Source organism: Cavia porcellus, unplaced genomic scaffold (genome assembly GCF_034190915.1).
Source record: "Cavia porcellus strain 051 isolate PalLab524CR breed Dunkin Hartley unplaced genomic scaffold, mCavPor4.1 scaffold_10, whole genome shotgun sequence".
In the NCBI taxonomy this organism is placed as follows: domain Eukaryota; kingdom Metazoa; phylum Chordata; class Mammalia; order Rodentia; family Caviidae; genus Cavia; species Cavia porcellus.
Window position 1 is genome coordinate 56785526 of NW_026947493.1, and position 144179 is coordinate 56929704.

Here is a 144179-nt window from a genome sequence, read left to right on the forward strand (position 1 = left end):
TAACATGTATTAAAAAGAAGCCTACCTCAGTTTGATAATTATTTTCAAAGATAATGATGAGAAAAGTCATCTAAATATTTAACATTTTCCCAGATTAAAATGCATTACATTAAGTTGCAACTTAAATATTTTGTGATGTTGATTTCATCTGAGACTTACTGAATATTACATTGTATAAACCAGTACCTACAAATAGCCAAAGAATAGCTGAAGCACATTATTTTGCAATCTACTTCACATAATAATTTCTTTTAAATGATCTCTTTACTAGAAGCTATTTTGCAGTATTTTCTTTCTGGAGCAGAATTCCATCAGTAATAATTTATAATTTATATTTTTTTTAGACAGAAAATTTTCTCCCACTCAGCAGTACGTAAAGCAGAATATAGCAACTGAATATAGCAAAATATAGCAGTTTAAAAACTGATGAAAATGATGCTGGTAAGTCTTGCTGGTGTCTCCCAAAGGCTCATTTGCTAAAGACTTGGTCACCAGCCTGTGGCTCTACTGTGGAAACTTCTGGAGGGGGCCCTAGTGGAGCAAAGTTAGGTCTTTGGAGGCGTGTCTCAGAATGCAATATTGGAACTTTGACCCCTTCTTTTATTTTCTGGTGTCACGAAGGAGGAGGAGCTTTCTTGTCATAATGTTGTATTTCACTACAGCCAATTGGTCATGGACTGAAACTTCTTAAACTGTGGGACAAAATAAATTTTTCCTCTTTTTAAGTTAATTTTCTCATATATTTTGTTACAGCAATAAAGAGGTGAATAACATGTGCCTTGAGCTCACCTGCCCTGGCTATTTACTTTTCTTCTTCTTTTTTTTTTTTCACCCAACTAGCCTCTTTATTTATGCCAGTACTCTGCCAGTTCTATGGCAGAAAGTGTCTGTACTGCATTAGTATATAAATGTGGACATTCACTGTTATGCCTTGAGTCTGGAAGTTCATTCAGAGCCTCATATGCTTATAGGTGAGGCTTTCTGGAGGAGTCTGGATCTAGGATTTGTGATGTTGGGATTAAGGATGTGATGTTGGGATTAAGGGGGTCCCAGCCTAATTGAAAGTGCTGCCCTCCCTGGGGGCAGGTACTCTGGATGGAATATAAGTGACAGAAAGAGGGCTGCTGCTTTTGCTTCTGCTTCTGCTGTTGCCTGTTATTTGCTGCATTCTTCCTGCACTGTCATTCCATGAACCATTCCTTCGCTGTAATGTTTTTCTACTATGCCACCTTTCCTTGGAGCCAGCTGATTATGGACTGAAACCTCTACAAACTGTGAGCTAAATAAACCTTCCCTCCCTTAACCTCGGTGTTGGGTATTTCGTCTCAGTCATGAAAGAAATACTACTAGATTTTTCATGTCATAATGATTGTTTGAGAAAGACAGACATGATTTATTAAAATTTTCTTGTATACATAAAATCCAAATGATTCTTCTTCTGATTAGATATTAAGTCCTTTTGTCTCAAGGAAAGTAGCATATCAAAGAAAGGCAGACTAGTTTAGAATCATACTTCTAATTGCTAAGAAATAATTAAGTGAACTAGGAAGCTTTGAATTAGGAAACCAATGAGTATTCTGAAGAAGATAAAATAAAGCATTTCCCCCCAAGTTTGACCAAATCACTGCATTAAAATCCTGGCTGGAATCAGATGTTTGTGAACAACACAGCACTGTTGGTTTATCAAAAATAGCAGGAAATAAATTTTATGTTGGGTTATCTTTATTGAATATTTCTCTTTTGAAAGATTTAAAATGACTGGAGTTTCAGATCTGAGTGTTTCTCTAAATGTAAATGAGTTGTTCAGATTTAGTCAGCTAGAGTTAGCAGGAGCTAGAAATCTCTTCAACATGTTTGATGGCACTTATATAATAATGTATTTGTCTTCATAGAATGTTTGTCACTGAGCACCTTCCTGAGAAGTAGCCAATAAATACTTGACTGACAGGATACAGAGCTACTAAGCTAAAAAATGTTTTTGTTGACAGTCTCTGCAGAGCAAAAGTAGACTTACTAGTCACTGTTTACATGATTTCCTGTCTTCCCAGTTGTTTGTCATCTTTCATCATAGGCATTGTGTCACTTTCTCTGAACATGTAATCTCAGGTTCACTTTATCATTTTCTAATTTCATATTCTGCTAGTCAACAGATACAGCTATCTTTTCTTTTATTCTGCAAAGCCATAGGTATATTTTAACTTGAACTTTCATGCTCTTAATTCAGAATTGGATTATCTCACTGGGAAGCTGAGTAAAGTCTTAGATCACAGATTAATTTGTTTTTCTAGAAAGGAGAAATTGCAACACTAACGGACTGAAACAATCATTTTGCCTTGTAAAGGCATCACACTAGATATGATTAATCTTTGAAAATATTCAAGCTTGCTTGATATTATAGAAATTATTCATGCCCCTGAGCAGTGCTCATTTCTGTTTGTGAGACTGTGGTACAATAACAATGTTACAGGAATGGCTAGAGAGAAACAAAGCACAGTCTCTTACTTTACAAACTTACATATTTTTTTTTTTGAGAGAGAGTTTTGCATGGTGGTGAAAAACAGATTCTAGAGCTAGACCGCCTGAATTCAAATCCCTCTTCAGTCAGTTACTGCATGTATAGCCTTAGGAAACTTACATAATTTTCCTATTGCTTGGTTTCCACCTCTTATATGAGCATTATGGAAATCACTTTCTCATGTAACTGAGAAAAAATGAGTTAACACTGGTAAAATAGTATTTAGGTACAAAGTATTTAGCATTACGTGTACTTTGATATTATAATCAGCAAGATAATTCTTTGTCATTTCATTTTTCATTTCACCTAACTGCATAAATTTTGGACTTATTGAGCTGAACTTCAAGAATGATATTTCAGTGCAGTGCTTATTTGTTTCAATTGATTTGCTCTTGTGTTGTATACATATGTGTGTTGCCTTTGAAAGAGAAGGAGTTTGAATAAATTGTTTTGAATAAATTCTTCCAAATAAGTTTTGAATAAATTGTTCTTGCTTTGTGAAACCAGTGTTTTGGTATCTGGTTTTAATCAGATCTACAGACTAGTTTTGAATGGTCATGTGTAGAAGATTCACACAACTATTGCTCCAAGAGAGATCTGGGAATATGCCAGACAAGAGGTGCCGGTCAGAAGCTGTTCTGTGTAAACAGCAAACAGAGTTAGTTTGGAATGCAGCAGAATAATAGCTTCCAAAGCTTGATTTTATTGACTAGCCATCAGGATTGTACTTCACTGTAGTTTGCTTGCTTAGTTGAAGTCAATCAATATCTGTGGAACACTGGACACTTAAACAAACAAAAAGAGATACCCATTTTGTAGGCACAAGCCCAAATAAGCAAGGGTAAGAATAAATGCTTTCCCAGGCTCCATTTGTTCACTGTTGGCTCCAGACCAGAAAACCCTCAGTGATCAGAGTATTTTCTCCCTGGGGATGGATTAGCTGGGGCAGCTCCCGTGTGTACAGTCTCATCTTTCCGGTTCTGGAGAATTGGGAAAGAGCACGTTCTGATGGATGGGTAATGCCAAGTGCAGCAGTCTTGTCAATGAGCAGAGCTCACATCTCTTGAAGCATTTCCCTGCTATCTTCCCAAGAACTTCAATCTGTCAGTATAGCATCAGATTTTTATTGGTTTCTGTCTCCCAAACCAGGCACTATGAGACATGCCTCACTGGATTATTTCTGTCTAAAACTCAGGTAGAGATGAGGTCTCAACTAACACATCAAAGAAGATTGTTATTAGTGGTCATTGTGTTGTTATATTTGAATTTTAATCAGCATAGCAGTATATATACATACTTAAAAATTCAGTTTAAAATCATTATAATACACAAGAGTTTCTTACTTCTCTGTACCCCAAATTCTACTGCATGCACTTCTTTAGATATATTTTGTGTAATTTTTTTCATATTCCTAAAGAAGCAACTTCTATTACCAGATTTTGCTTTATTAATTTTAGATATCTATTAGCTTCTGTTACTGTAGTTGAGGATGCTTTTTATATATATGACTCATCTTTCTATTGTCTCTCAATATATTTTTTTATCAGTCTGTTTGGTTTTATCATTAATATTTAGGATATTTTGACTGGTGAAATGTATGTGTATTTTATCATAGTTACATTTCCTAACTGTCACAATATTTTGTTGGTATCTCTTATTTGCTGTTCTTTATTCTATTGTTCACATTGTTCTAATGGAATTATATCTTTTATATTTTACTTTCAGTTTTGAGTAAATTGTTCTTGCTTTGTGAAAACATGTAAAATTTTCTCTTTACTTTTGGGTGTGATCGCTATAATAAATTATTACAAACTTCCTGTCTTACAAAAGAAATTTACTCTCTCACAGTTCTGGATGGCAGTGATCTAAAATCAGTATAGCTGAACTGAAATCAAGGTGATGGCAGAGGTTTGCTCCTTTTGTAAGTGTAGGGAAAATTTCACCACTTAGCTCTTCTAGTTTCTGAATGTGGTACAAACATGTACTCTATTTAGAGAAGCTTCAGAATAGATGATCAATAAAACCCATTCAGAATAAATGGTTTTCATATTTTTATAGCTGCTACAATTCCTTGCTTCAGGGCCATCTCATTCCAATCAGTCTTTATGATTATGTTTCTTTTTCTTCTGTGCATAGTATTTATAATCTCTTTCTTCATAAGGACACTTATGATGGCATTTAGGCCCCATAAGATAATTCAGGAAAATTTCATTTCAAGATCTTTAACTTAATTATATATGCAGAATCTAATCATATAAGGTACCATTCATAGGTTCCAGATATCAGGGCTTGTTATCTTTGTGGGACCCTTGTATGGTCTACTACACTGTGAAACACTAACATTTTTGTTAAATAAGCCATGGCATGTGTCTTTTTAGTATCTTCCTGAAGCTCAGAAGAGAGCCTGTATTTATAGTTTCAAAGCTTTTAAATCTATAAACTTTTTCTCTTTAGTTCCTTGTTAAAATTAGTTGTTTATTGGTATATTTTAGATATACATAGTGACCACATTCATTATAGGGAACGTGTATGTGACATGATATATCTTGATTCTTCTTTTTTCTCTATTACCTTTTCCCCCCTTCAATCCCTCTTCTCTTCATTTACAAAAGCTTTGTTTCTCTTTTTCCTTTCTTCCCATTTTTTCTTTTCCCCTCTTCTCTCCTAGTTCCCCTTCCCGTTTGAACATTGTCTTCCTATTTCACAATATCTATTATGCATTTTTGTCCTTATTTACACTTCTGGTTTCTCACACCAGAGAAACAATACAATATTTACAAATGTGTGCCCAATTTATTTCACTTAAGAGTATGGCCTCATACTCTTAAGTGCATCTGTTTACCTAGAAAGGTCTCGTGTTTATCCTTCTTTATGGCTGAGAAGTACTCCATTGTCTAATGAAGCCACATCTTTTTTATTCATTTGTTGGTTAAAGAGCATTTGGGTTGTTTCCAAGATTTACCTATTACAAGCTGTGCTGTGCTAAACATAGGCACACCTATATCACTGTGGTATGATGCTTTTAATTCTTTTGGGAAGATACCCACAAAGGGACTAGCTGGGACAAATGGATGCTCTAGTTTTAGTTTTTCTGATGAATCCGCACACTGAGTTCCACAGTGGTTGTACCGGGGAAACTATATCTTTCACAATTGCATCAAAAAAGATGAAGTACTTAGGAATCAATCTAACAAAGGAAGTAAGAGATCTTTACATTGACCACCATGGAGCCCTGAAAAAGGAAACTGAAGAGGATATCAGAAAACAGAAATAGATCCCTTAGTCTTAGGAAGAAGCAACAGAGTGGAAATGGCCATAATATCAAAATTATTATATAGATCTAATGTGGTCCCAAACAAAATACCAATATCAAAACTCACAATTAAAGAACACAACCCTTATAATCTTTAATTTTCCTTCCTCCCTCTCTCCCTCCCTTCCTTCCTTCCATTTGTCTTTTCTTCTTTCTTTTCTTCCTTTCTCCTTTCCTTATTTGGTTGTTCTGGGAATTGAATCTAGGGCCTTTATGATGAGTGAGCCCTTTAAAATTAAAAAAATGGTTAATTTCAAGACATGGTCTTGATACTTTGCTTAGACTGGGGTAGAGCTTGTGATCCTCCTGTTTTAGCCTCCCCAAGTGCTGCCACTATATGTATGCACCGTGACATCAACCTAATTTTTCTTGATTGGCTCTATAAGTCATTAGCTATCCTGTGTTATTCATTTTTCCTTTTACCTCCCTCATGATGATCTTTTTTTCTCTTCTGAGATATATTGTATCTGGATATTGTAATACATGAATTGATTTATCAACACCAACCATTCTTTATTTCAATTATTTAAGTTTTCCACAAAATATCCAATATTTAAATTTACTATTTTCAATAATACTATTTTTAACTCCCAGCAATCTGTTCTTAATGAAGCTGAAACACAAGCACTGTAATCATTATTTTTTGTGTAGAAACTCTCTTATCTAAGTTGTTGTGATACTCTACTTGTTTTTTTTTTCTATTTTCTGATTTATTTATTGTGTTAAGTGCATTGTTCATTTATTGTTTTTTTTTTTTTTCAAATTTGGGGCATGAACTTAGCCCATGAGACATCTTTGGGAAATCAAACTTTGATAGAATGAGGGTGAAATCTGTCTTGGTATGCAAGGTCTTGTTTCTTAACATCCAGTAATTTTTGATTATATACTAGACATATCTTTATAAGTCCTTCAAGGCATATTTGATCAGAAGAGACAAAGGTCATTACATATTTATTAAAGGAAAAATCCAAGAGGAGGATATAATAATCATATATATGCATCAAATATTGATACAGTCAACTGTCAAAAAAAACTAATGGATCTGATAAATCAGATAAGCAGTAATGCATTTGCAACAGGGGACTGCAATACTCCACTGTCATAAATAGACAGATCAACTAGGTAATAAGTCAACAAAAAAAATCAGAGCTGAACCAAACCTTTGAACAAATGGACTTTGTTGATATTTATAAAATATTATGCCCAACAACAGAATACACATTCTTAGTAGCACACAGGACTTTCTCTAAAGTAAACCACATGCTAGGTCATAGAACATGCTTAAGTAAATACAAAAGAATTGAAATTATTCTATGCATACTATCAGATCATTGTGCAATTAAAGTACAAATACATAGCAAAAGAAACCACAAAATTGATCTACATAAGCTCATGGAAATTAATTCCCTCCTGAACAACTAATGAGTTACAGATGAAATTAAAGGAGATATTAGAAAGTTTCTACAATTAAACAATAATGTCAATATAACATACTGGAACTTATGGGATATAATGAAATAGTTCTACAAGGGAAATTTATAGTGGTGAATTCCCATATCAGGAAAACAGTGAACTCAAATAAATAATGTAATATTGAACCTCAAAGTTCTAGAAAAGGAAGAACAAATTAAACTCAGAGCTCATATGAGGAAATAAATTATAAAGATCAGAGCATAAATGCAATTGAGATTAGAAAACAATATAAAGAATCAATAAATTTTTTTTTTGGTGCGGCTTTAAGACAAGATGGTATTAAATTGGCACTAGCTGTTATTATGTCTTATTTTCTTCAAAGTAGCTGTTCATTGCATCACCGGCCATAATATCAAACAGCCCAGAATAAAGCCATTCCAATTAATGTGTGAAAATTTTATAAGGCTTCAAGGCCATAGAATGGGGAATCATGGTTATCACGTACTTTTACATATTTGAAAGAATCAATAAATTAAAAGTTGGTTCCTTGAAAGGTTAACTAAAATAAACAAACTCTTACTCATCATTATTTAAAAAAAAAGAAAGAAAATACTCAAATCCATGCAGTTTGGAGTGAAAAGGGCAAAATCACAGTAGATCCTATAGGAATCTAAAGATCATTAATACTTATTCAAGAACTTGCAGTCTAATAAGATGTAAAGCTCAGAAGAAATGGACAGATTCCTAGATACATACGAATTACCAAAACTGAATTAAGATATAGTGTTGTGTATTAGGATACAAAACCAGCACTCAAAAGTCAATAGCACCCCTGTACATGAATAGGGAACTCATGAAAGAGAAACTAGGTAAATAACACCTTTCACAATAGCATCAAGAAAAATGAATACTTATGTGTAGAGAGTGGCTCAGAATGGCTGCTGCTGCCCTGCCCCTCCCACCTGAGGGCATTTTGTGTGTCAGCCTACATTTCCCATGATCCTCCCCTTGCCTACAGTGTGCATGACGTGAGCAACTTCCCGCTTCAGCCTACATCTCCCATAATCCTCTCCTGCTTATGTCATATATCCGTATGTGATGATGACCTATCAGATAACACTCCATGCCCTCTTCCTGCCCCATTGGCTGCTTCCACCCTATATAAGTTGTAGCCATTTTAAGAATAAATGAGACTTGAATGGAATCCCGCCTTGTCTCCATCTCTCTTTTCTCTTGCCCAGCCCTCCATCTCTGTCCCCTCTCCAGGCAAGGCCCATCGACCGATCCACAAGACGGATCAAGTGGCGTCCAACTGAGCTAGCCAGGCAAATTGTAAAAAATTGCCCCTCTTGTGCTGTTTATTTGCCTGTTCCACACCCAAGAGGCTTAATCCCCAATGCCTCATGGCAGATGGATGTCACTCATTTTAATGAATTTGGGAACTTAAAATATATACATGTGGTCATTGATACCTACAGTGGCTTCATCTTTGCCACACTCCAGACTTGAGAGGCTACCAAACATATTATAGCCCATATGCTATCGGCCCTCTCGGTTCTGGGATGCCTCCAACAGCTCAAAACTTACAATGGCCCAGGCTACACTAGTACTTCTTTTGCCAAATTTTATAAATGCCTTAATATTCTCCACACCACGGGTATACCTTACAATCCTCAAGGACAAGGTATTGTTGAATATGCACATCGCTCCCTCAAATCTACCATAGATAAAATAAAAGGGGGAACCTGGTACCCAACCCGAGGGTCTCCTAAAAATATTCTTTCACATGCTTTCTTTATTTTGAATTTTCTATCCCTGGATGCCTTAGGCTGCTCAGCAGCATCCTGCTTTTGGCATACACAAACACAGACACAATTCGCCTCTGTGTTGTGGCAAGATCCAATAACCAATACCTGGAATGGCCCTGATCCTGTTCTCATCTGGGGTCATGGCTCAGTCTGTGTTTACTCCAAACAGGAAAAGGGAGCCCGATGGCTACCTGAATGACTTGTAAAGCAAATAGACAGTCCTTCATCTAAAAATCCAGATGATGCCCAGGAGTGATGCCATCTCCTGAGGCCCAAACCCTTTGGGCTCTCTTACAGACAATGCTGGCTTCCGTGTGGATCACTGTCGGACTCCAAACTGTACCTGACAAAAGGGCACAGTGACCAACATCAGCCCTGGAAGTGGATTCTTGGACGTTGGAAAGACCATAAGGTTGTCACCACCTGGACAGGATCAGGAAACCCAAACTTTAAAGCCTATTCCTGTGACCTTGTTCCTATAGATCTATGCCTCAACTTAATACTCTTATACCTTTGCCCTGCTTCCACCGGGGGTAGAACATACTGCAATTACCCGGGACACTATTACTGTGCCTATTGGGGCTGCAAAACTGCAGTGACAGGCTGGACCCCCTCTATTCGTGACAAAGACCTCCAATTAGGATAGTGGCCATGGGGGTGCAAACCATTTTATTGGTGGTATAGGGGAGTAGTGACCTGTCAATACCTAGAAATCAATGTCACCACACCCAATGAACTCGCCTGGCTACAGGGACAAACCTGGGGTTTTCGATATTATGAACAGAGCACAGACAGGGGAGGCCTTATTTACATAAAAAAAGAGTCATTACCCTTACCTACTATGAAAGTGGGCCCAAATAAAGCCCTTAAACCAAAGTAAGGCCCTCCCGCTAAAGTCCACAACCCTCCAAGGGCTCAAGATCCCCAAACCAATCCCCCACCAATTCGGACTCCCACTTTAAACTGCCCCCCCATACATCCCCATCCAAGGACCCCACTCATCCTTCAGATTCTAATCTCTTTGACTTAATTTCAGGAGCTTATCATGCCTTACATCTAATGCAGCTTAATTTGACCCAGTCTTGCTGGTTGTGCTTGGCTGCCCCTCCTCCATATTACGAAGGAAAGGCACTCAATGCGACCTTCTTTACTTCCTCTGACATGAGTGCCTACAGTTGGACCGTCCACAATAAAATAACCCTCCCCGACATCTCGGGACAGGGTACCTGTCTCGGTAAGAAAGATCACTGGCCCCAACATCAAAGACAACTGTGTGCACGATTTCACACAGATTTCCCACAGATTTCCCTAGTAACCAATACCATACCCCACCCCAAGGAACACTTTGGGCCTGTAATACTGGCCTTTCCTCCTGCATATCAACCAATGTCTTTAATCAATCGGCTGACTTTTGCGTTCTTGTCCAGGTCCTTCCTCGTATAGTTTACCATTCTGACAATCTCTTTTTCCAGGATTTACAGGGTGCTTACAGAGTCAAAAGAGAACCCATGTCCCTAACCTTGGCTGCGCTGCTAGGGCTGGGGGTCGCGGTGGGGGTGGGGACAGGAACTACAGCACTGGTGACCCAAGATGCCTGCTTGTCCCAGTTACAGGTGGCAGTAGACCAAGATCTAAAAGAAATAGAAATGTCTATAACAGCCCTACAAAAGTCCTTAACATCCTTGTTTGAAGTAGTCTTACAAAATAGGAGAGGGCTAGACCTCCTATTTATAAAGGAGGGTGGCTTATGTGCTGCCCTCAAGGAAGAATGTTGTTTTTATGCTGACCACTCAGGAGTCATTAAAAAGTCCATGAATAAACTAAGGGAGCTTCTCAAAGAGAGAGAAAAAGAGCGCCTCAAGAAACCACCTTCTCCTCCATGTGGGGGTATCTCTTCCATTACATTGCCCCCTTCTTGGGACCCCTAGCTGCCTTGCTGTTACTGCTTACTGTAGGACCTTGTATTTTTCAGAGGATCATGACGCTCATTAATAACGTTAATAACAGGATTGACACATTTATGGCAAAGCCCATTCAGGTACATTACCACCAGTTGGAAATGGCAGAACAACAAACTTATCGGGAAAGAACACCCACTGACAGCCCACATGATACTGTGGCCCAAACGCTCTGAGGCACTGGACAGGCAGCCAGAGACGGGCAACTAGGACACATACATTGCGCCATTGGCCACCTAAGACAGGCCCAGGACCAACAGCTGTCCTGCAGGCCCACAATGGGTAAGGCTCGATTGGGTTCATATGAGGAGTCCTTGACCCAAGACAGGCGCTGTCCTCCCAGGGCCTACCATATTCCTAAAAAATATATAATAATAAGGGAGGAGATGTAGGGAGTGGCTCAGAATGGCTGCTGTTGCCCTGCCCCTCCCACCTGAGGGCTTTTTGTGTGTCAGCCTACATTTCCCATGATCCTTCCCTTGCCTACAGTGTGCATGACATGAGCAACTTCCCGCTTCAGCCTACATCTCCCATAATCCTCTCCTGCTTATGTCATATATCCGTATGTGATGATGACCTATCAGATAACACTCCATGCCCTCTTCCTGCCCCATTGGCCTGCCTCCACCCTATATAAGTTGTAGCCATTTTAAGAATAAATGAGACTTGAATGGAATCCCGTCTTGTCTCCGTCTCTCTTTTCTCTTGCCCAGCCCTCCATCTCTGTCCCCTCTCCAGGCGATGACCACAGACCAATCCGCGAGACAGATCACTTAAGATTCTATATAATGAAGGAAGTAAATGGTTTATACATTGAAGTCTATAGTACTGTAAAAAAGACATTGAAGAGAATATCAGAAAATGAGAGATACTTCCTATTCTTGAGTAGGAAGAATGAGTCTGATGAAAATGGTCATACTTCTGTATGGATTCAGTGGAATTACAACCAAAATACCAATAACAAACCTCACAGAACTAGTGAAAACAATCATAAAATTCATAGAAAGCCAAAGAGATAGAGAAGAGTAAAAACAATTCTGTGCAATAAGTACAAGGTAGGAGGCATCAGGATCCTCAATTTAAATTACACTACAACTCTAGTTTGATAAAAACAGTATTGATACTAGCAAAGAAACAGATGTGAGGATCAATGGAGCAGATAGAAAATGCAGAAACAACTCCAGGTATTCTCAGCTACCTTATCTTTGGCAAAGGGGCCAGACACCTTCATGGGAAGAAAGATACCTCTTTAATAAATGATGTTAGAAAAGCTGATTTTCCACATGCTAAAGACTGAATGTAGACCCTTATCTCTCATAATACACTAACCTAAAATTGAAATGGATCAAAGGACTGTATATTAAAACAGAATCAATCTGATGGGAAATAGAATAGGTAAAATTGTTGAGACATGTGTATAGGCAGACATTATGATCAAAACCCTGCTTATACAGGAAATAAAATAAAATTCAACAACTGGAATCACATTTTATTAGAAAACTTCACAGAAAAATTAATAACCAACAAAGCAAAGAGACAGCCCATAGAATGGAAAAAAGTTTTTATTTTCTGCTCCTTACACAAAAGACTAATATCTAGAATACATAAATAATTAAAAGAAAATAACACCCCCTCAAATTTAAAGACCTGGTGAAAATGTGAGCATCTAAAATGAATAGATACCTATCAGATAAAGAAGTACAAACAGCAAATAATTATATGAAAAAAGTTCAGTGTCACTATTCATTTGAGAAATACAAATTAAAACAATGTTGAGATTCTAATTCATTTCAGAAAAATGGCTATCATCAAGAAGTCAACCAATCACAAACGCTGGTGAGGTTGTGAGGAGAAAGCAATCCTTCTCCGTTGTTAGTGGAAGTGTAAACTGGTACAACCACTACGGGTATCAGCATGGAGACTCCTCAAAAATTAAAACAAGGGCCTCCATTTGATCCAACTGTTATCCTAGCTATCTTCTCAAAAGAGTTAGAAGCATAATACCAGAGTGATATGCCATTACAGTTTATAATAGCTGAATCTTTTAAACAGCCTATATGCTCAATAACAGATGAAAGAAAAATGTGGTATATATGGAGCACTAGTCTGCTTTAAAGAAAGATTTACTTGAGTCATTTTAAGTAAATGAATACGATTTGTGACTATAATGTTAAATGAAATAAATCAGATGCAAAAGTTTAAGTATCACATTGTTTTTCTTAAATGATAACATTAAAGGGAAAATAAGGAGCAAAAAGGAGGATTATACTGGGAAGTAGGAAGAACATATTCAAATGGGGAGGGGGAAGCAATGGAATGGCAGGGAAAGAGTGAATAAGAAGAGAAATTGAGGGCAGGGTTTTAGCTTAGTGGCTCAAACGCTTGCCTGGTAAACACAAGGTCATGAGTTCAATCGATCTCCAGTACCAAAATTAAAACAAAAGAAGAGAAAATGAAAAGGAAAAGTAGAAATAAAGCTTTTGTAAATAAGAAGTGCAAAAAGGATGGAGGGAAATGGGAGAAAAAAAGAATTAAGACATATATACAGGCACAAGTCCCCTATGTTGAATATGATCATGATATGTGGCAAATATATGGTAATAAAAATAAAAAACATGTAATCACACAAAAGCTACAATTTGATACTTAAAACATGTACTACTTTTTTTTAAATAAATTTTTCATTTTTTGTTGGATTGTCAGTGATTTACTGGTAAGTTATCTTTTCTTAAGAATGTATGTTTAGGCTTTATAAATATTACTAAGGGTTTCAGTTACATCTTTTCCGTAGCTGGATTAGTCTACTCCCAGGACTTGGCCTTTCTGAAAAGGGTCAGCTGAGGGATGGTAGTATTCAGAGAGGTCTCTCCACCCCAGCTGATCAGAATTTCTATTTTTCCCAGCAGTTTATACATAATATTAATTTATTTCATGAATAGCTAACAGTTGTTCTTTCCCAGGCTTCCTTGAGTCTTACCCTGTATATGGACAGAATCAGAAGTTAGGGAAAATATTTAGATATTGCCTTCTAGACTATGAAGTCTTTTTACAGGGTCCTTTTCTCCAACAGCCAGGGCCACGAACACTAGCCTCGCTGCTAGTCCAGAGTCTCATCTTTGCATCCTCAGTTCAGGAATACTGCTTAACTTCACTAAAGGAATTTCCTAGCCAGAAATTCAGGGCAGTTATGAGACTTTCTTTGTGTGCTCCTGCTTTCACATGGATTGAAACTAAGTCCTGCCTTCAAATGTTGCTCTGTATATTTTATCCTATTTTTCAGTCATTTACCATGAGACAAATAGTCTGGTACCAGTTGCTTTATTGTGTTTGGAATTAGAAATTTTCTCATAGCTAATTTGATCTGCTTCATTAGAATATCATAAAAAAATTTGGAATATATGTTTAAAAAACAAAAACACACATGATCATCCCTTCCCAAATCTGGCTTACTTATAAAAATTGGAAGCAGACTTTGACACCTCCATATTTCTGATCCTCTATATGCAGTGAATCATCAAGATATGAAAAGTTATCATTTGAATTTAAACTTCTCTCCATCTTTACCACTCATTTGTTAGACTTATCTCTCATATTGAAAAAGCTTCTTATCTGTTTAACCTAGTTTGCCTCCTTTTCCATCAGTCTTTCTTTCCCTTAAAGCACTATTGTTTCTGTCTAAGAGAAAAGTGGAATGTGTTTTTCTTTTCTTCCTAGCTGAAATCTTTCAATGGCTTTTCACTGGCTATAGATTATGGACAAAATCCCTTAACATGGCCTTTTATTCTTTGGATATCTGTTTCCTGTCAGTCAGCTGTTTTGAGAATTAATTTACCTGTAAAGTTTTTTTTCAACTTTAAAAATTTTTGATTTTAAAGAGAATAAAATGAAGCAAAATAAAACAATAAAGCCAATCAAAACAAAACAGTATAAGTAATACAGGATTTCAAAACAGGATAATAGGAAATCAACAATGGTTACCATAATGCCTTTGTTGTCTCTATAGCTGCCCATACCATCAGACATAGGAAAATAAAACAAAATAGAACAACAATAACAACAACAACAAACAATGAATGCAATTCAGGACTTCAAAACAGGATAATAGTAAATCCAAAATAGCTACCATAATATATCTCTTTATCTTTGAAATAGCTGTCACGCCATCAGATACAATGAAATCAAGCAAGACAAGAATAAAACCAAATCAAACAATGCAAATGACACAGGGCTTTAAAACCAGGTACTAGGGAATTAACAATGGCTACCACCTTCAGAAGGTGATTTATAGATAGTACACTGCATATTGTCATTCTCTAAATAGATGATCAGACTACTGGCTTTAGGCCTGCAAGTCAATGAAACACTAAACATTAGGATCATTAAGATGTATTTTACCTCAATAGCTATCATTTCAGCCTGTGTTTCTCAGGATCAGCATGTCGCTCACGGAGTTGGGGTGGGGGACGTTGGCCCTTTTTGTCTCCCAGCCTGTGCACTGGGAAGGGCTGGTCTCTGATTGTCCTCCCTGGGGCCCACATATGGCACCAACTCATAGGCAGTGGCTAGAGTCTTGTTCTCCTCCCTGCCATGCACAAATGGTGTTGACAAAAGAAAGGGGATGGTGTCTGGTGTCCTTTCCACAGCTCATGCACGGCACCAACTTACAGGAAGTCCATGCTCCTGTCTTTTAAAAAATTAAAATAAATTTATTCATGTGTGTTTGAAGTATATAATAATTACATTCATTGTGAGTAATTTGTACATGTACATAACACATCTCAATTTTTTTCCTCTTTCCCTCTATCCCTTTTGCCAGCATCAGATTCATTTACTTTTAAGTCCTTATACAGTTAATTATCCTGCATACAAATTAACAACTGTCTTCATTTGATTCCATTGGACTTTGTTCATGCTCTTCTTTTCCTAGGAATGGTCTTTTTTCATCTACTCACTTATTTAACTTCACCTCATCTTCTAGGGCTCAGGCAATTGAGCTCTTCATGAAAAATTCATTGATCTCTTGGACCATGTCAAATTCCTCAATATCTTAAAATAAGTTAATATATATTAGTTAACATGTCATGTTTGTGTGGTTTTTTTTGCTAATGCCTTCATTCTTTACTACAACAAGTACCATAAAAGTTACTCTGTTGGTAATTTAATTCCTGATATTTAGCAAAATGTTAAAATAGAAGTGAAAGAGTAATATTGATTGAGTAAATAAATTTTCTGTTTGAAATTAAGAGTGTGGTATTTATTGGTGCATCATTGATCATAACTATTTTCACTCTGAGAAGTGTTAGCATAATTTCCACTGTAATGTAAAATTCATATCAATGTCAGTATCATCACAATACCTTTTCCCAAATGAATGAAAGCTCCCTTTTTATGTGACCTCTGCTTATAGCTAGTCATAATGAACATGTAAAGTTTTCTTGCTGTTTCCAGAATCAAAATATTAAAGTTCAAAAGGGATATTCAGTACAATTATTAAATATACACACAAGATGAATATCTAAAATTCTATTCAATATTGATACACTATGATTTTGTGATATTTGTGTTTACTTATCTTCATAGGCTTATGTGTCAAGCTCAACCCTAAGGCCTCTAAAAATGTTGACTCATCTACTTATCAAAACAACTTTATGAAGAAATCATTATTATCCTCATTCTGAGGATGAAGAAACATAGCAATCAATGTATGTTTTTAGATAATTTTCTCATATTCTACAGTGGAATCATGATTCGACCTAAGTCTTTGTCTTTTAGCTTTAGAGAACTGAGTATTTCCTTAGCTTCTCTTAGTGTGCCCTCTGGAATCCAGCCAGCTACTTAAAAGCTATAATAACCTGACAGTAAAACTGTGGCTTTTCAATGTGATAGAGTTTTATTATGCTTGGTCTACTCTAGATTTGAAAATATCAACTAGTGTTTATATAATGATAGGCATAAGTACATTGTTGACACTCTATGAAGTATTTCTGTCACTTCAAACTTTCCCTGAAAAAAAAAAACTCATGTTAATTCTGAAATATTTCTAGGGGTTGGGAAATAGCCAGAATTTAAGGATTTCATTGTGACCCATTAGTTTAAATGAACGCAGTCAGAAAATTAAATGTACTCAATTTGGTAAATGGTCTGTCTTAGAACTCAATTTAAAAAATCCTTTTAAGCAGAATTTAGATTTTTGTAGCATTGGCAAGATGTCAACCTTATGAAATATTTGGAAGTCTCATTTCAGCAGTGGCCTCAAAATAGATTTGCTTTAATGAAAGTTAAAAGATAAAAGGCAAAAATTGAAATAGCGCCTGCCTTAATGTTTCATAAAATTGCCAGATTGCCAGATAATGCTTAATTGGAAGCTTAGAAAATCATGATGAGTAACCTAACCAAGAAAAATTTATCTGGTCTAAATTAATGGAGAAAGAAGTTGACCAAAAAAACCCCAATAAACTGGAGATACTGAAAGATGAGTGTGACACTGGAAACAAAATCAGACCAGCAGAGAAAAGTAGGCATCATACTAACGCATAGATTCCAGCTATCTGGCTTCACATGCCACTGAATTATTTTTGAGGAAGAAACTTAGAATTTGCCAAGCAAGAATTATGAAAAGTGAAAAGTAACTCTCTCTGTACTTAGCAGTGGCCATAAAATGTCTTTAATCAATGTGTTCAATACATTTGCTCTACTTAAAAATTAGAGCTTGGCATGCAATGAGTCCAATTTTATCATAACTTGAGGGAAAAGAAAATTGTGATCAGGGAGCAAGAAATTCTGTTCCAGAAATTGAGAGTTGGATTGCTTGTATTGTAGCCACCATTTTAACCTCTGGGTATATTTTATTAGGGCACAAGGGAAATTTCAGGGATCCTGTAGGATTGAATTGTCCAACAAAAATGGTTACTTAAATTCATATGTGAACTAACTAAAATTATATTTTTAATTCCTTATTTGCCTTAGCATATTTTAGTTGTGCAATGGCCATTTGGCTAGTTGTTACAATACTGAAATGATACATTCACAACATCTCCATCATCATATATTTCAGAATATTGGACAGTGCAGACATTGAACTTTTCCATCACACCAGATAGTTCTTTTGCACAGTGCTGCTCTTGAATTTTATATTCGGACTTTTCAGTTCTGTTTGAGATCACTATGATCTTATTCATCTGTCTGGAGCCTATAAGTCTTATTGGCTTTTTACATGAACATAGTGTGGTTAAAATGCTTTTCAATTTTAAAACTTAGTTTCCTAGTATTGAGACTTAATTTACAGAGTTTGATAATTTAAGTGAAATAAGAAAATGGTCTGACATCTGGTAGACTGCCAATAAACACTAATTTGTGTTCTTTATAATGTGACATTTCTTTCAATGGCAAGAGATTTTGATTCTTAGAAAATGAGAAGTTTCTATGAGAAAGGTGTATCCTCTGAATGTAGAGAATATGTCTCTAACCTCAAAGTGACTTTAGCATTCTTCTTTTTCCTTATTTTTAATATTCCTTTGAGCTGGTTTGTCTATGTTACTTCTTTGGGAGTAAACTCAAGTATTAGTCACCACGCCTTTCAAGACCATGCATTCTGTGCTTGTTCATATATCTTCCAAATTTGACAAGGAGGTCACAAGAAACACCTCAGTGGCTCACCCATATGTCAGACATCTCTCCTTCTCTCCTTCTCTGTCTCTGTTGTGTAATTGTAATTTTATCTATTCCTAATGATCAGATTCAACTATGCTTATCCAATCTAGTGACTACTTTTCTTCTCTGCTGGTCCTTTGTTATATGAAACCTGAAGTGGCAAGCTGATAACCGTAGCTTAAAGTTCAGTAGGACTCTTTCTGTTTCTCCTGGTCCATCGAGAGGTATGACTTCTCCACTCACAGAGCCCAGAATTGTGAGGCAGGAAGCAAACATTTTTCAAGGGATCATGGGAGTTATATAAGTCATATCATCTCCTTTCAAGTTTCTTGGCTCTCAGACCCAAGTGTTTATCTCTGAAGACACAATGTTATTGGTATACATATGTATGTGTATGCATATGTATATTTATATATGCATATTGCCTTTTGGAGAGTGGTACCCCTTTGCAGGATATTTTATCTGAGCTACTGCCTTAGCTATAACTTCATCAGGATTTTCTTTTTCTGTGAATATGACAGATTTTTGTATAGAACAATGTGAGAGAAGACTATTGACTCCTAGGTTCCTGTACTTATTGCTGAACTCTTAGGATATAATTTTTTGTGAGAGTCTACATAGATGGAACAAACACTCTTTAAAATTTTGGATAATGGTATAGGGAAAGGTTTCCTGGATTGACATAATAAACATTTTTGCTTAACATTTGCTTGTGACAGGAAAAAATACTCTGTGTCCTTCCAGAGTAAAAGGTGTCAAATTGTCATCAAGTATTTTTTTGTCTCCTTGACCTCTGTATTTTACACTTAATCTTTAGTTGTTATTTAATTGCTTTCATCTATTTATTATTTTTTCAAAGCATTATTTTTCTCCAGAAATAATAATCCAATTGTATTGTAATTACAGTTACACCCTTTTCACAATATATATCAAATGACCAATGATTTCCATATGCTGATCAGTGTCCTTCCACTGGTATGTTATCCCAGTACACCATCAATGGTTAATATTCACATGTTACTCTGCTGTCTTGGGTTGGAAATTGTTTATATCTGGCCTCTTTTCAGGCTTGGGCTCCTCATTTCCAGCCGTCTTGCTGGTGATTGTGTTCCAAAATTTAGTAACTGCTGTAGGTCAAAAACCCTGGGAGGCCAACTCTGGGATGGAGATAAGTGTGAAAAAAGTTTACTAAGACCATTTTTAGAATTAACACTTCTGGACAGAGTTGTCAGATCTAGCTAATGAAACTGTAGGATGGACAATTACTATGGAATTCCTGATGAACAACAAATCATTTTTAATTTAAAATGTACTCTCTGGGACGTAATTACCTCAAATCCAAACTTAACTGGGTGTCCTGCTTTTTGTGTGAAATGTGTCTGTGGAGGGAGGGAGGCACTGAGAGGGCTTACGAAGAAGTGGGGAGCTACACAGAACACGTACTGCTATACAGCAGCATCAAAAGCCTCAGCTAATTTTTGGGGACAATGAAGCCAGGTTAGGTCTTCAGCCTTGTTTCAAGTTTGGACAAGCAGTCAAGATTTTGCATCCCTGTATTTACTGATCATTGCCTGCAGACTGTAACTAGGAGAGAATCGTGCATGTCTTAGGGGAGTGTGGCTTGCTCTCTTCAACTGAGACTAATTTGTTGAGAAGGCCAGCAGCTGAGGGCATCAGCTAGGCACTCTCCCAGAAGTCAAATGAGGATAGTCTGAAGGGAGTGCGTTGGTGACACGTCAGTAGATCTATTTGAATCATTTTCATTATGAGAAATATCCCTGTTTTTATCCCCGCTCCTATGAATGCTCCCAATGTTCTGTGACATCTTGCACTAGAAAGAGGCCATCAGTGACAGCACCTTTCCTAGTGTCTTTGTCACTGCTAAAGGGTCTGAATGTAGGCCATCTCTTAGAATAAGAGATGTCTGTCTGTTTCTAATACTTTTCTATTTCCTCCCAAAGTGCTATGGCATTCTAGGCTCAGATTAGGTTCCTGCTGCTTCTCTGAAAAGCACTTAGGAACCTTGCTCAGAACAAGGCCCCTTTGTGGTCTTAGATCCTTATTCCTGTGTTCTTTCTTCTGATACTAGAGGGGTCAAGACCCTTGATTAAGGATGAACAGTCCTGTATTCTTGATTACATATTGACCTCTTTCTTTCTGGGAACTTAACCTATTTGCTTTTCTTTCCTGTATTTCTAAGCTTCACTTTTTTGGCATATAAGGATTCAATTTTCATACACTAAATTCAGTTTCCATATTCCCTTGACTTCTTTCTGTAGGTAAAACTGAGTCCCTCTTCCTTCTTTCACCCTTTGCCAGTGATGTATTCTTGCTATCTGCACTCATTTGCTGAGTGACAGAGTGCCAGTTTTCTGAGCTTAGAAAGAATATGTCTAAAAAAAACATGTCTAATTCATATTTGTAGACCCATTACATAGTAGATAGATTGGCACAAGATTTGTTGAGGAATGAATAAGTAATGATTTCATTGATTTGATTTTAGAACTGAGCTACATAATTTCATATATCCACCATTATCAACAGTCAACATTCGATTTTCCTTACAACTCATTTAGTATGGCTGACTTCTTTATTTGAAAATCAAAGTATATCGTCTTACAGCTAATGAGTCTAAGTTTAAAGTCTAACTATAATATTTTGCTAATGTGTCTGTTATACACATGCTATATATTTAGTGGGGATATATTTGTTCTTTGATTCTTCATAAAGTTTCTTTAAGCAGTTCTGGGACTCCAGATGAGGAATTATGGAGTCTGTAATGCATTTTAATATATCCAAAGAGCTCTTGGAAAGGTTTTAAGAATGCAGTTTACTTTGGCTTACATCCAGAGATTTTGATTCAGTAAATCTGAATAACAGCTTAAAATTTGCATCTAAAAATAGTCCTCTAGGAGATTTTGTTGTAAATAACAGCTAATGTCTGGATAGATGCAAACATTAATGTTTCACTGCTAAAAGACTTTGATTCTTTAAATTGTGGCTGCTGATGTGTAGCCCTAGATTTCTGTAGAAATGTTTGCTTTAGTTGCAGTCTGACTAGTTAAAAAAATAATTGAGACTTTGGAAAGAAACATTTAGATAAACTTTTAGCCAAGTAAGGTACATGTCTGTAATTCTGGGGCTCGGGAGGTTGAGGCAGGAGATTCACTGTGAGTTTGTGGTCAACCTGGGCCACATAGTGAGTTCAAGGCCAGACTTAATAAATAACAAGAACCTGTGTCAAAAAACAAAAAACAAAAACAAAAACATAAAAAGGAGAAAGAGAGAAAGGCCTACTTCTGAAATGCAGAACTCACATTGGCTATATAATTTTAATGATCTGAATAGACTTGATAGTTGAGCAGCTAATAGAAATTGAGCACAAAGAACATTATCATAAGACACATCCACCCACATAGGCACATACATACACATAAAACCTGTAAAGCAAACGGAAGAATTTTCTTCATTATATTTTAAAACGTGTCCCTAAAAAGAAAACATTGTTTTAAAATTTTGCTTTGGAGCATGTGATTCCAGGAGGAACAAACTGGCAATGAAAGCTCATGGGTAAAAGGCTGGAGGGAAACTACTGTAATCATTGTGCTCAGCAGTCACTGTAGTGAATAGCAAGTTTTTGCATCAGATTGTACCATTCTAAGTTAGTTAAGAGTATTTTAGAGAATGTGTTAATGGACAATCTTGTGATGTTATATTACATGCAGCCGTCATGCTGGGTGAAAGGTCGTATCAGAAAGAAACTTTGAAAAATTGAACCAACTTAGAGAATAAGAATTAAAGAGTTGCTTTTTCATGTAAAGAATGCAAAGCATGAAATATTCTACAGATGAAGAATATTATTTGCCCTAGGAATATTATTTTTGATAGAGTTGTGAATTGATTCATTGTTTCTTATTACACTAAGTTTTTGGCATTGTGATTTACATTGTATATTTCTAAATTCTCTGAGAAAATTAACTATTATTTTCATATCTATGTATATATCTAACTTATACTTACCTTTCCATCTATCCACATATCCATAAATCTAATATTTCAATGTATTCACAAGTCTTAAAAACAAAATTTTTCAAGAAGATTGTCTTTCAATTTTGAATGGTTTTGAAAATATCTCTTGCCATGCACACCATGTTTGGTAGAATCTTGAACCATTTTCAGTCTGGTTGATTTTTGTGGTGGTTAGGGTGGAATGTCATCTTGGTTGACATTGGAATTCACTAAAGGGTCATTGAGGCATGGCCTTGCAGTCTATGTCTTGTTCTCTACCCCTTCCTATCTGGCATTGATTCCTTTCTTCCCCTGCACTGTTTGCTGGTTGCCATGAGCTAAGCAGATTTTCTCTACCACAACTTTCTGCACTGATGTCTCTGCTTTGGAGCCATCTGACAATGGATTGAATCCCCTTCAAATGCAAGTCAAGTTAAATCTCTAAATTGTAGGTGTTGATTTGTGTCTAGCAGTGGGAAAGGCAACTAAAAGAGAAAGTTTTTATAAAGTGAGAGGGTCATTGCTGACTATGTTGTTGGCTATTGTGTCCAACAGTAGTAAAGTTGATCAATACAGTGTTACTCTCCATCCCCCACATCATGCCTTCCTTTAACCACCTACTGAAGGTCTTATTAGATACCCGTTTTAAAGTTCAGCAAATAGGGCAAATGTAATTGCCCTTATAATACTTAGAAACCATAAATATTGAAAAGAGAAAAATAGATGTCAAGTTGAACATAAAAACAGATATTAACCGTTTACAAGTCCAACTATTTAAATGCAAGGTGACCAAAATTGCATATTTTAAATTAACTTTTGTAGTAATATAAGAGGAAATCTAAAAATAATAATTTTATTAAATTTATTCAATGCAAGAATTGACCAGTTGAAATGAAAGATGCCTGAACAGCACTGAGGATAATCTGTACACAAACAAAAGCAATGCTTGGGAGACACTAGGAGTAAACTGTTCAGTGGCTAATAACCCATCGAACTAGTACAATGTATTTCATATCCTCATCATCACCATTGTACATGCGAGTCTCTATGTCAGTCTTATTTAGAGCCTTTGTAGTGTCTATGTTTCTTCTCTTTTTCTTCCATTATACTTTCTTCATGCATAGACATAAATTTAAATTTAGTTTTGTTGGCAAATCCTCATTAAATTTAAATCTCTGCAAGTAAATTCTTAAAATGTGCTTCTTCTTGGCTTTGCCTTTCCTACACACTGGTTAATTTTGTTTTATCCTAATTTCTCTTGTGCTAGTCTTGAGTTTTGTAGGCTGTTTCCAGAAGAAATAAAACTACATTTAAATTCTTCTCTGTACTGGTTCAACAGATTATTAATCCTCCTTTTCCTTATTTTATTTAGCAAATTCCCTTTTTGCATATTTAACATATCTATTTTACCTAGAGAGTAAGAGAGGCTACAAGTAGAGAAACTCTGACAAATTCTTGAAAAGGAAATATTCATTATTATCTTAACTGGTGACTGAAGCATTGTGAATATCTTTGTTATTCGGTGGGAAATTATTCTGATCAACATTTTTATTATTAAGTTCTTATTATTTTGTTGCAGTTATATATTCTTATGTCCTGGAGTTTAGATTTGGAGTGTCTTCTGAAGGCTGATGTGTTGAAGACTTGGTCCTCAAGGTGATCCTACTGGAAATTAGTGGAAAATTACAGGGGCCGGGCTTCGTGAGAGGAAGCTAAGTGCAGGCATGCTCATGAAGACGGTTTAGGAAACTAGCTTCTACTCTCTTATTCTTCACCTCTAACCTGCTTATGAGATGAACAGAGCTCCTGTTTCACATGTTCTTTCCATGATGTGCTGTGTTGCTTCAGGCTTAAAGTGCCAGGTGAAGTGACCATAGACAGAAATCGTGAACCAAAACAGATCTTTCCTCCTTATAAACTGATTATCTCAGATACTTTGTCAAAACAATAGAGATCTGATTAGAGCATTACGCTTTTATGAATTTTGTTGAAATACTTGATTTATTGATGAGCTGGATCTTCACATTTCTTTTAGCCTATGTAAGAGCATTGCCCCTACAGAATATTTAGAAGTAAAATTACTCTTATTGTGTCAATTTTTATTTTCTTAGTAATGAAATTTTATATAGGCAATTTTATATGAATTATATTTATAGTCTACCTTTTAAGAAATTTTATTCTTGATTTATGTTTGTTTTTGTTCATGTCAATAGCAAAATAATCAGGGTATCAATTATGAATCAAAGTTATATGTAAAGTAGTCTCTTTTTTGTTTTGTATTTCAGTTAAAATTATTTAATATCTATTGTAATAGAATGGTCATGCTAAAAGTTCAAATAGTACAGAAAAGCTTATAATGAAAAGCTCCATTCTGCACTCTTACTTGTCAGAGCAATCATTTTTATTGGTTATTATTTGATACTTGGTTGCTTAATCCCATAACTCTAAATAACAAGCTACATTTGAAATACAAGCTATACAATGGAAGACAGGTATTTAACTCAAATTCCTTTCTTTTCTTTCAGAAATTAATACAATTAATTATTCTTATTATTCTATATGAACTTTAAAGCCAAAAGTTCTCTTTTAGCTTTAAATATCTTTTATATATATATATATATATATATATATATATATATATGTATCAAACTCAGACATGAATCTTTGATTTTTCACTAATGTTATGGAATGTTTTTTATGTAGTACCTCTACCATTTTGAGTATTGTTTGTTCTTCTGTAATCTATAGATGGTCTTAATATAATTATCTCAAGATTTGTTCATATGTGTATGTACACAAATGTTCTACATTTTATCTATGTTTAAATAAATATCTCATTTCTTTTATAGGTCAATTCTAAATAATTTTATTATTTTACTGTTTTTAGCTTCAGAATCAAGTGATATGCTAGAATGTTTTCTGAAGTTCCACTGCGGAGACTTCATTGTTGGAAGAAGAAACTCACCAGAGTTAAGGTCAAATGAGTTATCTAACTTTTCCTTATGATCCCAAATTATGCCACTTTGTGATCTTTTTTACATTTTTCATAAAAGATAGCTTGTGTTGTTACTCCTGGCATTGTTTATGATGAATTTCTTCTTACCACACTGGCACTTAGACCAGACAGGTCATGAGCATGAAGGGGTCTGTGAAAGGAAAAGGTCTTAATGAGACTTTTGAGGGCAAGAGCTCAGTGAAAAAGAGTTGTACTACTTTCTAGAGACAAGGCTTGAGGGCACACAGGGAATGGCTGACAGGTTGCTTGTTGGGAGTAGGACTGAAAAATGATCAGAGTTATAGGCGGTAGCCACAGTCACTGGGCTTTATTAAATCCCTGATTGTGTATCTTTTCCAGGTGTAAAGTGTAGTGGGATGGAAGAGCTTTAAAGTGGTCTCTGGTCAGCCTACGATGGCAGTGGTTTGATCCTTCAGACAGTTGTTAAGTAGTTGAAATTGTTGGTATATACTTATTCATAAGATTACTTTATTTGTCTTTTAATATTTTTTAGCTCTGAAGTGGCAAATGTTTTTTCAATGTTGATATTGGTAATTTGCATTTATTTTTCTCTTTTTGAAAAAATTTCTGGATCAATATAACCAAGGATTTATCACTTTTATTGATCTTTATAAAGAAACAACTTTTGAGTTTTAAACTTTACTTTGTGTTATTTTTGTTTTATCTGTCATTTTAGTTATTCTTTTTCTTTTCTCTTTCTAGTTCTTCAGGTGCAAGCTTAGGTCACTAGATATAGCCCTTTTTTATTTTCTAGTGCAAGGGTTTACGCTTGCCTATCTGCACTTTTTATTGTATTCCACATATTTCTTTTCATTTTTCTTCTATTTTTTGGTCCAGGAATTGAACTCATTACCTTGTGCTTGCCTGGCAGGTGCTGTACTGCTGAGCTATATCCCTGGCTCCACATATTTCATGTTGCAATTTTATTATCACTCAAGACACAAATAGGTTTACGCTTTATTTTGAAGTATTTCCTATTGATGTTAACATCGTATCATTCTAGCCTTTTAATGCTCATTGTTAGTATGACATTATATTTTCCATTTATTTATTTTCAATTTACTTATCTCATTTTAAAAGTACATCTGCACTACAGCTAGCACACTATTGGGCTTGCTTTTTAAAGATTCAATTTGACAATTTTATTTTGATTGATACATGTAGATTACTAATATTTAACTAAATTGTTCATATTGTTGGATTCATTGTATTAATTTATTATTTCCTCTTTCTCACCTGTAGTTGATTCCTCTGTTTCTCTTTTTCTGCCATCTTTTCATTTACTGAATGTTTTAAAAACCTTCACTTTTATCTCCTAGTGTTTTAACTCTAATGTTCTGTTCTTTCTTCAAGAAGTTACAATATATTTTTAAATTTTCACACTGCACCTAAAATTGTTTTCTTACTGCTTCACATAAAAAGTAGGATTGAGGTGGCTCTTAAAACAGATAAACATGTTTTTGAGAATCTAAAGAGTATGCCATGCACATGTCCTTAAGTACTAGATTTATTCTTAAGAGTATGGGCTGATAGCAGGTTTATAAACTGTTCAAGGAAGAGAAGGGTTAACATGATGCCATTTGTGTAATAGAATGAACCACACAGCCTTTTTAGAAGAATTGCACTGTTGTGGAAGCATCAACAAAGTTTTCTAAAAGGATTGAGATGAGACAAAATAAATCAAAACGAAGCAAACTGGCCTCTGGAGCTTAATGTTTTGGGCCGAGAGGAGGTTGAGTTATATACTCTCTGCTTCATAGTTTTATCTCCAGTTAACTCCGGATAAAGCAACGGTAAACAGAATTAAGATTTATTCTGGGAAAGTCCCTTATGCTTCATTTAATGAACTCTACAATTTAAGGTACATTTTTAAGCTCTGACATTTTTACGATTTAAAGAAGATCACACAGTTTAAAACATTAATTTATTTGAGAAGACAAGGTTTCAATTTTATTAATAAGCATTTAGACTAGATCTTTGCTAACAACATCTATAAATAAGTAATAATAAACATGCTAGCTGTGATTATAAATATAACAGCATGCATTTTTAAAGTTTCAGAAATGTCTATTAACATTTACTAATTTTGGTTATTTACAATGTACTTTTCCAGAGGATACTGATGAGACACTTAAAGAACAACAAAGTTGTCATATATCTTCTTAGGAAGATTAGAAATGGCCATTAATTCATTAAAACTAAGGAGCTAATAGTTACATACGGAATATTAAATAGAAAGTGCATAGTTTCAGTGAAAACGTTGATGACCTTTTGGGGGTACATCTGAAATATATATTTACTAAAACCATTTTTTCATCTGGTGGTGACAGCCAGGCTGTTTAAGATCATGAAATGTGACTTTGCAGTTGTTCTTGTTAGTTTGACTAATGAAACTATTTGACTGTAGATCAGGGTATGTGCAGATACTCAACCTTTTCTCAAAGCTATATGCCAAGTGAGAAACCTAATATAAGTGTTCTTTTGTAATTCGTATTGTTGAAAGATGTAAATTATACCGATAAAATCATAATGTACAATCCATAGTATAATTTTTAAAGCTACACCTGGGTGCTATATTCTTGTGTGCAGGGTAAACTAAAGAACTTAGGCATCTGGATGTATAGTTGAGCCTAAACTGTATTTTTGCATGAAAAAAACCTCTATATGTAAGTAGTCTGAATTAGGGACAGAAAAATTAAGATTTTCTGTTATATAGACTGTATATTAAAGTGTGTATGGTGTGTTTGAATATGTGACTGTATTATGTATCATATGTACTAAGCCACGAAAGAAATTTTAAGGGGTAAAACTTTCTTGGGATTTGGATTCATCATCTACTGACTCTAATTGTCCACATACCAGTCCACGACTCAGGGTCTTTCATTCTTAGCTCTTCAAACTTTTAGGCTTTGTTGCATTGGCATGCCCTATGCATTAAAGATGTTCACTAGCATGTCTGTCCTCTACACAGTAGATGCCAACAACAATCCCGTCTGCAAAGACAACCCCAAATGTACTCAGGTATGGCCAAATGTCCCCTTTGAGGAGTGACAATATATAGTGGACATTAATTGTGATACGTCAGCTTGATTAGATGAAGAAATGCTTATGGCACTAGTGTAGTAAATTTTGGATGTGCCTGGATGATCATGGAAGTATGGCCTTGGGTACTGCATATGGTGTCTGGTAGAGTTCCCTTGCGCCGCTTCCCAATTTCAGTGAACTAACGAACATCTATGCTTTGCCATGCCTTCCACAGTGATGATTCTGCCTTGGAGCCTTCTGACCATGGACTCAGTCCCCTGAAATCTGAGCTAAATTAAACTTTTCCTCCTTCAAGTTGTGGGTGTCAGTTACTGTGTCCAAGTAATGGTAAAGCTGGCCAGTACAGTATGGGTATCAAAACCACACTAGCTTGAAAATCATTATATAAACCAATTATAAACCAGTATAAGACAGTTATGTAAACAATATAAACCAGTTATATAAACCAAGTGTCACTTTCTGGAACAGCATATAAGGACAGCTAAACACATGCACACACACACAAAACACACACACACACACACACACACACACAAAATCCTCACTGTTTTTACTAATACAGTATCTGATGGAAAAGTTAACTGGAAACTAGAAGATAATGTAAGATGATTATTGCCTTTGTTTTCATCAAGTTCTTTTTCAGTTTACATTAAATCAGCATCAGTGAGTGGTTGGAAAATGGTTACACTCAAAATCAGAAAACCTTTCCTGGATTTATGTTAAGAGAAGTATATCGGATTTTTATTTTCCTTGGGTTGAAGAACCTGTAAGGCAAACCCATTGATCATTTGTAGTAGTTGACTCTCCTTGCAGTATCTGCATGTAATCTTATGCTGAATGAATGGTTTGTCTTTAAGAACGAGAAGTGGTAAAGTTAAAGAAATGATGAATTTATGTATACTACCATTCCACATAGTAATAGTAATGAATGAATGAATATTTTAGGATTTGTAGGTCGAATGGTCTCTTTCATGACTACTCATCCCTGTTTAGCTTGATAGCAGCCACTGACAATATATAAAAAATGTACATGCTATGTACTAGTAAAACTTTATGAATCTAAAATTTATCTGGATTTGAACTGTATGCCATAGTCAGCCAGTGCCACACATGAAACACCAATAATAGCTTTCATCTTTCTTTGTATTCTTCCTTTATCCCACATTTCTGTCTCTCTTCAGTGCTAATCACTATTCACATTTCTATTTCTAGTTTCAATTCAGCTATAAAGAAATAAACATCATTTATTTGCTTTTTAAATATATAGTTTTATGCAAATATATATGATAACAAATATATTATTGAATTTTCCTTAGTTTTGAGCTCTCCAAAATTGTGTTGTAAAAAATAAGGATTACTGTGAGAACATGATAAATTATATAAAGATTTTTAAGAGTTGCTATTGTTTATGATACAAATTAATTACTAGTAATTACTTCCCTATAGCTTGCATTTAATTTTTTCTACCATTTCCTTCAATTTAATTTTAGCTTGTCAGAAAAGATTGAATTTACTTTTAATAAACATTAAAAAGTTGTAATCATAATAAAAAGGGACAAAATTTGTGTTTTTAAAGCACAAACTAAGTTCATATCTAAACAATTAATTATTCAAAACAGTGTATAATTAAGTAGATAGCAAAGTTACATTTTGATTCTTTTCACATTCCCATTTTATCCTGGTCAAGGTTAAGTCTTATTTAACCATTTCATTTCAGCATGATAAATGATGTGAAGCATCAATTTAACGAGTGATATATTATATAATAACTTGAAAGAATTAAACGTAACTCCAGAGCTGAAAGCTGATTGAAATTCAATTCATGTATAAAATACTACTGCATCAAAACATAGAAGAGAAGAAGTCAAAAGATCCAATCTCTCTCTCTCTCTCTCTCTCTGAGACAAGGTCTTGCTATGTAGTCCAGGCTAGCCTTGAACTCCCAGTGATCCTCTTACCTCAGCCTCCTAAATGCTAAAATTACAGGCATGTGCCACCATTCCTAATTTTAATAATTTTCTTTGTCTCTAGAAATTAATTATTTTCTCTTCCTTTGCCTCTCTTCTTCCGCCCCCAAACAGAGGATGCCTCAGTTTTATTTTAATCAAGCTCATTGATTGTAGCTGAGGCCATTGAAGTTGATTTTATTGAAATGGAATATTCAGGAACAATGTAGAATTGAGTATAAAACATAAAACTACCCAATGCATTTACTGTCAAATATAAAACATAATTTCAATTTAGTTATAACTAAAAGACTATACTATCGGTGAGCAAGTGTCAGGCATTACAAAAGCAAAAACAAATGTATAAATCAAATGTAACTGATATGGAAACTATGGCACCACAGTGGAGTGTGAGCACTCCCTGAATGACAACTTTAAGTAACTTCTCTAAATTGGCCTGGTGCCATAGGGTTAATAGCAGCTCCATAACAATGGATGGGTAATTTTACAGCCTTGCCACATTCTGTCTGCAGTGTTTAATGTGATTTCTGTTTTAGGGCTCTGATCTCCTGGCTGTGAATAAGTAATGTGAATGCATAAATAGATTTTAACAAAAGTATAAAATAGCATGTGGCAAATTGGAAGATTCATTGAGGGAGAACTGGGGGGTCATGCAGACTGTGAATGGTACTAAATAGTTTTCATGCAGCTAATTCATTCCTTGACTTGTTTTCCAAAGAATTTCATTTCCCAAGGTTTGTTTTTCTAAAATATTAGTCTTTAAAGAAGAAAGATAATTTGCTTCTTTTCTTCTAATTCTGAAGTATATTCAGGCTAACTCAGAGACAAAGAGATTTTATTATTTCTTTAGGAAAAAACCTGCTTTTTGCTTTTTTCTCCTTTTCAAATATGTCTGTATTATGATTTAAGACCATTTAAAAAAATACTCTGTCCATTAAAAATTCCTACTTCATAAGCTGGTTGAACTTTGTTAGAAGCTCCTTGTTTTAGCTTAAGACTTCTTGTGTCCTAGAAGTAGAAATCCTCTTCAGTCATTTGTACAAATGAGAAATTAGTTTATTATCTTATATAAATCAGCTTTTAAGCATCAATCAGGTCTAATATGCATCACATAATTTTACATACTTTAGGTACTTCTTGTCTTGTTTCTTCCTCATTTTTATATTATGAATGTGCTAATTATGATATTCTCATTTTTGTGGGTTAAAAAAAACAGGTTTGCAATGGTAAACTCTTGTCCAAGATCATACAGCAAATAAGCAAACTGGAGGCTCTATTTCAGATCTTTAACTTCAATGTTTGTTTAAATACTTCAGTATGATTCATGGGTCATGAAGTCAGTTGAATGCATTGCCAGCCACATAGGGGATTGTAGAATGTTAAGAAATATTTTATTTTGTGGTACATGTTAGGTATACATAGTGGTCACATTCATTATAGGGAATTTGTATCTGTACGTGCTACATCTTGATTTTTTTTTCCATTCCCCTATCCTCCCGTCAACCCTCTTCCTCTCTTATTTACAAAAGCTTTTTTCCATTTTTTTTCGTGTTTTCTTATTTTGTTTTTCTCTTTCTCTCTTAATGGGAAAAGGAACTAGGGAGAGAAAAAGAGATATTTTAAAAATGCATTGTAATCTTTATTATGGAAGTTAAACAAAGGTGAAGGTCAGTGCTTCTAAAAATAGAATTCCCCAAAGTATTTATTCTTAAATGTGTGATAATATATGTATGGAGTGGATGTTGGGGTGATCTCTTCTACACCGTCTCACTCATCTCTCATTACATAGCAAACACAGTTTGAGGGATTTCTCATAACTGCAGGGGAAGAAACTGATTAATTTGAGCAATTTATTATAACTCGCCCCAGCATTCCTCTCATAATTGTTTTAGGCTTCCAGGTCTAAGTTAAACAGCCTAATAGGAAGAGTTACATGGCCAGCATGTTAATGAAATTCAATAGAAACAGTAGAAAATGGTGAAGTGAATCGTAGAAATCCATAGCAAGAACCAGGTTCATCAGAACTAATGGCTACTTGAAATTTATGGGTGAAAAATAGGATGTATAAACAAATATATTGACTACAAATGACTTTAATGTTTTGCTCATTGGTAACTCTCTAAATGTGAAACATATAGTAACAATAGCCAATTAATGCTTACAAAACACTGACTCTGTGCCAGGGACCCTTTTAATAACCTTACCTCCTTAATTATTTAATCACAGCCAGTCAAGACTAAAGAACTCAGTCCTATTTTTTAAATGAAGAAATGGGCAGAGTTAACTAATGTGGCCAGGTGCACAGTACATGCAGAGGATCTAGGCTCAACAGCTGATTATTTGAAGCTACAGTGTGAACACAACCACACTGCTCAAGTGATCATCATAAAACTGAAGGATCAGTGCTACGTATTTATTTATTATATGTGACACTCAGTTAACATTTCTCTGTGAAACAAAGTGAAGGAGAAATTCACTCACAGATGGAAGAGTTGAGGTTTTTGTGAGTTTCAATGAGTGAGTGTGTTTGTGTGTATCTTAAAATAACATCGTTAAACATGACCGTTTTTATTTAAAAAATTTTTTGGTGGTACCGGGGATCAAACTCACGACCTTGCACTTGCCAAGCAGGCGCTTATGCCGTTGAGCTAAATCCCCAGGCCCATGACCCTTTTTAGAGTTTCAGAGTAACTTATTATTGTAATTGAAGCAGTATAACTTATTTTAAATAAAGGTTTTATTAATAGGAGTAAGACAAAGTGAAAAATATAGAGGAATAGATATATTCAAATATCAGATGTGGAACATCCATTGTCATCATGGAGAGAATGCTTCTTGTGTTTGCCCTAATGTCCCTATAGATCAGCCATAGTTCTGGTGGCTGGAAAGGTAAGATAGGGTGAAAGGAAAGGAAAGGAAACCAGGGTGAAACTCGAAATTTAGTGTTTCTCTCACTACACCTACATGACATAGGTGACCTGTAAAAATTTGTGGCGCTGTTTGCCACTGAGCTATGCACAGGTCCACCCCTGCATATGGAGAAGCAAGGAGTGGAGGTCCGGGGGACTGGGGAAGGCAGAGCCCTGGCTGTTAGGCTGTGACAGAGGGTGAACCAGCAGATCAGCAATAAGGTGCATTTCAATGTGAAAAGAAAAAGGAAGGAAAAGAGGGAAGGAGAAATGAAGTGAGAAGGAAAGGGAAGAGCAGTTGAGGGTATGGAAGGGAAGAGGTCAGTCCCTCCCTCTTGTTTCCCGGATATGCAAATTTCTATTGTGATCAATCCCGGCCAAAACCACACAGAGAAAACTCAAGGAAATGTAGTTGAAACTGCACTAAACTGATACAATTCACACAGTTCTCATCACCAAACTTTGATTTCTTTTAAACTTTGTCTTCTATGTTGCACAAATTTAACTACAAGCCTAAAATGAACATATTTTAAAATGTGAATCTTTATCAAAGTATAAAGCCAAATTAAAATGACAAATCCCATTTGTTACGGCTAATTATATTTTTGCCTATAAAAGCTTGAAACTTTAAATAGTTAAAAGTCATCAGAGATTATAGCCTATTAAACTTGCAAGAAAAAATAGTTTTCTTAATTGTCCTTTTTTATTTTTTAGGTGGTAGTGATAAATGTTTAATAGAAACAAGTTTTGTTGCATATTGTGTCACAATATAAATGTTTCATTCAGATGTTATAAAATTTTCTTTCAGAAAGTATAAAGTACTTGAGATTTTTGATGATTAAACAATTTAAACATTAAAATTGTGTCTATTAATAACATAGTAATTTTTATGTTGTGACAAATTTCTTGCGAAAAACAGTTTAAGAGAGGAAAGATTTATTTGACTTATGGTTTCAGAGGTTTCAATTCCTGGTTAGTGTCTCCAAAGCAGAAACGTCATGGAGGAAGGTTATGGTAGGTGAGAGGTGGTAGAGAGAGAGAGAGGGAGAGAGAGAGGGAGAGAGGGTGGGAAAGGGAGAAGAAGGAGAGAGAGAGAGAGAGAGAGAGAGAGAGAGAGAGAGAGAGAGAGAGGCCAAGGACAAGACAAGCCTTTCAAATTCATGTCTTACTGACAGCTACATCCAGCTAAACCCTACCTCCTAATGAGCCCATGCAAGAGCTATGAACTTATCAATAGATTCATCACTGATGAAGTCATAGCCTTCTTGATCAGATTTTTGTGGTTGCTTTTAATGACAACTCAAAGTAAAATTAGAGATTTTATTATATCTCAAGTGTCTATCTCAAGCTAATTATTACTTCCAAAACAGAGACCTGAACTATTAAGATAAACATTGAGACACTTGGTTTTCAAAGTACTAAATAACTAGTTGAGTTAAACTGTGCCTGAAGATACAATATTACAAAAATTTTCCATTTACATTGAAAAATAATCATAAGATTTTATTATGAATTTGGATTTACTGTAAATAACTTTCTGAATATGTGGAATGTATTGCCATTATTATTACTTATAATGATTTGGGTATATTCATTGGGATTTTTGACGAAGACCTGACTAAAAACAAAAGGAATAGGGTCAATCAGTAATCACACTAGCATGTATCCCTGTTTTTGTCTGTTGCACCTTTGAATGAACGGAAAATGTATCCATGACAATTAGTAAAATCACCCAAAATTTTTATTATATTAGCATTTTTCTGTATTTAAACATTAGTAAGAGTGTATTAGATATTAAGTTGGTCCTTACATTATCACATAGATTTAGAATAAGTTTTTTAAAAACTTTTTTTGGGAAACTTTCATTTCATTTATGGAATATATATATATATATGTATATATATACATATATGTAAATTATATTTTATGTATAGAGTTCAACAAAAATATCAGTAAAACAACATAGCACCACTATGAAAAAAAAAACTCTATAGTTAGAGGAAAACTGAGGGAAGAGAATAAAAGTCTAATAATGCAGAGTGAGTTTGTTATGTCTAGATTAAGATTCAGGCAGGGATGGATGCAGCAGTGGGTCCATGAAAAATGGGAAATGGCTTTTGGAGTACTTGAAGACTGAGGTTGAAATGCTGCTGGAAGATGTTCATCACAAGAGCCTTCCTTTTTTACAACCAAGACTGCCTTTCCTGGACTTAAACCAGGTCTGCTGGAGGTTGGTCCAGCCTCCTCTGTTAAACAGAATTGGCAGTGAGTGTGTGCCTGGAGGAGGGACTTCCTTCTTGGGTGCTTTGTTTTGTTTTTGTTTTTGTCATCAGGATAAATCTGGTAAAATGGATACAAGTATTATTTTCAGGGTGCTCTATCTCACGTTACAGAAAATTACTGCAATAGTCTTTTTTTTGGTAGCAATATTTTCTTATTTTAAGAATTTATTTTTCTAATACATATGGGAATGGTAAACATAATGTGTGAGTTAATCTATTTTTTAATAGCTTGTCTATTTGGTGGTGTAGGAAATAAAATATCTGAATATTAAGTTTCTAAATAATCCTTTTTGAGTGTTCTTTATCATATTTCTTCTACATTTTATTTATCAATTGAAAGGTACACAAATATTTTAAAAATATAACAGATATAAACACAAAACATAGATTGAATAGAAAATTATGTAAACAGATACACTAGCATTGACTCAATAAAAAGAATTCATTAGATACTTTTCTAATATAAAGATGAAAATACAGTTCTGTAGTATGATTCACTGGGTCCATACTGTGTTTCAGGGGGAGAACAGAACTGTGAAGCAAGTTTATTTATTCCTTCAGTGTATAATTTTACATAAATTAAAGGCAATAAAGTTTCTATTGCAAAAATCTTCTAAATATCTTTAAAAATTGTGCTTTGTAAATTTTCAATGATTTTAAGCTTTGTAGTTTAGTAATAGGAGTGATCATCTTTTAAAGGGTGGCTGTAGTTATGGAATATGAAAAACAGTATAATCCCCAGACAATATTATGATACATATACAAGTAAACAGCTTTAGTCTCACTTGCAATTTTTAGTAGACATTGATGCCAAAATGTTGCACCTGTTTTATGAGAGACATGAATTATATCATAAATGACATAGATGAAGTGCTGAATCATTGTAATAATGAGACTAAAAATCTATTACTCTAAATATAGAATTTGACTTCAAGAATAAATTTTGCAAGTGGTGATTAATCAAATATTCAGACATAGTTTGTTTGTTGGCCTGGATTAGGCACAGGAAGGGATTTCTGTTGTGTTTTCTCATTGACATCAGTGCTCCAGTTAAGACTGTAGTAGATTTCCTCACTGTTTGAGTGACAAAGATGAGCTTGTAGCACCAGAAGTGAAAGTTCTTTTTTGGTGAATATTGCTTCTTGCATCAAACCCTAGCTCAGGAGTCAGTGGCACCATATTAAATGACAATCCACAGGATGGCCAAAATAGCTAGTGGAAAAATGGAAACGTCAAAAATAAATAGTAGGGTAGGTTTATTTTCAGGGAATTCATCCCACACCACCGGCCCTACCACCAAGAATGCCGAAGCAGAATATACTGAACTCCTCTTTCTGTTGTTTTCTTTATGCCCTACAGAGTGATCCTATAATACAAGTTCACTTGTCTTTCATTCTAAGTTTCATGCCCTGCTGCTTCTGTCTGTGTCACTATAACACTTCGGGCCCACCATTAAATAAAACAAGAGTCTCTTGAACGCTGAAGTGTCATGATTGCTGATCAAATGGCCCACAGACCTACCAAAGTGACAAGTGGGTGGAGCACATGGCATGGATACAGCAGGCAAGGGGTGATCACTTCCCAGGGGGACGGAGGGAGATAGCTATTTCCTCATGCGTTCTGAATGGCACGCAATTCAACACTTATATACTACTTACCTCTGGAGTTTCTCAATTAGTATTTTCAGACTGCTGTTGCTGTAGGTAACTGAACCCATAGAAGGTGATACTGTGAATAGGGCTTGAACATTTTAGTTAGAAGATTGAGAGCGCTATGCAATCTTAATGTTCAAATTGATTTTTCTTGCTTTCCTTGAGTATTTTGTTTACCTTTCTGTTCATTTGGCTTGACATGTGCTTGGCATTTTTAATTCTTAGATAACAGCCCAAAAAGAGATAGCAGGCAGTTAAATTTGGTCTTCAAGGAAGACAGGAGTGTAAGAATTTGTGTGTGCTTTTTAATTTGGGAACTAGAGCAACGATAAAAAATGGCAATAGGAAGGCGGATTCCTAACCTCCTCTTAGCACCTGAGATAAAAATTAAAAATTTCTTCTGGAATTTTAGAGCATTTAACAAAGAAACAATATCAGACAGTTAGGTTTTCCTTAGGTCAGAAAGCAGAAAAACATTTTAAAAAAAGAGTTGAGATACAGGAAGTATATGTTGAAAGTTCATATTTTTAAATGGGCTTTGATAAAATCAGACTAATTTCCTCACTCATAGAAAGAGTAGATGTCTATTTCTCCACATTGTCATCCACTGTGGATATTTTTAATTTTTTGAATCTGATAGCTACCATATACTAGCTTCTTATTTCAAATTTTGTTAATTTGCTTAGGGTGATTCTAAATCCTTGTAAACGGCTGTAACATTTAAAAATCTTCATACAAGGTGTATGTGAATCAAATAATTATTTTGTAATACTAATTTAAAATAAAGTTATTGAATTGGCTCCTCATTCTTCATTGAGGTTTTAAAGTTAAGGTGTCTACTGATTGATTTTCATGCTTTTATTTAATTATAAACTCCTTAAAAAGGATCTTACGTCTTAGCAAATTGTATCAGTTACCTCACTGTACCTCCTAGGAGTGTGTTATTCAACTCAAAGACCTAGCATTTATATTAAATTGCAAATAAGCGGAGAAGCTTGGTCAAACCAGTTAAAAAGTCATTGGTGATAAACAGGTATTTAGCAAAAGGTATTGTATATTTTGCTGGGTTCAATTGAATTCCTTTCAAAGATTATGGAATTAATCTCTGTTCTCCTGTTTCCAGAAACATGTCTCACAGAAACACTAAAATAATCTCGATTTTTTCTTTTCAGATACAGTGAAAAATGCTTATTTAATTTTATAGCTTTCTCCACTGAGATGGGATCAATATTTTATTTTATTGAGGGCACATTTTAGGGCAATGATATTCTTTTTTGACGTAGCATCTTATTGAAACTTGAATGAAGGACCCAAGTCCCCATCTCCCACCTTACTCATCCACCACATTTTACAAGTTAGTGATTTGTGAATGAATTCAGGGAGTCAATTAAAGTTTTCATCTTTCTGGAATTAATGAAGCAGACTGAAAAAAATAAATAATAGCGACTACTTCTCTTGGCAGCCTGCAGGAAGGTTTATAATTCTCATCCGTGGCCTGAAAATGGTTTGTGCGTTTAGTGAAACGGAACCTTGCTTCTATCCATTTGAATTTCCTTTAAAATTACTTTATACCTGGCATTTCACTTCATGGCAGCTCCCTAAGATTTTTCTTTTTCTTTCCCCTTTTACTTTTTCCCTTAAAAATTCCTAATATGATACTATGCTTGGCTGTGCCTTGATGTAACATTTCAGTCCCACTTAATTTTTTTAGTAAGTAAAATAAGAAAATATGGTGTAAGAAAAAGAGAAAACTCACATATTCCAAATACCCAGAAAAAAATCATTTTTTCTTGATTCTTCAACCAGAGGTTAGGACATAAATCAGCTGGTTTTGTGGGTTTAGAAACATGCTTATACTTTTGGATGTAACATTCCCTGCATTCTTGCAACCTCCAGGACATGTTTTTAAGTAGTAAAAGAATCTTTAAAGCATTTGATTTCTTGCAGTTTATTTCTCTTCACTGTATGTTTTAAGAATAAAAATTTTAAATTGAGCATGTTGGCATATGCCTATAATCTCAGCACCCTGGAGTCTGAGGCAAGAGGATCACAAATTGGAACCTAGCCTGGATAATTTAACAGTTTAGTGAGACCTTTTCTCAAAATAAAATAAAATAAAGAAAAAAACTTTAAAAAGTAAATGAAAAGACTGGGAATGTAGCTCAGTATGAAGGTCCTGGATTCAACCCCCTCCCCAGTAACACTCTTAAAATAAAATAATACAAATTTTATATAGTTACAAATATATCTACTTATGTGACTACTATCAATTTTAGTTATTCATTAATTCAGAAAACATTTACTAACAAACACTAGGCATCAAAAAAGGATGCAGAAAGGGTATTATCTGCCGAGAGCAACCAGCATGTACTTGAGAAGGAGACAGGACAATGTCTTGCTACAGGTAAGTGTTCTAAGTGTGGGGGGAGGGGGGACTGGAACGCTCAAAAAACCTGTAAGCCCTGTTAGGATGAGTATAGGAGGGACATTCTGAATGGAGCCAGGTGACTTGAGTTTGGAAGTTAGGGAAGAGTTAACCTGTGAATGTGATAGAATTTACAGGGTCTGGGTTTTGGTGGGGAAAAGCAGGAACTAGAGCACCTAGATAGAGGTGGTGCTGGGGCAGTTGGCTTTCATCAGAAGAATCTGGCAAGGTTAGATCACTTGGTTGGAGTGTAAAGATAGATAAGATGATTTGTAAGAGATTGGGGAGGACTAAATCATGAAAGGTCCCCTTTGTTATGATGAAAGTGTCATTAAAGGTCAAAGAAATAAGGAAGTGCCAAGAATGATTTATGTTTTATTAAAATCACTTTATAATGGGGGAATTAATAAAAATATATCATTTGACTTATGATTTGAACATAAAAAGGCTGCAAGTTCAAAATAAAAAAGGAATAAAATTTTTTTTTTGTTTTATTTTTGAGACAGGGTCTCATTATGTAGTCCAGGCTGGCCTTAAACTCAATGTGATCCTCCTGCCTCAGCCTCCTTAGTGCTGGGATACAGACATGCACCACCATGCCCAGCTAAGACTAAAGTTAAGATATAACTTGAACTAGGACAACTATTTGTAATAACTGTGACAAAGATTAATCATTTTAATGTTTAAAGAGTTCATTCAAGTTGAGAATAACAACACTAAAAAGATATCTATGGATAAGTGAGACACTAATAGACAATTAGGAAAATAAAAGAGATGAACAGACATCAGTATGTAAATTAAAATGAGGAGGAAGACTCACATCTGGTTTTAGGATGTGGAGATTAATTAGGAGATTAAAAAATTAGGAGATTTAAAAAAATTAGGAGATTAAAAAATTAGGAGATTTAAAAAAAATTATGATAAGATTGTTGTAGGCTGATAAACATATAGAATAAAAGAAATTTCCACACACTGCTAGCGGGATTATAGATCAATATAATAGTTGTGAATATAGCTGTGTACTGGACTTGCAAATTTTGCACAGTCAATGATGCATGAACCCCTCACCTTGGAAACTGAGCTAAGAAAATATAGTAATCTGCAGAAAAGAACAAGGTAATATTCCTTAGGCTATTTCTGATGCTTAAATGAGATAATTTATTCAAGCAGTGTATTTCTTGGCACATACATGCACAAAATGAAGGTGGACATTCTTCTTACTATGGCACAATATGGGGCATAAATGACACATTGAAGGTCACTTTTAGTAGGTTATTTGGAATTTTGTGCTACTGAAATATCAAATTTAATTTCATTCACTCTATTATTCACTTGTAAAACCACTCTCAGGAAGTAATTGACAACCGTCACAAAAAGATACGCTGTTTGAGACATTTTTGTATACAGAGGATCCTTTTATGATATAAATAATATTGCACTTGGTCATTAATGAAAAATCATAGAAGTCTGAAGAGAAACCTGAGATTAAAAATACACAGTGCAGAGATTACTAAAAAAGGAGAATCATACAGTAGATTCTGGAACAAATACATACTGTTACCTGAAATTATCTTAAAATGGAAGAATTAAGGAGAAACTCGAGGCAATTTTTCTTGTGGTCAGGAGGTTGTAACCTAGCTGGAAGCAAGGAGTAGAGAGCAAAATTATAACTGAATGACGGATAATGGCTTAAATTGCACTTTTGGAAACTGCATGTCGTCTGAGATTTGGGACAAGAGATTTTTTTTTCTTTTGAAACAATTTTCTCAAGCCTAGAATTGCATAACGAATCAGACTCACTCAAATTACCCAGCAAATGGCAATTGACATTTGGCAAAATATACACAGTTGTAAGTTTCAATGGTCAGGGCTAATTTTTCTTTTGAAATGCATTTGTTCTAAAGGACTGTGATGTGCTCAGCATGTTACATCCTATAAAGTGGGAGAGAGAAATTGAACCATTAGATTGGCTCCCTCCTCTGTAGTCCCCAGAAAAGAGCATACCTGCCTTATTTGTTAGGACTTAATCACTGCCATCTCTGAGTTATTGTGAACTAGAAAAGCACGCAGGGTGGACTAGATTAAGGGAGAGGAGAGGAAACTGCTGATCCTCTGAGGCTTCTCCAGTCCCCCTTTCTTCCCTCCCCCGTCTTCCTTTGCTTTCTTCCTCTTTTCTTTTGTCTCTTCTTCCTTTCTTTCACAATTTCACCTTTCCCTGGTTTAGCTGACCCATTCTGAGTTAGTCTTTGTGAGGCTGAGCTTGAGCAGAGACAGCTCCAGCTATCTCTATGGACGTCTGTGTGACATGTTGATGCAAAGTTCTTGTGACATGAACATGTACTTTAGAGTGACACAGACCTGCCTTATTCCAGCTCTGCTGCTTATTAACTGTGTGAGGTTGTAAAAGTTACTGAATTTCACTGTGTCTCAATTATCTCAGTATGAACTGAGTTACATAAGAGCTACTTGACAAGGCAGTGGTGCAGCTTTCGCCATACAGTAAATATTTAATGTTTGTTGCTAAGTATTTTTATATCTCCTTCTAAGCAGAGAAACAAAAAACCTCTTGGATTTTATGAGTGAAATTTTCTTGCAGATAGCAAAATGATTATCAGTCTCTCTTGTCTTTGTGTATGTATGGCTCAGATAATAGTCACAGAAACATTACTTAAGTGTAAACATAATCTTTGCAATTTCAGCTTCTAAATGCCTACCATCCCTTTTATCTCCTACTTATAAAAGCATGCCAGAATGCAAGACATTTAAAGCTGCAATATTCTAGAAATAATCTTCAGTGCAATCCAACTTATTTTTAGAAGGGCAGATTTTTGTAGCTTGTTATGAAAATTAGTTACCTCGCACCACACACTGACCACTGGTGACGCACTGGTCTGCTGAAGGAAACGTCCTGGCTGTGACCTGCCTGAGTGGAGGTCGCCTGCAGATTTCCCTTGGTAGCAGTTTTTCCATAAACAATTACACTGAGTGCCTTTGATGGAGAGGAGAAGTTTGGAGAAGGGTTTTTTTTTTTTTGAGGGATTATTTGGAGGTGTTAACTTTTACAGTTTAAAGAAAATAGCTAAGAAAAGAATTCAAGTAATAAAATTAGAAACTTGGAAAGTAGATTAAGATGCCTGTTGTCCCAGATCTCCATTCCAAATACATTTTTAAAACAGGGACAGGGAGGGATAGTGAGATAAAAAGGGAAGCAGAAAATTTAACCTTAGTATCTGTGTTATAATTTTTAGAAATTTGTAAGACTAGAGATTCTAATACCTTATAAAATCTTTCCTATCAGAGTTTTGTTTAGTGTAAAAGTATTGTTTTTTCTTATAATTTTACGTATCTCATATAGGTGGGTAGCACATAATAATTAACAGCTTATGTTCTGCTGTCATGAATTAAAAATTTATGTCTAGAACAACTTCCTGCATCTTGGTTTGTCTTACTTTTCTCATCTCCTAATTAAGGGAACTAATTAGCTGGTATTCGCTAGTTTTCTTAACAGTGTTTCCATGAACATAAATGTTCAGAGAGGAGTCCTGCAGTTTTACTATCATGTAATTTACAAACAGGAGTCCACAATTCTTCCCGGAAGAAGTTCAGCGTGGGTGTAGGAAGGAGCTGTGGACCTTCTCTGGAGCAAGTCCCTTAAACTGTTTGCTCAAAACAGTACAAAGTGATGCACGTGTGAAAACACTTTTCAAATCATTGAATTACTGAATTGTAATCTGATATCATTAAGAAATAGAGCCATGCAATAATTATGAATTCAAAGAATTATAACTCCCAAGTATGAAATTAACAAGAATAGCAGCAATATTTTTGTTATCTAATTTTAACTTGAAATGAGGCCGATTCCTTAACAGTTTATTACTTTTTAGGTTTATTGTTCCCTTATGTAACTAGGATGTTGCTCCAAGCGTTTAGTATGAAATTAGAAAAAAAACCTGTTCCAGAGAGAATTTGTCCAATTAGACAATTCAGTTACAATGCAAATAAAGTTTTAAAAGTTACTCATTTGTTAATTACACTTAGGAATTTTTTCTCTTTATACAGAATACATTATGTGCTGACTTACTATCTGACTCTTGACCTGAAATAGCTTGCCTGCCTGCGTGCCTCTCTCTGGTCCTCTCTTCCTCTCTCCTTTTCTTCTTTTTGCTCTTCCTTCATTCCTTTCTTCCTCCCCTTCCCTTGCCCTCCTAGTTTACTCTCTTCATTTCTTCCCCTCTAAATATTTCTTAAAACTAGATATCATAGAAAGAATTTTCCTTGTGCATTTACTTTCGCCTTATAATCTCTCTCAGCTGACAGTCGTTTCTAAAGTCACTACTTTGACAATGACATGTCGACATTTGATTTCTACATGTGCTAGTTCTGACAACTCTTGCAAAATCTGTACATTTTCTGTTGTCTGCTGGTTATCTGAGTCTATCGAATGTTATAGTTAGTATTCACTAGTGAGAGTTAACTGACTGTGTCAACTTGAGTAAGAAATGCCCAACTGAATTGGCTTGGCATAGTTGTAGTTGTTCAAGACCCGCCCTAGGGAGCTTTGTCATCAGAGCAGCACAGAAGGGAAATGAAGGAAGCTTTTTTTCTGTGTGTTTGGAGGAGGTCAGGTCTTCGTTTTCACCTCGTGTGTCGTCCCTGGCTTCGAGCACAGTCTTCAGTCTTCCAGCAGGAACCTTCTGCTCCCTGTCATGGACTTCCATGCGGCAGTACAGTGGCATCCAGGCTTTCAGCTAGAGCCTTCGGCTCTCCAGTGCACAGTTAGTACTTCTGCACTCTACACCTGACTCTCTGGGCGGCCATTGTTAGCCAATGTTGTAAATCCTTATACATGTGTATATCTTGCATTGTTTGTTTGCCTAATAAGCAGTGACTGATTCACTAAATTACTCAAAGTAGATATGTTATTTGCATCCAGAGCTAGTTTGCATCCAGTTAATAGTTACTAACCTCCCTGCACCTGGGCTCCAGGCTTTGTGTTGTCTTTGAGAATTTCCTCTCTCGCTCTCCTCATCCAGTAAAACATTTCCTCAAAGTTTCATATTTATTTGTTTTACAACATTTCTTAGATCATTATAAAGTTAGATTTTACCTCTTAACTATATTATTGTGACTTTTTAAAACTTATTTCTCTACCTACACACTTTTTTTTTTTTGGCACCGGTGATCAAACTTAACAATCTTGTGCTTGCCACTGAGCTAAATCCCAGCCCCTCTACCTATACACTTTTATCTAATCCACTTTATATATATTATTTCCAGATAAATCTTAGAAGCTTAAGATAGCTCTCAGAAAACCACTTTACAGAGATATGTTCATTCAAGTGGATGCTCTTTAGTTCTCTCTGGATTTCCATACAAATCTGTACTTAAAGAATTGTACTGCTGGCCTTAGTCTTTAAAAGAAATATATCTATTTTCAAGTATTTTTTTCTTCTCTCCTCCTCCTTTTTACTTTCTCTTTTTCCTTCTGTTAGGTGAATCTGTCTTCCCCTTTTCTTGTATGCACATTCCCTGGGAACAAATCCAATCCCTTGTCCATAGGTCAGAATATCAAGATCTGTAGGTAGTTGTTTTGTGTCACAGTACAAAAGCTCTCCATTAGGTTAGGTTTAGAAGCTGTCAGGAGCATTTATTTTAAATCATATTGTTGCCAACTTCAGAAGATAGTGAATTGTTACACCTGTCTCTGAATCCAAGTTCTGGCTGTTTAAATTCTCCTCCTTCTTTTTGCTTTCTTTTTTGACAAAGTGTAAGAGCTTTAAGACCAGGAACTTCTAAAACATGTATTATGAACTCATATATGTCTGAAATGCTTAAAAGTACACTGTGAGAAATGTCATTTGCATCTTATACGAGTTATGCTTTATCATATTTCATAACTAATTCAAATGTGACATGATTCTGAAAAAATGTTTAAATTTTAGTTATATATACATTAAAATATGTATATCACAAAACAGTTTTGCACCTTATATTGAATGACAAAAAATACAGCAGAGAAATTTGTCATTTGATAAAGAAGACGGAGCGTATCCAAATTTAATTTCATTTTTAGACTTCAGTTTAATGTGATTAGTTAGCAAATATGTCCTTTGTGTAGCTCCCTAGGTCGCCAATATTCTGCATCTCATATTTACTTTTATCAGCAGAAGGAAAATTATAGTAAAAAAATGGAATAAATAAAAGAAGTTTTATGTCCAAGTGGTTTGTTTTTCAATTCCCCTTGAATCAAAAAAGGTTAACTGTGTTTTAGGTGGAGAGTGAAATTCAGATTTTATATTACTTTATCTAGGTGGAACATTCTTCATTCCTTTAGCTGTTATTCATGCTGTATAATTTCAAGACCCTACATTGCCCCGGTTCCTTTCCTCTGAGAGAGACTCATTTTGCTTGTAACCCTGCAGCAGCTGCGGCAGTGCTCACCGCACCCCCAAGGCACTTGTACGTCCCATTCATAGCAAGTGCACTTGTGATTCCTCGCTAAGGGCTTTTCTTAGTCTGACACTTTCTGAGTCATTTTCCTCATCTACTTGCACTTAAATCCTAGTTTCAAGGTTTGCTTATGGGAAAACCTGGCCCAAATTACCCTGTGTAAAATATGTTATTATGTTCTTTGTGCTCAAGTACAGTCTTTTCCTTGAATCTTAAGGAGCAGGGTATAGGGAGGAGAGGGAGAATAAAAATCGAGGTATGTTAAGTATACATACCCACTCCTTACTTCAGAGAAATGTAAACTTCATGTACTGCAAACATGTATTAATAAAATTAATAAAAAAAACCCAAGGTGTTTGGTAAACCATGTTAAGATTTATTTTTTAAAGACGTTTGGCTCCAAAGACAGGAGGCGGGGCTGAGGATGTAGCTCGGCAGAGGAGGTCTTGCCTTCCATGCACAAGGTCCTGTTGCTTTGATCCCCAACACCATAATAAAACAATAAAGGAGGAAATTATTGAAGATATGTCTAGCAATGGAATGGTGGGGTTAAATTTGTTTATGGAAGAAGCATTTTTTTCATTTAAATGCCTTTTTAAATAATTTCTTCATGTTCATAGAAGTTTCACTGACCACTTTTTAAGGGCCAGATGCAATGCATACTGTATAAAAGGGAACACTTTTTGTTTATCTTGCATGAATTAAATCTATGTACCTTTAACTCTATGAACTTCTGCATAACATTTAGACAAAGCTCAGACACAGATCATGCCTAGCCCTCACATATATGTACACATCTCTAATCACAGGTATATAAGGTGTCAAATATACTATAATAGCCTCCATGTAAGGTTTGAAATTTGGTAACAAAATGAGAAAAACTAAAAATATTATTTTACATGTTCCAAAATATCTCTTTTTTGTGCTAAAGTCAAATGTTAGCTCAACATGAAAAGGACTTTTATATAATTTAGCAATATTATAATCTTGACCATTTGCAAACACTTTTATTAATAGCTTAAATGTGTACAAAATTTCTTGGTTAATTAGGGAAATAAACACTCAGTTCTTTATATTTTAATCAAGTAATAAACAGTTCATATGATGTTATTACTTTTTGTATTTTTTTGGTTTTTGTTTTTAGCAGCTGCTTACTGTTTCTTATGGTGGATACAGTGGACAATGTCCAGCGCTGGGTGGCAAGTCGTGAAGAGGAGCTGTCAGTCGGTGGAGGTTCTGTGGGTGGTGCACCCTTGGAGTTAAACAGTTTTTTTTTTTAACTTGTTATTCTCTCTTTACAGTATATTTCTGTGTCTGGCTGTGTGTGTGTGTGTGTGTATGCATGTGTCTGTATGGGTATGTGTGTGAGTGTGCATGCATGGGTCTGTATGTGTGTGCCTGTGAGTGTGTATGCGTGTGTGTGTGTGTGAGTGTGAGTGTTTTTTCATTCAGTTTGATCAGTCTTCTTCGCCTTCTTCCTCACCCTGCAGTGGCAGAATGGCAGCCACAGTCTCCTCTTCCTCCTGCTGCTGCAGCTGCAGCTGCTCACAAGCAGCCCGCTTGGAAGAAGTATTTAAGATAGATGAGAATTAAGGGACACCTCTACTTGTCTGTGGCCCAGGCAAGGTGTCGTGACAGTCTATAATGACAGGAGCATATGATAATCTTACTTTAAAATGTATCGCCTTGAGAGAGGCTCAGAGGAGGACTGACAAGACTCGGTTTCTGACATTAGTGAGACATGGGAGAGGAGCAGGTAATGGTAAAATGTTCGTGCCATCATCTTTTTAAGGGAGAGAAATGTTTGAGGAATGGAGAGAGAAGCTTTTCATTTTTAACATGTTGTATTATGTTTGATATATTTATATGAGCCTGAACAAACATATGCTGTTTTAGAAGAAATGTAAATAAAACATGTTTATGAAGCAGATATACAGCATATTTGTTCAAAAGTGTCTTCACTTTCTCTCCCTAACATCTGTCATCTGTGTCATTTTTATGTTGGTTGTTTGAATTTTTTGTGTCATTTTTATATTAGCTGTTTTGAATTTTTTATGTTACTAAAATTATTTCGTGCTATAGTCATTTGGACTAATTCCCATTTGCATAATAAGAGAGTAGTTTAGGCATCAACAAATGTGAAGCCTGTATCTATAAAACATTTGAAATGAATAAAATCATTACAAATGTGAGTGAAAGAGTGGTGTACGCACACAGAATATTTAAAAATAACCGGAATTGAAGAACATTTACAAAATTTTGAAATTTTCCTTGAAGTTTTGTAAATAATTGTCAAGTATCATTTGAAGTAAAGATTAATTACCTTAAAATAATTTCCTTTTTTTTTAGTATATGTTCACTTACATGCCTAGTACTTGTTAATGAACAAAAAGTGAAAGCTTCTTGCCCTCCTGACACTTGCACTCTAATGAAAGTGGGAAAGGAGAGGAGATTATATATAATATATATATATATATATATATATATATATATAATTTTAATTTTAAAGAGAGTAAAATTAAGCACAACAGAACAGAACAAAACAGAACATAAGAAAGCAATGTAAGAGACACAGATTTCAAACTGGAGATCTTCACTATCTATCATATTGTCTCCTTTTCTTCCAAATAGTTGTCCATATCTTCACATACAATGAATTCATACAAAATAAGATAGTATAAAACTGATCTGGACAGGATGATGAAAGGATTTTAGATCTTCAAAACCAGACAATAAGGAAATCAACAACGGCTGCCATAGTGTCTCTCATTCTCTTCAAAATAGCTGTCCATACCTTCACGTATGTTGAAATTAAACAAAACAAAACAGACTAAAATCACTCTGAAAAAGAATAATAAATAGTATTGCTGGATTTTATGGAATTAGCACTGGGTATCAGTAGCTTCAAAGTAGCTGTTCATTTCATTATGCATTGTACAATCAGTTCTCATAAACTGTTTAGAAGTTTTATGCATGTGTGAGTCTCTACATGTATATCTAGCCTTTCTGTATTAGAGGGAAAAACAAAACAAAGCAAGACAAAAGAAAACAAATTCCTAGATAATCATGAAATGAAAAAGTCATAAAAAACCACAATACAAGGTGATCAATAATGGTTACTATAATGTCTCTTGTTATTTCAGTAGAATTGTCTATATCATTAGGCATAGTATAATTGAACATAGTACTACATAACAATATTAATAAAAACAAAACATTGGAGACATTATAAAGCTTCAAAAGCAGTTAATCATCAAACCAGAGTGGGTATCCTCGTGAGTCTTGTCATCTTCAGAGTAGTTGCCTACACTTTCAGACTTGATACTATCAAGCATACCAAATTTGAATAAAATCAGTCAAGACAAAACAGCAGTCTAACAAACCAGATTCAAATAAGATAAGTCATAATAAGATAGTGTAAGTTATACAGGGTTTCAGATTAAGTTAATAGGAAATTAAGAATGTTTACTGTAATATATCCTGCTATTTTGGGGACAGTTGTCTGTGCCCTCAAATCTAGTACAAGTAGACAAACTGGAACAGAATATAATCAAACTGAACAGAGCAGTGAGAATAATGTGGATTTTAAATCCTGATACACTGTTAACAATATCCTCTGCCTTCGTTTTTTAGATAATTCCTCCCCTTTCACTTTCACAGAGTGCATTGTACGTTTTGGGTCCCAGTAACTCCTTTGGTTTTTAGATTGGGGGGCAACCTGCTATTTACTTAAGTGGTTCTGAACCTTTTACCCTTGGGCTTGATCAGAAGTTGTATTCCTTTACCTACAAAAGCTTCAAGTTTTCCTTCATTATAGCTGAGTAGTTCTCTACTGCATGAAAGTGTCATGTTTTTCCAACCTATCTGCAGGTGCTGGACGAGTTACCCCTATTTCTCTCTGGTTCCCTGTCGCACAGAGTATTGTTTTCTCATATTTGACTTTCAGTGCATACGCCCTCTTTCAGGTTAATTATATTTCTTATACAGAGCATCTTGTTGGGCCCTACCTCCTGATCTACTCTGCCTGTGTTTCTTTTTGTTAGTGTATCAAGGACATCTATGTTAGAGATTTTAGCTAACCTTCTCTGACTCATTTCTACTATGCTACTTTTCTGCTATTGATTGTCTACTTTTCTCCTTCATTCCACTGTCTACCCCATTCACTGAGGCCTCTCTGCCATTGTTCCTGAAATTCTGGTGTTTTTTTCTTTCTCTCTCTCTCTAGAATGTCTTTCAGTATTTTTTGTAGATTGGATTGATGGTCACAGACTCCCCCAGTTTCTCTTTGTCCTGGAAGCATCTTCTTTCTCCATTAATTTTTAGAGACAAGTTTTTCAAGCTACATCAATCTGGGTTGGAGATTTTCTTTCAGGAATTGGAATACTTCACTCCAAGCTCTTCTTGATTTAATGGTTTGGGTCAAGAAGTCTGTCATGATTTTGATGGGTTTTCTTTAATAGGTGATCTGTTTCTTTTCTCTGACAGCTTTTAATATTCCTGGAATTTTGATTGTTATACGTATAGGTGTAACTCTGTTTTGGTTGTATGCAATTAGAATTTTGTAAGCCTCTGAATACCATTTCCTTTTCCTGATGCTTGGGAAGTTTTCCTCAAATATGTCTGTGAATAGCCTTTGTATTTCCTTTGTGTTTACCCCTACTTCTTCACTCACATTTTTTATTAAGTTATAGACTCTTTTGTCATCTTCTAGTCTTTGTATTGTTACTCCCTGTTTCCTTGCTGTGAGATCTTCCCTTTCACAATCACACATTGCAAACCTATCTTCAAGTTTTGTTAATCTAGCTCTAGTTTCTTTCAGGCAATTTTGCCAGCTTTCAATGGAGTTTTTAATTTCCTGGTAATCTTTTTGAATCTCTTTCATGTATTTTAGGTTTTTAAAATATTTTTCATTAAACATTTCTCTCCTTTTTTTGTGTTCTTCCATTCTCCCATCAGTGTCTTCTTAAGAGGTGCTTAGCATTTTTTTATTAATCTTATATCTTGCTTTACTTGTATTAATATTTTAGTTTTGAGATTGTCTCTGATGTCACAAAGATATTTATGTCGGCTAATGCAATGTCCAATATTGCATGTTTGCTGCCCTTGATCTCTTCTGTATTTACCTCTCCTGGACTGATAGTACCTGGGATGGGGGCTGGCAGCCTTTTCTTATTTCTTTGAGAGGAGATAAAATATAATGAAAATGACAAATAGATAATTATTTAATATGATAGATGTTGATAAATAATCTGAATAAAATGAAGAAATTGATCATGGTTAGGTGGCATATAGGGAGTAGGAGGTTATTAACACTCTGGTATGAAGTTAGACATTGCTGAGAAAAGGAAATATTAACAAATATAGTTGTCTTCTCTCTATGGAGAGAACATCCTGGATTGGCTCCAGGTCCCTTGAGGATATCAAAATCCAGGGATGCTCTAGTCTCATACAAAATGTTGAGGCATTTGAATATGACTTTTAAAAATCCTCCTGTATCAGTCATCTCTCTTATCATCTCTAAGGTATTTATAATACCTCATGTAATGTAAATGCTTTGCAAATAGCTCTTATGTTATTTATGGGATAATGACAAGGAAGAAAAGGCTGTTGGGTATTCAATACAGGTACAATTTTAATTTTTTCATATCATTTGGATCTGCAATAGTTGAATTCATCAATATGGAATCCATGGATCCCATGAGTCAATTATATTCGTAATAAGTGAGAAAGCAACCAGGAGAGTACCTACTCACCCAGGAGAAAATGTTCCAGGCACAGGCATCAGCTAGAGCAAGAGTCCTAAGACAGGAGCCAACCTTGGGTAGTGGAAAACAGCAAGGAGACTGAGCAAGTGGAGACAGCTCCTGGGCATCAAAAAAAGTAGGGTCTCACAGGATGTTGTTAAGAGCTTTATTCTCACTGTGAATAAGATGGGAATAGCAAAGCCTAAAAGCAGAGCAGAGTCTTTTCTGAGTTATATTTTGAAAGGGTCATTCAGTCTTCTGTACTGAAAAAAGACCATTGAATGGCAGCTGTGGAAGCAGGGAAAGCATTTTATGACCCTTTAACAACTGCCCAACTGAGAGACAGCTGGGTGGGTTTGGGTCAGCATTGTGGAGGTGGAAGAGGTGAAGAGCGACTGGATTTGCCATGTGTTTTGAAGTAGTGACTAAAGAATTTGCTGATGGTTTCGATCTCAAATATTAGAAACATAAGCATCAGAGATACCTTTAAGGTTCTTGGCTGGAGCAAGCAGTAGTGAGATGGAGCTGCCTTTCACCACGAAAAGAATGCAATACAGTAGAAGGTTAGGAGTGGACTTAAGCATCAAGGATTCAGGCTTTGACATATTAAGTTTAAACTATTTATTAGATAACTAAAAGGTTAAAAATAAAGTAATGCCAAGTACCTGAATGTGGATAATCCATCCAAATTTATCATTTAGTCATTTGTTTGCACAGGGTAAATGATAGTCTATTTATTGCCATCAGGGGATTAGAGCAATATAATTATAAGCCTGATCTAGAGTGGGTATGTCTTACAGATCAGTGGGATTTGGTGTGCTACAAGATACTGTACAAAAAAGCATTTTAAAAGCACACAGAAAATAATTCACTTCAAGGGAAGAGGTAAACAAAATGAGCTTGACCCAATAAGAAAGCATCAATTGTCATACCAGAGAGGCAGTAACTAACCACAGAATAGTCTCCATCTCTCAGATTTGTCCTAGGTCACTTTCTTCCTTCTTTTGTCCTTGTTTCCTTCCATGATAGACTCACTTTTGGACATAATGAGAGGAAAGACTATGAATAAAAAGTGAAAGAATTATTTACTCTAAACTTCCACAAGACAGTAGTACAGAAGAGCTCATGGCCTCAACTCATTCCTAATAAGATTGTTACAGATGAAAGGAGGGATCCCCACGTTGATATGGAAATTCTAAGAAGTGTTGGTTCCACGGTATTCAGCTCAGCAGCAGTGCTGGTAAAAACTTTAATGCAAGAAGTACCAGCGCTGTCACGTGAGGGGCACTTGGGAACTCTTGGGTATGTAGTGGTACCTGGACTTGGGTATGTAGTGGTAACAGGACTTAGAAAACACGATGGTGTCGTCACCACAGAGGTGTTACGGAGTGAATGCTTGTCCCCCTCTGAATTCATGTGATATCAGCAGGTAAAGCCTTTGGGTAATCAAGTCATGGTATTATGACATGAATTGGATTAGTGTCCTCATAAGAAGAGATGTCAGATCCACCCCCGACACATCTGCTACAAACACATTGTGGAAAAATAAAAGGAGAAGGCCACAATCTTAGCTTGGGAAGACAGTCTTCTCCTGACCATGCTAGATCCTGATCTCAGACTTCCATCTTTCATAACCATGAGAAATAAAATTTTGTTGCTCAAATTACCCAGTTGATGGTAGCAGCCAACCGGACTAAAACAGCAGGATCCCAGACTCTATTGTATTTCCACTGGACACTCACAGCAGCCCTTGGTGCATGTGTATGTGTGTGCCACACAGACTCTTGGGTCCACGATGTCATATGGATGTGGAAACTAGAGGTGTGTAAGTTTTGACTACCAAAATAATTCAGTTCTGGTCTCACTATAGGGTGGGCTAAAAACATGGATTCAAATGTATCACTTTTTGTAAAAAGCAATCTATTTTTGGTTATATTGGTTCTTTAGAACAGTTATCAGTGAAACAAAAATGGTGTGAACCATTTCTGAAGATGCGTAGGTGCCGCACACAACTTATTTCATAATATGAGGCATTCTAGACTCAGTGAACACTGGATTGGAAGGAGAGTCTTGATTATAAAGATGATAATATGGTGATGTCAGTGATGACAGCAACTTCTTACAGAGTAGTAGTATCTCAAGTTATTTGTTTTATATACACTATGTGGTTTAATTCTTACAGCAATTCAACATTGACATCATTACACAGTTCTGCAATTTTTCATTTACAAATGAGAAAACTAAACATCAGGTAGATTGAAAAGCTTGGCTGCACAAGATTGTGCAGTGAGGCTGCACAGTGGCTACTGAGTGGCCTTGCAGTCCACTTTCTTAACATCTGCTAAGCCAGCTATTACTTCTACAATATTATATAGCGAATCATCCCAGAATTCAAAGGACTTAAATTGCTTTCATTTTTAACTTTTCATTCTTAGGTCTATGGAGTCATCTTCTGGGTAGCTCTGTTTCAGGCTGTAGATCAGCAGGGTTTGGTTGCAGTTTAGGACTAGGCTCCCATCTGTTCACAAGTTCTACTGTGCATGGAGTAGGAGTACAGTGTTTTCACGGCTATCGGAGTTGCCTAGCCAGAACACGTAAGTGTTTGTAAGTGTTCCACTCGTGTCACAGGCATGTGTATTTCAGAGAAACTTATGGAAGAACTGAGAAATTATATGGTTAAGGTAAGAGATTCATAAGAGAAACAGCACAAAGAATTGAGAACTATAGTTCATTTACCAAAATGGTGTATCGAAGTACTTTTCTGTTGAAACAAAGTTGTCACTACTTCAAACGCAGGCGTGCTAACTGTATTATCCATTGATGGTTTGGCAGTGCTATCTTTCTAAAAGAATAGCTACAAAACATAAAACATTAGGTCTTAATGTATGTTTAAAATTTTTCCAGGTTTTCTAGTTAATTGTAAAGTACAAAGGCATATCTTAAACTTCTGCAGGTATTTCTTTCTCTTTGAGTAAAGAGAAATTAAATTTAAACATTACCATCTGTGTCCAAACTGAATCATGTAAAGTCTAGAATTTCAGTTTTGCACCCAGTTCTAGAATTGCTAACTTCATGTGTGCAAGGAAATTTCTGTCCTTAACGTTTTCTCTATATGATTAAGAAAGCAACTGTTTGATTCACTAAAATTGGAAGAACAATGTAACCTAAGAAATTATTTTGTTTCATAAACATCAAAAATGTTTCTACTGACCCCGCCATGCTTTGAGATGGTTTCATGCAAATAATGCTGTAGATTATGGCTCTGCAACTCAATCCTGTTTGCTTATTTAACCTTAAATTCTGTTTTTTAAATACTCTGTGAAGCAAATGCTAGTAATTCAGAATTGTTGAATTTGGATCTTGATAGTTAAGCAGTCCATACGTCAACATTTATCTGGTTTTGAGACACCCTTCCTGCATAATCTTTCCAGGGAGTGTCTGAATGTTTGCAGAACATCCCAAGTTAATTTAAAGCCATTTAAAGAATTGTAACATAAACTTGTGGTTTTTTTTTTAATTTGTATTTTTAGCTTGTTAAGGGGTCCTTTCCAAGAGTGCACTATAGTGGAGCTGGAAGTAGCTGTAACAGTGGACAGTTTCTTGCAGAGAGAAGGCTTAGTTTGGACATTTAACATCTTTAACGTTTCTTTCCCACCTTCTATCAGAAGCATCCATCAGGGGGCTGTTAAAGCACACGAGCTATATCCTGTGAAAAACTCTTCACCTTTAATAGCCAAAAGCAAAAGTCAGTCAAAGGTGACCTTTTCTTCTATTATGTAGCTCAGAGGAGGAAACTGCCTTTTGAACTTTGGCAACTTAGCTCCTTCCACCACATGGTTCGCCCAGTGGCCAGTATGTGATGGCCCAGCATGCAAGTTAATTACTTCTCATTGTAAAAAACTGTAAAGTTCCCTTTTCAAAACACTGCACAGTGAGTGGTATGGGACATTTCTTCAAAAATTAGATAGCAGTTCAGGATCAGGGAAACAGCTCTTCCTTTCATTTCTCTTTGAGCCTGTGGACGGGTTCCGAGCCAAGGGCTGTGTATAACAATCTAAAGAAACAAGTGGTACTTAAGACCCATTTTATAGGCAAGGCAGCTGAGGCTTCCTTCCAGAAACCTGTAATTTGCTTAAGGTTGGACTGTTGCTAAGAGGAAGTATCAGGGCTCTCTGACTCTAAAATATCTTTGTAACAACTGCAAATCTCTAGGACCTCTCTCGTGTACTTATGTGCGGGGACTGGATCACACCTAGGAAAACAGAAACCCACAATTGATTAGATACTTCAATGTTAAATTCAAAACTTGTTAGATGTGTGTGTGTGTGCATGTATATTTATGAGCCAGAGGCAATTCAAAGGAAAGTCTGATTTCCCAAAGCGTTTCAAGGTCAAAGTTCTAGAAAAACCAAGGTATAGAATAGAAAAAATAGTTTACTACAAGCAAAGCACTTGAGTTCATATCCTGATTCCACTTTCTTTGATATGTGATCTTTGGAAAGCTACCTGCTATATCTAAGCCTCACTCTCCCCGTTAGTAAACTAGAGACTTACATGTCCCCTAGGTGAGGAGTCAGGGGGATAATGTGTACTGTGGCACTAACGTCTGATAATAATCAAAGTCACACACTTTTAGGTAACTTCCATTTCCTATAATAAAATGTATGCTTGTGTGTATTCAGGGAAAGGGGGAGAGATGCTTACCACCTTATAATACCCATTATGGGTTTGATATTAGTTAAGTATAAAAATCAGGGGTGAAAAATATTTATGTTTGATACAGTTTTTCTTAGATCACAAACATACCTGATATAAGAGGTTTCTAGAAAAGGCATCATTGTTACGTGTGTTTTTTTCTCCTTGTTAAAAGAACAATTGTTATACAAATTTTTGTTTTAGGAAAGGGCGATAGTGATACTAAATGAAACGTGAATAGCTTTTTTCTTATGTTTAGCCCTTTGTAGACAGTATGATTTTTTGATATTTCAAAAAGCAAGAAAAACTCAACTCTAATTTAAATTTGAAAACTATATATATACTCAGTGGTTACTTATAAGTAGCCAAGGTCTGAAAACTGCATGGTGGTATTTTAAATTTGTTTGGGTACATATTATATTAGAATTCCTTGCACAGAATACTCTTTGCCTCCCAAGCTTGCTTTTTATAATATTGTTCATTTGATTTTAGACTATAGACTATTGTGATGGGGTATGAAAAATACTATAGATGTCCTAGGTATAGCAGCCTACTCTTCGATATCTAGATTGTATTATGAGCAGTCATGACTGATTGAAGGAATTACAATAAAAGCTATTAGGTGTCTCATTCTAGGGGCTAGAAATAAGCAGAGTGTGAAACAGAAATAGCCCCTTTTTTCATGGAGCTCATGGTGTAGACAGATCAATTTTCAGATTTTCTTCTTTATTTCATTATTTCAGGATAATCTACTGACATTAGATTTCTTTGAATAAATATAGCCCCAGGGTTTATAACGCAATTTGTCTATATTATATTTTTGACTACTTCTTAATAACACCAAGATCCAAGATCACATTAAAATAATACGATTTTAAAACTAGTTATGAGTTTTGTTAATCTGAAAAGATCCTGTGCATGCCAGAAACCCTCTTTTCTTCAAATTCCCAAGGCTAATTCATGTGCTAACACAGGTCATTTAATTTGACATATTTCTCTGACCTTGACAAAACAGATCTTCAAATACTATGAAAAATTCTTAGCACTGGACAGCTCTGCAGTGTTTTAGGATTTACCTACTTATTCAAGCTTTGGCGAGAATTTCTGACATGTCAGCCGAACAGATTTGACATTCTGTGTTTTTGATACCATAAAATCAGGTTGCCCGTACCTGTGTTTTTGATTCTATAATTTCATCGGTCACATTTACAGCTGTTCTTTGGCTAGGGTTTGGGCAAATGTCTGTTGCTGCTGATTCATGATCATCTGGCTTAGCCTCAGAAAGGACAGAGTGAAATTTTATGGAGCACTTTGGCATGTCTCTCCCTTCATTTCTCATAGGCCCCGGCATAAATAATTTGTTAGGCACAGAATGTGCTGAAATATAAAGAGGAATGGCTGATGAGAAACTGAATCAAGAGACATTATTAAGTGTGGGCAACTTATGGGAGATTTAGGATGGCAAATAATTTGAAGGTGATCTGATAGAGGAAATGGAGTCCTTACATATAAGAATAATGCAGTAAGAGTTGCCTTATAATGATATCTTTAAGGAGAGCCTTGGGAAGTTAACATGGGGAAAATGGGAGGCCCTAGTACATAAATAATAACACGGGCACACAGTTAGCCTTTAGTAACTACCTGAATATTTCCTGCTTAAGTAAAGTACAAGCAGAAATAAAAACTAGTAACATTTATTTTCTCGAATTTTGAACAATCAGAAGTTCTACATATTTTTCAAGAAAAAAAATAAAGGAGGAAGCTCAGTCTTCCAATTTTCAACTTCTATTATCCATCCTGGGCTTCTTTATTCTATTTCATTAAGGGAAGCCTCCATTAATAATTTAATGTTTAAGAAGTACTTTTAAATTTCTGTAACTAAACATTTTTACTTGAAAGAAGGACTTTAGATAATCCACAGTAATATCTATATCTATATCTATATCTATCTATCTATCTATCTATCTATCTATCCATCTATCTATTTTTGGTGTAAAGTTGCTTAATATAACACAGTTCATCTTTACTAGCAGCAATACAAATGAATAAATTGTACATTTTTGCTATCAATTTGCTTGGAAATTCAGCAAACCTCTCATTATGAATGGAGTTAACTATTACAAAATGTTTCAGAATGACTTTGAAAGACTGAGGAATATGAGTTTTGACCTTGTCCTTCTGAGGTCCCCTTATGTTTCACTCCTTCAATTCTTTTATTATCATAAAAGATATTTATAATCACATAGATCACCCACATTATACCTAGCTATTTAAACTGATAAAAAATATTACTCAGGAAAACATGAGACAGGCTTTGTCATTGCAAGCATTGGTACCTTTCTGCGTTTCTTGTTGAGGCATATGTTTACTAAAGAGGCACAGTAAAACTCAGGATAATTTTCATTATTTTATAATAGCTTTGTGGTTCAGAGCTCATCACATCAAATGTGTCTAGTTTGAATTGAGTTTTGTTGTTTGCATAAAATCTACATTGGACTTTGAAGAGTAAGACAAAAAGAATACAAAATCTCTTAATAATGCTTACGGTGATTACATCTTGAAATACTGTTTTTAAAATATTGAATTAAATAAAATATTATTACAATTATTTCATTTGGTTTTTAATGGGCTACTTGAAAAAATCTGAACCATACAGGTCACATGTTTTTCTACCACAGCACTGATCTGCATGAAACATTCTTGCAAATAGCTACACAAATGAGTGAAAATTCCAGCTGCCAGATTTCTTTTGGCTCTGTCTTCACTGAAATGCTGTATTTGCTGGGATACAATATGTGCCTCTTCACTCCTACTCCGGCAATCCCCCATGTCATTAGGTAAGAGAGCAAAAAGCATCTGTTTGAAGTAAATAAAATGTCTACTTACTTCCATGGCCACCAAACAGGGGAGGAAAAAAAAAAAAGCCCACACAGGAAGAAGAAGCAGCTGTTCCTACATTTTAAAAAGACTTACTGATTCATTTTTAATTGGCTTGTGCTCGCTCTGTCTTGCCAGATCTGTCTCAGTTCAATGCATTTGAGGTCTGTGATAATCCTTGAGGATGACCTAGTCGGCTAAGGACCATCACATTTTGCTGAACTCTGAATCCTGGGCGAGATACACCAATCTACATAATGTTAGCAATGAAAATATGAGACCCTAAACAGGAGGATCGTTTCTTCTTTTCTTTTTTTCTTGGATGCATCACCTATTTCTATTGCCTTTATTCTAATGAGTTAAGTGTTGAAACAGTCAATGTTCAGCCTTCTCAGACTAGAGCTATGGAACTCAGGAACTGGCTTGAACTCAGGAATAGTCAATCATAAAGAGCATAATTTAATTGAATGTATATGCCAGACCCTGGAGGCCATTTTCAAATAAATTCTTAATGCTTGTTTCAAACTCATGAAGTCTTTCCTTTCCTTTTTTTTCTTCCTTTCCTTTTCTTTTCCTTCCCTTCCCTTCTCTTCTCTTTCCTTGCCTTTTTTTGTTTTTCATAGTGGAGATGGAATGCAGAGGCTTGTGCAGGGAAGGCAAGCACTCCGTTCCTGAAGAACACCCCCAGTCTGACTTTTTTTCAAGCATTCTCATTTTACAGTTAAAAAAGATGTAAAATAGAGTTATGACAAAGCCTTGATGAAGCCTAGACTCAGATAACTTCTGACTCCCTTCATGATTTTCAACATTACCATTTTGTTATGAATATATCTCTTGTTTCATTATTTAGCACCAACAAATTTACTAATAGATCCCTATTTAAGTAATTATTTTTTTTCCCATCCAAGTACTAACCAGGCCCGACTCTGCTTAGCTTCCAAGATCAGACGAGGTTGGGCACATTCAGGGTGGTATGGCCGTAGATTATTATTTTTTTTCAAAAAGTTCTGAGATTTTACCTTTTATAGATTCACCACTACATTGAAAGTAACCTCTCTTACAATTTCTCTCATACGTACTAAAAGGTAAACATCATGGATTGACTTAATTATGTTGAACAGTTTCTGATTATTTGTCATCTAAGTTACTTATTAAATAATAACAGGTAACAAGAACACATGGTTGAGACTGCATTCTAGGAACAGTTTTTAACACTAGATAATATACCGTCATTTAATTCTCCTGCAAACCTTCAACGTAGGCACTATTGTTCCATTTTCCAAATAAGAAAACAAAGGCAATACAGATGCATAACTACCAAGTACAAAACCTGGAATCATGCTCAGAAGACCTACCTTAAAGTTCTATGTAAAAGCTTTGTAAATTCTTTTGATTTGGATCCAGGAGTTCCCCCAGAGGCCTCATGGTCAGTGGGTGTGTGATCTGGGAGGATATATCTCTGTCCCTGTCTTTTCTCTTCTGTGTCTGCTTCCAGCCTGCCATGAAGTGGTCGTCTTTTCCTCAAAAATGTCTTCCCTATGTCATCCCTGCCTTGGAGCCAGCCCATCAGAGACCTCTAAACCCATAAGCCCAAATAAACCTCTCTTCCCTTGGTCTGTGCAAGTCAGATATTGTCTCAACAATGAAAAATGACTGATCTTTATTTCTCTCTCTTCAGAGATATAAAACTGTCCAGTAGATCCAATCTTTATTTCTCTCTTCAGAGATATAAAAATATAAATCTAGACTTCATTTTCTAGGATAAATAACGACTAGCAGAGAAACACCAGAGAGGACCTGAACTTAAATAGTACAGCTTTTTTTTTTAAAGTTGTGCAGTTTTAATACAAAATAAAGAATTTGTAAGCTATAGTATCTTGGCTCTCTGTATCTACAGGTATTCAGCAATAATTCAAGTTTATCTAGCTTTGATAAAACTAGTGGTAAAAGTATTAAGAGATACTTGGGCATCACCAGTGGTTGCTACTTGCATCTTTCTCTGGATATCTAATCTTTCAATTCAAAAAAGCAGAACAGAATGTATTACTAAAAAGAGAAAAATACCAGGTACAACCTCTGCCAAGCTTGAATACATCAATGGCAGTGGAGGGAAAGGAAGCTCAATTATTCTACTATAATCTTTAGGCCTCCAAGTTGAAAAGACCCAGAGAGAAGAGAAACAATGGGATACTCTCAGTGTGAACAGAATATGGAGGTGTCTCAGGGGGACTCAGGAATTTTCAACTAGTTTTAAAGGCATCCTCTGATACCATATTTGTAGAGACATCTCACATCATGTTTTGATCATTGTATTTCCTTTGAACTACTCCTGGTGCCTTTTGACCCAATCAATATTCAAGGTGTGTATCAGATCAGCTGTACTTAAAGAAAAAATTTGCCTTCACCTTCATCAGATGAAGCTACTGCTGGTTTTAAGAACTTCATTTTCAAAAGAAACAGCAACTTTCACAGAAAATGTTCACAGAATTTAATTCTTGTGAACTAATTCAGGAAATTTTTAAAATGTATTCTTCACTATTGTTCTGACACTATATAGAAAATGGTGCAGAATTTAACAGATAGAAGGATCCAATGTATAGTCTATTTTCTTAATTATTTTTGTACTTTGAAATGCCATAGAATTATAGGTTATTTTTGATTTTAGAGTGTGTTGTATAATATTTTAATTCAACTGCAATTGTTGTGCTTTCTACTGCACATTTGAAGCATGTAAAACTAAGCTTAAAGAGTGTATTCTTCTGAAATTTGATCCCTGGATAGATAATGAAGAACAGCTCCTATAGTTAGTTCTTATCTGCCAAATAATGGAAGGTCTACTCTCCTGGTTAACTTCCCTGATGATTTAAACCATCCTTCACATTTTTGCATCAGTTGTAGTTGTTTTGTCCTGTTCTGGTGGTTAGGTTCTTGTTTCAGGTTGTCTTTATCAATGATCAGTCTCCAATAAACATTTTTGTCTGCACTTGGTTTCTCAGGCAGCCATGCACTCTCCACTTTTATGTACCTTCAAGACACTCTCATAGAACAAGCTGAATTAAAAACCTGTAGTGCTCAGTCTATAAGATCTATGTGCCATACTATCAATCTGTTAAATTGTGAAACTTTAAAACACTGGTATATATGATAACTTTTAGTAAAATTTATTATAGTTTTATTTTTCCTGAAGGTTGCCATGTCATTTCCTTGTTTAAAAGCTTCCAATCTCTGCCTATTGTGCCTTGAAATCATCTAATTTTTTATAATGCTCCACAAGACTCCACATGCTCTGGCCCTTTAAACCTCATCCTTACAAATTTCTCATCACTTTTTATACTCAATCACATTGAACTTTTTTTGTCTTTCTTTTTTTCTTCTTCTTTGTCCCTTTTTTTTTTAAAGGCAAATGGATTTATTCCAAACCAGCTCTGACGGGATGAAGGCAGTTGTTTGCCTCGAATCCCCATCTGCCCATATACAGAGGTACAGGGTCCACTCCCTCTCTCTTCCCTAAGCATGCTGATCTCTTTTCTGACTTGGGGTCTTTATATTTGTTATTCCCTCTATGCAAAATATTTCCCTGTAGATTTTCTCATATCTGAATCCTTCCTGCCCAAGTTTCACCTCAGATAGGATCTTCTCAAAGAAGCTTGACTATCTACTTTAAAATTACTGTCATCCCTATGATGAAGTCACTTTACCACTTAAACTGATTTCTTTTACCGTCTCTTTTTCTCCCTCTTTTCTCCCCAGTATATTCAGATTTCTACAAGATCAAGGATGTTATACTTTATATTAATTATTGTATTTCCAGCTTCCATCATATTTCCAACACGTAGTGACTGCTGAATAAACACTGGAGTGGAAGAATAGACACTGTAATCACTACTTTCATTCCACACAGTGGTTCCTTGAATTAGCTTTATCTCTGAGCAAAGATTATTAAATCTCTTGCAAAAGTTTTGTTTATGCAAAATTAATAATTATTATATTGCCTCAAAGGAGACAAAAGAAAAGGATGATTTTTGAAAAGCTATTTATTACATGAATGAGTGGCTGATGAAAGTTTTCTTAAAGAAATAAAAATTTACAAAGCAGCTCAAAAAACTATAAAGGAGAAATTTAACATAAGTGGTGTGGTAACACCTCTGAAAATTAAGGATGAAGTACAATTGGACTTAATTGAATGAAAGAGTTTCTTTGTTTGACTGGAATCATTACTTGGCATCATCGGTGCCCTGAATCTTTTTTTACTAGATTTCAGGAAGAGGAAGGACAATTACTTGGGCACAAATGCATTTTCTTCCTGTCTTACTGCAGAGCTCTAGTGCTTTTGGTTTGATAAATTGCCTAAACTACCTGGCTGGCTTGAAGGGAAAGTTATGTTTTTACATTTATATTAAACAAAAAACTGGTGCTTTAAAAATAAATCATCACATCTGATGGTATTGCTTCTCTTTCATTTGTTTGCTATCAAGTGTGAGTTAAAGGTTACGTGCAGAACAATCTCAGGAGTGCAATTTACACTTCCAGGTAGCAGTAAAGTCCTGTAACCAATAACCATCACAAACGGAAGAGCTGTCAGAGACCAAATTCATTGCTCCCATTCCCAGAGTCCTTTTGTTTTTAGAAGACACTGAAATATGTTCTCTTTTCTTAGCCCATGAGAACATCTAAGATGTCCTTTGACCTATCTTTTGGCATCATACTATAAATATAGAAAAAAACAAAACAAATGCTTATGATCGCATTTTGGAGAAAAGGGAGCGTGTATGTAGAAGTTGTACTGAATGGCTATGACCTAAGGCTTTTTAAATTCAGTGTAGGGTGTAGATAAGGTCATGGAGCACTCAGTATAATTTTGGTGGGCAACATTTTCACATAACAAGCCTTCCTAGGGAAAAAGATAAACTGTGATAGACGTTAGGTTTGTGTTTGAGTTGCCTAATTTATGCTGTCTTTCCTGGCTAGGTGCTACTGTCTCTTAAGGCCTTGAAGTTTACAATGGACTTTTCCTAGTCTATTTTTTGTTTTTTAGCATTTTACTTATCCTATTCTTTCCAGATAACTACAATCATAAATATTTACCTCCCCAACTTACCAGTTATTTTTAAATAATGGTTTTTTGAAACCCAAATATTCTCATTGTAGAATATTGCCTGTAAAATCACTATCTAAAATCTTTCTGAGTTGTAAGATAAAATAACAATCAGTACCCTTGACTACAGATGAAAGCTCTTTCTAACAAGATACGAGTACCATAAATTGATGTAACTTTTGTTTTCTGTTTCTATTTTAGAAAGAAGGTTGGTTGTGTTTTGCTAAATTTTATACCAATCTTTACTGAATAAAAGAAGTCATTCAGGATAAGAGCATTGTTAATGTAGCAAGGATCCTGTCTTCGTTGCAGCAGGCAGTTGATATGGTCAGCTGCAGCAAGGCAATGGCTGAGAAGGAGGACTTCAGGTGAGATGAGCGAGAAAGTAAGGTGATTCCTGGAAAGAGCTGATTCCAAGGAGCTGCAGCCAGGAAGGGAGATTTTCCAGGAGTTAGACTCTTACCATTAAGAGAGTGAGCATACTTTGTAAGTTTCCCTTTGAACTCATTATATCCCTGTGTGTTTAGAATAAAAAGCACTTTAATGAAAAACAGACTTTTTTTCACTAAAATGTGCAAAGTGTTGGGTGGGAAGCCTCTTTCCTTACCCTCTACCAACTGAATGTAAGAGCAGGTGTAGTATTATTTCACCTCTTCTATTGCATAGCAGTGGGCTTTGAGGGATTCATGTATTGGTGGTGTTATTTAGCAAGAAAGGCAGAGCATGATTAACATCAGGTGGGAGTACATTTCCTTTTGGAGAATATGGAAATATATCCTGGAAATGCTTCAGATTGTTACAAGTGACTGGGGGTAATTTTTCAAGAGGTTGAAGTTGAGCTTTGGCAGGTGGTCTCAGAGCCTGTGAAATTTCAGTTTTTGTAATTACTCCGACCTCTTTAGAATGCTGTGGAAGTTTAGGTTGCTGAAATGTACATGAAACTCACTTTCTAAAAACCTGGACTATGGATTACATTCAGTCATATGTTTGTTCGAAGCTTAGCTACAGACACTGATGTTTGGATACCATCTTTAGATTTACATCATTTAAATATTAAGTTTCCAGAGAACAGAAGTTGATGTTCTCTTGTTTTAGCAATAATTGCATAAACCATTTCCTACAGTGGTATGGCATCTAAAAAATAAGGCTCACTTAATAAAATATACGTTAGAGCAGATGGCCACGAGGAGAGTCATTTGGATAGAATGATAAACAATACAAATTAAGAAATTCATAGTTAATTAAAGAAGATTAAAGGTACTTACAGGGGACATAAAGACCCAGGGACCTTCTCAAACACAAGATTAGCATGTTGGTGCTATGCCATGCTCTCCTCTGCAGCGTGCAGCTAATGAGAGGACAGTGATGTGTAGAACAGATGAAAAGACTTCATTAGAATGTTATCTTCAATAACCCAAATCCCTAGATTCAACACACAGGGACAGAGTGTCATAAATTATGGTGTAATTTGGTCTGGGTATCCTTCTCTTTTATTCAGCGGTGTGAATTCAGATCCCATTAACTTTTAAAAGGACTTTCATGCACAGATGATAATAGGCACATTTAGTGGGCACAGTGACTTGGTGTACTTTATAGTCTTCAGCTCTGGGAGGCTCTGCTTGACAGAATGTTAATTCTCAAGGGCCTTCCCCTCAGCAGGCACTCTTCAATCACCATTTGGGGAATAAGTGAGGGAGTTGTTCAATAAAAAAGCAAACTTTCCCTATATTTAAAAGAACTTTATACTTATACTTTTCAAGGGTCATCTGCTAAATCCTGTCCATTTTTCAAGATCCTCCTCAAATATGCATCTATATTTATCATCTATTTTATTCATGCATTTTTTTCTTTGATAATAAACATTGATGAAATATTTATAGGGTGTTAGCTCTATTGTTAGATACTGATAAATAAAACTATGTCTCTGGGATATTCACTGTTTATAGAGACAAATAAACATGTAAGTAACTTACATAAAAGTGAGAATTATAATGGAAATATTGTATAAGACATAAAAGATGTTTTAGTAGGATGCTTAGTAGATGAAGAAGGGAAAGAAAGTTTAATGAGAGGCGTTGAAGAGGACCACCTCTGAACTGAATCTAAAATAGGACTTGCAATTCAACAGCCTAGAGACCACATGTAGCTCCTCTGTCTCTATAAATATAGCTTTATAAGAATACAGCCAGGTCTATGGCTACCTTCCTGCTATAAGATAGCAGAGTTATGTAGCTGTGACAGTGTCAGTAAAGTTGACAAGGTAGAAAATAGTCTCTGAACATTTAGAGAAGAAGTTTATTGACACCAAGTCTAAAATTTATTGGTTTTTTAGGGGAGTGAAGTAAGAAAAAAAAACAGCATGAAGCCTAGATATATATTAGAGAACATGGGTAGTTAGAATAGAGATTAAATATTTGTAAGAAAGCATGTGATTGTTTTGAATAGAGTGATGCGTATACATACACGCACATACGTTAGAGGCACAAAAATGGAAGAGTTCTTTGGATCAAAAGTGATGATTCCTTATTGCTATGTGTCGAAGACCACGATGGTTTTGGACATAATGATATAAATGTCTTTCTTATACAAAGCTGTAGTGTGCTCTGTGTTTTCCACTCATAATTTATGCATTCACTTTGCAATTCATTTTTATTTAATTTTTGTATGAACCCAAATAGCCTTGCTCAGTCTAGGTAAGAACTCTGCTATGGAGATACATCCCTAATCTTAGATTTTTAAAACATAAACTTACTTATATTGTAAGCGTTTTACCATGTTTCTGCTAAGCCTTTTTAAAAACATAAATGCCTAGTTTTTTTCAATAAACCACAAAGAACATGGGGTTTAAATCTTTTATGTGGCATTTGGCTTTTAAAATATATTTTACTTTTTACTAACAAATGCAAGTTACATAGATGTGATCAAAATATAGTGTGTTTAAGTTAAAAAGCATGTATTACAAGAAAAGACATATTACCATTAACCTTCAAAACACCCTCCCCCAGCTTTGCATGCTCACCCATCATTCTTGCCATTTCTGAAGCAGTTTCTGAAGTCCCCCTCTCATGCTTTTATGAAGATATGAGATGAAACACACAGTGAATGGTGTTGCTAGCACCGTCCAACAGTAAGGCAGGCTCCTAAAAATGTGATAGTGTGCCTGCATGCACCTTATTCGCTGGATCTGTGTGGCTTTTGGCTCTTTCCCAAAGTCAAAATGATTTTGAGAGAGAAAAATTTTGGATTGATTCAGGACACGGGGCAGCTATGATGGTGTAAATAAAGACAGAAAAGAAGACTTCCAGAACTTCTTCAGAAATGAATTATGGCAAGAATGACAGGACAAATGTGTTCTAAGTTAGGGAAGTTTCCTGAAGGGGATTAATGTATCTTTTATCACAATACATTGAAAATCTTTAAATATGCACCATTTTTTATCATATCATATGTATCGTATAAAACATGATACTTTAAAAATGTGCATATTGTGGAATGGCTCAGTTGAGCTAGTTAATATATTCATTAATTAATATAACTATTGTTGTATATATCGGGAATACTTAAAACCTATTTTTGTAACTTTCAAGAAAAGAGTGCAGTTGTTCCTTGGTCTCCATGGGGCACCAGCTCCAGGGCTCTCCACTAACACCAAAACCCAAAGTGCTGAAAGCATTTCCTACAAAGTGCTGCAGTATTGCACACAACCTACTCATATCCTGCCCCCTTTAAATCTCTAGATTGCTTCTACTGTTTAATGCAGTGTAACTGGCAGATAGTTGTCATACTGTACTGCTCAGGACACAAAGGCAAGCAGAAAAGTCAACATAAATGCAATTTTTGAAGAATAGCTTCATTCCACGCTTAGCAGAACCCGGAAGGTGTGGAACCTGCAGTTATGGAGAGCCAGCTGCACTTTCTTAGTAGCAAATGTTGCTATGATGTACAGTAGATGTCTTGAAGTTATTCCTCCCACCTAGTGGATATTTTGTGTCTTTTGACTAATGTCTTCCTAACCCTTCACTGCCTATTGCTTCTGGTAGCCACTAGTTCTAAGTTTTTAGTTGTACTCACAAGTAAGATCATGTAATATTTACCTTTCTGTGACTGACATTTCACTTAGCATAACACTCTAAGTTTAGTCATTTTATTGTAAATGGTATTCTTTCTTTTTTGAAGGTTCAATAGTATTCCATTATGCACAGATAACACATTTTTTTTCTCAGCTCATCAGCTGATGGGCACTTAGGTTGATGCCTTTTCTTAGCCATTATGCAGAATGCTGTAATGAACATAGAATTGTAGATGTCCCTTTGACACAGTGATTTCATTTTTGTAGATATATAGCTGATAGTGAGATTGCTCATCATATAGTAGTTCTATTTTTAATTTCATAAGGACTTTCATGCTGTTTTTCATAATAGCTGTGCTAATTTACATTCCACTAGCAGTATGCAAAGTTTCCTTTTCTCCACATTGTTTATAACACTTTTTATATTGACATTTTGGTAACAGCTATTCTTTTTAGGGTGAAGTGCTGTCTCATGGTGGTTTAGATTTGTGTTTGATGATTATAGTGTTGTTGAGTATTTTTCATATACTTATTGGCCATTTGTATGACATCTTTTGAGTGATGTCTTTTCTGGTCCTTTGCCCGTTATTTAGTCACTTTTAAAGTATTCAATTTTTGAGTAACTTATGTAGTTTGAATATTTAATCCTTTTCCAATGAATAGTTTCTAAATATTTTATCCACTTCTGTAGGTTGTCTTTTCATTCTGTTGTCTGCTTTATTTGTTTTTAGTTTGATATAACCCCATTTGTGTATTTTTGCTTTTGTTTCCTTGCTTTGGGGTTATATGCAAAAAGGAATACTGCCCAAACAAATATGAAATTTTTCCTCTCTGATTTTTCTAATAGGTTTGAAGCTTAAAGTCTTATATGAAGTTGTTCACCTATTATCAGTTGATTTTTTCTACCAATTTCCTGAACACCACATATTGAAGACTGTCCTTTTCTTATTGCTTGACATCTGTCTTAGTCACTTTCCTCGTCACTGAGACAAAATTTCTAACACGCACACTTGAAGGAGGACAGGTTTATTTTGGTTTTCAGTTATAGTTCTTGGGTGACTGACTCTGAGGAAAGAATTGCACAGCAGTGGGATATAGGAGAATAAAGCTTCTCATGTCACGGTAGCCAGAGAGCAGAGAGAGAAGAGAGGAGCTAGGGAAGGACATGGGCCCTTCCAGGTCACAGTCCCAGTGACCCATCTCTAACCAAGTCCCAGCTCCTAAAAACTCAGCTACAAATCCATCAGGAGACTAATTCACTGCTATGGTTTATAACCAAATATCTCCCCAAAGCTTCATGTGCTCATAGGTAGGCTTTTGGAAGGTGATTTTATCATGGGTGCATGATACTCAACAATGAATTAATATACTGATGATTTGTAGCTAAATGTGAGTTGGAGGTGAAGCCTGGGTGGAGGAGGTAGGTCACTGGAAGTGTGGCCTAGATGGGTCTCTCTCTCCACTCCTGATTGCTCTCTGCTTCTTTTTTACCATGTCATAAGCTGCTCCTCTTCCCTCATCTCCTTTGCTAATCCACCCCATCTTGGAGCTGTTCAACCAAGAACTGAAACATCTACAAATTGTAAGCCAAAATAAAACTTTCATCCTTTAATCTGTGAATGTCAGGTTTTGAATCTAGTAATGAGAAAGTAGACTTTCACTGTTGAGAAGTACCTCTCCATGATCCAATCAGCTTTAAGATACGTAAAGTTCTTGGGAGATGCCCCATAGTACCTTTGTTGAAAATCAATTGGTAGTAAATGTGTGGATTTATTTCTGAATTCTCTATTGTATATGTGCTTGTGGGACTATGCTATTTGAACCACTATAAATCTGCAGTATGTTTTGAAGTTATTTATATTAGGCCTTAGGTTTGTTTGTTTCTCAATTTGACTATTCAGAGGCTCGTGATTTCATATGAATTTTAGAATTGTTTCATGTATTTCACTGAAAAATATTACTGGAATTTTGACTGGGTTGTATTGAATTTGTAGATTATTTTGGGTTTGGATATTTTAGTAATGTTAACCCTTCTAATCCATGAAAATAGGATACCTTTCCACCTATTTCTGTTTTCTTAATTTCTGTCATGGATGTTTAAGAGTTTTCAGTGTACAATTCTTTTACTTCTTTGCATAAATTTATTCTTAAACATTATTATTTTCTATATTTATGGTAAATGAGATTGTTTGCTTGATTTCTCATTTTAAAGCAGTTTGTTATTATATAGAAAGACTGATTTTTGTATGTTGATTTTGTATCTTATAATTTTGATGAATTCATCTGGCAGTTGTTTCATTGTTAGTTTTTGATCATGTCATCTGCAAAAATGGATAGTTTAACTTTGTCCTTTCCTGTTCACATAACATACCAAATTTCACCTTATTTGTGCTGAGTAGAGACTTTCTCTTTCAAAGATGTGAAGGTCATATTCTTTTTCATATTTCTCTTCTTCCTATTTTATCCCTGAAAAGTTTTTAATATTGCCCAGTCTGTATCATTACTTTTAGAATTTGTATTATACTATTAAGTCATTGAAGTTCTGATCAGCTGATGTTGTGGAACTTTTTGTATGATTTCCTCTTTGCTTAACTTTTTGAATAATGAGAAACTATTGGTATATACTGGCTAATAAAATTTGCTTGATTTCAGGAAGAATTTCATTTTCAAAAAAATTTAAGTGTTCAATTGGTTAAATACTACTTTCTGATATATTTCATCAGACAGAATGACAAATATCTTTTGTGCTTTACTTTTAGCGTACACTGAAGTTTTAAATCACATGGCTATGATTGGTCATTTTTCTTCTCAGATTATTTTGCACTTGTTGGGTACATTTATTCACTTGTTTAACTAGCAAAACTAACTTCATGTCTACATAACTATAAATACTCAGTTCTCATTATGCTATTCACAAGTGTAATGTGGGAGGTTTCCTCAATGTGCTGGTGAGGTTGATGCTGTACTTTTCTGTTTTTTAATTCTAGCCCTGAGAAAAGTGGAACTTTTCCCCCTGGGTTTCACATAGCTCAATTTCTTTAGCTCCAATTCTTTTTTTTGGTGTTTCTGACAGGCCCTAGGCATTACATTTGGTCTAGGAGGAGGATGTCTTGCCTTATTTCTTACTACTTTATATTTAGAGCCTGTGATGATGTGGAATAACAGTGTGGAGAGATTTGTAATTTTTATATCAAAGTAATGATATATGTTGATCTTAGAAAAAGATAATAGACAGTGCTTATTGAAGTTATAGGTTTGAATGTATGCTAATAAGTGTTTTGAATCCTTCTTATATGAATATATATGGTAAATCATTTTGAAAATAAGAGATGGTACATAATGATAGTCATTATTTTACCTAAGTTTAAATAATTATATAACCAAAAAATCTAAATTTCTCTCACTCCTCTTCTCTACTGAGCCAAGAATAGGAAAGTCAGGGGTCATAGTTTGCTTGTGATGTCTTTTTCTCTGTAGACACAGCACAAAATAGGATGCATCCTTGTGACTTTTTTGACCCCAAATTTCATGAGAGACCCAGGATGTACACTGAGCTCAGATGTTAACTTCCTTTGGACTTTCAGGGAACATTTGATTTCTAGGTCCTAACATTATACTGGGTTTTGGATGACAGTGACCATAAACTAGTTTACATAGGATAAATATAGCCATTGCAAGTCACTGTTGCCCATCCAGTTCGCTTTAGAAAGGCAGCAATGACTTACTCTTAATAGCTGTAATACTGTATCTACCACCGTCAAATGCAGAAAGTATCTTCTATGCTTGTAAGTACATTATTGATGAGTAAATGCAGTGATGAAGAAAAATATTGCTGAAAAATGTTGTTTAAAGAAAAGTCCTTTTAAATTTCTTTATACAAAAGTGAATTATAGGCTTTCAAATTGAAATAGAACCTGCCCATTTATCAACTTAAACTGCAATCCATATGGAAGATGGGAAAGCTCTTGAAGACTTTGTGTAAAAATCTTCTCATAAGGTGAATCCTTATGATCTTTTCATTAACTTTATCTCCTAATGTTTAAGCATTTTTCTTTGGGAAATAGGATTTCTTTTTTTTAAAAGAGTAGTTTTCTGAGAATTCATGTTTATCAATTGTTTTTAAATGTGTCCTGAATTCAGATAGAATATGAATTTCTATTATTATTCTGAATGCCATACAATTAAACAAATTTTTAGAGATGAAATTCTGACAATTTTTTAACAACATTTTGTGAGATGATTCACTGATGCAGGTATTTAGAATTACACAGAAGAGGAAGAAACATTGAGTTAAAAGACAGAAGGATATTCAAGGTATTTGGTTCTCAGACTACCACCCAAGTGAGTTGGTTTTCAGGGGTACCACACAGGGTACTTTTCTTCTAGGGTTCCTGGCATATTCCATGCTAATGAATCCTTAAATCCATCCTGGCCTTTATGCAGCTAGAATCTAGCTCTAGCAGAGCAAATTGTACAGGTTAGTCATAATTTATTAGAATAAAATTCAACCTTACTGAAATTATCAAGTAGAAGAATAAATTCATTGATTCTAGTAAAAGCACAAATACTAATTATTCTATGTTATTTTTGTTTCCGTGGAGCATGTTTGTGGTTGATTTGCAAAAAGCAAAGGCACTGACTTGATCTGGAAGATTGTATAGAAGATTAATTAGATAAAAACTCATAAAGGTCTTGTATAATGCATATATTGAGGATAATTTTTCATTAAACTGACATATACCATCTAGGGTAAAATACACCACCTTGTGAATTATGAGCAAGGAGGATCAGAAAATAATATGTAGGGCAAATGTCAAATTGAATGATTTACATTTTAACATTAAAAATAGATCAGATGACTAGTTATACATATATAAAATAATGTGGAGAAAAAAGCTATTGAGTGGCAAGTGTGATAGTATCATAAAATTGGAGAGTTAGAAACTGTTCCATAAATACTGTACTAGCTCCTTCTTTAAGCTGGAGATAATTCCTCAATCAAAGGTAGATAAATGTTGAGGTAGATGTATAAATGCACACAGTTCAATGAATAAAAGGAATCAACAGTTTGTGAAGAGAAGAAATTTTTATGCACTTTTAGGATGCTTCTGTTTCTTGAGACTTCTATTCTTCCTGAGGAATGTCCAAATGCAAGTCAATATTATTTGTACTTTTCACAAAAGAGAAATTTTTCAATTAAAATCATAGTACAAAAATTTGGGGAAATGGTGCACGTTTTCAGTTGGAGTTTTCAAACGTTCAATGGAGAACGTTTTCAATTCATCTGTTGTATATATATATATATATATATGTATATATATATATATATATTTGGAGGCATATTTATTTACATCAATGGGCACTGAAGGGGATCATTCCCAAAATATCAGACCTTGAAAGGCAGGAGTTTTTTATGGAGTTAAAGGGGGAAGTACAGAGGGAGAGAACTTGGCTGTCTTTGATAGGTTCTTATATCATCATAGTGATCAGGTATGCATCACAGTGACCAGTCATTTCTAAGAGGTAGAAGTAACAGGAACTGTTACCTGGGCAACAAACAGACTGGTTGGGGGGGCATTTTCTATTACATATCTAGTTCTAATAATAAATCCTGAGTCTTTCCAAATCTTACAGATGTTAGCTAGGGAAATGAAACATATTTTCTAATAATCTGTTTTGAGCAGACAAAATGAATAGGTTTATTTAAACAATAATTGAGTATCTATTTTTCAGACACCATTGTAGGAATTCTAAACACCTAGTAAGTACTTTTTTTTTTTTATTTAAGGAGAAAAGAAAAGAAAGAAAAAAAAACAGTGAAGGGGTACAAGTTATACAGATTTACAGAAGAAAAAAATGCGCAGTAGGAAATCACTAGTTAATGGATTACATATTGCCATCTTAGAAATAATTGTTCAAGTCACAAAATTAAAGCCTGTAGAGTGGACATTCCAACAATGATACTGCAAACAGTTCCGTTCAATGATCCAATAAGACTCTGCGATATCATTTTCTATCTTATACATTTAAATATACATGCAGTTATATAGTTTAGAGCACTTTCTTTTCCTCTCTTTTGTACAGTGACTATTACACATTTTGGGTTTCTGCAAGGCAGGCGCTTATGTCGCTGAGCCAAATCCCCAGCCCTATGGGATGAGTGTTGTTGAAGAGAGAACCAGGAGAGCTCATCCACCATTTCTCCATGGGGAGACAGAGTGAAAGGGTGCTGGGAATCACAGTGTGAGTCCTCACCAGACACTGAATCTGCCAGTGCTTTTGTGTTGGATTTTCCAATCTCCACAATGGTAAGAAATAAATTTTCATTGTTTATAAATTACTCATTTTTTTCAATAGTGTACTCCTATTTTTATTTAGTGGCAATGTTCAGTAACTTACCTGTTCGTATAAGCATGGTGAAAACATTGGTTTCTTATAAAATTTCATATACTTCAAGAGTGGCAGCAGGGATGTAAACCAGAGATGGTGCACAATAAATACTTGGTGGAGGACTGATTCATTAAAGATAACAGTAGAATATCTTGTTAACATTGTTATCATTCTGTTAGTTTGTGATATTATATTTGTATATTTGTAAATAATAAAATGACTTTTTATGCTTTAAAATTTAGGTTTTTTTCTCATGTATTTAATTTGGATTTCCCCATATTTTATTAGAATTAATTTAGTTTTCTTCTATGCTTCAGAGAAAGGCAATACAAACACAATTTAAAACTCAAAGTTTAAAATAGTTCTGAAATGACTTTTATTTTTTAATTTTTGTTTTTGCTTTAGAATAGACTAAACTGACATTGTGGATCCATGCAAACTGCTTCTTTTACATATACTCTTTCTCTTTCTCTTTCTTTCTTTCTTTCTTTCTCTCTCTCTCTCTTTCTTTCTTTCTTTCTTTCTTTCTTTCTTTCTTTCTTTCTTTCTTTCTTTCCTTTTTTCTTTCTTTCTTGTACCATGGATCAATCTCATGACCTTGTGCGTGCTAGGCAGGTGCTTATGTTGCTGAGCTAAATCTCTGGACCTACTTTCATTCTTTATTATTAACACTTACTCATTTTATAAAATACTGGGTTTTATATATTTTGATCATATCTGTTCCTTCAGTACCTGACCTATACCCCTACATCTTCCTCATCCTCTTTCTCTTGTCTAATAACAATCTCTTTTCTACATTCAGGTCTTTTTTTAGATTTCCCATATTAGGGAGAATATGGAATACATATTTTTCTGTGTGTGACCTACATCACACAGTATGATAGTCTCTGGTTTTGTCCATTTTCCTGAAAATGAAAAACATTTATTCTTTGTGACTAGCACTCCCTTGCTTATATATACTAGATTTTCTTTATCCAGTCATTTGTTATGGGCACCTGCTCTGGTTTCTATCTCGCCTATTGTGGGTTGTGCTATAATAAATATGGTATGTATTTATCTCGATAGGACACTGAATTTAATTCCTTTCATGTCCTAAGGAGTGTAATAGCTGGATCAAATGGGAGTTCTACTACCAGTTTTTTCAAGCATCTCCATTTTGATTTGCATAGTTGCTACAGCTAATTTGCATTCTGAGAAGTGCACCGCAGCAGCACTTCCTGCCTTTTGTAATCTTGGGGAAGGCCATTCTGACTGGGGTGAGATAGAATCTCAATGTAGTTTTGATTTGCTTTAATAATTTCTCTAGTGTTTAAAGATACTTAATAGTTTTTTGTATACTTATCGGCCACTCGTATTTCTTAAGAAGTGTTTGTCCAATTCATTTATCAACTCATTGACTTAGTTGTTTGATTTCGTAATACTAAGCTTTCAAGTTCTTTATTCTAGATACTAGTTCTCTGTGGGAACAGTAACTGGCAGAGTTTCTCCTATTCTGTAGACTCTTTACTATGTTGGCTATTTTCCTTGCTGTGTAGAAACTTTTTCATCTTATGTAACCTTATTTATTGATTCTTGTTATTTCTGGTGCTATTCAGAAAGTCTTTACCTCTGCCTATGGCTTCAGTACTTTTGATATGTTTTCTTTCAGGGGTTTCAGTTTTTGATCTTATATGTAAGTCTTTGACCCACGTGGAATTGATTTTTATACAGGATGAGATTTGGGAATCTAGTTTTAGTGTTCTACAAGTGGATGTCTAGTTTTCCTAGCATCATTTGCTAGAGGCTGTCTTTTCTCCAATGTATATTTTTGTCCAGGATCAGATGGTTGTAGTTATATCCGTTACGTGCTCTGTGTCCTATTGCACTGATCTGTGTCTGTTTTTGCATCTGTACCATGCTATATTTGTTACTAAGCCTTTGCAGTATATATTTGAAATTGAATATTGTGATGTTTCCAGACTTGCTCTTTTTGCTTATATTTTGGCTATTCTGAGCCTTTTGTGTTTCCATGTGAATTTTAAATTTCTTTCTAGCTTTGTGAAGAATATTATTGATATTTTTGATAGGAATTTCATTGAATCTTATTTATGTCTTTCATTCATGATTTATTCAATCCTGTGGTAGGTTAGATACTAGACATTTGAATGTGCCAAGCATGCAGCAAACCGGGCTCATCAAGAAATAGGTGAATCTAGAACCCTACAGAATTTGTGCTATTCAGAGAAATGATGTCTCAGGGACTGGGAGTTTAGTTTAGTGGCACAAGTGGCTGTGTGGCGAGTGCAAGGTTGTGAGTTCAATGCCTGGTACCAAAAACAGAAACAGAAACAAAAAACAAAAAACACAAACAAAGCAAAACAAAAAAGAAATTGTAAGTTTCAGAAACCTGAGATTATAGAGAGGAGCCTACAGTATGACCCAAGAGCAAGAGGTAAAGAAATTACATCAAAGTGGAAATCTGATGGCCTTCAATTTTATTTCAATAAGTTTCCTACATTAATCACCACACTTTCCTGCTTATAGGGCATCCCAACATTTCTTTTCCTTGGAATGTTACTCACTTTTCCTTTATTTCCTAATTGTTTCACATTCTTTGAAAGGCTTTCTTTAAACCTCTACCACAATCCACACTAAATTACATACTGTAGTAGTTGTAACTGCCACTTTTCATTTCTTTTTAATTTTCATTTTAAAATTCATTTTAATTTTCATTTTAGTTACCCCACTTTTAAACAATTGTTTTATCCACTCTCTCTCCTTCCCACCTTCCCTGTCTTCTCTTCTTCTTCCTCCTTCTCTTCTTCTTCCTCCTTCTCCTCATCCTCGTCCTCCTCCTCTTCCTCTTCTTCTTCTTCTTCTTCTTCTTCCTTTTCTTCTTCTTCTTCCTCTCTCTCTCTGTCTCTCTGTCTCTCTCTGTCTCTCTCTGTCTCTCTCTCTCTCTCTGTCTCCCTCTCAGGGAACTGAACCCGGCTTTCTGAGTTACATCCCAGCTCTTTTTTTTAATTTTAATTTTGAGACAGAATCTTACTAAATCATTTTGTCCAGGCTGAGAATGTAGGAGACAATTTGAGTGACTCCTCTTGAACACAGAACAATTGCTGCAACTTTGATTATATGGAGACTTATTTCCTTATACTGATGTGTATAGAGCTATGATATTTCCTTCTCTCTTCAATTGGCTCTAAGCATTGCAACTAAGGCTAGCCAAGGACTGGTAGGTAATGTCTAAAGCCTTCAGACAGTCTCCTGTTTCCTTGCATAGTGCTATCTCTAAAATATATAAGCACAGTGGGATGGTAGAGCCAGTCATCTCCAGGAATGTCAACTGAGTATGAGCCTGGAGATACATTGGCTATGACTCCTCAGGGCACAAAAGTTTATAAATCAGAAACTAAGGCAACAGTCTCTAAAAGTGATATAGTTGCTACCTTAATTGAATTATGCAAATTGATCCTTCTGCATATTTTTATCTCTGCATTTTGCAGAGATGTTTTCTCCTTACCTGGCTAGCCAGCTCGAGTTATTCCTGTAGTTCCCACCATGCTCACTGTCATTCATCTTTCAGCCACCCGCTTTTTCACAAGATAATAAATTTTGGGAGAGGCCTAGAATCAAGGACTTTGTGACCACACCCTCATGGGGATTGGATTTAGGACCCCTTGGCTGCCCTTAAATTGGAATATGTCTTGGTGTCTTTACTCTCACCTTGGGTTGCATTGGGGGTGGTAGATTGGAATTAACTTGCTGGGATTCTAATAAGGTCTTAATGGGATTACAAATAAAAGTTTTTGGATCCTGAGGAAGGATGGGTAAAGATTACGGTACTTGGATGACTGTACTCAGTATTTGTGATTATAATATGGGGTCAAACTTGAAAATTCCCCCCTGCTCCCAGAGTTCTGGGATTGCAGGCATGTACCACCATTCCAGATTCACTATTTTTATTATTTATTTACTTACTTTTGTCTTTTTGAGACAGGGTCTCACCATGTAGTTCAGGGCTGGCCTAGATCTCACTTTGTAGCCTAGTCTGGTCTTGAACTTGCAATGATCCTCCTGCCTCAGCTTCCTTGGGTGCTGAGATTATAGGTTTGCACCACCATGCTAGGCTCACTGTCCTTTTTAAAAAGACCATAGAACATTCTGCTCTAGTAGTGACTAATTCTGAAATCTCAAAAACTTAATACAACAACAACTTGCTTCTTGCTTGTGCTTTGTCTTTAGTGAAGGTGAGGAGTATATACGACTTCATACAATGACTCATGAGGTAGAACAATAGAGGCAAGCTTCACCATGTTGCAGTTGTATCTGTTAGAAAAATTGTTTTAAAATTCATTTGTGTTGGATTTTTTTGTTTTTTGTTTTTGTTTTGTTCTTATTACTTGGTCAGGGAAAAGAGATCATAAGTGATTTTGTCACTTAAAGACTTCTTGCTATTTTCTGTAATTAGTCATACAGATCTGTTTAAGTGGAGAAGGATTGATATATACAGGTTTTTACATACCCCAAAGGTAAGAGAATGTGATGTCATAGACCATTTTCTGAAGCTGTGAGAGAATACCCAAGACTATATATTATATATAGCACAGAGATTACTCCTAAAAGCTGAGAGGACCATTATCAAGATGCTGGCAGCTGTTGAGTGCCTTCTTGTTGAGACATTCCATGGTGGCATCTGGAAGGATAAGAGAGCCCCAAAAGAGGGAAGAACTTGGAAATATAACAATCTCACTCTCACAACATATAACACATTCTCCATATGATGACACTAATCAAGCTATGAGACCAGAGTCTTCTCGACTTAATTAAAACTTTTTTGGTCTCACTTAACAAAACTGTTGCATTGAGAATTAAATTGTCAATGTATGATCTCTCAGGACACATATAATCCATAGAATCTGATTCTGATGAACAAAGGTAATCGACTTTGAATTTATAACATTAGAAGAAACAGTGGTAAGAGGAAATTGAAACCTTCACTTTTGGCTATGGGATTTAGCTTTGGTCTAATTATACCACACAGCCATTGAAAGGATTCACCACTGAGATTGGTACTCCACTTTCCAAGATGACAGAATAATGTTCATGGTAGAAGCTTAAGAAAAATTGAGAGGGGCAAGTGTAATTCATTTTCTAAAAACTTGTAGGAAGTGGGGTTTGTAAACTATAAATCAGGGAATATTGGAGGGCTTTTTAATAGAAAGTTTTAAAAAGTATAGTCTGCAGAGACCTGTGGGAAGATTGTTTATTATGACTAAGGGCCAAGTACAGAAATAAAGAATGAACAACCAGGCAAGAAGCAAGGATAAAAGTGAAGTTGTTTCTAGGAAAAGCAAACGTTTTCCTCAAAGCCATTCATTTTGTATTTATTCACAGCAAGGCAATTGTGTAATGTAGTGGTCAATGTTTATAACAAGTATGCAAAATAAAACACAATATTGAGTTTATATGTGTTTATCTTAGTGTAGTTTCCTGTTGATCTGATTTGGTCAAAAAATATTGAAGCACATCTAACACATGTGGAAAATGGTAACTAAGTAAATTAAGGGTGGGTACTGGAGCCTGTGTTACTGAACAGCTCTTCAGTGGATTCTGATGCCTGTTGTTCACTGATTATAATTTGAGAACTATTGATTAAGGAGAATAATTTAAAATTTTCTATATAGATGGTTTATCACAATTGAACCTTATATAAAAAAGCTTTTAAATTTGCCATTTGGTAAGAATTTGGATTGCAGAAATTAAATATTATGAATTCAAGAAGCAGCCATGTAATTTGACCTTTAATACTCCCTGTTCACTGTACTGTTTAAAAAAGAAAATTTAGTTCTGCGGTCTAATATATTTCTCTTGGCTCTCTACTATCCATAAATATGCTAAATATGGGGCAACATGGTTTGTTCTTATGAAAGAGCTTCTGCACAAAAATCCCCATGAAAAGAACTAATATGGATTGCCTGAGAAATTTCACAGATGATAGAAAAATTATTTAAAATATTATCTTAAAGCTGAAATGAAAAATAACAGCCACTTAATAATAAGCTAATTAGTTTTCAGATTTATTTTAGATGACTTGGGATATTTAATATTCATTTAGTCTGTAACATGGTTATATTGGGCAAGAAACATGTTGGCTAATATCTTTTTAAAACAGTGGTTCGAGATGGATCGGAGAACATGGCGGACAGACAGCAGCAGCTACTGAAAGCTCTCTGAAAGGCTCGGCTCAGAGGCCAGGAATGATGCGGACTAAGGAGATACGAACCAGTAGAGATGTGCTCTGCTGACTCAGGAATGAACTGGGCTGAGAGAATCCAACTTAGAATGCGGTCCTGGCGCTAAAATAGGAACAGAGAAGTCTCGGTGTGGAGGCTCGACCGCGCGCCATTGGAAACCACGATTTGGGTTTCCCGCCGCCCAGCAGCTGGCTGCCTCCACAGCGGCTCGGCAAGGAGAGACGCACCGAGCTCTGGGAACGGGAGTCTGCGAACGGAGTCGGAAACAGGACGGACAAGGAGGAAAACTGACTGGTGGTGAGGTGAGCGAGAAACTGACTCCCTACCACAGTTTGACTCCAGCGGAGGTTTTTCTGGGCTCGGGCAGTCCTGTAAGAGCAGGGCGCGGTGGCAACTCCAGCCGCACATTCCCCTCTCGGACGGGATTGGTGAAAGGTGCCTGGCCTGAGTGACGCTGCTGGCGGACTCCCTAGGCTGGCCTAACCCAGATCCCAGAGCCTGACGGTGGCCCGGAGGAGCGACTGACTCCTGCGTAGGCTGCCTCCTCCGCAACTCCCTGGGGCGCAGCGGTGGGCGGGAACAACTAGCCAGCGCAATTTGATCAGGCTGTGGCTGACAGGCAGGGAAGCCGGGCCTCCTATGTAAGATTGCATTTTATAAGGAACAGAAAATATGGGGAAGGGAAGCAACAAAAAAGGCTCCTCGGCCCCCAATCCTGAGAATCAGGCAATAGTGGACACCGCACCAATATACATTAAGCGCCATCTAGAGAGCCTCATAGACCAATTCAGGAATGAAGTTATCAATGACCTGAAGCTAGAAGTATGCAGAATAGTTAGAGAAATGCTAAGCACCACCCAGGAAAAAGCAGATGGTGGAATGGAAGAACAGAAAAAGAGGGGAGAATTGCTTGATGGAGAAAACAGAGAAAGCATTGAGTATGTGAAGCAGGTTCAAAGGGACTATCAAGAAATTAAGAAGTCTATCCAAGACTGGCATAACAGCTTGAAAGAAACTAAGGACAGACTATCTGAATTGGAGGGCAGACTTGAAACATGGGAGAATGAAATGAAAAACTTCTTAAAAATAACAAAGAAACAAACAGCAATAATACAAAGACAAGAAGATGATAAGAGGATCCATAACTTAAAGATTAAGAACATAAAAGAAGAAGTAGGGACACAAACAAGTGAACTACAAAAGCTACTCACAGAAATAACCCAGGAGAATTTTCCTAATTTAGCAAAAGGTAAAGATACTCAGATGTATGAGGCATACAGGACCCCAGCTACCTACAACCCAAACAGAGCAACACCAAGGCATATAATAATAAAAATTCCAGAAATTCAATACAAGAACAGAATATTAAAAGCTGTAAGAGACAAGAAACAGATCACTTACAAGGGAATACCCATCAGAATTACAGCAGATTTCTCTTCACAAACCATCAAATCACGAAGAGCATGGGGAGAAATAATTCAAGCTTTGAAAGATAATAATCTCCAGCCAAGATTGAGATATCCTGCACAACTGTCCCTGGAAACTGATGGAAAAACGAGGTGCTTCCAGGATAAAGAGGAACTGGGGGAATTTGCAACCACCAATTCAACCCTACAGAAAGTATTGCAGGATATTCTAAAAAAAGAAAAATACAAAGAACCCAGAAATAGTGGCGGGGAGGCCACAACGAATGGAGCAGAGAACAAAATGAAGAAGACAAACTGACAGCTACTGACAGAAAAAGAGCTCAACAGAAATGAGACAGAGAAGATTGGATGATAGGAACAGCTTTTTTTTGGAGAAAATGACATCTTAATAGGTAATGCTGATTTAGTACCATCTTGTTTTGAAGTCTCATCTAGCTTTGGTTCTTCTGTCTCCAATGGTCTAAACAGGTTGTATCTTATTGGATTTTGTTATGTACGATAGTATAAGCAAAAACCTTTTAAAGACAAGGAGATTATACAGAGACCATTGTTCATTTTCTGTTAGTCGATTCTAAATACTCTATAATGCTGTCATTCTCTTAAATGGTTTTACATTGTTTTGATATACTTAATGCTACAGTATATGAAGTTGTACTCAAGGACTTCAGGGAGGGAGTCAATATGGTAACTATTTTTGGGTCAGGATTATCTGGTGGTGAAACACTATTCTGCTTAAATGGTTATGTTTTGATCTGCCCTGTTTCGCTGTTATGCCCTCTTTTTTCTCAATCTCCACTCCATTATTTACTTTTTAATTTTTATCCATTTAATTAAAGGGAAAAATATAGCAGGATATAATATAGTAACCCACTTTGACTTTCTATTATCTCGATTTGAAGCCCTGTATTACTCTCACCATCTTGTTTTTGACTGAGGTTTCTCTATTCTGTTTTGCTGGATAGTATCAGGTTCGAAAGTTTAGGCATCAGCTGAGAAGATAATGAGATTCATTATAACGCCCATTCTCGTTGACTTTTATCTACTTTTGAAGACCTACAATATCTCCAATGTTTTGGTTTTGTCGGTTTTATTCTTTACGGTTTTGTTCAATTGTATTACAACTAATGATATAGGCAATTCTATTAGAAATAGCGGGAGGCATTATGGTAACCATTGTTGATCACCTTGTATTATGTTTTTATATTATCTATTGTGTCCACCCTTTTGACTTGACCGATTCTGTTCTGTTATGTCACATTTGGTTTTACTCTCTTCCAAAAAAGCAATAAGAACCGTGGGAGCAATGAAACCCAAAATGTGTAATAGTCACGGTACAAAAGAGAGGAAAAGAAAGTGCTCTAAACTATATAACTGCATGTATATTTAAATGTATAAGATAGAAAATGATATCACAGAGTTTTATTGGATCATTGAACAGAACTGTTTGCAGTATCATTGTTGGAATGTCACTCTACAAGCTTTAATTTTGTGACTTGAACAATTATTTCTAAGATGGCAATATGTAATCCATTAACTAGTGATTTCCTACTGTGCATTTTTTTCTTCTGTAAATCTGTATAACTTGTACCCCTTCACTGTTTTTTTTTCTTTCTTTTCTTTTCTCCTTAAATAAAAAAAAATAAAACAAAAAAAAAAAAACAGTGGTTCGAAGAAACGTGTCTGATAATAGAAAAAACAAGTCATGTGTTTTGAGGATTTTAGATCTCTTCACGGACCTAGCAGTATCTGGCAGAGGTGGATACTAAATTTCTTAGATTTTGTATTATTGATCCCTTGAGAAATGTTTGATCTAACCTCAAAAGAAATATCAGTCATCTTCTCACAACTCAGGCAGTATTAAGAATCATAGAATAAAATGAAAAGTGTATACTTTGTGCAAAAGGAGATTGTTTGAAAGGAATTCTGAAAAGTATTAAATAAAAAGATCAGATTTCTGGATAGCATTCTTTTTCCACTTTCTATATGAATACAAAGCCAAATAATTCTAGATTGAAATTAATATTTACATTTACTGCTTTTGCATGTGGATATGTGAACTATTTTAGCTTTTTAAAAAAGTATTCTATTTTGTGAAACACATTAGGTAGGACATAGTAGATTTTACCTCTTAACCAGCTTTTCATTATGGTAAATGTGGTGTCTAAATTGGAGTTCTTCATGTATTACATAGTTTTGATATGGAATTTACTTTAAAAATTTTGTCTTGCAAAAATAGAAAATGACAGTTTTGGCACACAAAATAAAAAAATATTAGAAGCAAATATTTTTAGTTTACTTCTCTTTTCCTTGGTATACACATTAGAGCACACCCTCTCTGCCATGGCACCTATGGCAGCAGCTGTACCCTAATGTGGATTCCTCCCTACGTTTCTCCCAGGTTTCACCTACCCTTCAATTGTGTTTCCCAAGATAAGTCTCATCACTTTTCAAGTAAGTCTGTTAATGCAGTTCAAAGTGCTGAAAAGTTTTTAGACCAAAATTTGCCTCCTTCCAATTTCCTTTGTATGTGGATATGTGACCTATTTTATCTTTTATAAAAAGTATTCAATTTTCTTTTCCACATTCTTTTCCAGTATGGCACAGTAAATCTGGACTTGCATCTAATGGATGTCTTCACCTCTGCAGATGTGGATCCTATCTCCTATCCAATGTACAGCGCTTCCTCAGTTGACCTCAGTTAATTCATTCCATGATTCTGGGAAAGATGACAGAGGTCATGTTCCTTACCGGATGGATGAGCCTTTGCAAATGGGAGCAAAATTTGCTTAACGCTTCAGTTTGTGAACCAAATTGTTTGAGGACAAAAGTATTTGTGAACTGAGGTATTACTTACCTCAGTTATCTGAAATATTTTATGTATTACAGGGCAATGCTACCCCTCCTTTTTTTTTTTAAATAGATTTCCAACCTTTCTCAATAGTGCATGATTTAGAAATTATAATCCTTACTCTAAGAAACTAAATTTTATTCATCATCTTTTATGTAGATGTTCATTTTCTGCAGTTTAAAAATTTTACCTCATTGTCATACTCTTCAAGTGATAGAAAATATAAAATTTTTAGATGTCCACATCTATATTATTTATTTCTGTATAAAAATTTATCCCCATATAATGATTATATTGGGCAAACATGCATTTATCATCTAACAGTTACTGAAAGTTAGGAATCTGAGAGCTCCTTCATTGCTGAATCAGGGTCTCTTCATAAGTTTGCATCCAATGTATACACTTGGCCAAAGTCACCAAAGATCTGTCAACATCACTGCTTTATATGCAGACGTCACAAGACAAAGGAGAGATGGAGATAACAGAGGTAGCAAGATGGAGAAAGAGAGGGAGAGAAAGGGAAGGAGAGAGAGCAGCGGGAGGCAGATTGAAAGTAAGGGAGTATGAGTTGCTGAGATGGAACAAGCAGTCCTTAGTGACTTGATCTTCACAGTGACTTGCCATTATTTGTGCCATAAACTGTTGATCATATAGACCATCCTTGGAGCAAAGTAGGAAGGAACTATAGGAGGGAATGAAAGAATGAAAGCAGGAAATGTGGGTCATGGTGCTTTTTCCTTTCCACCCAAGACTTTTCATACAAGAATTTTAGGGTTCTCCAGTGAGTTAATCTTGGCTAAATTGCCTCTTAATTATCATACCCTGAGTAGCATCACCTAATCTTTCAGATGATGATTGTCACGGTTTATGTCCTGTGGCCCCCAGACCTCATGAGTTTGCATTGTGCATTTGTGATTCGTTCATTGTGTAGTGCTTGGATTGATGGTGTCAGTGCTACATCCACATAGGGGTAGAGCCAGGGTGTGATGTAAGGCAGGAAGAAGGTGTGTCTTGCTCTTTGTCGGTTCTTGCTTGCTGTTTGCAGCCACCATGAACTGTGGCCCAGCCATGCCCGCCTGCCTTGGAGCCAACTGAGTATGGACTGAAGCCTCCAAAAACCATAAGAAATAAACCTTTCCTTTCCCAACTTTGGGCTTCAGGTATTTTGTCTCAGCAATGAGTAAAAAGTAACTAAGACAATGACTTAAACAGCATCAGTATTTCAATTCATTTCAAAGACTTAGAACAATGTCAGCTCTTGTTAAACATAGAGAATAGCCAAGATTAACGTATATATGATCTTTATCACATTTCATTCTATTTCAGAAATTTAACTATTGTCCATGCAAAAAATGTAGTAATGGGCTATGTGGTAGTGTAATCAGTAGGTATTGTGTGAAGACAGATGATATGGTGGCACAAAGGCTAGGAATTCATTTAAGTTTTTAAGTTGTGCAAAGCAATGTTCCCAGCAGGTGGGCTAAGGCCATCAGGTATTGTGCTTATGCTCAAGGATAACATGGCAATTAGACTCCGTGTTTAGCTATCATACTGTATTTGCTGACTTCCTAGTCTTAAAAATGATATCCTCTCTGTCTCTTATAGTAAAAACTGGAGAGATGGCTTTTATAGTATTGTTATCTGTTCAGAAGCAAGTGTTTTGTAAATGCCTTGTTAAAATATAAAAACCCTGTCTTGGAAACTATAATAATAAGCTGTCATCAAATAAAATGTATATTTTCTCTGTAACACAAGAATAAATATTTCTAATGCAGTTACCACTGTTATGAGGCTTTTTCTTACAAATACAAGCCTTCATGGCAAAATGGAAATAATTTACTAATTAATAAGAGTAGGAGTCAAATCTTTCCCCCAGACTCATGTCAGTTTTTCAGGCAAATGTGATTTTTGCATACAAAACCTTACATAAAATATTTTTAATACTTAAAAATTAATTTACTGTAAAATACCATTACCTTTGAGAAATAAAATAGAGAGGTTATAGCCTTCCCTCAGTTTACACAGCAGTGTTTTGAAAGATTAACATGGTTGGCATATTTGTATTACATTGTTTCCTTACTAAAAATGTCTTTTTTTAAACCCAGATTTTTAAATTACCAAATTAACTATCAATCTGAAGTTTTTATAGTGACATCGTTTTTTGGGAGGGGTCCTCCTTCGGTTAATATAAGGTTAGCTGCAAAAGGCAAATCACAGAATAATATATCTAGCAATCTGAAAAGAATACAGTATATCACAAATTGGAATTAGTATTAAAAGGAAATAATTAAATTAAATTCACCTATAATAAAGCTTAAATTAATGCATTATCTTCTTCCTTTTGGGGCATCAAATTGGAGTACACTGTATATCTAGATCTTTGGATTTTACTGTGCTAAATCCCACCTGAAACCATGAATTGAAGAAAATTTATTATCTGACAGTAAATGTCATTAATTCACAAACACTTATTGCCTCTTACACAGCAAAATAAATGATAATTATCTTATAAAATTTCTTTCTCACAGCGCTGTACCTTTGTATTCTTAATTCCCAAGGAGTAATTTCTGAAAGTGTCTCTTGGCATTTCATTATTTGTAAACTATGAGTGTATTACTTTAAGAAAATTTGATATTAGAGGATCATTATTTACCAAATACACGGAGGAGTGAAAATTGTTACTGTTTGTACTCTAAAAAGATTCTGTTTTACAAAATGATGTACTGCATAATTCCTGTAAATCGGGAGCTTCTTTGGGGCATTTAAGAATGTTATTTGAATAACAGAAATGTGGTATGTGCAGAGCTTCCAGTTTACTGTGAACAAAATGGAAGAGAGGCTTTTCAGTATAAGGTTGTTTCTGATTAATGTTTGTCCAGGGTCAATTTAAACCATCTAATAAATGTCTCAATCATTTTTGGGTATCTGTTGTTTATTTGCACTGGTTATCTTACAGATTTCAACAATCAGGATGATCTATTTTATCTTTCAGTTCATCTAGAGCTTACTGAATGTCTCAGAATTATATCAGTCAAGATGCTAAATGAGGGTATGGAACATCTATGATCTCCTAATGCATCGGTTGCCATGGAAGCTACTCTTCTGGTCTGATTTGATCAATTTTTTTCAAGCAAGTAATTTGATAATTCCTTCCAAAGAGAAAAATGTCATAATGTTCTTGTTACCAAATTTAAAAAGCCAAACTGTTTCTTTTAATTCATAATGGAGCCTTCCAATAATCATGTTTTGATCATCTTATTAATAGTCAGCACTTATTAAGCCTTGTGTTTACGCATTTTTTCACATCACTAAATGTATTCTTACTTTTAGTTTCCTTTTGTCTGTGATTCTTAAAACCTAGCACCTGGAAAAATTCAAATCTTTAAAAATAAAAGTACTAATAATGTTTTCTTTAGGGAAGAGTGGCTAATTGTATCGCAATTAATGAAACGTGAGCCAACCACTACATCATCAAAAGCATTCATCAAAGGCTACATTTGAACATTACATTTATCACCATTAGCACAGCTGAACATATTTATTCAGAATTCCTTATCCATGTACCTCTGATACCTGCTTCCTGAAATGAAACAAGGATGAAAATGAACCTTGCTGTAAAACGTCATAAGCAGCCAGGGATATTTTCCAGCTTCCCTGAACTAATCTCAAAGTCTAGGCAGCATTTTCATTTTATGATTATAGATACAGGGCCCAGTGTGCACTTGCATACTTAACATTAATGCTGCATGAAAAATAGAGGCATCATGAAATTAATTAGAACATTTATTTTCAGTCATGGGAAAGAAAACAAGTTACCTAGTGACTGTCTGCTGTCCTTTAGGTGGCAGTGTATAGCAAGGAGAAAGAGGCTGTGTTAGCTCCTGCCTAGAATCTGTTAACAACAAAAAGTAAAAAGAAAAAAAAATCAGTTTCCTGTCAGAAATGTTTCCTTGCATCCTCTGCATTGGGTTAGGGTTTCCTCCTCTAACGCCAGTCTGTAGTATGAAATCCAGGACATACCTGCCCTGTATCATTGGAATCATTATGCCCAGTCTTTGTTTCAAAGATATTATCTGTACTTAGATATATAACTTCAAGTACTCATGCCGGCCCCATGAGTGCTATGGGTGTTAAGGAATATTTTTTGACTGCCTGTAAATACTGAATTGGAAGTAAACACCTCTACTGCTCTGTTGTTTTGTTTTTCAAAATGGGAGCACAGAAGTTGTGTGGAGAGTGTTGGCCAAGATAGGAAGAATAGAGGTATAGACGTGCTGTCTAAAACATGTTCAGAAATAGGTGTTTGTTTTTGGATTTGGAGTTGCTTTCTGTGCTATGGTGCTCCATCTGGTTTTGCTGGGGTTTAAACTTTGCCAGATCTGCCCAAATGCTCTGTTAGAACTTGAAATAAGAAGATGTGTTTATTCTTTTCTTTGTAACTAAACATCTATGCTGTACCCTATTTCTTCCAATGTGAATAGAATTCTCATATCAAAAACATTAATACTGAAATGTCCCTGTGAATTTTTCTGGTCTTTTATTTTTCTTTCTAGACAGGAGTTATTAGATTTTTGGAAAAGAAGCATATTCATAATTATCGAGGTCCCTTGTAAAAGAGACAGTAAAGGAATGAGAGCAATCCAAACATTCCAGTTCCAAATTTTCATCAGAGATTTCATTACTTTTTACGCAATTATATTCTGCTCCTGTCTGATTCAATTAGAAGTCTTTCCAGCAAATCAGGTTATAGCATCTGGAGCTTTTGATTTCCTTTAAGCCTCTGATGTAATCAGGCAAAATGATCACTTCTAAAAGAGAACACAAACTCTTCAAACCTATCACCCCAATTCTGAATAATACTTTTAACCCTCAGTGCTTTTTGCAGCTGTTACCCTAAAACAGGTGCAGGCTGCAGGCAAAACTACTGCAGAATATTTTAGCGGTGTTTCAGGGCTGTTGGTCAACAATGCATTATTTCTTTTGCTTACTCTTAAAAGGGCACTGAGACGCAGTTTATTAATTTACTTTCTTAAACAAATTAAAATTTGTGCTGAGGAACTATTTAAGATGACCTTTCCTGGCTACTTTGATGTCTCTAGCTTTGCTTAGTTATGAGAGATTTTCTCATAGCCTGTTCACTGTTTTCAGATTCATAAACATCAACAACAACAACAACAAAGCTTTTTTTCTTTGACCCTAACTTGCTGCTTTCTATCTTCAAGCTGTAATCCCCTTCTACAGAGTCTCTTGTGTTTTATCAGATATTGCTTGACTTTATGCTTTGGAAATAATTTGTGCATTTTTGTCTTTTTCAAACTGCAGGTCCCTTTCAGACTGCAGGGTTTTAGTTCCGTGACACTACTGTCCCTCCTTTGTAAATTTCCTCGCACAGATAAAACACCGATTGGAAGCTGCTGTTCAATAAAAGAGGCATCACATTTTCATTTTTTTCACATCCATCAACATGTCTTTTCCTAGGACTGGCATCCTTCCACTATGATTTGGTTAACTTGCCACATACAAGTGATTTTTCATTTCTTGATTGAGGAAAGAGGCTTTCTAGGGTGACGTTTTTCTTGCAGGACTGGAGAAGGCCAGCTTTCCTCTGGGAGACAAAGAGTTTGCTCCTCTGCCATTTTACACGACCCAGCCTCTAGCACCTTGAAGTCACTGCCTTTTGTGAAAGCTAGTGATATTTGGAGAAAAATGTCAGATATTAAGCCCATTTTGAATTAGAGAACAAACGAAAAATGACATTGCCTAAATTGATGGACCTTTACGGTAATTACAGTAATAACATTCTGTATGTTATGTACGCATGTGTTTTTTGGAGGGGAGCAAGAATTTAAAATTATAAAATTTGTGTGTCAATGCCTATTTATTTTCTTTTTATCATTGTTAAGAAAAAAAAGGCAAGACTTATTTTTCTAATTTTGTGTATGGGCAAAATGAAGCGAGGCTAAGTGAGCAGAAATATAGTGACAGAGGAGGAAATAAATGTCTCCTGATTCCAAGCCTGCTGCCTCCAGCACTTTGAAGCTGCTGGCTTCTATGAAAGTTAGTGATATTTGGAGTAAAATGTCACCATTAAAGTAGACTGTAGCTTCTGCTGGACCGAAGGGATTCTGGGTCTACCACTGACATGTAATATAGTGATGTGTCTGTGAAAAGTTGTGTGGATCTGTAACTGCTAAAAGAATGCAATTTTCTTTGATTACCCCAAGAGTCTGTTAACTGATTGGAAAGGCCCTTAATAATATAAAGTGGTTCAAGACTTGCTGCAAGCTTCCCCCCACTGTGTAATCCATTTGGGGCTTGTTATTAAAATAATGCTAAATACTTAAAATGCGAATATCATGTAACAGAAAATATCTATTAATTTTGTTTTTCTAAGGAAGTCAGTTTGATTAAAAACCTATGCATATGTATACACAGGTATACATATAGATGTACATATATATTAATTGTTTTTCAGATTTGCAAGTTAACATACATAGAGAATTTTACAAAAATAGGTTTGAGATTCTCTCAATCACAATAAGTAGCTCATTCTTTTCACATTTTAAAAACAAGGAAACAAACAAACAATGGAAGCCAAAATACCATCCTAATTATTACAGAGGAGAGACAGAGCAAACAGCTTTATATCTGATCATGTTCTATGCTTACAGATAACAAACTACAGAAATTTCCCTAGCCATATGGTAACTGAAAGTTAGGACTTGCCTGTGACAGAAATCTGCCCAGGTAAAGTGTATAGCATAAAAGACAGGAACATTTGAATTCTCTAGGAAAGCATCCTCTCAAGAGGCAGAGAGTAAAGCTAAGTGGAGCATGTCCTGCCCATGTGCTCCACATTTATTAACCAGCTAACTCACAGGGCATCACTCCTAATTAAAATTATACTTTGGTTCCTTAGCACTCAGTTGGAGATTTAAGGAATTAGTTAAATAAATAGAAATCATGCAATCATAACATTGTTTCATGCTTGCTAGTAAACGGTATTTATTTTTCATTTTCTTACAGTAATACACAATTATTTAGTGGCCTCACAGTCATGTGTGACCGAGATACACGTGAACTCTCTATCACTGGTGCATTAATGGCTCCTGCTCACGAGTTGACCAAAGAAGTTATAATGTGTCCAGTTAGCCAATTACAGCTTTTGGCATGTAGTAGATAATAAAAACATATTAATATTATCAAATAATCTATCATTAAATAATTTAATAAAGTTCAACAAATGTAAGCATTTTTATTAGTAATATATGCTGGAAATTTAAAAGTATAAGAGAGAATTCATAATTCTGTGCTTAGTAGGGATAATTAAAGTCTCTATATTCAAAGTAGATTGATAGGATTGTACCAAACTAAAAAGCTTCTGCACAACAAAGCAAACTCAATGAAGGGAAGCTGCAAACTACAGAATGGGAGAAAACATTAGAAAGTGATATACCTGACAAGAGATTAATATCCAGACTACATAAGAAACTCCAAATATTCAGTAGCAAAAACTAGCATAATTGAAAAAATGAAAAATAAACCTAAACAGACATTTTCAAAACTCAGCAACAGGTGTAAGAAAAAAATGCTCAGTATTAGTAATTATCAGGGACATATAAATCTAAGGTAAGATGAGATATCAACTCATGATAATAAAAATGACTAAAAATAAAAATTTAAAACACACAAACAAAAAACACCAAAGTGAAGATAAGTGCTGGAAAGGATATGAAGGAAAAAGAATCCCCCTGCCCCTTTTTTTGGTATTTGGGATCAAACTCACGACCATGCGCTTTCCAGGCAGGTGCTTCATGCCACTGAGCTAAATCCCCAGCCCTCTTGCACATTTTTGGTGGGATTGTAAATTAGTACAGACACTATAGAAAACAGTATAAAGTTTCCTCTATAGTTAAAAATTATAAACTACTAAATGATTAAGAGTCTCAGTCCTGGGTACCTATCTGAAGAAAATGAAATCAGTATGTTGAAGTTATCTGCGCTCCTATGGTCATTGTGGCATTATTCAAAATAATGAATAGCTAAAGAATGAAAGCAACCTGAATATGTGAACAGATGAAAGTAAAAAGAAAATGTATATTTACACACAGTGGAATACTACCAAGGTATTATAAAGGTTAAACTCCTGTCAATTATGACAACATGGACAGGTACAGATTATTATGTTTGATGAAAAAAGCCAGGCAGAGACAAGCAATGTTATGGCTTATATCTAGGTATTCCTAGGTGGGGCTTTTGGGAAGTGACTAGACCATGGGTGTATGACACTGGATTAGTCCACTGATATGTTTAGCATAGTTCTAGGTATGGATAATTGTTTTAGTTACTTTTAACTCATCCCTGAGACAAAATCCAAAGTTGGGAAAGGAAAGGTTTATTTCTTACAGTTTTTGGAAGTTTCAGTCCGTACTCACTTGGCTCCAAGGCAGGGTGGCATGGCGGGGCCACAGTTCATGGTGGCTCGAAACAGCAAGGCAGAAAGCCAAGAGAGAGACACACCTTCTTCCTGCCATTATATCACATCCTGGCTCTGCCCCTAGGCCAGTGTAGCACTCACACCCCTAATCCAAGCACTGACAATGAACCATCACAAATGCATAATGCAAATGCATGAGGCCTGGGGGGCATAGACATAAACCATGATAATAATGGACTTACCAACAAGGAAGACACACCCTGGTTGTGGGTGGCAACAACCAAATACATTTGAAGTCTGGATGGAATAAAAAGGGAAAGAAGAAAGGGTTGTTGCTTCCTGCGTGCTATGCCATGGACTATTTTTGCTTTACCATGCCCCTCTGCCACGCTTTCCTGCCTTGGAGTCAATGGACAATGGACTAAAACCTCTAAAACTGTAAGCCAAAATAAACCCCTCCTCCTTTAATTTTTGGCTGTCAGGAACTTTATCTCAGTACCGAGAAAGTAACTAAGACAGAGAAGCACTGCATGATAGTACTGATTTTTGGAATCTAAAAGAGTTGACTTCATAGAAATTGGGAGCAGAATGGAAGTTCTAAGACACTAGGGGGAAAAAAAGAAGTAAGAAAAAAAGAGAAAAGTTGATTAATGGATGGTACTAGTTTATTGTTAGGTTGAACAAGTTCTGAAAAGCTATTGTATAAAAGGAAGACTATTGATAATGTATTATAAATTTAAAAAGCCAATAGAAAGGATTTGGGATATTTTCAACACAAAGTACAATAATGTTAAGTGTTTGAGGGAAAAAATCGCTTTGACTTAATTTAAACATTAAACATTTTTAAACATTAAAAATATATTAATGTATCAAAGCATCACACTGGCTTCCCCCCAAAATAAATTAATAATATATAAGAAGTGCAGCAAAAATCAACAATATTAGAATCTAAAAAGTTAAATGTTGTTCACAGAGTGCTAAGTGAATAATATTTTTATGTAAGAGTTAAATATAATTAAAAAAATAAATATGCAAAGTAGGAGTACACTGATGGGTTTAAATAATCAGAAAGGACTTTGTGGAGGAGGTCAACTATTTCTTGTACCACAAAAAATAGATATGATTTCACTGATTGTGGATCAAAATAAAAATAGCATTAACAGATTAGTTGCAGTATCTCAGGAGAATTTAGAAACCAGTCTGAATCCAGTGAGTTCTTGCAGTGGCTTTATATCTGAAAAATCTTCAGGCTAGAGTGGTAGAACCACACCTTCGTCATTGTGGTAATGCTGCCTTTGTCCTCTCCTCTGGGCTTTCTATGTTTCCCTATCTTTTGCATCAAAATACTGAAAATTTTAAAAATTGGAGAATTGAATCTGAGAAGCATTATCTCATTTCTGCTTGGCTTATCATTAAACAGCACTTTTAATACTATAGTCTACCTCATATACATACAGAAGGGTTTCCTTTTGTCTGGGAAAATCTTGTAAATCTAATTTTGACTCCTTATTAAGCACAAGTTTTTTTTCCCAATCTTTCTACTTTGTATAACTTGATTGTGGTTTGTTTGCCAATCTGACTTTATTTCTTCCCATCAAACCCATTGGCTGTTGACTATGAAAGTTTTCATTTTGTTCTTGGCATTTTGAAAAAATTTTCACTATTTAAGACTTCTGTAGACTAATTTTCTTTAGACAAAAAGCACATCTACTTAAAGTGTTATGTATACTACAATAATATGCTATACTATAATACACTTTATTAATTTTCTAATATTTTCCTGGTACTGATAACCTGTTCCCTTAGGATGTATTTATGTACAACATCATCATAACAATACAATTTAACATAAATATTTATATATAAAGTTTTGCAAAAAGCTTTTATAAAAATAAGGAAATGTAAAATCCTTATTTTCCAAAGGTAAATTCCAAAAGGTCTAAGTTCCTTAAATTTCTCTGCAATTAGTTAATACTGTATATTTCTCAAAGTCAGAAAACTATTAGAAAAATAATGAATTCCAAGAAAATAAAAGGTTGGACTATTAATACCCTGCACAAGGACTATAAAAATGCTTGCACGTATTCTTGTAGATGCTGTTCTTTAGTTTGTAGTTGTGGGGTTGTTTCTCTGTGATTCATTGCCTATATTATTGCTCAGGAGAACAACTATAACAATGATACTTACTGGGCATAATAGTAATATGATTGACAAGTAAGTGACCATTGTGGTTTATTAACATGTCACAAAATGTCATATCATTTAGTGTTGTGATTTATTAGCTAGCTGCTTATGAACCTACTGCATCTTTTATTAAATATTATTATTTTAATAACCTTCTGTCCATCACTTATTCTCCAGCTAAAATTAATCCAGAGTTGTTTGGAAGCAATCTCTCTTTCAGGGCTAATAGTTTGGCCTTTTTTCTAAAACTTTAGTTGGTGGCTCTTTCTTTTTAGCAATACATGTTTTATCACTCTTATTTGCTATCAATGAAGCTTAGTTAGAAATCAAGGACCCCCTGAAATTAAATACAGAGGCTTTATGGAGCTGATTTAGATTACGATAGTTGGGAAGCCTCAAAATAGAGACATAAGTACTTCAGGGACAAATTACAATCACATCACATGAATTAAAATCGTCTGTTGCTTCAAAGTAATGCAAAAGTGGAAGCTCTGTTGGGATAAAACTGCATGAAGGCAGCCAGTTCTGTGAATATGATCTATACATTCATGATTATGTCATATATAGGATTTTATAAACTTTGTAATAATTTTCAGTATACATGCTGATAATAAGCCTGCCTATCCATTCCTTTACCTTAGGCAGTCACTTAACATGTAAGTTAATGATTAAAAATTTTTAAACATGTTATCTTTCTGAAAGATAAATGTGCTCATTTCCTTATTTTTATAATGTCTTTTGATGTGGCCATAGATGATTAATTCAGAGCTAGAAACTTCACTGTATACTTTAAGACAGTAAAGCAAACACAAGGGTTACCCTAGTGTAATAATACAAGGTAGACAGAAAGAGGACGAAAGACAGGATGCATACAGAAATTCCAGTGGGCACTGTAGGTCATTTATGAGTAAAGGAAGAAGTATAAATATATTATGGTGATGGTAGCAAGTAGAATAATCAAATATCAAAGATGTTGAAAGATCTATTTTAGGAAATGAGAGGGCCATGTCTGGGGAACCAGACCTTATGTTTTTCACTTTTAATTTCCATATTGTATCACTTCTCTGTCTTTTGGCTAAGATTGAGTATAATTTCCATATTATTTGATTTCATATTTTTCATACTTATCCTGTATTTTAGAAAATCAGTCTCCCTATTTGATGTTTCCATTCTCCACTCTCAATGTTTGTGCAGTTCATAGTTATATATAGCTTAACTTCCAGTAGTTTAAATACCATCCAGCCCCTCCGTCTAAGAATGAGCCATGTTGCAAAACCTCTTGGACATTCACTGTTTCACTCCATTAATCTTTGGGTGGGACCATTTATATGTCTACACTGTGAGTATTAGGGTTAGCTGTTACCTAATATTTCCAAAGGTTAGAACAAAGAGCTCTTTGCAAATCTAGAAAGAAGGGGTGGATGAGTCAGGGCCATTAAAAGGTGAAAAAAGTGACTTCTGGAAATACTCAGGACTTACCAGAAGCTTCACTTCAGCCCAGATGACTAGTGGCAACAGCTTCCTTCATTACTAGGCAGTGAGACAAAATTGTAGCTGAATTTCTGCCTTGCTGGGATCTAGGAAATATGAGGAGAATCATTCATTATTTTGGTCTAGAAGAGGATGAAGTGTGCAGCTTTTAAGGTGATGCTTCTCTAAGCATAGTTCAAGGAGTATTTGCGTGGGATCCAGCCTAGTGTGCTTGGAACGTTGGGTCCCAGAGGATACCTACTGCATGAGAATATTTTGAGTCCTGAGAATCTTGACTGGTAATGAGCTCCCCAGCTGATTTTGTTTCTCACTAAGTGTGAAAGTCTCTGCAAATAAAGCAGAAACAAATACAAAATTTGTGCCAGATTAGTATGTGCCTTGAGCATGTTGTTGTAATGTGACCACAATATGTACGATGACATGATGTCTGAGGAGAGAAGATAAATAGCAGGAGTATAAATAAATGTATACTTTTACTCTCAAACTTTGATTCCCTCTTTTCAGTTTCCTGTTTTTCTTTTCTTCATCCTGCAGCCATAGTGATGAATGTTGATGAGGCAATACTGAATCCCACCCCAGGCACTCATTTTCAGAAAATTATTTGAAACCAGATGAGCACTTAACAGGACTGACTTACCTATTTGGGAGACTAACTAATTAAAAGCTCAAATGAGACAGGATATTTTTTCCTTCTTTTCCTAAAATGGAACAGGGAAAAGTACATATTTCTTTATATGATGTGTTTCTATAATTTTGTATTATTGAAATATGGTGCATGATTTTGATATCTGAAAAGGATTTCAGATTAATATGAAGTGGTGGAGAAGGCACTATGTAAAAGTTAATTATCATTTATTATTTAAAAAGACATGGAATAAGAATGAGAGTAATGTTTCTGACAAATTTTAAGGATGATTAAGAGAAAACAAAAGCTTTGTTTTTATTAACTAGGTAGATATTTTGTACTGTCTCAAATCATACACTTTGTGGTCTATAAATTTTAGTGCAAATTATCATTGATTTACTAAGTGAGATTAATGAGATATATGCAACAGTACAAGTAATCACTCCATCAATTGTGTGAAAACAAATGCTACTCTCTTATTGATATCAGAGAGTTTATTTTTGTTTGTTTGTTTTCTCAGAGGCAGTCATCAGATCAAACCTCAGTGTATTTTCCACAGTCCTGCACCTGACCAAGTCAGCACTGAAACATGTCTTCCTGCAAACCAGGTTGCACTTGGGTGACTATTTGCTGTTGAAGCTGTGTAGTGATGTATCAAAACCATCTTTTAAAAGCAGAATTCTTTTCAAACCACAATATATTGTCCTTAAAAGTTTCCAATCATCTCAACATTTTAAGAAAAGCTGAATACCTGGTATGGGCAGTGGGGTTTTGACTGCATTTCACACATTATTAATCTTTTGATGTTCTCTCATATATACTCTGGGTAGTTTGGTTTCTCTCTTCTTTTTCATATGCACTTTCAAGCTGAGTAATTCTGCTTCACTTTCTCTTCAGAGCTGTCTGTGATACTGTTGTGTGTGAAATGATCCTGTTTATAGTTTGATGTCAGCTTGTTAAATTTGGGAGGTGATTAGCTGAATCTTTAGTATGAGAAGCACAGTAAGACATTGTGATTATTATCATTCATGAATTCAGATTTATCCACATACATTACATCCCTTTTCTCCTTTTTTCTTTGGAGATGAAGAGATGAGTTTTTAAAAACTTATTCTTTAAGGTGCTACGTGCTCTTTAGTAGAATTCAAAATGCAACTCGAATAAATATTCATCTAATCTGTAGGACTTATACACAGAGTTTATCACCATTTCAATTTCAAGCTTTTATTATCTGCCGTTAGCACTGCCGCTCAGGACTAGCTCGTTTCCTGCTTTGATAGTGACAACAAAAGATCTAGACTTTTTTTTATATTTCATGGTTATGTTTAGGCTTAGTAAAAAAAAATCTTATAATACTCATTCACACATGCTTGTCTTATGGGATCAGGTAAACATATCTTTGGCTTCAGTTCTTTTCCTTGTCTTGTTTAAATTCTGAAGCTCCTCTTTCAGGTTCCAAATTCATTTTCTCCAGTACATCCAATTCTCTCCGGCACTCCCATGAACAGCTGTGGGTGGTGATGGGGCAGTGTATTGAGCGAGTTCTTCAGCACTTTGCACATCCTTTCTGAGCAGCTTTACAGAACATAGGAAAGCGTGGCATTTCTCTGTGGACTTTCAAATAGCATCCACTGAGATCCTTTCCTTTCGTTTTGAGAAACACAGGCTATTCACCCTACTTAGGATGCTGACATTTCACAGTTGATATCCTCATACATTTTCGCTTTCACTTGATGGGCAGGGTTGGGAATTGAAGTGCCCTTTTCAAACAAAACATTCTTTCTTTTTTAGGATTTGTGAATGTCAACTACAACAAATCTATTTGGTTGAATTCTATTTGTTTTCTAAGAGCCTATGTTATATACTTAATATAGTAGCTATGGAGCATTAAAAGACTGTTCAGTGGTTCTCTAAGAGGTCATTATCTGTGCTTGCTGTACTTAAAATACATTTATTTAGAAATTGTTAAGTAACTTTCATGCCATCTTTCATTTCTTTTTACTTTCACTAGTTTGAGTGCTTGTGTTTTATTGATTTGAAAATGTCATAGAAATTGGTACTAAAAAACCCTTAGATTTTTTGAGAATATCAAATATGGTGTTTACAGAATCTTGACAAGGAGAGACATTATTCCGCTCAATTTGTTCATGTGTTTTGAACTTATTTTTACTTTGTATTGTGAAACAATTAGGTGGCCAAGCAATTTTCCCAAATAGAAAAAAATGACTTTTGCCAAAAAAGATAGGAAATTGCACTTAGGATTTAAGTTTATTTTTAAAAGGTAGTTTCAAATATCAAAAACTTTCAGCAGAAATATCTCATGCTTATTCTTAGCCCTGTAGAAAATTTGGTTATGGAAAATTTAATACAGTCTGTGTGGAGAGGCTGCAGATAAGTAAATGTGTTGTTTCCTCTTGGGTAACTCCAAATTGTTTTCTTTAAAGTTGTGATTTAGCAGGTAATCCTTCAGGTGAACCTTGACAATCTGGTTATACCGTAACACCAGGGCCTCTGAAAGCAGCAGGTGACTGGGTAGCTGTCTCACCACTTCCAAACCTGGGCCTTGTAGAGAGAGAAGCACGTCAGCGTGAGGCTTATGCTGATTGAGAAATAGACATGAATGATCACAAGAGTTTTCAGGGGCTTGGGTCTCATTCGTGAGTGTCAGTTTTGAAATTTTCATTTGTGTCAGTATAACTCCTGGTATTGCTTTTCCAGGTTATTTGAAGGATAAATGGTTGAAAGATTTAAGGTTAACCTACAAAAACAGAAAAGTTTGCTTTTTAAGAACCAGACAGAAGAATCTGAGACAAAGGAAGGTTCAAAGCCAATGACTGAAGCCATTTTGTGGTGGCAGAAAGTGTGTTTTGCCAGAAGTGAGTGGACACAACAGGAATAGGTTATTATTTCATGATATTACTTATGACCAGTTTTACTTTAGCTGTATTTTACATTATTATATGTCAGGTGCTAATTTAAGTATCTTTTGTGTATCATCATCGTCCTATAGGAACTGTTATTTTTCCTGTTATTAATGGGGGATAAATGAGACCAGGAAAGTTAACTATGGTTGGTAGATACTGCCTCCCCAAAGTGGTCTATGCTCAGTTCCCTGGAGTTCATGAGTAGGCAGTGATTTTTTTTTTCTCCCAGTACCAGGGATTGAACTTACAACTGCCTGCTTGCAAGGTAGGTGCTTATGCCCCTGAGCTAAATCCCCAGTCCCCAAAAGTAGGCAGTGTTACTTCTCACAATGAACTTTGAAGTTGTCATTAAACATAAGGACTTTGACATGGCAGGATTCATGGGTTGGTTCAATGAAGTTCAACCCATGAGCTCTTAAAAGAAGAAGCTTTCCTGTCTATTGTCAAACATGTTGATGTGATGATAGGAAAAGAGTTAGATACTCAATTTTGCTAATTTTGAAGACAGAAAAATGGAGACATGAGCCAATGAATGTAGGTATCCTAGATACAAGAAAAAATAATAAGTAGGTTCTATCTTACTGTATTTAGAGCTGAACACAGCCTTGAAAACACCTTTATTTCTGCTCTGTGAGACCTATGTCAGACTTCTGACTTTAAAATAGAAAAAAGCAAATTTGTATTTTTGGTCATTTCTTTATGGTAATCTGTTATGACAGTAATAGAAATTTAATATAATAATGTTCTCATTGAATAACACAGTTACCCAGTGGTAGAGTTACGAATTCTGTGACTCAGGAGCTGAAGGTCATAATGTCCAAGTAGCATGCTTCTTGTGAAGTACCCAAAGACTCTCCCTTCTCCAATTCCACGGTTAGAATTTAGAATAGCAGAAAGTATATATCAGAAGCCCTTTAAGTATCCAATTATGTGAGTTTCTAACTCTGGAAAATTCTTCAAGCATTACAACCCCAAACAAAACAAAGGACTAAAAACCAAATTTATTATAGAGATAAATAAGCAAATGACCTTTATACATGATTGCACTTTGGACATAGGGAGGTTTGTGTACAACCTGTATATGATCTTTATTAATTATCTCAGTTTTGAAAAATCTTGTTGAAGTCTAGGATTAGGTAATACCTGATTCGTAAGGTCTTGTGTATCAAATGATGTAAATGGTACTGAAATTCCTGGGAAGTTTTATGTCATACATAAGATAATATGAACGCTGTACACACCTGGTTTATTTTTCTTTGTGCTACCCCTCACAAGGTAGGAAATGCTGCTAAGATTTTCTCAAGCTTAACAGTTAGCCCATACTTCTTTTAGTCAACCAGAGATAATCCCAGCTCACTGGTCCTACTCTGAAGGACCATCTTCCCAAGAGGTACAGGTGCTATTGTGACTCTGGATAGTTTCTGTATTCTCACAAGCCAGAGACCTGAAAACACAGTGGAAAGTACCCTCAAGTTTGCCTTCCCCCCTCTTCTTCTCCCTAAATCAGATCTAAATTAAAATAGCATGGAATATGCTTTTTAATACTTATACTTGCAATTATTATTATCTTAATGACTAAGGTGTTGAATTTGCTAATTCCTTTCCTCAATGCCATTTTCTTCTATAATTTTCTTTCAAATATTTTTAAGTTTTTATTTTCTTTTTTTTGCTTCCAGTTTTGTAATGTAACTTGATGGAAAATTAGCTTTGCCATATAGAATGCTGCTTTCTTTCCTGCCAAACATGTGTTCTATAGGATTAAGTGACATTTTTTTTAAAGCTCAGAGTAAAACCATGGGTTGACATTTAAAGAGAAGTTCGAAAGGGAGAAATCTAAAGTCTAGGATTAGATAGTAAATAAAAAACCAAAAACTCCAAATCCAAATCCACACATAAGATAAGGGAACATAGTCTTTGTTTAGAGAGATGTATGTTTGCTTAGATAATCATCATGAAGTTTGTAACTGACCCTAATTCAGCTGAGTTACTAGAGTTTTTTACACTCTCTGCTACTTTGCTATAACAATTTTATGCCATGTGACGTGTATTTGTTTTTGAAAAACCTTTTTAACATTTTGTATTCAGTCATTCTTTATCTATGTATGCAGAAACATTTACTGAGTGCCTACTATGTGCCAAGCAGAAGGCTAGGTGGGAGTAAGTGGTGAACGGAATGATGTATTTATAAGTAAGGCAGTCAAGTTTCTTGCCTGTGGAGACATTATTTTGTTGATGACATTTGTAAAAGGAAAACAAATAAATGGTCAACTAAATCATATTTACAATTGTGATAAGATGATGAGTGTGCTATAAAGCCATTAGAATAACAGTGGTGGATGTTCATGGTTAGGACAGTGTAATTTTTACATTTGGACAACTTTTAAATTGAGATCCATAGAAAACACTGGCTCCTGAAAAAGTAGAAAGAATGTTGTTAGGCATAGAATATGGGAGATACTAATGCCTCACAGAAAGCAAAAGTTTGTTAGTGTATCCACAGACCTGGAGAAAGTCTTCACAGTGGAAGAGACTGACCTAGGTTGAAGATTCAAGTTGGAAGAGCCAGACCAGAGAGACATCGGGTAGGTCAGAATCTTTATCTTGTTCTAGCTGTAATTAAGAAGCCATAAAAGTGAAAAGTGAGAGAATGGCACAAGTACTTTATGTCTTAGGGAAATCTGTGTTGCAGAGAATGGATTTTAGAGGGTAGGAGTAGAGGCAAGGCCCAGAGACTCAAGCAGGGTCCCTCTAGCATCCTTGCTTCCTACTCCAGCAGGTACAAGTGTAGACAATGTCTCCTTGTGAAAGACCATGTTTGATTATTGTCTCTAGCAAAAGGCAGAGGACTGCACTGTACCTTTATTATCTTTTAGTCAAGATTTTATATTGTAAAACATGAACCTCTACAGTGACTGAGCACAAAGAACAAAGATTTCTACAATCTTGATGCCTTCCTATAATTTATTCTTTCTGGGTAGACATTTGTACGTTTTTTCTCAAGGCTTGGTAGTATGATTTGGGGGCAAGTATTAATTCAATCTGTGAATTGGAAAGCTAAGATATTAAGAAATAACTTCTTCAAAATCATAGTTTATATGTAAGTCACTTAAATATCTTTTCTTACTGTGATTTATAAAATTCAAGATAAATGACCAAGTTTATTGGATATGAAATTGTGTCCGATACAGATCTAATATCTCCACATACATTTATTCTCTTTGACAATTATCTCCCCTTTATATCTGAAGCTCTGTTTTGCTCCAAAGACATTAAATGGAATTTAAAAGATGCCAAGTATATACGAGAATGTAACTTATAATTTCATTCTGAGTTGAAAACCATCAGTAGTGGAAAATAACAATAATGATAAGTTAAGCCTTTATACAAAAATATTCCTCAAAGAATTAAAAAGATAATCATCTTACAACAATAAACACTCGCATTGTTTATACGTAGTATTCTGCTTGTTAAAGAGGCTTTAAGAGCCTGCATTAGTGTGTAGAGTTAGTGCCACACTACTGAATTAGAGCTGCTAACAACTTGAATTGTCAACTGTGCATTTCGGTAGATTTTTGCCTTGCATGCTAATGTTATCTTTTAAGTATCATTTTGATGAATTTTATTGTTACATTACATACTGTCTGATTTTACCAATCAGTCATGTCCACTTCATCACTGTCAATGTGCTACTATAGCATTAAATATGACCAGAGGTAAACATTATTGAAAGCTGTACTTGTTACTACTGTTTTACAGTAGAGTAATTTTGTTTTTATTTCCTTTGATTTTATGCTGATATGGGTTTCGGCAGTATTTGCCTGCAGCCTCTTTCAACTTTTCCTTTTAATTAAAAAGCCTAATTGGGAGTAATAAAAACTTCCAATTAAGCCTTTTAAATAAAAACTGAAAGCTGAAAGTGGCTGTGGCTGCAGATAGAGGCTGGCACCGACACACTCATTATGGAAGGATTCTATCAGTGCGGTAACATTTGTGGCTCACAGGTTTACCCTGAGACCTGGGAGTCAGGGGAAGGAGTCCTCGGGAGAGACCCAGACAAACAATTACCCAGTTACATATCCATCGCTTTGGGGGTTTTGTTTCTGAGATAGGAATAGTAAAAAAATGCTTAAATGAATTCTTTTCATGATCTTGGATTCACCTAATTTATAAATACCTACATGTTTCAGTTTATAAAATTATTTACTTTATTAATATTATTTTTTATTTCTTGTGATGGGGAGATGTAGTAGAGAAAGCCTGCCACAGAAAATAGGAAAATGCATCTGTACTTGAACAGATTAGCTCACAGTTTAATCCTTGTACATTAACTGAATAAGAAAAGACTAACATGAACTATTCACTCTATTTGAAATGTGAAAATCCATGAGTTTTCTTGTAAATATGTGTTCTTTAATGTACAATTTTAATTCTTATTAGCATGTGATACTGTATATTTGAGACACTGAGGCAATGTTATCATGGGGAAATGGGTTTCTAAGGAGAGGTATTTTAGCTTTATTTTATGAGTGGTCCTTTATTGATTTTATATTTTTTGGAGAAATTTAAGGAAAAAAAATGTTCTATATCTGAATATCTCAGTTAAGCAAAAAGTTATTGTAAACAACCTTGTACCATATAGTCATTAATTTAGCTCATGCTTATTTTTAAAATTGCTTTATTTTTATTTACTTATGTATAATTAATACCTATTGTTCACAGAACATTTGATATATACAAAAATAAAAACATGTATAAGGATACCTTAAATTACACTGAACATTTTGATATTTTTCCCACTTTTAAAAATGCTTTCTTTTGTCTCACATATACAAACACAAAAACAGAGGCAAAAATAACAAAATTGAGATTGTTATTTAAAATGTTTCATTTATTCCTGTTTTCATTTAGCATTATGTCTAAAATCTTTTCCATGTTAAAATTAAGTTAATCGAACTGATGTCCAATTTTTGGAAGCCTAGGGTTGAGGCTGAATATTATAGAAGCTAAGAGCTCAGCTTTGAGTCATGTGATCAATTTAATTTTGGTTCCAAAACTTGCCAGCTATATATGATTTGGGAAACTCCCTTTTCTGAACTTGAACCCAGCTTGCATCTAATTGTATAGATATGAGGATTATGCAGGTTGTTTATGTAAAGATGCTGCATAGTTAGCATTGCATAAATATTAGCTCCTACTGTTTTTAATCATTTTCCATTTTAGTTGTTTACAAGTTTCATGTAGTGCAATATTTCTTTTTTGTTAAATTTTATTAAATTAACTTATTCTTTGTTATTCACTCCATTAGATGCCTCTAGAATAATTTATTCACATCATTAAATATGTATTAGAAAGTTTCAGGATTTCAACCCTGTGGGGCAGTATATATGTTAAGATTATTCTGAGATATTTTAAGTTATTTTTGGTAGCTATTATAAATGAAATAATTTTTCTCATTGAATCTTCTAATTAGTAACTGTTTTTATGCCAGTTACCGATGTTTAGATTTCATCTTATCCATCAATATGCTGAATTTATAGCAACAATTGAAATTGTCTTATTTTAGGTATGTCAATTCAGTAAATTTGTCTATTTTCTAAACTTTTAAAAAGTAATATATTTAATGACTTTTGCTTTTCTGACATGAATACTGTTCTTTTCAGGTTTTTGGTTTTATTTAAGTCAACTGTGCTATTTCACACATTTTTCTAGAAAATTACCAATATTTTCAAATATTTTAACATATGATTTTGCATTTAATTTAGTGATAATTTTTATTTGTTATCAGATTTTGTTATGTATAATTTTATTCTCTATTCAGCATTTTATTCATAATATTTTCTAGACATTTACTAATGATACTTAAAAAATAAGCTCTTGGATTCACTGTTTACTGTTCCACATTTTAAAAAATCTTAATTAAATTTCTAAATCATTCAGGAAAATGATGAAATAATTTAAAAATATAAGGCAACTTTTTCTATCATAAATTTATCTGTGATTGATGTTTTGCTTGACTTTACTGCATTTTGTCATAAATCAGTATTTTTACTCATCATTTTTGTATATCTCTAAAATTTAGGAAGGTGCCCTTTTGGTCTTAATATTGTTAATTTCCTTTTATAATTTTCTCAGTGTTTCTTGTCTTGCCTAGAGTGGTAATTTTCATTAATGAGTCTGTTGCACCATACTGCAGACTGCTGCTAGGAGTATCTTTTTAAAAGCAATGCACTCTATTTTCCCCACCAAATGTATCCTTCTGCCTTCAAGTCAGTCTTTGGAAGACATATTAAGTCGTCTGCAATTTAACCCTAACCTTTATCTGTACTCTTCATCAGCCGCTGTATTGCCATAACCTGCTGAAAATCCACTCAGCACTCACATTGTTCAGCTCCCTTTATTTTGTTAGCCTTACGTTCTTACTCTGTTTCTCTGGCCATCCCCTTATTCTGTGTGTTGTCCTTTGTGTAACTTTTCCATTATCCCCAACATGAACTCATCCACCTCACCTGGAGACCCTCAGAGGGTTTTGAAGTTAGCCTGATAATGCTTTCACTTATGCCACAGGGGTTGTTTATTCCAAGGTGCTTCCCATGGCTGACCATTGATAGATCCAGAAGATAAGTCTTCTTGGCTTTTATATCACCATGATATTTGTCACCAAATTAATCCTAAGAGTTAGATGTTTCTGTGTTTTTTTTTTTGCATGTTTTGTTTTGTTATTGGTGCATTATATATATATATATATATATATATATATATATAATGATCACATTCATCATAGTGAATTTGTACTTGTACATGATATATCTTGCTTCTTCTATTTTCATTCCTTTCTCCTCCCTTCACCCCCTCTTCCTCTCTTTATTTACAGAAGCTTTGTCTCCAGTTTTTCTCTTTTATTCTCTAGAAAAAAAACAAGAGATCTTTTCTGATTTTGAAGACAGGGAAATTGAAATTTATAGAGGTTAACATTTCTAAAGTCACAGAAATAATCAGTAACATAGGATATTAATGAATCCAAATTGATACCCAGATTTTGTGTTAGTCATCGTTTACAAGGGAATATATTTAATACAGGACACATAATTTATAGAATTATTTTATAATACCACCCAAAAACTTAAATGTAGAAGAGTATAACTGACCTGTCCATGTACTAGAGACCCAAAGAAGTTAGATGAGGGGTTGGACCCAAGCTCCTCCAATGATGAGAACAGTTGAGTTCATGCCAGGAAAACCAGTGTGACAGCCTTCTCCAGGAGAATCAATAGCCCACCATCTTCTCTTGCAGTTCTGCCTTTATGCTGTTGGCAACAGTGCTCAGATGGGCCTTCAACACCCAGAACTACACTGATTCAGTTCAGCTGCGGGTCATAAATTGACCATTAATTAATCTACCACAATGTCAATTGCACTAAATGGTCTTTAAAAAAATACTACAAGCAGAGAAAATAACTAAAGGGGAAAATTTACAGGCCTGACCTGAAACATTTCAAAACAAGCACAACATTCATTTACTATTCATTTTGTCTAATATATGATTACATGTACCTTTTAATATGATGTAAATATTTTATTCTTCATTAAGGAAAAGAACAATCTTTTACTTGAATTTGATAATTTTAGATAGTATTCTATAAGTCTTTATAGGTGATAGATTGTTTATTAGATGAATTCCAAAGATATGAAACCATATTTAAAATTCAGCAAAAAAGATGTTGTCTTTCTTTCCTTTTTTTTTTTTTACATGAATCCAGTCTGCCACAGTAGCCAGTACACAAACATATAGGAATGTGATTCATCCTTTTAGTCATGGATGAGAGCCACCAGATTGACTCTGAGATGATCACAGGGAACAAAGTTTTTAAGCTAATGTTGGTGGAAATTTTTATATACTTACCATCTTACAGAGACAGAAAACAATCTTATGGTTAATGGAAGCTTATTTGACTTCTGACTCTAACTGTACTCAGAAAATTATTGTAAAAGGTTTTTTTAATAGAAACAACTCTTCATTTTATCATTAAATGGCTCTTATAGTTCATAGTGTCTATAATGGACTCTTTTGGTCCAACTTTCAAACTTGATTTTCACTGTAACAGGCATGTGCTTTATGGAAAAATGTTCATAGTTTTGTATAGACTTGGTTAGTCTTGAAAGAATGTCTGCTCGGTATGCTGGCTTTATGAATTACTGTTATTGAGGAAATAAATGAAATAAAATTTTGCTATATATATGTATATGTGTAATTTTTGTTTCCTTCAGAGGAAGGATAATGTACTTCAGGAATGAAGTAGAAGCATGATTATTGACTTCTTGAAGCCACCAGAACAATCTATGTAGCAGAACAATGCTTTATAATCACGATTCATCTTATGTTTTAAATATATCTTAGCATTCTAAATTTATGAAGTTTTTGATTCTTATATTTGCGTTCTTTAACACCTTCTATAACACACCAAAAAGCTGTGGATACAAATCATTTGAGTAAATTATTCATAGTTCCGCTCCATGATCTCATAGTTGCTGGGTGCTTGATTAATTTGGTGGAAGCCAATTTTCCTGCAGTTATAGCTATCAACATTTGACACCATTCCCGTTTGCCCAATTACTCATTATTTTTTCTGTCAACAGTGTTCTTTCTTATAAAAACTCTTAGGTTACTGATAACTTGTTCAACAGTCATGGTACTGTTAATCACTTATAAAACTAGATAGTTTATAGGTGTCATCATTAGTATGTCTATATAATTAGCTCTTTTCCATTTAGAATCTTTATCCAATTTTCTCCCACTATATAACATTTTCTTTTCAAAAAAAATTTTGAAGCTGACCTTGAAGGGAACGTTAAGCCATTGTCACTTATTTACTCAATTGTAATTGTTTATAATATTATTCCAATTCTTCCCTTTCTTCCATTGTTGTACCTCAGCTAATAAAAGTCAGCTCTCTGATTTTATTTCAGAATTTCTTGGATCAAATTTATGGACATCCTAATGTGGCCCCTGAGGCTGTGATGCAGGGTTTTCATATAAAAGATGTACAAGAGTTACGATCATTTGACTTTTCTTGGTAATAAAACCAAATTTATAAAGAGGCAAGTAAGGATATTCTAATGGGTTTAAATTTACTTTTACTAATTTGTAAATTATGATTGGGCTAAGATTATCATTTTGTTTTTTTGCTGTTAAGTTCATTTGATGTAGCCACAAGGAATAAATCAGACAGTGACTGGATTTATTTTATTATTATGAACATCTCACAGTGAACTGCCTCAAACTTTGCTATTTTTAACATTCCATCTTTCTGCTTGAAAATATTTTAAAAATTTATGAACTTTAGAAGGATAAAAGCAAAATGACACAGAAATAAAATAAAAATTTTTACTACTTAACTATTTACAGGGAAATAAAAGCAATTAAAGATAAGCTTAGATCTTATTTTATATAAATCTAGTTTTAATCTAGGTCAATTTCATCATAAAGTTGAACAGATTTATGGAAACTAATATGAGTGTGTGTGAATTCAAACTGTTAAATCTATAGGATATAGTATAAAACTCATAAAAAGTAAGAAAAAAAAGGGATATAGAGCTATATGTGACTGGTGCTGAGCCTTCTCCTCTGGAGGACCAATGGCATTAGGGTAATGTACTCCATGGCCAAGACTCCTTCCCTTTTGAATGTATCGCAAATATGCATATCTTTGATTTTTTATAAGGGCAATGAGCTCAAAATTATGGTCATTTATTTTACTGAAAATATCCTATGGTGAAGTATTTTTATGAAAATCACAATATATTTACTCCACAAAAGATAGAATTCTGCCAACATAATTATGGAAAAGTGTGACAAAGTCTTCTGTTTTCCAGTTGCCAGCTTTCTTGCTCCATGGCTTCTCACCTCTCTTTCTTGCTATCCACCCCACATTTCCACTAGTCACTTTGCATTAGGGTTTTGTTGGAGATAAGGGTTCTTGTCTTCACATGGTAGTCAGCTACTGTTCTGGAGTTCTTAGCCTTTGGCCCCATTTCCCCTTTGTGCTGCTCCTTTCTGGTTATTCCTGGACTCTCCTCCCTCATGTGAAGTCAACACATCATTTACTTCACACAAAGCCAAGTGAGAGGTAACAGCCTCTGGTCCGTATTTCTCAGTACAGGCTCCACACTATTTTCTTCTCAATAAATTAATGAAGGTTTATCAAACCTCACAGAAGTGGTGAGTGCTTCTTAAAGTTTAGTGTAACAGGAAGTTATGTATCTCCAGGTGCAGCTTCCTAAAACCACTTTCATGGTACAAAGGAAAGCACCTTTAAGATGGGATGCCCTGAGTCTGGTGGATGACATCCCACTGCTCTAGAACACCTCCTTTAAGCCTTTGGGCACATACGTCCATGAGGAAAACATTTCCAAGTCAAACCTATCCCAAATATTTGGATATTTAGTCTATATTAGCCTAATAAATGTTTTCTAGCAGTTCTATCCATAGATTCTACAACTCTGAACTAAAAATGAAACCACTCTAGTAAAATGAAATATGGTGATATTTCATAGGTTGATATTTTTCCTCAGAGTAAGAGCTGTTTGCTAGCATAGTGTAAGTTTGGTAAATCAAAAACACATTTTAAACATGCTGCAATTGTTTGATCATTGAATGAGTAAATTATGAATCATTTTGCAAGACAAATAATCACTTTGTTGTCCCTTCGTCCCCTCCTTCCTTCCTTTCCTGCTTTCATAAGTTTTGAAGATTAAATGGAATACTCTATGACATTCCTTTCATGTTCAATATTTCAGGCATATTTGTTGCCAAACTTCTGTCATCAAATTATGCCTTTTTCATGATTTTATCTATATTTCCCTATGCTATGATCCAATATCCAAAAATTATTCTAATCAACAAAAGCTCTGCCAATTTTTTCTCTCTTTATTCTCTCAGGACTTGGGCCTCTTGTGAGAAGATGGTGACTTTTAATAAGCTTTAATAGGAAAATCCCATGAAAGCATAATTTACTCAAAAAAGCTCATTTTTTCTCTTTTTCTCCATAAAGAGTCTTCTACTATTCTCTTTTCCTAGTACGTATGCAATTGTGTTCTAATTTTTATAAATAATATAAAATATAACTAAAATGATCCTGTAAAGTTTAATAGAAGTTATATAATCATCAGAAAATTAATATGTAGAAAATGAGAGCAGTAATTATATATATATATATATATATATATATATATATATATATATATAATATGAGAGCAGTAATAGGAGATAGATAATATATAATCTATATACTAATATATACTATATATATATTTTTTTCATTTTAAACCAATTCACCAGATTAGGTTTAAAATATGACAACTCCAGCAAGACTTGTTTTTTTGAAACCCAGCTGCTAACTAATAATTATTTTTCCTAAACTCTCACCCCTAAGGCTTCATTGCTTTAATCTGTTATTTTTGTCATCGGTAAAAATAAGCGATTTCACACACTGGTACTATGATTTGCCAAAGCTGATCAGGCAAAATTTTTGTTCATTTATGTAGTAGACACCCAAAGGAGCATGAAATGCGGCATCCTCATAGAACAATAGGAGCATAAAGCATAAATTGGGTGTTCTGGGAGTTGAGAAATCTTTGTCTATTTCAAAAAATCCTTTAAAGACAAGATTGTTGAGCTAGGGAAAAGAGAGTTTTAATTTGAAAGAGAGAGGTGAAGGCAGATATCTTTGTTCTTCCCTATTGCTTTCAACCAGCTCTCCACATTTTGTGTCTAGACCCTGCAAACTTAAATGCTTGGATGAGCTACTAAGTAGAAATAAAAATGATAATTCTCTTTTATTTCTTCTTTTTCTATGCAGTCATAATAGGTGGATTTTCATTAAGCCATAGAAGATAAAAAATGGGAAATGCACTTTCCATGAACTCTCTCAATGTTCTATAAAATGTTCAATTAACTGTTCTTGCTACTGACCATATTTCTTTCCATACTCTCTAGATCACAAAAGGTCTATCGAGTGACTCAGTTAACATTGAAAGAAAACTCAATTTATTATTTTTTACTGAGCTCAGAGTAGCTGGTGAATAAACACCATTCCTAGTCATTTCATTTTCTTCATGAGCATAACACTGTGGGAACTAAAACCATCTTGAAAGGAAAGCCAGATAGAAGATAGCAGGAATAAAACTTGATTTTTTCCATGCCTTTGTGTACCACATTCATTAACTTTTTGAAAAGTGAGTAACATCTAAACACTTAATTCCACTACTCACGCCACATAGAGAATTAATGACAATAAAAAAATACAGAAAAGATACATATATGGTTAAGAATATGAAGCACTACACATGGAGAAATCTGGGTGTGAATCTCAGCTCTGTAATGCTTGGGAGGAGATATTTATTATTACATTAGTTTGCTTATTTGTACAAATAAGTACAATAGTACTTCATTCACAGCTAGTTATAAAGAGTGAGAGCTGAAAGGAAAATATCAAGAATAACAAACATCACAGGGTAATAAACAAGTGACTGTTTTGCAACACCACAGACAGGTTGAAACACTGGTTTTTCTTTTCACTTCAGATAATGTGGGAATCTACTTCTGTCAGTTTATATTAAGAGGGAAGAGGGGGAGAAAGTAGAGAAAATTGGCATAGTGAATAAAGATGTTCCTTCTTGGATATACTTATATTTATTGTTTTAAAACATTATCTAGTGTCAGTGTAGGGAAAGAACATTGGGCTTGAAACAAGAAAACTTAGGTTTATATATTGGCATAAGCAATTATTGACTATATCAAATAATTTATGTAAGTGCCCAACAAATGTGTGGTAGATTTAAAGACAATTGAGTTCTTGTTTCCTGAATATTGCGGCAGAATATAATTTTGGTTGGCTACATTTCCTGTATCTTTTGAAAATACTGAAACAGTGATGAGAATTTAAGAACAAAATTAGTTTGAGTAGGTGACTGAAAATGCAGAACCAACACAGAGGCTACTAAAATGTCACATTCTCCAGTAGTTCTTTTGCTGACCTGGATCCGCTAATAGGATATCATTATTATTAAACAATGTATTTAGGTCAGTAACTATTAAATTTTTTGGTGTCAGGACCTTTTTCTCATTCCAAAAATTAGGTGGAGACTATAGAGACTCTTGTTTACTTGAATTATATGTGTTGATACTGCTGCCTTAAAACTAAAAATAGTGTAAACAAGACCATTTCTTACCAAACAAATGACATTTTATTAAAAGGAATTGTACTTTTCAAAATTAAAAAAAATATGTATCTTCTCTTAGCCTGGATCCAATTTTCTAAATCATGTGACTATCTTGCTTAGTAGAGGACAGCTGTATTCTAATATCTGCTTCTGCATTCAGTCTACTGAGATATCACCTGTGAAGTAACCTTAGAATCTGCACTGTAGACTCGTGAAACAACGAGGAGGGAGAACTTATCTTTCAATTGTTATGAAGAAAATCTTGACCATTTAGGTCCCCTCCAAATCTACTCACATGAGTTGCTTGCTAACACTTGGGTAACTACTGATACAAATTAATCATTTTTCCTTTTCCTTTTTAAAAAATTTAAAGATACTCGGAAAGGAACTTGTAGTAACCCAACATTTTAGGTGGCCTTATTCAATTCTTGAATCCTACTGAGTGACAGAATGGAGAAGAGTGAGAGCAACGTGGACTTGGAGTGCATGTCGCTTTGAAAAAAAGTGAGATTTATAGGAACAATTGCTTTGTAGTTTGTAAATTGGCTCCATCACATAACAGTAGTTCAAATTCTTCCAGTTATTTAATCTTTAACACTCAGATTTCTATTTATAAAATTAGATATAATAATACTTAATTCTTGGTGGTGTTTTAGGTTTAAGTCAAGTAAAGCACTCATGTCTGACACATACTAAGTGGTCCCTTAGTAGATCGTTATTTTTATTGTGATTCTATTCATTTTATCCAGGATTTGACCTGTTTATAAATACTTGTAAACTTTCATTTCAGAGTGATACTTTTCAATAGCAATAAATATCTTCGTATAAAAACTTTCTATATTTAGAATAATAGCTTTAAGTTAAGATTTGGTCCTGAGACCAAATTGGTAGCTCAATAAACATTTTTAAAGATTTGAATTTATGTAGGAAATTAGTTTCCAAGGAGTTCTATCACTACCATTGTTATCAGGAATGTATAAGAGTGTTTGCTAAGTTTGTATAGATTCTGAGCTCTGTGATACAAGGGTAAGCAGAATACAGAAGCTTCATCTTTAGCTAGAGCTAAAAATCTCATTTCTTAAATTGTCATATATTTGATAGGTAAGAAATGAAAAATTTACTGAGAACAAAATACTAACAGAAGCATGTGGAAAAAGTAGGTATGTTCTTAGTAAATAAAATAAAAATTTAGTGCTTCAACCAACACCTAATAAAGGTGAATTTATTCCCTTTTCTGGAACCCCTAATACTTTGTTTTGTTTTGGGTAGTGAAACTTTATAAGTAGTCTTAACATACTTTATTAAATTATTTTCCATACAGAAGCTTAGCTTCAGATAATATAGTCTAATGGCTCTGAGTTTTGTTTTAAAAACCCAGTGGAGATAAAGCAAGATGAGGAGAGTGTGGAGGAGTAGAGGGAGTGACCCTAGGGGCTGAAATTACAGGGTGAACATGGAGAGACAGATTCTCTCCGAGGACTATGTTAATGAGAATGTAGGAGATGCAGTCAGTGTTACGGGCTGAATATGTCCCTTTTCAATTTCAAGTGTTAAATACTAGCCAATGGTACCCCTGAATGTGACTGCTGTATTTGGATATGGGTCTTTAAAGAGCTAGTGCAAGTGGAATGAGGTCACATAAGTGGATTCCTACGCGATGATTGTCATCCTTATGAGAAGGAGGGAGAAGACCTGGCTGAGCAGGGAGCTATGTTGTGGTGCTGTGCCCCAGCACAGCTTGCAGAACCCCTGAAACCACCTGTACCTCTGCTGCTAGGGAGGCTATTTCTTTGCTGAGTTTCAAGTTGGTTTGGGTGCTAAGGATGGTTTTGAACTGAGGCAATTTCTATTGAGGAAATTGAGGCCTGAGATGTCTTTCTCAAGACTTTAATGAGATGAATCATGCAGGAACAAAATGATGTTGAGGGAAAGATTGCTGATAATGGTGAAAAATTAAAAACACCTTTCACTGAGAATCAATGGCAGAATAGTCAAATTTGCTGTCTTCTCTCTAGATAATGGACCTGTATGCAGTCATCCAAAAGGATTCATGGAGGACACCTACAGATTATGACACAGACCCTTACACATGGTACATTGAACGTAGATACTGTCTCTTGACATGATGTGGAGGCCACCTTCGGTACAGCAATGACACAGAACGAGCCTGGTTCATTGACACATTGGATAACCTTGGCAGTCTTGAATCATCCTCAGACTTCTACAGAACAGAGTAATGAGCTTACATTGAGTATTATTGTTATTTTTTTGTCACTCATGATAGAATGTAACCTAATATATTGTTGTGCTTTAGAACTAGAATGTCCCACAAAAGTCTCATGTATTCAGAGAAGGGGTTTTGTAAGGGGATTGAATCATGGAGCCCTACACTTATCAGTGGTTTGATCCATTGATGAGTTGGTAGCTAAATGTGCTGTTAGGAGGTGGGGTCTGGTTGGAAGAGTTGTGTCACTGGAGGATGTGTCTGTGGACAGTTTATAGCCCTCTGTGGCTCCTCCTTTCTCTCTCTGCTTCCTTACTTCCGTGAGGTGAGCTGCTTTCCTCTACCACCTCTTTCCGTCATTCTGCTCTCGTCTTAGAGCCAACCAACTTGTGACTAAATCCCCTAACCATGGGGCAAATTAAAACTAGCCTCCTTTAAAATGTGGGTGTAAAAAAATGTGGGTGTTAGGTACATAGTCCTAGTAATAAGAAAGCTGATATATATTATATATCTACATGTTTGTCCACGTGTGTGTAAAGAAATGCTTACAAGGATGTCCATGAAAATGTTAGCAGTAGCTGTCAGATTCTGTAGTGATTTTTTACCTTACCTTCAAACCTCTCTGATACATGGGCTACATCTTATAAAAGCAATAAATCAAAAGGGAAGTATTATTATTTCCTTTGGTCTGCCCCAGAGTTTCAGTTCAGTGATCAAATTCTCACCTGCTCTCTGCTCACTCACAGGGCCATGCCTCCGAATGACTGAACTCCTGTTTTTCTCACTTGCCTAATATTGATACTCAAGATTGAATGTACAGGAATGCTCTTTTGGAAACCAGAGATTATCTCCCTGCCTTTCTCTCTCTCAAGTGGACAAAAACTAAAAACCAAAACCAAAATAAAACAACCACCGAAAAAACCCTGAAAAACAAAATCAAGTCAGTTATTTTCTAGAAAGAAGACAGATGGAAATATATGTGTAATTTCCTTTTGTATTCAACAGATATTTATTGAAGGTATTCATTTTCCAACCACTGGTTTAGATAGAAAGAGAACACCAGTAAATGAAAGTGTTTGTTACTATGAAATCTATATTGTGGTGGAAGATACAGCATTTGATAAACATTAATTAATTTTTAAATTAGCACCCAACTGTACAAATTTTTACAGTGTGATGCTTGGTCATTTGTATACATTGTGTAAAGATCAAATCGGTAGAACTAACATATTCATCGCCTCAAACAGTTATTGATTCTTTGTAGGAAAACATTCAAATTCCCCTTCCAGTGATTTTGATGCACACAATACATTTTTATTGACTAGTTTTCCTGTTATGAAAAAGAACTCTAGAACTTAGTCTGCCTAGTAATAATAGGAGTAAAAAAGAGAAAGTAAAGGACACTAGGACACAGACACAAGGGCCAAGTGAAAGCAGCTGAAGGTAGCCACCTACAGGCCAAGAAGAGTTCTCAGTACTAAACCAACCTGTGGACTCTTTGCTGTGAACTACTAGATTCTAGAATTGGGAGGATACAAATTTCTTACATTTCAGCTACCCAGTGTGCTACTTGTTAACAGTTTTAACAGCATGGTCCAGTGGGGGCTGGGGAAAAAAGGAACTTTAGTTCATAATTCACAAGTTTCTTGAGGCCAAGGATATCATTTTTTCTAGCTTTGTAAACCTAGCCCCATCATAATTCCTGGGCATGGTCAGTGTACCTTTAAGCAAACTGACTCCGATTTGTGGCAGTTCTGGGAGGATGATAATACTGTCACACATATAACAAGTAGGGCCTCTTTTTGTATATGTAGCTGTCAGCATGAAATAGGAACTTAATCCATTCTGCTCACAGAAACTCTCTTAAGAATCATTTAGCTCATCATAACACTTGCATCTTCTTACAAACATTGAGAATTTTTAGTTGGTTATTTATTTTGCAAATGACCTTTAATTTATCTATTTAAAATTTTAAATGAACAGCCAGATCTTCTTACAGGATAACTTTTACCCTGATAGCTCCTTGTTTTCCTATAAAAGCATTTTTTGGAAGCTGAATTGTAATAAATTTAAACTTCCTTAATTGAGTTAGGTTTTATTAAAGTTATAGAACTATGGATAATTAAGTCATGAGCAATAAACTTCATGATATTCTAGTAGAAAAAAATCAATGCATGCAAACCTGATTGTTGTTTTTCCTAGAGATACTAAATTAGAAACTGCAAAGACTGTATTGTGTACACCACATTTGGAAATTCTCATTTAGCTAGTCTACATTAGTGGAAGAATCATAAACAAAATTAATGGTTGTATCTTCAATGTAACAGTTTTCTCTTGCTTTTTTTCTCTTTTGTACATAGATACAAGATTATCAAGCATTTTTTAAAAGAATACTGTTGTTAACATTATGAGCCTTTTCTTTTTGTCAAATCATGTTAAGTAGGAAAATAGGTATGATGATTTGGAATTAAGTGATGAAAATTAAATGGTAGATATTTTTCTTTGAAAAACAGCCTTTCAAAAAGCTTTAAAAATGAAGCATTTAATAATTGATATCATTTAGTCATTGATTTATTAGTTAAGCAATCAGAACATTCTTAAATCTTTTTGAGTTATTTTAAAATTTAAGATGATAAAATACAGATTCAGTAAAACCTTAAAAATATGTAGGAGGACATTTATTTTAAAAAGAGCTTATAAATCCTTTCAATAAGTACATTTTCCCACTATGTATTTCCACTATATGGATCAGATATCATAGGATGTAATCTGTGTTAAGGTTAACAGAAAAATTTAAATAAAAGACTAAAGAATATGACCATAAGAAAACACATCTTAGGACTGGGAACTATGCACTTACATATGCAAGGCAACTAGTGATGAGCCTGTATATCCAACATACAAGCATTTTATGTCCTATACCTATTTAATTTTGACCACTTTGTCTTTTGGTGTCTGGCTTCGTTTCTCCTTCCTTTCTTCTCAGTGTAGCTCAAAGTTTCTTACATTGCACCATTTCAGGAGGACATTGCAGTCATTGTAACTGGAGCCCTCGGGGACCGATGCTAAACTCAAAAAATATTCACTCCAACAGCAGCTCCATGAGTTTAAGATCTGGTATAGTTATGTATTGGACTTAATTTATACAATACCTCTATCTCTAATCTCTATGAGTACTTACTTTTTTCTACTTTGATCTCAAGTACAGGAAACAAAAATTTAAGTGGGATATTGGTACTGCTTCAAGTGAGGTGCTTTTAACCCCCGAAATGCCCCTTGGGAATGGGTCATCTAACATTTTCCTACTAGTGGCAGCACCATATTGTGCTTGTCTGTATTTCTGATGAGTTGAAAATTCTTCCAGAGATGTTTGTAGTATCTAAAAATTTTAATATCTAAAATTCAGTATCTAAAATTTTAATATCTAAAAAAAATCTATGGGAACTGAATCTTCACTAGTTATTGGCTTGAATGGTGAATAATTTTTGCGGCTCTTCCTCATCTATAAAAATGAAGGTTGTGGTACCATTTCAGAGGCTTTTAAACTCAGGAGAGCATGAGGCAATCCAATTACTAAGAATATAGTTTGAAGATCTCCACTCCTTTGAAATTTCAAGGATTTGGGCCTGAGACTGTATGTCTAAATGTTTCCCAGGTGATTCTTACTTGGAGGCCATTGGGACAGGAATTATAGTACTTCAATGCATATCAACTGCTCCTGGTGATTTCTTATATTTTTGTCATTTATTGTTGATAATTTCAGCAGTATTTTGCCTACATCACAATTTTGCATTTTGCTTGCTATTCATTCTATTTGCTAATGATTTTGAATTAAGAATGTAATGTAACTGTGTTCAAGCGTGCAATGCTTCTAGAGCTCTTTCCATGTCTCCTTTCCCCATTCATAGCACTATTCCTGTTTGGAGTATGCATTTACTAACTTCTGGTTTGGTATTGTTAGATCTCTATCTATTACAATATCAATTGATTATTCTTCATCAAAGATTTTGACTTTTCCTTTAAGGAGAATAAAGTGAATTTTCTAAACAGATATAGAAATTTTTAAATTACTGAAAAGGAATAAAGCTATTATAGACAGGCTGATTGTAGTAATAAGAGACACTGAAAAAACGTTTGAAGTAATAACGAACTATCTGAATTGCACATGTTTGAAGCAGATCATAGAGTAAAAAGAAAAGACGCCATTGCCACTGAAATGCAGTGAGGGTCACTGATTAACTCAACAATTATTTAAGGGGCACTTGCTGTGTTTCAGACTGTCTTGGTGATACAGGGATGAGCAAAAGACAGGATCTTTGCTATTTTGTACTCATACAGGTGGGGGGAGAGAGGTTATAACCAATCAGTAATTAATTAAATAAATGTTAGTGTTGGTAGGTTTTAAGTAATAAAAAAGATTTAATGGAATGATGTAATAGAAAGTGAATGTGGTGACCTTGTATTAGAAAGTTGAATTAAAAGTTTAAGAAAAACTTCCCCGAAACATGTACAATAGAGTAGAATGACCAGAAAGGGGCAAGTATGTAAATGTCAGGGTAGGAGCTTTTCATGAGAAAAGAGCATATTGAAAGAAGCGTCCTATGTTTGAAGTTGAGTCTGGAACTTCTGAGGAGATAAAAAAGAGTCAGCATGTCAGGACAGTGTTAAATAACAGGAGATAGTGTCAGGAAGTGACTAAGCTAAATCTTTTAGGATTTTGCAGTAATTATGTGTAAGTCAAAATGAGGTTTGTAGGTAAACAATGACATTGTTTTTTACGGTATGTTATTTGCCTGCCATGTGAAGAATGTGCTAGAAAATATATAGTGAAAATTCAGAAGCCAAGATGTCAATCTATTGCATTGATTAAGAAAGCTATAGTTATGTGTTGGACCAAAACGGTACAGGAGATAGAAGAGTAGGGCTTTGAAGTATGTTTTCAAAACAGGGTGCACAAGACTGGATGGCTGATTCATAAGAGTATTTAGGGAATGAGAAACACAATGTGTGTGTTGAGAAACTGGGGAAATAATGGCTCTTTTACTCAGATGTAGGCGCCTGGGAAGCAGCCTATCACTTCCGCACCTCTCCTTTACAGCCCTCTCAGGTGTTTGGACAGGGGACTCCACACTCAGTCTTGGGCAGTCAAAGGAATTGTAGTTGAAGGAACTAAGCTCTAACCTTAACCAGTTTTGGATAATAGAAGCATTTAAATAGATTTTGTGAACTCAAGTTTCTAATTGTGATGTAAGCATTGGATAAGATCACAAATTTGGTAGCAGAGCTTCTATAAACAATATGAACACGTTCTGTGCATAAGAATTCTAACTTATCTAGCTTCTGTCCATTCACTGTGGAATGCAATTATTATGATTTAGGGATCACTATTTGCGGTTGTCACTTCAGCTTTTGGTAGATTTTATCTGCAATGGTGAGGAAACATGAAGACCCTTTTTTTAGGCTTATCTTTATCTCTGTTGTTTTTATCTACTGCTTAATATGAAGTGTCTTCTACTTTATTAATGTAGAAGAACACAACCATACTGGATGTACTATATTAATCTTCTGATTTTGCAAGGCAACGTGTTACTAAATATCTAAAGGCAAATTCCCACAGGTAGAGACAGAATAGGAAAAACTCACTGAAAATGAGACATTTGGGCAAAATGCTGAAAACTCAGCTGTGACTCATTATCAAGATGGATATATATATATATATATATACATATAGTTTAATCACATCAAAATATAAAGTATCATACTATACATTAAACTCTACCTATGTATTAAGTATATATGTAAAAACTGTATCTATTAAACTATATATATTAAACTACTAATAATTAACCTATAAACTACATACTAGACTATATATCAAACTATATATAGATTATGCATGTTAAAATATGTATGTATGCTTACATGCATATTATTTAATCACATCTAAAGAGAAATTAATAATTGAGAATGAAATTAGAGAAACCTAGATGTTTCTAGGAATACAGTTCTTCCCCATTTTAGTCAGTGGTATTAAACATCTGTGATTTTGTCTCTTACTGCCATCTATCTCTGTAGCACATTTGTAATTTATTGCATAGGTTAGAGTTTAGATCATGATGTTTTGATATACATATGAAAAGTGAACTGGCTACTCGAGTTAGATAACTTAAAATATCCCTTGTCTGAGTTACACATGTTGTTGTGGTTACTACACACAAGGTCTCTTCTTTTAGCAAAAACGCTGAGTATGTTATGTTAGTAACTATAGTCTTCGTGTAGCACGTTAGGTCACCAGATTTGTGCATCCTACATATCTGCTCCCTCATACCTTCTGACTTATGTCTCCCATTTTCCACCTCTGTTTTATTCTCTATTTCTGTGTATTTGACTTTTTAAAAAAAGTTTCTTTATCTGTATGAGATCATCTAGTATTATTTTTCTGGACCTGGCCGACTGTACTTCGCTTGTTTTTCTCCAAACTTACCGATATTTGGGAAGTGGCAGCTCCTCTTCTCTACAGGCAGAGTAGTATTTCATAGTCTATACCAACGTCCTTACCCTTTCAGCTGACATTTTGGCTATGGAGAACAGCACTATGGTGATTATGGGAACACAAGTGTCTTTATGAGGTGGTGATTTAATTTTCTTTGGAAATCAGTACACAAGAGAGATTACTGAGTAACATGCCATTTTCATTTTTAATTTCTTACTGTTCTCCATAGTATTTTATACATGGTCACTACAATCTACATTTTCAACAGCAATGTGTTTATAGTTCCATTCCTCCAAGCATTAATCAATATTTATGTTTTTATTTTTCTGATAATAACTATAAGTTTAAGGTGATATGTCATTGTGGATTTGAGTTATACTTTGTTTATATTAGAGATGGCAAGCATCTTTACATACACTAAGCCATTTGTCTATCTTCTTTTGAGAATTGTCTGTTCAAGTCCTTTGGTCATTTTAAGATCCAGTAATTTGCTTTTCTGCTCTAATTTAATTTTTGGGTTTTTTTGTACCAAGAATCAGACTCAGGACCTTTCACTTGCCAGGCAGATGCTTTGTTGCTGAGTGATATCCTCAACACTGCTTTTCTGCTAGTGAAATATGTGAATTATTTATAAATTTTGAATATTAATCAAAATATTATTTAAGGTAATTCTATTTATTCATTTTCCTTTAGTAGTTTAAGCTTTTGTTGACATCCAAAAGTCATTGTCAGGGTAATGACCAATAACTTTTCCCTCATAATTTTAAGAAATTTATAGTTTCAGGTTATATTTAGATCTTTTATTTATTTTGGATGAATTTTTGTGTTTGGTATGATACAATTTCATTGTTTTGCATATGGAAGTCCAGTTGTCCAGCACTATTGTTTGTATAATTGTGTCTTTTTGGTACCTTTGTCAGAAATTAGCTCATTATATGTATTTGAGTCTAAAATTTCAGAATCTTATTTCTTTTTAAAACTATGTAGCAAGAATTTTCCTATCGTTGAAATATACTATGAGAACTCAGTTTTCAGTATTTGTGTTTGATGGTTTTCAACTATTTAATAAAGTAGGGGTTAAAATTTTAATAAATAGAATTGCAAACTCATTTGTTTTTAGATTTGCTTTTACTTTGGTTTGCCACTGTAGAGTAATGATCAGCTCTATTCTATCAGGTGCATTCTGCATTTTGAGTATAATTTGTTGTACAAGGGCTCTTGACTAACTGAATCATAACTTTGAGATTTTTTTCCATGAATGGCGGACAAATTAAATTATTTTAGAAGAGTAAGTAAACATAGCATTTAAGAAATCTATATAACTTATCTTTAGCTCTTTTCTATATTTAAACATATTTTAGAGGAAAAATCATAGTACCCAATACTTTTAAAGATAGAATTAAAATGCATTAAGGCTTTCTTGAATCTTGTTATCTGTCATTCTAAATCCTCTTGAAGTTAGGTATAAAGAATAATAAATACATATTCCATCAGGATACCGAAGATTTTTCCTGGCTTTTGGATTAGAAGATTTTCCAACTATCACAGTATAAGCTTTAACTTTCTGACAGTTAGTCTTGACAAGGCCAAAATAATATTCTTATAGTTGTGACTGGAGAGAGAGTGGTTTTTTATTAGATGGGCTAAAGTGTCAATTAAAAGGGCATGAGGATAAAGAAATAGAAACTAGATTAAGTTTATACTTCTGCTTGGATGATAAGGAAATCCATTTTCGAGTTACATTTCATTGAGGATATACTATCAGAGGCAATTCGGAATAACTTACACATTTAAAAGACTGCCTCTGGTCTACATAAAGACTTATTAAGTGCTTAAGAATCATTTCAGAAAAAACTTTTGTATGCATTAACAAACATAGTTTGAATAAAACAAAATGCCACAGTCAAGTAGTGACAGTAATTTATCCAGATTTTACAAACAATAATCTTATTTTCCCCTCAGTCTTCTTTCTCAAAGTTCTTTACCATTAAAATGCTTAGGAGTTGCAGTCTTTCAGTGCTATTTCTAATCTCACAAGAAGCCCCGAGGACTTTGATATATAGCCACAAAATAAATACCATATTTGATGTACAACCACAAAATAAAATTCTGTTTGTGCTTCAGTGTGACTGTCTTCTTTGAGAAGCAATGTGTACCAAGTTCAGGCAGAGGGCTTTAAAAGTAACCCTACAGAGTGAGCATCAGTCTACAGTGTATTATTACCAAGCTAGAATGTGTTATTCTGATTAATCTATATAAATAAAATTAAGTTTCTCTCTGATGGTGAATGCATCTAGTAAAAGTGACAAAATAGATATTCTCAAATTTAGGAAGTGTTCTTAGGATCACTGGATTTGAAGTATAGGCTGTGTGTTGTGTAGGAAATTCACCTGGAGAAGACCCAGGAGTTCCTTTGAAGAAATGCCATCAATGGAATTTAAGGCACTGAATTACATTGAGCCACTCATGCTAGAACTCAATTGAATTTGCTTTTTTGTGAGGGGCATTGGGTATTTATTTGTTTTCTTTAGTGATGGTTAATGATTCTTTCTGCTTAATGAAAAAAATGTGATGTTGAAAGATAGCCTCTCTGGTTTCTAGATTTATATGAGAAAGTCACTATCATTAGAGTGGTTGCTCTAATATGTAATACAGCATTTGCTTTAATGGGGTGTGGTAAGATATGTAGATGTGAACATTCTCATGAGTCTCAAGAGTTTTTTATACTCAAAAATCACTAGAAACCGGAGACGTGGCATGCCACACCGGCTCACAGGGGTATGAGCCAGCGTTGATCAGGAGGCAAAAAAAGGGACTGGAAAATGTGGACAAGAAAACAGGGAAAGCAGAGAAAGTAGGCTTAGAATTAGCTACTCTGAATAACTTCAGACCCAGTGAAGGGGCTGTTGTAATTGCCTAGTACCTGGACCTGGGTAAGCAGGGAAATTGGACTGTGTTCTGGAATGTGAGAGGCCACAAGGAAGGCGACAGGCTGGCATTGCTTCTGAATGGGCTGTTTGCATATAGATGGTGTGCTCCTTCAAAAACTATTTGCTTTTCTCCTTGTTATCAGACATGGCCTAACCCTGACAGGCAGTCCCTTCAGAACACTGTGGCTTCAAATATCAGTGCTTCAAAGTTCAGCAAACAAAAAACACATGGCTAACATAATCTTCAGAATTTACTCTATAAACAAGGTATAGAATTTATCTTGTTTTATTTTCATGACAACCCTTAAAGATTATGTTTCAATTCTATAGATGAGGAAATTTACTTTTATTGGGAAAAGATCTAATTTGGGGTGAAATCCCAAAGCGTCATTGTAGTAAGCAGTACGTTGCAGCCCTGGACCATGTATCCTACGATTGCTAAAGGATGCTATGTGTGGTGGAGAGAAATCGGACCAGATGATTTCTGAGGATTTTCTCTGGTGGTGGTGTCTGGCATTGTCTAACAGGATCTCCAGGTGAGGAGTGAGAGGAGAAAGTTTGTTCTGGCAGCCTGTAAAAGATGCACTGTGGAGAGCATATGCAAGAGAGTACTGCACCAGAGGCAATTGGCTTAGTTGATTTGAATTGAATGGCAGCACTTTCCTGTCTTCCTACATCTTGTTATTGCTGGGTAACACTGGGCAACTCTTTGGACCAAGGATTAAAAAAAAATTTGAGAGTGGTCAGTGATTCAAATTTTCATAGAAGTTCTGACAGCGATGAAATAAAACAGAAATGGAAAATCATACAGTGAAATGAGTGTGGTAGTTTTATAGAAGTATATAATAAATGCATATTCAATAAATTAGAATTCTGATAGTAGGTTTCTAAGAAAAGAAGGTTGTAGTTAGCCTGAAGAGAATATGGATGTTCTTATTACACCAAAATGCAGAGGTTTACATTATTTACCTCTCTCTTTGTATCTTTTTATGGATTAGTTTCCACAGAGTTTTTGGTAAAGAATGTGGTAAAAGTTTATTACTTGCCTTTTATGATGCTCTAAACTTTTCATTTCTTACAAAAGTAAACTACAAGCTTTTCTAGAAAAGAACTATGTCTAGAGAATTTATAGTATCCAGAAAGTTCTGGAGATATGAAACACCAGTAAATATTAAGACATAAATTTGTTTTTGTAAAAAACATGAAGGTTCCAATTTAGAGCTCTAGTCTTTATGATGAAGTTATCTTGAGGAAGAGAAAGTGTTCATCCAAATTCAACAGCAAAGTAGTGGTGACACATAACAGTTCACTGCCAAGATCTCCCGCCCATGCTTCCTGATTGATAGATTCAAAATTTCATGCTTGCATAAGATTTCTTATGAGCTTCTTGGTTTTTAAAAGAAAAGCTAAGTTCATTTAAATGTTTTACAAATTCTAATTGCTCGTAATTATATAAAATTTCTCGGATGATATAACTTTTAACTAGGCTTTTATTCTGTCATTTGTCATTGTTACAGATGACAGGAATAGAATATATATTAAAATATCATGTGTACTAAGATGGAGACATTTTATCTAAGTGCATAATTAGACCTCACTTTGGAAGCAATGATAATCCCTATCTCTAAGGGAAATAATTATGCGTAAGAATTCTTTCTTGAGGTTCTCCAATTGGCATTCCATAACACTGTACCAACCAGTTTTGTATATTATCTCAGAGCTGCCAACAAAGGAGACAAAATGATACTTGCCATGGCAACATGGGGAAGACTGTGTAAGATGTACAGATGTCTAAATGTTTCCTCCAGGCACAGTAGAAGATGCACAATTTATTTCTAGCAGCATGTCCTGGGGCCAAAAACAAACTGCTTGCCTTCATTACTAACATTGACAGTAGTCTGATCCAATATGGGATAATTGAAAATGTTTACTTACTAGAAAGTAAATCACCCATAAGGCTGCAGTGATACTAATAAAAAATGGTATTTTTTAGTACTAACATTTGGCAACACCTGTTTCTATCCCAGTTGGGCACAGCTCTCAAATTATCAAACTTCCCACTCTAGCCCTTGTCAAAAGACAAGTGAGGTAATAGTTTTCAAAAACTTGACTATATCTTGATTCTACTTTACTGTTTCTAAGCATTATTCTACAGGGAAGATAACGTTAATAATGAAAGATAAGTGTTAAATAAGAAGTTTAACTTTGCTTTTCTATGTTAATATGTGAATATAAACATCTTTGTGTGTATATAAATCAGCTGAAAAATATAAGTAAAAATTGCAATTAAGAATTATTTTACTAGTTGGAACCAAAATACTTTCTAAACTTGTTACTTATATTTTGTGCATTTTTTGTAATTTTATACAGGAATATGTGATATATTCATGTAGCTTTTAAATATACTATACTAATGATGATTTTTATATTCTTTACATGGAACTTGAAATATGTTCAAATGTGACAGATATTATTATTTTCTAGGCCTTTTGTTTTTGTTTGTCTTTACTGGGACTCAAACTCAGGACCTCATACTTGCCAGGCAAGCACAGTGCCACTGAGCTATGTCCCTGGTCCTAATTCTTCTGATTTTTTTTCAATGGCTATTTTGAGTTATAAATATTCAAATACTAATTTTCTTATGGGTAGTATACAACACTTAAGACAATTTTAAAATCCTACCTCCTTCATTCTGTAGCCCAAACTGAAACTGCACAATTGTAGAGAAATTTTCTTGTGAGAGATATAAGAATATTTATTTCAAATAGTAACTTATTTTGCTATGTATGATAACTCAAGGAGATGTGAAAAGGAAAGGTGGAGCTTTGGTTTTTAGCATTTTAATGAGTTAGTGACCCAAGAGTGACAATCGATGACTTTCCTTTCAATTAGTTTAAGCAGCTATTTCAGGGATAATAAATAACCATTTATTATTACTTTTATTTTTTGTGATACTGAGTTGAACCCAAGGCCTTCGTACTGAGCTACATCTCTAGCTATTTTTATTTTTTGAGACTAATTTTTGCTAAATTATGAAGTTACTAAATTGCCCATTTGTGATTTTTGCCTCAATCTCACAGAGTGCTGAATTACCGATGTGTGGCACCATGCCCAATTTAGCCAGTCATTTTTAAGTGAAGCAAACAAACGTATGTACATCTAATCTGTATGTATGTACATTTAATCTGTCATTTTCTATCTATTTTTGATCTGTGTACTATAATATATCCTAATATAGTCATCTATTAATCTATGTATCAATTTACTAATTTATCATCTACCTATTTTTTCTTTTACTTTCTGAATGAGTTACAGTCTTGTTAGAAAAACAAAATCTCAAAGAAAGAGAACATAGTAAGCAGAATTCTATCTACATGTATAATTGGGATCAAAGAATAAAAGGGGGTAAACTTGCACCCTTCTGGAAGAATAATCGTTAGCACAAATGGCATGTTGCCAGAAATATGGATCTTGGAGAACAGGAGCCTTCAGGGCTGGCACAGAACCTTCAAGGGCGAGGCCCAACCTGGGTGCACAGGTTACTTTGAGGGCTTCTGCCATCTCTTTAAGATAAAACCTAGGGTGTAATAACCTAAATAGAAAGCAGGAAAACAGAGAGTGTGGGAAATGTAATTTATAGAAGCTGGCCTCAGTCTCACACAGCTAAATACAGAAAGGTGTGCTTGAGTGGAGACAGAACTCCAAACTCTTCTATTCTTAAACTGCTCCTTACCTTGGACTCTGACAACCTCCACTTACACATCTAGCAGATATTCAAATATTACATGTCCAAGGACCAAAAATTGATTTTTTGGTCTTTCATCACCAAATATGCTTTTCCTTATGTCAGTAGATGACACTACCATGCACCCACCTGCTTGGATGAAAATCAAGCTGTCATTCTCTCATTCCCTCACATCCCAGTTGTAATCTGCCAGGGAGCATTATTGTTTCTGCATCGGAAGAGACCAAGACTATAGTCACTTTCTGTCATCTCCATAGCCATGATCTCAGTCCTGCCAACATCACTTCTCAGGGCCTGAGTTGGCTGTCCCCCAGCTGGTCCCCTTGTTGCCTCATCCATTAGTGTCATCCTGCTTTTCTCCTTGTGCACTGTGTGTCTGTTTCTTGTGATGGGATGAGCTCATTTCCTGCTCAAGGCTGTCCCTCTGCATTGACACATTGAGGCCCCAGCTTCAACAACAGCTTTGAAGAGACCTAAAACAGACTTCCCTCTCCATTCAGGCTGAAATTTCCCATCCGGCTCCTTTTCAGCCACTGCTGCTTTCTAAATATTCTGTTAGTCTGCTTAGGTTTTTTTTTTTTTTTTTTTCACTTACAATTACCTCTAGTCCCTTTTATTATTATGTATATATTTCTAACTCTCTTAGGCTAACATCAAAGAGCGTGTAGGTAGACATGTAAGATATATGTATTGAGAGAAATATTCCACAAAACTACATAAAGTTTCAGGGCCCTGAAGACAGGGTAACTTAAGAAAGACCATATTGCCAAGTTGAGATTTATGGTGAATAAGAAAAAGACCATGCCTGGCGATGGTGGCACATGCCTGTAATTTGAGCACTCAGGGAGCTGAGGCAGGAGGATTACTGTGAGTTCAAGGCTGGCCTCTACTATTATAATGAGTTTAAGGCCAGTCTGAACTATATAGTGAGAACTTGTTTTAAAAAAACAACAGTCAACCAAACAAACAAAACCATTTTTAAATTGTTAAATGAAAAAAAATTGATAAAGAAATGTTCATAAGAAATTAGCATGCAAAATTGGTGAAGCATTAATCTGCATGACTCAACTCATACATTTTGGGCTTTAATTTTGATAATTTTTTAAGTGTCCAAGGCACTTAGGTGCACTGTTTTCAGATCACTTGAAAGTACTTTGAGAAATAACTAACTCCAAGAATTTGTGGAGATTTGCCTTAGAAAGCATACTGTCTTGGTTATCACGTCAAGGTCTAAATCAGTGAAAGTCTGCTCTTGGTCTTGCCACACAGTGGGATCATTGACTTGTAAGTTGAATTACTGATTTGTATAATGCTGGTAGTCAGATGAGAAGTGTCACAAATTAGTCTTACTTTTCACATCAGACATATACAATTCACATTTACAAATTGCATCTAGGATATTTACTTTTTTATTCAAAAGTTTTTGTTAATTTCCTGTTAAGGGAGCCGGTCAAGACTTAAAATCTGATTGTTACTTGCTGGGGAGAAATACAAGATTTCACTTGTTTCATATAAAATTGAAGGGGAAGTAAGAGAAATGAAAGGAAGGGAAGGGAAAAATAATCTTAGTTATGTTCCTGCCACTTTGTTTTGAAATCCTATATTATCATTGTTTTGGATTCTTTGTTATTATTATTTATTTGTCTCTTTTGTTTCTTGTTTTTCTCATAATTTGCTTTTTTTTGTTTTTCCTTCTAGTACAGAAAGGCTGAATGTAATGTATAGGCTTATACATGCCCAGAACTTCTAAAAAGTTTGTAAAGAATTGATTTTTTTTTTACATGTGATGGTATGAACAGCTACTTTGAAGAGAATGAGACATTATGGTAGCCATTGATCATTTCCTATCATCTTGTTGTGAAGTCCAGTAGTGCTTTTAACCTTTATTTTGACTGGTTTTGGTCTGTTTTGCATTATTTAATTTCAATATATGTGAAGGCATGGACAGCTATTTTAAATAGAACAAGAGAAATTATGGTAGCCATTGTTGATTTTTCTATTGTCTGGTTTTGAAGGCCTGTAATGCTTTCATTCTTTTGTTTTGAATGGCTTAATACTGTTTTATCTTGTTTGAACCCACTGTGTGTGAAGATATGGACAACTATTTTAAAGAAAACAAGAGACATTATGGTAGCCACTGTTGATTTCCTGTTGTCTTGTTTTGAAATCTGTGTCACTTGCATTATTTTGTTCTGATCTGCTTTGTTTTGTTTTGTTTTATTCTCTTTTAAAAAAAATTATTGAGAACTTTAGTGATGACCAGACAGGATCATTCACAAGACTTAATGCAGTTAGGTGATTTATCAAAGCTTCATTTTCCCATAAAATATGCATTAAAAATGTAAACTACTAATACTCAAATTATCCGAATTTTTGTAGGAGATATTTTCTGCAAATATCACTCCACCATCAAGAAGATGTCTCTATCCTTGAAATACTAGAAAGAATTAGAATAAAGAATTAAATTTAATTACATAAAACAGGATTTTACCCACAAATCATGAAATCATCAGCTGTATTATTTAAGTAGACCAGGGCTTCACACAAACCAGGAAATTACTCAAGAAACCATGTACTCTCATCTAACCCATTGTCAGTTTTTGTGTTTATTCTTACATCCTTTCTACTTGCATAATCTAACACACTTATCTTTCCCACAGGAGTTCTTCTGATGTACATTATGCATTAATATGCACATGTAAATGAGGAATCAGGTTCTAAGTTCTAATAAAAACTACTTATAAAAATATTCTTTCCAATTCCAAATCTTTAAAGCAGTCACAACAAATTAAATTATTTTTCAAGGAAGGCAAGTTGTGCTTTATGACTTCTTTTTAAGTGTTCAAAATTTACTTTATTAGTTATTTTATAGCATGTTCTTAATGAATGCATTCATATCAGACCAAGGGGAATGAAACCTGCCATTGCAAAGGCTCTCTAATGAGCCATAGAGAACTGAAATAACTACATATGCATTCCACAAATGGACCATTAATTGGAAAAGGAACCAAAGTGTGAAGATATAATCCTACAGGAGGGGACTTAAAATGCAAAACTTTCAATTCACTTGTGTGGAAGAAAAGGTGAATGTGAAACACAATTCCTTCTCTTCTCTATCTAAGGCGAAACATTTCCATTAAGCAACCTTGGTAACCTAACATAGAGAAAGAGATAATTTTTGAGAATTTTGTCAGCTTAACAAGGACTCCACTCTTGATCTGTCGCTTTTTCCCTTTTAGTTATTGAAGCAGTCTGTATCCATCACAGCGGTGGCTCTTCTCTGAGTTGCTGGTGCTGCAGGGACTGATAAAGATGTCCTGGGCATGGGGAAAACGAGGGCATCTCAACACTGTTGTTTCCAGAAAACAAACCTGGTATGTACCAGGGCCTTGTGTGCAAGAAAATATAATTTAGTTTTTACACTGGGATCCTTTGGGAGTGAAAGTGGTAACTTTAATAATTGCAGTTGGCCACAGGCATAAATCTGTGCTGGGTGCACTGTGTTTCATGGGCATCCAATGTGTTTCAAAGCAGCAGATCATTTACTGTCTCACCTTGAACCCTGTCCATGGTCATTCATACATTATTTATCATCTTTACTTGTAAGAACCCAGTCCTTCTTGTACAACATATGCTTTGGTGTGTGTGTGTGTGTGTGCGTGTGTGTGTGTGTGTGTGTTTGTGTCTGTTTTGCAGAGAATCAAACTCACAACCTTGTACTTGCCAGGCAGATGCTGTGCCACTGAGTTGTATCCCAGACCCCTGCTTTTAGTTTGAGTCAGCACTTCTTTTATTCCAAATTCATGGCTTTCTCTACCACCATATTCTAGTATATCAAATTTTGTGTGCATCTTAAACCAGTGTTGTGCAGACTATTCTGTGGAGGCATGCAGTGTAAGAAATGATAAACAGAATACTTTAGGTAACAGGCAGGTTTTCATTTACCAACTCTCCATCCGTTATGGTGGCTATGTTTTTGTTTTGCTATTTTAATTGTTTTTCTTCTCTGTTGGCTTATACCTGAATAGAATAATTGGTTAACGTATGTTTGAGAATCACTCTATATTTTCCTTAATGAGTTTATGAGTGTACTTAAGCTGATCCATGAAACTGCTGAAACTGTGTGTGATAATTTGTTTCTTTATATAGATGTAGTTTTCTGAGTAGAGGGCACCCATGTCTCTCATTTATTTAAAGAGGTTTGTAACTTGCAGCAAATTAATCAACATCAGTCAAAGATTATGCATAACATTATGATTTTTCAAAAGGAAATATGATTAAGAAATGATTTACAAGGACTTAGAAGCTGTTGATCTCTGACAAATCATTCCCCCATGTTTCTACAGGATCACTAACAAGAATGATGCTGACATGATACAAAAATTCTTCATCCTGGGGAAAAAAGAGAAAATAAAAACAAGTGCCATTTAAATCCATACTTGGTGTAAATATTATTGCCCTCTTGGTGGGGGGCATATTTGGTATATGAAGAATTAAATATATTTTCTATTCAGTAATCTGCCTTTGACATGCTTAAACAAGAAGACTTACTGAATCAGATCAGTTTTAAACAGAAAAACTTTTTAGTTTTCTGTTGCTGTATAATAAAAATTTCCAACACTTGGTATCTTAAGATAGTAGTATTTATTATCTCTCATGATTTAGTAGCGTGGTTGGGTGCTACTTGGTCCACGTTATGGCACCTGGGATCACTCAGACAGTTCTTTAGGCTAAGATACTGGCCAGGATACCTTGTTATACAAGGTTAGCCTCCAGAGGTATTTTTAGCTTTGTTTTGTTTTCACGTGTTCTCTTTTTCAGGAGAATTTCCTACCATTCTCCACACCATGGAGACTGAATTCTAAAAGCATCAGGCCCAGTTTATAAGTGCTTATCAACCCTCTGCTTACATGAATCCAGCATCAAGCAAGTCCCACAGTTTCACATCTAAACCCAGAGTCAGTGTCGGGGAGAATTACCCAAGGCAGGAAACTGTGAGGTGTGGATCACTGAGAAGTACTTAGTGTAAATTTAAACACAAAGGAGCTTGATGAAGCTTGAATTGAAAGTTATGCCAGTTTGAACACTTCAAAGAGACACACCCAGGCATTTAATCTTGGAAACAATGTTATCTTAAAAACTTTTGGTATTAAAGTAAGAAAAAAGAAAATGGAATGATTAAATGTTCTATTCAAAATACTTATGAAAGTTTCAAAAATACTTATGAAATCAAAAGTAAGGAAAATATAGAGATAAATACTAAAGTAAATCAGAGTGTACTGTAATACTTATAGAAAAATTCCAGTAGTGATAGATTAATATAAAATTGCTTTCTAGCCTAATAAAATATATAAACTCCATTGTTAAAAATCAGCGGAAATAGAGATAATATACTCACAAAATGAATGAAATTCACTTGTAGGGAGAAAGACTGCCACGGTTACTTGCAGACTTGCTGATATGAACAACCTTATACTATTCTGAATTTATAACCAAATACTGCGAAGAAACTCACTTGAGGCAAAAATACTGAAATTGATGGCTCAAAATTATCATTATTGTAGGTGATTTTTCTATCCAGATAAACAGAAAAAAATAAATTTATTCAGATGAAGAAACAATTGATATTTAGAAAAAATGCTGAAAAATCAAGGACTATGTATTTTTGCAATTTTTATTTGCAAAAATATTGTGCAGAATAATTTTCACTCATGTTGGCTGCAGATCTTTAAATTACCAAGCAATAGTACAATACAATATCTATTCTGTAGAAGGTTCCTAAAACATCTTGGCATAATTAAGAGCTAGTAAAATTTTAAAAATGTAGAATCTATATAAATAAAGCTAATACATTATACTTGAAACAATGAAAGTCTTAATAAAATGAACATAGAGGATGGGAAGTATGAATATTTTAAACATGTCAATTTTATTCTATTAAAGATTTAATTAAATTCCATTATATACTTTCTCTACCAAGATCTTTTTAAAACTTAAAGTCATGTAAAAGTTTAATGGAAGAACAAGAAAGGGAAAATGACATTCATTCTATTTTAATAAAGAAAAGTAAGGCATGAATGCACTGCCAGATAGTTAATGCTAAACTGTACCATGATAACTAAAACCAGACGTTACTCGCACCAAATCCCAACAAGTGAGATTAAGGAGACTGAACAAAATGTCAGCAGTAGGCTTCAGTGAATCAGATTTCATATATAGTAAGGTACAATTGCACACCACCAAAAAGAGCCACTTTAAATAGAAATGCTGAAAACATGAACTATTTTTGTCTATTCAAATCAGAATCTATAATAAAGCAAAACAATGGTAATTGGACATTTGACTATGTAAAAACTCAAAATTTTCATCTGTAGGTATTTTATATAAATTTAAGCTATGCAAGATTCAGGGTGAATAATTAGATTTATAGCCCTGAGACTAGAACTAAGCAGTTCTAGAGATCTGCTCTCATGCCTATAGCTAAGAAAACTCTAGGTAGGTATCATGTTAAACACTTTTTTATCACCCCACACCCCTGCCAGTTTTGAAGACTGAACCATGGACCTACCTACATTTCCAGTCTCCTATTTTCTATTTTTGAGACCAGGTCATACTAAGTCAATAAATTACTCAGAGTAGGCTTGAGTAAAAAATGATAGCCACTGTTGGCAAAAGTTGAGTGATTGAGACTTTTTATACATTACAAGGGTGTAAAAGTGATATAACATATGTGTAGAACAATTTGGTAATAAGTATTAGCATTTTTTTTCTGTCTTTTTCCTTTTTATTGGTACCAGGGGTCGAACTCACGACTGCCTGCTTGCAAGGCAGGCGCTTATGCCGCTGAGCTAAATCCCCAGCCCCAGTATTAGCATATTTTAAACATCAACATTTTTGAAATAGTAAATATTTTCAAAGCAAATAGCCACTGATGTGAGTGGATTTTATATCTAGATAATGAAAATACTTGCAGGCATTAATAGCTCATGACAAAATATTGTAGGCGTTTTCCAAAAGTTCTTAGTCATCATGTTTTGTAATCAGAAGAAAGTTATTCAAAATTACTAAATATCATACACAGACGGCAATGACTTGAGATTGATCTACTTCCATGTGCTTGTGTATGTATTATTGCACACATGTGTGTGCACACAGAACACACCCACCCACCAGCCCCACATATCAGAGTGTAGAGCTTTTTGCTTCATGACTTCAGCTCTTATAGTATTTACTGAGAGTTAATAAGCACCCAAGAGCCTTGAGTTCTGTGATCCATGTTGAATTTTTGGACTGTATTTTTATGGTTTCATCTTCACCAGTGCCACGAAACACTGAATATTAGTTGGTGAAGAGATAATCGGCTGTGGTTGAATTTAGAGATGTTTAAAGAGTTTTCTTCAGGCCCAGATTAATTCTCAAATATTCAGCTTGTCACTGGCTTAAAATAAACTTACTTTATTTCATTTTTCTTTCAGTTACTCCTTGATATATTTGCTTTAGTGGTTGATACGATTTACTATTTCATATCAGTCAAGAAAGAGCAGTGCTACATTTAAAGCAAATATCAAGGTTTGCTTACCTTACCTTCTTGTTCCTTTCTGTTCTCTTTCCTTCTCCATTCTTTTGTTCTTTTCTTCTCCTTCTCCTATTCTTTTTGTCTCTCAAGTATGTACTGTATGCCAGATGTAATCAGAGGGTTGTTAGAGCTAACCAAACTGTACTTCCCTTCAATTAGCTCAGAGTTACAAAAGTTTTAAAATTCTACTGTGTTTTTAATCAAAATTTTATCAATTTACACTTTGCAAGAGGTAAACTGAGTAATTCTCACAAGATTTAGTGATTAAGATGGCAAGAAACTTAAAAGCTTAGATAGAATACTTCACTGGAGACCTGGTGGCTATATCACTACCCCATTGCTATGCAGCAAAAATTTCTTGCTGTAATGATCAATTTGCAAATCTTGTCCTAGCAAATTTGATCTCTCTTCTTTACATATTCCACTGAAAGCTTTTGTTCTGGCAAACCCTGAGAAGAATAGGAATATCTTCATGTCTCAATTCCTAACACACGCAGATTGATACTTTATTTTCACTGTGTTCTCTAACATTAATCCTGACAAAGTATCTGGCTTTTTCAGGATGAGTAGAAAAGTAGACTTGAACTTTGCCCTCCCTTTTTCTTCTTCCTATCATGAATCACTTCACTATCTTTTAATTTGTAAGACTCCGGATGAGAATGTATCAGCTTGGGAGTTGGGATGAAAAGGTGAAACAAGAGTTTAATTCGTGGTTGGAAATTTTCCCCTTAGAGATTAAAAGAAAAAGTGTCAAGGCCGTGCACTAGCCAAAGTTCAGACAGTACATACACTCATGAATTAAATATGACCTAGTTTTGGTAGACAGGATTCAGATAGAGGAATGCTCTGATTTATTAAACTTGTCTTTCTAAGCAAGACAAAGTCGTTGATCTAATAGACAACTTGAGTCTCTTTTTCCTGAGTCTCAAAAGGAAATAATTCTACTGTAAGAGCCTTGGGGGAGAAAGAACTATAAAAACTTGTTCCACTCCGACGGACAGACACTGGGAGAGGAACTATATAATTTTGTACATCGATTGAGCCTAATTGCTCCCCTGCTTCCAGACAAGGTGATGTCCTGAGACTCCACACAATTCCACCAAATTTACCTCCAGAATTAAGAGTGTTGGAAGCTGAAACGCATCTCAGAAGGAACAATGATCTTTCTTAGCAATGCCTCATGGTCTTCCCAGGATGCTCTGGGGAAAGGGTAGGAAATAGAGAAGAAAGCAGGCTCTGGCATCATTTCTATTACATCTTGTGAATGCTTTCTCTAATTTTTGCTGCCGAAGAGTGCTTAATTAATTTGATTTATGCCAGGAAAGGGTCAACGAAGAGGTGACATAGAATATAATACAATTTTAAAAGCTTAGTTTTTAAAAATATGATTTTCTCTTTGGCCTTCTGAGCCTTCTTTCACTTTTGTTCACCTAAGACTTCATGAATCTGTAAAGAAATTTTAGATTCTGAAACTTAGGAGGGTGTTTGCATCTGTGCTTCACCTTTGCAAGGCAAATATTACATAGTTTCTCTTATATGAGGAAAATACATATTTATACAAATAAAGAACAAGCAAAAGAAAAATAAATAGAAAATAGGGAAAAGTTTAAATACTTTTACATATTCCTGTTTTAAAAATGTTTTAAAATATACTATAATTTATTTCATTTGTACTTTGAAGACGATACACAGTGTATTAACTCTTGTTATTCTCTTATTATTTCATCATGAAGTTTTATATCTTTTTTTCATAAATTAAGAAAAAAAGTTAAGTTTGTGTCTTCTTGAGCATGAGAAAGTCTTGCTTGTGAGGTTAGATCACTGGGTTTTAAATAATGGAAATCTAGAGAAGTACAGAAGAAAAGGGAAATTAATACAATTGTGGCACTGCTGAAAAGATAAGAAGTATGAAATATAAATCACCTTTATTTTAAGAATGCGGGGAGAGACACCCCCGACCCCCTAGGGGCGCGACCCACCTAGGGGCGTGGCATCTCCACCCCATGGTCAGCCATCTCTCCGTGGAACACGTGGAGTGGGGACATACCTGTAGCTTAGGTTTGGGGTGGAGCCTGGGGGGCATTAGGGATGTACAGGTAGCCCACTGGTATTCGTTTTTGTGCCATAGGTAAATTCCTAGGGGTGGGGAAGATGGAGCTCCTTGGTTCCACCTCCAAGACTTTACCAGCTACAGTGTCCTGTCTGGGCAAAAACCCTTTCAGAAATAAGAAAGCACCTTGTTCTATTTTTAAGGGAATGAGGAGAGGAGAGAGAACAAGGTGACAGAATAGTGTATGAAATGATCGAATGCTGGGTTCTCAACTTCGACACTTTAGAGTAAGCCTGAAAGGGTAGTGGATCAGATACATACAAGTATCACCTAGTGCACAGGGAATTTTCTCTGAGTGCTTGGAGTTAGCTTTGTATCTTGTGGACTGACACATCCACCTAGGACATTATGGTCTGACTAATAGTAAGTCTAGAGGGAACTTGACAAAAGGATTGCCTAATAGCATGATTCATTACCAGTGGCCATCAATTAACAGATGGTGTGTGCCTAACGGATGGTGTGTGCTAGGAAGTTAAATAGTAGACTCAACATCAGTCCACAGAAACTATCTGTGGCACCAGTAGGAGATACGAAACCTTTGGACCTGGATCCTCAGCAGAAACATGGGTCCAACAATGGAAAGTGGATCCAAAGTGATGAACACTGATTTGTGTGGTACAGACCAAGGAATTCTAACAGATAAACAAAGAGTTCATTCAAGAATCCTAAGTGATTGTCCTCCACCTCTACCCGACAGCACATAAGCAGCGGTCTCCCCTAAGGTGTAAGCATCTGGAAGCTATCTGTGATTACGAATATTTTTATCTAAGAGACTAAACCTATTCTGAAGTATTCAATGTATATATCAGAATGCATTCTAGATTAGATGCTTACTAACACAATTTAGGAGGGACACTAGGAAGAACAGATTAGTTATACACAAAATAACAAGCTTTATTTACATTAAGAAGTTCTTTACATAATAGATTTTCAGATCTCTGCGTTACATGGTAGGTACAGTTTGGCAACTGCTTTTCAGATGTAAGTGACTGAAATTAACCCACAGATGTTACTCTGAGAAATTCTCTACTTTCTCCAACTTTTTGAAAATTAAATTTTTGAAAAGTGGGACAGTTTAAAAATTGATTTCTCCTCTGTCTTTCCTACAAACTTCCTTCCATCTCTTATGTGCACATTCTATGGATTTTAGCAATAAATTAGTCAAAACCAGGCTTCTCTACAACTGTTAGCTTGATGAAATTCTATTCAAATAGCATCACCTGTTGTAAACTACCTACGTGCCTTTTGTAATTAGCAAAGCACAGGTGCAGATATTTCCCTCTGAATTTTATACGAAATGTATTTTCTCATTTGTTTTAGTCTAAGACAAATGTTGAGAATTGCTACTTCTGCTCTTCTCTGATGTTAAGTATTCCAGTTTTATAGCTTGTATTTACAACTGTACTTAAAGGGTACAAACATATATTTCATACAATCTGCATCTGGATTATGTTTCTCCCTATTTTTGTGTCTAATTCCGAGTGGTTTTCAGTGCTGTTGTCTGCATAGGTCATGTGCTTTTGTTCTGAGATAGGGGTAAGATTCTTTGCTTGACCAAACTTTACTCAGGTTCTTCATCCTTCTCATAATCTCATCTGTGTACTTCCTGTGAAACCTACTTTTAGTAAGAACTTTGCTAATTCAGTTTAATAAGAACATCACATCCTTAGTATCTGATATCTCTTAATATCTGATTACCCTCCTCCCCTCACCCCAAGTACACCCTGTCCAAAGTGCAGTCTTGTCACCCTGATCTATATTTATCAAGAGTTCTGCTAGGTCAGTATGGCAAGAATCTTGTTAATCCTTTATGCTTCCTCTTTATAATTTTTTATACATTGCTCCCTGTCCTATTTACTGGCTACAAATTGTCACTTGCCTATCCTGTTCTTGGAGGTGAGCTGGATCTCTCTTCTCTTTGGAAATCCTCATTGAGGTCTTCTCTATACTCATCATGGTGGTGTTGAATGAAATTCTGCCTTACTATGCTTCAGCAAATGCCATTGAATGATCTTTAGTATATGTGCTACTGAAATGAGCATATGAATAATTTTTTATTTGACAGAATGGGTGTGTTTGATAGAATTTATGAACTCACTAAAGTATATAGTATGTATGCAGCATAAACATTTTCTTATGTGGTAAGGTTATATACACATATTTTAAATTAGATTTTCAATGAAAAGTGGGCTAAGACTGAATAAATTTGAGGAATCATTCCTGTGACATCTGTATACATTAGGCTTACTGTTGTCTTAATTAATTTTCTCTTTGTCTTTACTTCCCTTTTTCTCCTTCATAAAATATGAGTAGAAAATATATCTTCATGGACACTAAAATTTTGCTTTTTGATTATCTCATAAAGAAGAAAGAATAAAAATTTGAGTTTTTTTAAATACATAGATCTGATTTGTTATGTCTTCTTTGGTATATTTCTAACCATAGGAAAGAAAAAATAAATTAATGTAATCAACAAAAAGCACTACCTGGATTTCTTTTGATTTTTGAAAAACATAAAGATAAATTACTTAAGGTTTTGAAGAAATTGTTTTTATTTTTTATTTTATTTTATTTTGAAAGACAGAACAAAGCCAATCGAGACAATGCAGTGAAATTGGTACAGGATTTCACAGTAGGATACTGGGATAGTAGTAATAGGTACTATGGTATATCTATTTAACTTCACAATAGTTGTCCAGTCAATTAGGTATAGAAAAATCAAACCAAAAATAGACATTATAAACCAATTGAGAATACTGAATAGAGCAAAAGAAACATAACAAAACAAAACAGTGAAAACAACCTTTGCCTTCAAACAGAAGATAGAAGGAAATCCCCCATATTTGCTATACTGCATATGGTCATCCTCCCAAGAGATGCTGAGACATCTATCCCCAGTAGCTATGTTGGGGAGAGGGGAAGAGGAAGGGCACTTGATTTTCAGCCCGGGTGGCAGTCAGCTCACAGGTAATGGTCCTCCTCCAGGCTCTTGCTGCAGGCACTTACCAACAGGGCAGGCGAATAAGCTGCCTGAGTCCCACTATGGCCGGATATCGGGAGTTCTGGTTTTTCAAAGAAGACCTTTTTCCAAATACTGGAAATATTCCTAAATATTTTTTAAAGAAACATTTAAATTTTATTTAAAGAGAATAAACATGAATTCCAAAACATATTTGCCCATAAATTTATGTGTCATATGCACCTCATGAAGGTATCTTCACACAATACTTTCAGATCATGTGCTTTTTGACTGCAGCGAATGACAGGAGGCCCAGTGTGGAATACTGGTACTCAAAAAGTTTTGTATTTTGTAACATTTTGATTTTAAATTTATGGGTCAAAGAAGGTCTAAGTGTAATCGATCTGAAAAGGAAATGATTAGGATAAGAATTATTTAAGAAGTAATCATAAATAATGCAGAATAATATTTTTGGAGGCCAAAAATGACAAAGTAAATCCCACTGAAATATGTTCTTAACCTGGGATGACTGGAGCCAAATGTTCTAAGAGAGTATGGTGAGCAGGAAGACAAGGGTGAAATGGAATAGTGAATTCTAGAAACAGAGAAAAGTAGCTTGTACTATTGATAATGTGAGTTAAAAGATTTTTTTTTTTTTTTGGTCCTGACATCACGCTTGCCAAGCAGGTGCTTACACTGCTGAGCTAAATCCCTGCCCACCCCCCACAATTTTTTTTTAGCAAAGTAATAATTAACATGGCTGAAGTCACAAAAGGGGAAGTTACAAGGGAAGAGAATGAGGTTATTGAAAAATATTCAATTACCTGATGAATTTCAGTATATTTGTTGCTCTAGTCCTGTCATTGCTTCTCAAACTTTAAATTTGTCCATTTGAATAACTGAGTCATAAATATGTCTTCTTTTGCCTCATATTTAAGATGCAGCGTTAAGTCTACAGAGTTCCCTTTTGTATTCTACCCCCCTGGCTGTCTGCATAAGAAGATTTATCCAACTTGTGGTTTCTTACTAAGTGGGTATTTTCTCTGCTTGGACTGGACAGAGATCAGAATGTGATGATGTGACTCTTGGACTAAAATTGTTAGGTCTCCTCACTCAACATAGGGCGTTAATGGTCATACAAATGTAGCAACTTGGCATGCAGCAGCTGGTTATTCGTGTTATAGGCAATTCTCTTTGAAGTTTTATTTAAAGGAATCATGTTTCCTGTGGCAATTTCTATATAAAATTTATAGCACTTCATGTTAATGCTGTTGGCCACCAGGGAAGGCAGTGAAATTGCAAGTCTGTGCCAAATAATCTTCCCTAATAGTAGACTCGTGCCCTCTCCGTTTGACCTTTGATTGCCGACACGGTACGGGTTGCAGTATGCTGGAACAGTGTGCAACATCCCGGACCTTCTGAGTCTTAGCATCTGCTTGAAGCTTAATGACGCACATCACTCTCGCCAACT